The sequence below is a fragment of the Erinaceus europaeus genome, chromosome 17, assembly GCF_950295315.1.
Source record: "Erinaceus europaeus chromosome 17, mEriEur2.1, whole genome shotgun sequence".
Lineage (NCBI taxonomy): Eukaryota > Metazoa > Chordata > Mammalia > Eulipotyphla > Erinaceidae > Erinaceus > Erinaceus europaeus.
The window spans coordinates 48,245,513-48,389,691 of NC_080178.1; the positions used below are offsets into that span (position 1 = coordinate 48,245,513).

Genomic DNA, 144,179 nt, shown 5'->3' on the forward strand with positions numbered 1-144,179 from the left:
CACACTTGGATTACACATGACCATGCACAAGGACCCAGGTTCAAGATCTCAGCCCCCAACTGCAGGGGGTGGAGGAGGGGGGAAGCTTTAAGGGTAGTAAGGTAGTGATGCAGGTGTCTTTCTTTTCCCCTCAGAATTTCTCTCGGTCCTATAAAATATAAGAAAACTAAAATAAAGGCAAAAGAAAAAAAAAAGAAAGCAGACACTGTATTACTGAGTCTCCTTGCATAAAAGTTCCTAAAATACTGGTATCTTCCCTTATGTATAAATGGTTCAACAGATGCTGACAGTATACCAGAGGCTATGAATACACATGCGCACACATAACATATACCCATAATTTCATATCAATACTTTAAAAGAAGCATTATTCTTGGAGGATGTTAAACGGAAATGAACTCAAATTCTGTACTTTTTCTGAAAACCTAAATTATTTATTTATTAGTAAGGCAGAGGTTATGGAGGAGGAGAGGTAGACAGAGTGAGAACCAGAGCATCACTCTGGCATGATATGCCAAGGCTTGAACTCAAAACTTCTTGCATGAGAGTACAACAACATCACCTCTCAGGTGTACAATGACCTTTTTTTAAAAAAACTGACATACAGGGCATGGGTAGATAGCATAATGGTTATGCAAGGAGACTCATGCTTGAGGCTCTGAAGTCCCAGGTGATCTAAAATAAGTATTTAAGATATCACCGAGTGAATGAAATCTTTAAATAAAAAACAGATTTTTAAGTATCCAAGGAGTCTCTAAAACAGCTGACTCAGATAGTACAGAGTTTTGTCATGCTCACGATCCAGGTTCGAGGCCCGGCCCAATGCACTGTAGGAAGGCGCACTACTATGGTCCTTAACACCATTCAACAAAAAGGCTGCATCACTGAACAGCAGCAAGAAAGCAGAGCTCTGGGACATTTCCAGGCGTCTTCCAAGGTGGCGAGCCAGGCTGCCTCCAGAGTATTCCTGACCATTTCAGGGGGTGACCTCGCCCCTGTCACACAATCTAGCCCAGTGGGCATCCTCTCTGGGGACCTTACAAGGAGGCCTGCTACCGACCAACACGGGGCGACTGGGGAGAACCTCAGGTCCGGCTTGCCCTGGAGTCCTCCAGGCTACACCCGGCCCGGTAGGTCTACACTGTCCGAGCACCGGGGTCATTAAAAAAACAGGGTCCTCAGACCAGATGAGAACTCCCGACTGCCCGCCGGGTGACAGGAGCTCCAGCAGACGTCTACACTGCCAGCCACGCAGCTTGACCTGGGTGGGAACTGCAGCTCCTGGAGAGGGTGATGAGCAAAGAAAGGCCCAGCCAGGATGCACCTGCAGAGGCCAGGCTTGGGGCCAGACATCCCTGCTCCCCGCCCAGCCTGGCGCTCACCACCACCCCCACCCCGCCCTTCCTCACCAGTCTCCCAGCCACTAAGCAGTGAACAAGGTGGAGACCCTGTGCCAACTGTCGGGCAACTGAAACCTTTGATGAGTCGCAGATAAGCCAGGCCAGGAGGGGAGGAATTCTGTCCAGCAGATGCAGGAGGCTCTAGGGCCCACACTACAGGGCCACCCACTGCATGACCTCTGACCTCCCTCACAACTAGCTACCTGCCCTGGGGACCAGTACTTCAGGGGCATGTGCCAAGCTCTTCCACAATCACCTATCGTGATTTTCTTTGGGCGGTGGGAGAGTGCATTGAATTTTGTAAACCACTACTAATCACAATTTTCAAAAAGGAAAAATAAAAGTGCAAGATGGTGTATTATCATGATCCTTGTTATATAAATAAGGGCCATAAGCCTAAAAAAAAAAAACCTGTCAAAAAATCAGTCTTTGTATTTTGTGATCACCTGACTTTTCTTTCCAGATGTTAAGAGAGAGAATCAGACATCTCTTTCTCTCTCAGGTACATGGTAGCTAAACTGAACTCAATAGTTTGTGAAGACAGCTCTACTATTTGTATTCTGAACATAATCTGCTGACACACTGAAAGTGTCACTCAGAAACAATAGGATGCTCTGGATCTCCCACCCCACCACTACCTTGTATTAAGAAATAAATTAAATATTTTATAAATCCTTTTCAACTTTTTATTTATTTATTATTGAATGCAGTCACAGAAATTGAAAGGGGCAGTGGGGATAAAGAGGGAAAGAAGGGGGTCGGGCAGTAGTGCAGTGGGTTAAGTGTACATGGCACAAAGCATATAAATATCATGGTTCACAGCCCCCAATCCCCACCTCTAGGGGAGTAGCTTTATAAGTGGTGAAGCAGGTATGCAGGTGTATATATTTCTCTCCCTCTTTCTGTATTCCCCACCTTGCTGTGCTAGCTTCACTGGAGAAAGAGACGAGGAACTCGTGGCAGTGTGATAATACAATTCTTATTGATGCGGACACCCCAGAATCAGGAGCCAGCACAGTCGGTTTAGCCACAAAGAGCTAGCAAAATAGCCATGCTCATGGATTGGAAGAATAAATATCATCAAAATGAATATTCTCCCCAGAGCCATATACAAATTTAATGCAATACCCATCAAAGTTCCACCAAGCTTCTTTAAGAGAATAGAACAAACACTACAATCATTTATCTGGAACGTGAAAACACCTAGAATTGCCAAAACCATCTTGAGGAAAAGAAACAGAAATGGAGGCATCACACTCCCAGACCTTAAACTATATTATAAAGCCATCATCATCAAAACAGCATGGTACTGGAACAAAAAGAGGCACACAGACCAGTGGAACAGAATTGAAAGCCCAGAAATAAATCCCAACACCTATGGATATCTAATCTTTGATAAGGGGGCCCAAAGGATTAAATGGAAAAAGGAGGCTCTCTTCAATAAATAGTGCTGGGAAAACTGGGTTGTAACATGCAGAAGAATGAAATTGAACCACTTTATCTCACCAGAAACAAAAATCAACTCCCAATGGATCAAACACCTAGATGTCAGACCAGAAACAATCAAATACTTCGAGGAAAACATTGGTAAAACACTTTCCCACCTACACCTCAAGGACATCTTTGATGAATCAAACCCAATTGCAAGGAAGACTAAAGCAGAAACAAACCAATGGGACTACATCAAATTGAAAAGCTTCTGCACATCCAAAGAAACTATTAAACAAACAGAGAGACCCCTCACAGAATGGGAGAAGATCTTCACAGGCCATACATCAGACAAGAAACTAATCACCAAAATATATAAAGAGCTCAGCAAACTTAGCACCAAAAAAGCAAATGACCCCATCCAAAAATGGGCAGAGGATATGAACAAAACATTCACTACAGAGGAGATCCAAAAGGCTAACAAACTTATGAAAAACTGCTATAGGACACTGATTGTCAGAGAAAGGCCACAAATATTCTAAATGGCCAATTAACAAATTGTAATCCTGGGTAACCCATGGATAACTCCTCCTTCCTCTTCTCCTACCCTTCTTTCTCTCTCTACTCCTCCTTCAGTCTGGCTTATGATGGTACAGAGGATTGAACCTGGGACTTCAGAGTCTCAGACATGCAAGTCTTTTGCAGAACCACCATGCTATCTTTCCCACTGGGATACAATCTCTTCTAAAGGAGATGTTCTGATTTTGGTGGAAGGCATTTCCTCCCCCTCTCTCATGTAGGGCCCATCATTTGTGGCAGTGAGTGATAGGAGAAGAACAGCCTGGGGGAATGGGAGCAGGTACTGGGGCGGGGTGGTCACTGTCCTTGTCTCCTTTTCACAGTTTTGAGGAAGGCCTCTCACCATTGCCTGTGTCTCCTTCCCAGTTGTCCTGCTAGCAGGGACTGGAGTGTTGAGGGTGGACTGGGGGGCTTGAGAGAGGAGGTGCCCAACTGAATTGGAGGCACCCACTAAACAACCCCAAATCCCACCCCCATCCCTACTAGTTGACCTGCCTCTACCCCATTTAGCACCCCAAACCACCCTATCCCATTCAATGTCCCCCACCCCAACCACCATCCTTCCACCTTCCCAGTCCACCCTCAGGGCAGCTTGGGACAAGGCACCAAGCCTAAGACTGATGTGGTGTGCTCGCCTAAACCCCTACATTCACCACTCCACCCCACACCATCCCATCAAACCCCCTCCAATTAGTCCAGGATCTCTCCCCCAATCCCCACAACCTGTCCACCCTCAACCTCACAGACCTGGTACCAGCACAGCTAGGGAGGAAGCACCCAGCCTAATTCCGGATTCCCTATTTTTCCTCCTTCTGCCCCCATGTACCACAGAGAGGAAAAACGAAAGAAGAATCTAGAGAATGAGACGATTCTACAGAGATACCACTCTAATCCTAATTTCTTTGCTTTTTCTTTTTGCTCTCTGCCTTTTTAGGTCCATTATGACCTGCATTCACGAGCTATGCAGAGTATCTGTCAACCAGCTTCTCCTACACTCTTACATTCCTCTGCAGGTTGGGCCCCGACAGACCTATTCCTACCTTTAACCCCCACCACATGTCGCCCCCATTTAGCAGGAAGCAGCCAGAATGACTTCGGCACCCTATATAACCAAAAAGGTAAGAATGATACAACGGGGACGGCCTGACCATTGAAGGTGCTTGTGGCTAAAAACACTCAATCATAAGAATGTGGAACCCAGCAATACCAGCTCCTCCCTGGAACGCCTGCTGGAGCCTAGCAGTTTCCTAAACCACAGACCCACCACACTTAATGTCATGGAAAATGCCCACTGAACTCTCACCTAAGTTCCTTGTTCTCCTCACCTATAAGAATCTCCGTCCCTGACCCTGGCTGTGACTCCATGCCCACTCCACCCTACCCTGCATGCCTGGACTGGAGAACCTTGCCCCAGGAGCACACAAATAAAACCCTTGTTGATAATATTCACGGCCTGAATTTTTCTATCAGGTTCCTTTCGCCACCCACCAGACCATACAATCAGTAGACAGCAGACAGGCACTGATCTCCCCAAACAAGTAAATGATGGGGTGGCTTCACTGAACACACACAGGGCTGTGAGAACAAGGATTCTGAGTTGATGTAGACACTGCACATCAAGCTGAATTGGGGCCACTCCTGCAACCCGAGGAGCTCAGCCTACCAAAATCATCGAGCCTGGCATACCCTCCTACCTATGATGGTTGTGGGCTTCACCTGCTGCACCACCTCCTCCAAGGAGCCCTTCTCAGCATGATCCTGGGCAAAAGTCTCTTTCTCAGGGCTCAGATGACTCCTCCCCTGCAGGAGAGGAAGAAGGCATGTGGCTGTGGGGAACCTGGGCAAAATTGCTGCATTTGAGCCACAGAGTGTACTCTTCATACTTCTTTGCGAGACACACACACACACACACACACACACACACAAACACACACTCACACACACAGAAGGAGAGCCACCACAGCACCAGAGCTTCTCCCAGTACAGTGACACCCTCCCATGTGGTGCTAGGGTTTGAATGTGATTCAAGTGCATGGCAAGGTATCTACCCTGCCCACTGAAATATATGGCTCTCAGATGCAGGTGTCCATGGTTCTTAAACTTTAATTTTATTATTATCATTATTGCCAGCAGTGTCATTGTCCAGGATCAGTGGTTACATAACTCCACTGCTCATGGTGGCCACTTTGTTTCCTTCCTTCCTCCCTCCTCCTTTTCTTCTCTTTTCTTTTTCAAAATATTTATTTATTTTCATTTTTGTTGCCCTTGTATTTTTTATTGTTGTAGTAGTTATTATTATTGTTGTTGATGTTGTCATTGTTGGATAGGACACAGAGAAATGGAGAGAGGAAGTGTAGACAGAATGGGGGAGAGAAAGACAAACACCTGCAGACATGCTTCACCACCTGTGAAGCAACTCCTCTGCCGGTGGTGAGCCAGGGGCTCGAAGCATTCTCTTTTCTTTTTTCTCCCTTCTTTTATAGAGACAGAGACTGATAGAAAGGGAATAAGGAGGGACATCTTCAGCCTGTTCTACTATTCGGGAAACTTTTCCTTTGCAGGTCAGGACCAGGCACTTGAACCCAGGTTCTCACAAATGGGAACGTGTGTGTTCTACCAGGTGTGCCACCTCCTAGCCCAGGTTTTTACATTTTCAGCTCTGACCTTTGAACTGTCTCTCCTGTCCCTCTCCCCAGTTTTCTATGCTAGTGGAATCTGGGATCTGAATTCAGGCTCTGAGTGACATCTGAGGGGAATCACTCTGTGCTGCAGATGTCTCCCCTTCTCTCTACTTCCTTCTCATTTTTTCCCTATGTATTCCTCTCTATCTCTCCCTTTCTCTGCAATAAAAATGGCATTCAGGAATAGTGAAACAGTATAGTAACCCTGGTGGCAAAATCAATCAATCCATGAATGCAAATAAAGAGCAGGCCCTGCCCTCCTTGACCTCCTCTCTCTCCTGCCTGCCAGGCTTGCCTCCTCACAGGTGAGCACCCCATCTCCAACTGCTGTAAGACACCCCATGTCTTGCCCCCAGACCAACACATCTTGACAATGAGTCCCCTGGAGTCCACCATCCAGATCTTCTTGGTGGCCTCAGCTGCAGGGACGCCTTCCTTCTCCAGGGCCATGACCAGGAGGTGAGTGATGCCCAGGGCAGCCTGGGGGTGCCACACAGGACAGGCTCAGACCCAGGGAGGCAGCAGCCAGCCCTCCTCCCTCCACACCTGGGGCACGAAGGGATCCTCAAGTGAGAGAGGGTGCAAAAAGCCCATAGGTCTGGAGGTTCCTCCAATGCAGTGGCCGTGCACATGGCAAAGGAGTGCAGTGTCCAGATGAGGCATCGTGCCAGGCTGCCTCTAGGCTTCTCCACTTCCTGGCAGTACCTACCTCCCATGCTCTTTGGAAGATGAACACATGGCTAGAGAGCTGGCTTCTGGTGACCCACAGAGTCACAAGGATCCCAGCCACAGCCATGGGATCCTTCTTCGACCTGTATTCTTCCCAAACATCCACCCCAGAGTCTTTTACTTTGAGGCAATATGCCAATTCCATTTCAGGTTCTATTTCTGTTTTTTTTTCTGATCTTGTTTTTCAACTTCTGCCTGAGAGTGAGATCATCCCATATTCACCCTGATATTTCTGACTTATTTCAATCAACATGATTTTTTCAAGGTCCATCCAAGATCAGCTGAAAATGGTGAAGTCACCATTTTTTTAGAGCTGAGTAGTATTCCACTGTGTATATAGACCACAACTTGCTCAGTCACTCATCAGTTGTTGGATATCTGGGTTGCTTCCAGGTTTTGGCTATTACGAATTGTGCTGCTAAGAACATATGTATACACAGATGTTTTTGGATGGATGTGTTGGGTTCCTTAGGATATATCCCAGGAGAGGAATTGCAAGATCATAGTGTAGGTCCATTTCTAGCCTTCTGAGAGTTCTCCAGACTATTCTCCACAGAGGATGGACCAATTGACATTCCCACCAGCAGTGTAATAGGGTTCCTTTGACCCACAATCTCTCCAACATTTGCTGCTCTTACCTTTTCTAATGTATGACATTCTCACAGGAGTGAAGTGTTATCTCTTGTCTTTACTTGCATTTCTCTGACAATCAGAGACTTGGAGCATTTTTTCATGTGTTTCTCAGCCTTTTGGATCTCTTCTGTGGTGAATATTCTGTCCAAGTCCTCCCCCCATTTTTGGATGGGGTTATTTGTTGTCTTGTTTTTGAGTCTGACAAGCTCTTTATATATGTTGGTTATTAAACTCTTATCTGATGTATGTCATGTAAAGATCTTCTCCCATTCTGTGAGGGGTCTCTTGGTTTGGGTAGTGGTTTCTTTTGCTGTGAAGAAGCTTTTTAATTTGATGTAGTCCCATAGGTTTATACTTGCCTTAGTCTTCTTTGCAATTGGATTTTTTTTTATTGGTGATGTCTTTAAATTTTATGCGGAAAAGAATTCTGCCAATATTTTCTTCTCAGTATCTGATAGTTTGTGGTCTAACATCCAAGTCCTTGATCCACTTGGAATTTACTTTTATATTTGGTGAAATACAGTGTTTCAGTTTCATTCTTCTGCCTGTTTCAACCCATTGTTTCTAACACCATTTGTTGAAGAGACTCTGCTTTTCCCATTTAATAGTCTGAGCCCCTTTGTTGAAGATTAGATGTCCATAGGTGTGGGGTCTCATTTCCGGGCTCTCAATTCTAATCCATTGGTCACTGTGTCTATTCATGTTCCAGTATCAAACAGTTTTGATGACAATGGCCCTGTAATACAATTTGAGATCTGGGAGTGTGATGCCTCCAGTTCTGTTTTTTATTCTCAAGTTTGTTTTGACAAATCTAGGTCTTTTCTGGTTCCAGATAAACACTTGTAGCATTTATTCTATTCTCCTAAATATGTGCTTGGGATCTTGATGATGATAGCATTAAATTTGTTTATGGCTCTGGGTAGTATATTCATTTTGATGATGGTAATTCTACCAACCCATGAACATGGAATATCTTTCCTCTTCTTTGTGTCTTTTTCAATTTCTTTGAGTAGTGACTCATAATTTTCAGTATACAAGTCTTTCACTTCTTTGGTTAGGTTTACTCCTAGATATTTTGTTATTTTAGTTGCTATAGTAAAAAGAATTTCTTTCTGGGTTTCAATTTCTTCTAGCTTAGTGTTTGAATAGAGGAATGCCACTGACTTTTGAATATTAATTTTATAGCCTGACACCTTACTGTATTGCCTGATGATTTCCAAAAGCTTTTTGTTGGATTCCTGAGGTTTTCTGTGTATACTATCATGTCATCTGTAAATAGGGAGAGTTTGACCTCTTCTCTTTCAATCTGTATCCCTCTAATTCCTTGCTCCTTCCTGATTGCTATGGCAAGAACTTCCAACACTATGTTGAATAGTAATGGTGATAGTGGGCAGCCCTGTCTAGTACCTGATCTGAGTGGAAATGCTTCCAGGTTTTCACCATTGAGTATGATGCTAGCTGTAGGTTTGCTATATGTAGACTCCACTATCTTCAGGAATTTTCCATCTATTCCCATTTTTTGTAGTGTTTTGATAATAAAGCCATGTATTTTGTCAAAGGCTTTCTCTGCATCTATTGATATGACCATGTGGTTTTCAGTCTTGCTTTTGTTGATGTGCTGGATCACATAGATTGATTTATGTATATTAAGCCAACCTTGCATGCCTGGGATAAACCCCACTAGTTCATGATGAACAATCTTTTTAATATACTGCTGTATCTGGCTGGCTAGAATCTTGTTCTGTATTTTTAGCATCTATATTCATCAGAGATATTGATCTGAGGTTTTATTTTTTGTTTATGTCCCTGCCTGCTTTTGGTATCAGAGTGATGTTGACTTCATAGAAGCTGGCAGGGAGTATTCCAGTGTCTTCAATCTTCTGGAAGACATTTAAAAGTAGAGGTATTAGTTTTTCTTTGAAGGTTTTGTAGAATTCTTTTTTAAAACCATCTGGTCCAGGACTTTTATTTCTGATAACTATTTCAATTTCATTAGCTGTGATGGGCCTGTTCATGTTATCCACTTTCTCTTTACTTAGTTTTCGAAGTTCGTAGATATGTAGGAAATCGTCAATTTCTTCTAGATTCTCTAGCTTGGTGGCATATAGAAGCCTCACATGATATCTTGAATTTCTGCGGTGTCTGTTGTGATAGCTCCTCTTTCATTTATGATATGATTTATTTGGGTTTTCTCTCTTTTTTGTTTTGTGAGTCTGGCTAAAGGTTTGTTGGTTTTGTTCATTCTTTTTAAGAACCAACATTTACATTCATTGATCTTTTGTATGGTTTTCTTGTTATTTCAATGTTATTTATTTCTGACCTAACTTTAGTGATTTCTGTCCTTTTGGTTGCTTTAGGGTTCCTTTGTTGTTGTTCTTCCTGGTCTTTAAGATATGCAGTCAGGCTGTTCATTTCTGCTTTTTCTTGTTTCCTAATGTGTACTTGTACAGCTATGAACTTCCCTCTCAGTACTGCCATATCTGTGTCCCAAATATTTTGATAGTTTGTGTCTTCATTTTCTTTGAAGTCTCGAAACATTTTGATTTCTTCCGTGATTTCCTCTTTGACTCAGAGGTTGTTAAGAAGTGTGCTGTTGAGCTTCCAAATTTTGGGACTATTAGTAATCTTCTGTTGATTGTTAAGTGTTAGTTTATTTCCACTGTGGACTGAGAAGATGTTTGGGATGATTTTAATGCTCTTGAATTTGCTGATGCTGTCTTTGTGGCCTAACATATAGTCTATCCTTGAGAGTGATCCATGTGGACTTGTGTAAAATGTGTATTCCAGTTTCTTGGGATGAATGACTCTGACAATGTCCAATAGTTCTAGTTTATCTATCTCTTCATTTAGCTCCCTTATGTTTTTATTGATTTTATACCTGGATGATCTGTCAAGTTGAGAGACTGGGGTGTTGAAGTCCCTTACTATGACTGTGTTGCTATGCATAAATTACTTTAGCTCTTTCAGTAGATGTTTGATGTATTTAGGTGGCTTCTCATTGGGTGCATAGATGTTAATAATTGTGAAGTCCTCTTGACTGACTGATCCTCTGAGCATTAAGTAGTGTCCATTCCTATCTTTTTTAATCATATCTATTTTGAAGTGTATCGTTTCAGATATGAGAATAGCTATTCCTGCCCATTTTTGTGGACCATGGGTTTGTATGATAGTTTTCCATCCTTTCACTCTAAGTCTGTGTTTGTCTTGTTGATTTAGGTGGGTTTCTTATAGACAGCATATTGTTGGGTTGTATTTTCTGATCCATCTTCCTACTCTGTGTCTTTTAATAGGTGAATTCAGGCCATTGACATTTATTGATATCAAAGAATGAAGATATCTTAACACCATTCTTGTAGAGTTTTAGAGTGTTCTGATATATGACCTATTTATGATGGTCTGACAGTTTATAGAAGAGCTTTCAGAACTTCTTTCAGGGCAGGCTTGTTGATAGTTGATTCCTTCAACTGTTGCTTGTCTGAGAAGCTTTTGATGCCTCCATCTAGTCTGAATGGCAGTCTAGCAGGATACAGTATTCTTGGTCGAAAGACTTTCTCATTTAGCCCTCAATGGATACCTTGTCATTCTCTTCTGACCTGTAGTGTTGCTGTGGAGAAGTCTGCTGCTAATCTTATGGGATGTCTTCTATAGGTGACTCTTTGTTTTTCTCTTGCAGCCTTCAGGATCCTTTATTTATCATATTCCTTTCCATTCTAAAGATGATGTGTCTTGGTGTCTTTATGTCTGGGTTAATTCTGTTTGGGACCCTCTGGGCTTCTTGAACCTTTATGCCTTTTTGTTGTTGTTGTTAATATTTATTTTATTTTCTTTATTTATTCCCTTTTGTTGCCCTTGTTTTTTTTTTATTGTTGTAGTTATTATTGTTGTTGTCGTTGATGGATAGGACAGAGAGAAATGGAGAGAGGAGGGGAAGACAGAGAGGAGGAGAGAGAAAGACACCTGCAGACCTGCTTCACTACCTGTGAAGCGACTCCCCTGCAGGTGGGGAGCTGGGGCTCAAACTGGGATCCTTATGCCAGTCCCTGTGCTTTGCACCACCTGCGCTTAACCTGCTGCACTACAGCCCGTCTCCCATCTTTATGTCTTTGATGTTGTCTAGACTAGAGAATTTTTCAGCTATTATGGCCTGAAGAATGATTTCTTCCTTTCCCTCTCTTTCTTCCTCTGGTAAGCCAATGATGTGTATATTGTTTCCTTTTAAGTCAACCCATAGGTCTCTGTTGTTATTTTCAGCACCTCTTAATCTCTTTGTGAGATGTCTTACTTCTTTTTTAGTTGTCTCTAATTCGTCCTCAATCTTGCTAATCCTGCCTTCAGCCTCATTGATTCTATTCTCTCTGCCCTCTACTGTTTTCTGCAGTTCATTTATTTTGTTACTCTGTTTTGACACTGTTTTAGCTTGTTCAACCAGTTGAGTTCTTAGCTCAGCTATTTCAGCTTTCAGCTCTCTAATAACCTTGAGATAGTTAGTTACTGTTTTCTTCCAGAGTCTCATTTGTTGTTCCCGTGTTTCTGATTACAATTTTTTCAAACTCTTTACTCACTCCTGTGATTATTTCCTTAGCTAATGTTTGGATGCTGAAGTTGCTATTTTGTGCTTCTCCCTTTGGGGGGCTTTTAGCTGGACTCTTGTCCTGGTTTCTTTCTCCAATAGTTCTTCTTGTTGGTTTACCTATTTTATATATTATGTTATGATTTCCCTCTCTTAGTACTTTTCAAATTACTGACCACTATTTCCTGGATTGACTTGTGTCTATGTAAGGTAATTAAAGGGTTCTCAGTGGTGGAAGTTAACAGATGTGAAATAGTATTTTAATCCTTGAGTTGGAGCTCAGTGATTTAAAACTCTCTTTTTTATTTTTTTTTCTCTCTCTTTAGGCTATGGGAGCCTGAGGGTTTTTAAACTATAAGTAGGCTTCTTAGCTTAATCACTGACTCCTGACCAAGAGATAAGGCAGTGTGTGGCAGAGATAGTCCAGTGGTTATGCAAAGATACTTTCACAGTCCAACAGCTATGCCACAGAGGTATAGGTCTTCTCCTCTGTTTCCTGGTTAGATCTCTGTCCCCTGTTGTCCCTCCCTACTACTGCTCCAGATTCTGAGGGCAGTAGCAATGGAGACTTAGAATTGCACTTGGTAAGACTCCAGGGAGTCCTCTCCTCCCTTCAGCTGTCCCCTTGTTGGTGGAACAGACTGGAGGTGTTGTCTCAACTGATAAACTGTAGGACTGTTAACAGCCACTTAGACTCTCCCTAGGCTCCTCTCTATCACAATCCATGTGTATCTGCACTCACTGGTGATTTGGTGGATTCCTGTAGTCATTCTAGTACTGTCTTGTTTAGGTCCCAGTTGGTCTCCTTTGGTATCCCTAGAGATTGGAATGTGCTGTTTAGGTAAAGCTTGAGGAGGAATGTGTGCTTTGCCTTGCTCAAGGCAAAGATTAGAATGTAATGTGCACCTGTTTTCCCTTGGGGCATCCTGCTTGTGCAACCCCCATCCCTCGAGAGTGTAAATAGGGGGTCTTAGAGTTGCCTGAGGGATCTGTCCCAGCTAGACCCTCAGTGCTGAGTTCCCCTGTGTGTGTGTCTTGTGTGTCTGTGTGAATAAATACTTTAACTTTGTCAATTGCCTGTGTCAGCCTCAGTTTGTGATAGGGCTCTGTCAGTAGCAACTTAACACTGTTCTCAGCTCCCACAGTGAATCCTTAAGCACCCAAGTCCTAAGTTCCTTTTTAAGTCTCAAGTTACAACACAGATCCAAGCCCCTTTTAAAGTTAAATTTCAACAAATGGCGCCTCAACGTGTTGAATATATATTTTTAAATTTATCCCACCTCTATTTTAGTTGACTTTCATTTCGTCCCACCCACTTTTTTCACATTACAAATCCATTGTTCCTGGCGGCCAATTAAAACAAAAAAATCTGAGGAGTCAGGTGGTAGCGCAGAGGGTTAAGCGCAGGTGGCGCAAAGCACAAGGACCAGTGGAAGGATACTGGTTAGAGCCACTGGCTCCCCACCTGCAGGGGTGTCACTTCACAGGTAGTAAAGCAGGTCTACAGTTGTCTCTCTTTCTCTCCCCCTCTCTGTCTTCCTCTCCTCTCTCCATTTCTCTCTGTCCTAGCCAACAACAATGACATCAATAATAACTACAACATTAAGGGCAACAAAAGGAATATATAAATATAAAAAATAAAATAAAAAAATGTTTTTTTTCATTTCAGAAGGACAAAGAGAAACTGAGAGGGGATGGAATGATAGAGGGGAAAAAAAGATAAGACACCTGTAGACTTGTTTCGTGATGGTTGGGAGCGGGGCTCGATGCCAGGTTCTTGCCTTTGGTGGTATGTGTGCTTAACTGGTGCACCACAGCCCGGCACCCTTCTGGTTCTTTTTCTTGTTAATGAATAATTATTTCTTTAAAGGAAAGAGTGATAATGCCTGCTGTAAGGATTTAATGAAGCGATACTTAGAAAGGCGCACTGTAATTTTTTTTTTTTGTAATTGTATTTATCTTCCCTTTTGTTGCCCTTGTTGTCTCTTTTTTTATTGTTGTTGTAGATATTGTTGTTGTAGTTGATGTCGTCGTTGTTGGATATGACAGAGAGAAATGGAGAGAGGAGGGGAAGAGAGAGAGGAGGAGAGAAAGACAGACACCTGCAGATCTGCTTCACCACCTGTGAAGCGACTCTCCTGCAGGTGGGGAACCTGGGCTTGAACAGTGGTTCTCATGCAGGTCCTTGCACTTAGCGCCACCTGCGCTTAACCCGCTGCGCTACAGCCGGGCTCCCGCACTGTAATTTCTTAAACACTACACAGAGGCAATAACTCAACTGTCAATCAATTCTGATTCCAGAATTTGGGAGCCCAAATTTTCTCAACGGGGGTGTGTTTTCAGGGACCATAACCTACAGTAAGTAGGCGCGGAGCCTTCTGGGACTTGTAGTTTTCATTTATTGTCACTCACTTATAGTGACAGGGCTTGGCGCAACCCGGAAATACTTGTTCCAGGGGCAGATAGCTAGCTGTGAGGGGGCTCAGAGGTCCGCCTGACCTGGCATCCCCGTGACTCGTGGACGGTTTCGGCCGCCTATAGGCTGGCGCAGGGTCGCCGCCATGTTCGCTGCTTAGTGGCTGGGAGACTGGTGAGGATGGCGGGGGCATGAGCCCAACTGGGCGGGGAGCAGGCTATGCCGGCCTGGAGCCTGGCCACTGCAGGCACATCTTGGGCTATTGTTCTCTGCCCTCTCTCGGAGCTCCAGTTCCCACCAGGGAGAGCTGCATGACTGGCAGTGTCGACGTCTGCCTGAGCTCCTGTCACCCGGCGGGCAGTCAGTTCTCATCTGGTCTGAGGACCCTGTTTTTTTTTTTAAAGACCCTGGTGCCCCTGCAGTGTAGGCCTACAGGGCCTGGTGTAGCCTGGAAGACTCCTGGGCAATTGGGCCTGAGGTTCTCCCCACTCGCCCAGTGTTGGTAGGTAGCAAGCCTCCTTGTAAGGTCCCCAGAGAGGATGCCCCCTGGGCTAGATTGTGTGACAGGGGCGAGGTCACCCCCTGAAATGGTCAGGAATACTCTGGAGGCAGCCTGGCTAGCCACCTTGGAAGCCGCCTGGAAATGTCCCACAGCTCTGCTTTCTTGCTGCTGTTCGGTGTTGCAGCCTTTTTGTTGAATAGTGTTAAGGACCATAGCAGCGCAGCTTCCTCCAGTGCGCTGGACCGGGCCTCGAACCTGCCTCTTGAGCATGGCAAATATCCGAGTCAGCTGTTTCAGAGCCTCCTTGGATACTTATGAATCTGTTTTTTATTTAAAGATGTCCTTCACTCAGTGATCTCTTAAATACTTATTTTAGATCACTAAGCTTTATGCTTTCCTGGTTTGTTAATGACATGGAATATTAGATTCACTATTATTAGATTATTAGTGGTATAATGATTGTAATTGATTATACTTGGAAGTAGAACTTACAGCTGTACTATAAAGGTAATAGAAACCTACCAGACTTTTAAACTAAGAGAAGTTAAGAACAATGATAAAAAATAATAATAAGTGAACTGGGACTGGTTGGTGGCGCACCTGGTTAAGTGCACATAGCACCAAGCTTAAGGCCCAGGGAATACTCTCGAGTGGTGAAGCAGGTCTATAGGTGTCAGGTTTTTCTCTTTTCTACCTCTCCCTTCCCTCTCAATTTTCTCTGTCCTATCCAACAAAATAGAAAAAAAGGAAAAACTGGCCGCTGGAAGTGTTGTATTCACAGTGCTGGCACCAAACCCCAGTAGTAACCTTGGTGGGAAATAAACTAAGGGAGAATTTCGTATGTTCCAGGTGCAAAGTGCTGCACAGCAAGTAGAAGATAAATTTGTTTTTGATTTGCCTGATTATGAAAACATCAACCACGTGGGGAAAACCACGGTCTTCCTCTCCTCCATAACCTCTGTCTTACTAATAAATAAATAATTTAGCTTTTGAGAAAAAGTACAGAAATTGAGTTGATTTCCATTTAACATTCTCCAAGAATGATGCTTCTTTTAAAGTATTGATATTATGAAATTGTGAGTATATGTTAGAAGTGGGTATATGTATTTATAGCCTCTGGTATACCATCAAGATCTGTTGGACTATTTATACATTTTTTTTCTTTTTTTTTTTTAGGGAAGATACCAGTATTTTAGGAATTTTTATGCAAGGAGACTCCGTAATACAGTGTCTGCTTTCATTTTCTTGATTGTAGTTTTCTCATATTTGATAGGACAGGGAGAAATTGTGATGGGGTGGGAAAAAGACATCTGCATCACTGCCTTACTACTCCTGAGCCGCCCCCCTCCCCAAGTGGGGACTGAGAGCTTGAACCTGGGTCCTTGTGCATGGAAATGTGTAATCTAAGTGTGCCACCACCCAGCCCCTGATGTGTACATTTCTTAACTCTGCTCAGAACGTGTTAGTTGTCATGTTTCAAAAAGCTTTGTTGATAGAATTGCACTTGGTAGCGAGTCCTGAATTAATCTACTGTGAATTCAGTTTGAGATTATTTTTTAATTTTTTAAAAATGTATTTATTCCCTTTTGTTGCCCTTCTTGTTTTATTGTTGTCGTTATTATTGTTGTTGTCGTCATTGTTGGATAGGACAGAGAGAAATGGAGAGAGGAGGGGAAGACAGAGAGGAGGATAGAAAGATAGACACCTGCAGACCTGCTTCACCGACTGTGAAGTGACACTCCCCTGCAGGTGGGGAGCTGGGGCTCGAACTGGGATCCTTATGCCGGTCCTTGTGCTTTGCGCCACCTGCGCTTAACCCACAGCGCTACAGCCCAACTCCCTGAGATTATTTTTAATACTTGGATTTTGAAAAGGAGTTTTGTGATGAAATTTTTTTCAGTTAACAGTATTTAAGCTCATAAAACTCATTGGCTATGATACTCCCACAGCTCAACGTTTGATGAAATTAAATTTTTATTTTTACATCTACATTATAACTCTTTTTAGTATTTTATTTATTTATTTGTTGGATAGAGACAGAAATTGAGAGAGAAGGGAGAGATAGAGGGGGGGGGACATTGGTAGCATTGCTTCATCACTTGTGAATTCCCTCCCTGTAGCTGAGGACTGGAGGCTTGAACCCAAGTCCTTGTGTACTGTCATATGTACTCTACTGTTGTGCTACCACCCAGCTCCTGAATTACATTTTCAGACTGATGCTTGAATAGTCTGGGAATGATGATTAAAAACTAGGATGGGGCTGGGGAATCCTGGCGTTCTCTTAGCAGGTTGAGTGCATATGGTGCAAAGTGCAAGGACTGGCTTAAGGATCTCAGTTTGAGCCTGGCTCCACATCTGCAGGTGGGTGGCTTCACAAGTAGTGAAGCAGGTAGGCAGATGTTTATCTTTCTCTCCCCCTCTCTGTCTTCCCTCCCTCTCTGGATTTCTTTCTGTCTTAAAAATAACTTGGTTGGGGAGCCAGGTGGTAGTATACTGGGTTAAGGGCATGTAGTGTGAAGTACAAGGACTCATGCTGTGATCCCAGAGTCTCCTGCAGGTGGAGTCGCTTTGCAAGCTGGGAAGTAGATCTGCAGGTGTCTTTCTCTCCTCCTCTCTACCTTTCCTCAAATTTTTTCTGTTCTATTCAACAGCAGTAGTAACAACAATAACAGCAGCAGCAGTGGACAAAAGATGGCCACCAGGAGCATTCAGTTTTTAGGTAGTGTTAGTACGATCCCCAGAGATAACCCTGGAAGCAAAAAGAAAGAAACAAACAAAAAACTGGGATAGGTGGGTCTTGGAAGGTGCCTGCTTTGCCATAGGATTCACTCAGAATCCAGATCTGTCACACAGCACTGAGGGAAGCTTCAGTGAGTGCTGCTGTGGTGTGTGGCTCACTTGCTCTCTTTCTCTTTCTCACACCCTCCCCACCCTCCCACCCCCCACCCCCACTTTGCCTTTCCCTTTCTGTCTGGGAAAAAGATAAACAGAAAGTTATCACAGACCTGTGAAAATCCCAGAAAAAAACAAAACAAAAAACTAGCATGGGACTAATCTTGAGAATGTAAAATGAAAGGTTCACTATTTCAAAACAGGAAGGAACTTTATTCCCTTCCTTTCTACCTCCAACAAAAGTCTGTCTTATTTTATTATTTTTTTTGCATATATTTCTCTCGTAGGTATGATGTGGTAGCTACAGAATTTGGGATCTTTAAATGAATCTTTTCCTATTTTGTCTTTAGGTTGCGTCTTCTTCCTAACGTGCATGAGACATTTAACTGAAAACTCAGTACAAATAATGAACTACTGGAAGTTTATAAAGAGTTTTATAGAGATTCTTTGCTTTTGTAAGTACATATGAATGCATATAAGCACATATCAGGAAGTGTTAACAAGGTTAAACATTTTTTTTTGTTTTATTTTTGAAACTGCCAGGTAGTGCTATTAGTTACTATTAGTGTGGTATAAGTACTGTATGTCTGTTTGCTATAACTTGATTTTTAAACTGTCTATACTGTGAAAGCTTAGGGAAATACTTGGAATTTATATTTAAGTTACAGAAGAAAAAATGATCTGAATTTGTGGTTAAGACTGTGTTGTTTATCTTTTTTAAAAATATTTATTTAATTTATTTATTCCCTTTTGTTATCCTTGTTGTTTTATTGTTGTGGTTATTATTGTTGTTGTAGTTGTCGGATAGGACAGAGAGAAATGGAGAGAGGTGGGGAAAACAGAGAGGGGGAGAGAAAGATAGATACCTGCCGACCTGCTTCACAGCCTGTGAAGCGACTCCCCTGCAGGTGGGGAGCCGGGGGCTCAAACTGGGATCCTTGCGCCGGACTGTGTTGTTTATCTTATTCCTCAAGAATATCTACTCTTTATTTGCATGTATGCTTCAAAGTGATGACTGTTTTTGGGATATTCATATCACAGATAAGCAGGTTTCAAAGAAAACAAACGGTGCACTGGTTGAAACAGATCTATGAATGGTATCGTTTCTAAAGTGTTCAGTGGGCTTGGATGGGATAAAAGTGGGAGAATGCCAACTGCGTTTGGTAGTAGTTAGAATCATCAACTAGTAACATCTGCACCTTCAAGTGGAGAGGGAGCTTTTAGGATGGCATGATAGGGTTATTTTTGGAAAGTCTTGAAGATCAAGTAGATTTGATGGCGTACAGGATTGCACACTCCAACATGAGGTCCTGAGTTTAATCCCTGGCATCACGTGTGGTAGAGTGATGCTCTGGTTCTTTCTCATTGATAAATATTTAAGTAAATAAATGTTGAGTTGAGTTGTGTTATAGCCACACTGGGGGAGGGGTTTCTATTTTTTTTCCCTTCTGGTGGGCACATATTTGAGCAAGACTATATTCATATTGGTGTTTAAGGAAAACTTGTCTGGGATGACTTGAAGAATCTTGCTTAGGTTAGAGTCAAAGGGTAATAGATGCTGACTGTGCAATGTGCCACTGCAAAATTTTCCTGTGTATTAGCTATGTTATATTTTAAAATCAACCTTTTGATGTGGTGCTATTGATATCTCCTGTTTCAAGAGACTGAGTTACAAGAAGTTTAGTATGTTGTTTAGACAACCCACTGATTTGTGGGCAGTAAACAGTCATACTTTGAAGAGCAGCACCATGCCTCATTCAACAAGTTCCAACTGCTGGAAATTTGGGGGTGGCCTCCTATTTCCTTAGCGTTTCACCAGCAATGCTGCAACAAGTGTTCTTGCATGTGTCTTTGCACATATTTTGTAGCACTGTTTTTCTGTAGAAGGAACTAGAAGTGAAACTGAATCCCTGGATTAAAATGCCCTTTAAACAAATGGTATGGGAGGCCTGGAGAAAGGGTACTGAGTGGCTGTGGATAATGGATCACTCTTGTTATGCAGTGTGAGAGGGGGAGAGAAAAAAAGACACCTGCAGACCTCCTTCACTACCTATGAAAGGACTCCCCTGCAGGTGGGGAGCTGGGGGCTGAAACCTGGATCCTTAGGTTGGTCCTTAAGCTTTGGGCCATGTGCGCTTAAACCAGATGCGCTGCTGCCCGACTCCTCATGCAGAAGCTTTTTAATATGATGTAGTCCCATAGGTTTATTCTTGCCTTAGTCTTCTTTATAATTGGATTTATTTCATTGAGGATGTCTTTAAACATTATGTGGAAAGATGTTCTGCCAATATTTTCCTCTAAGTATCTGAAAGTTTCTGGTCGAACATCCAAGTCCTTGATCCACTTGGAATTTACTTTTGTGTTTGGTGAAATATAGTGGTTCAGTTTCATTCTTCTGCATGTTTCAACCCGGTTTTTCCAACACCATTTGTTGAAAATACTGTGCTTTCCCCATTTAATAGTCTGGGCCCCTTTGTCAACGATTAGATGTCCACAGGTATGGAGGCTCACTTTTGGGCTCTCAATTCTAATCCACTGGTCAGTGTGTCTGTTCATGTTCCAGTATCAAGCAGTTTAGATGACAATGGCCCTATAATACAGTTTGAAATCTGTGAGTGTGATGCCTCCGGTTCTGTTCTTTTTTCTCAAGATTGTTTTGGCAATTCTAGGTCTTCTCTGGTTCCAGATAAACATTTGTCGCCTTTGTTCTATTCTCCTAAAAAATGTGTTTGGGATCTTGATGGAGATATCATTAAATTTGTAGATGACTCTGGGTAGTATATTCATTTTGATGATGTTAATTATTCCAACCCATGAACATGGAATATATTTCCACTTCTTTGTGTCTTTTTCAATTTCCTTGAGTAGTGACTCATAATTTTCAGTGTACAAGTCTTTCACTTCTTTGGTTAGGTTTACTCCTAGATATTTTATTGTTTTTGTTGCTATAGTAAAAGGAATTGATTTCTGGATTTCAATTTCTTCTAGTTTAGTGTTAGCATACAGGAATGCCACTGCCTTTTGAATGTTAATTTTATAGCCTGATACCTTACTGTATGTCCTGATGATTTCCAAAAGCTTCTTGCTGGATTCCTTAGGTTTGAGTTCTTTTTTTTTGAAGGTTTTGTAGAATTCATTTGTTAAACCATCTTGGCCTGGTCTTTTATTCTTGGGAAGGTTATAATAACTGTTTCAATTTTGTTAGCTGTGATCGGCCTGTTCATATTATTTAGTTCCTCTTTATTTAATTTTGTATGTTTGTAGGTATCTAAGAAGTTGTCCATTTAGTCCATGTTCTCTAACTTGGTGGCATATAGTTGTTCATAGAAACCTCACATAATATGTTGAATTTCTGCTGTCTTTTTTGGTATCTCTTCTTCAATTTACAATCTGATTTATTTTGGTCTTCTCCCTTTTTTTTTTTTTCTTCAATTTTGTTAGTCTGGCTAAAGGTTTGTGGATTTTGTTTACTCTTTTGAAGAACCTACATTTACTTTCATTGATCTTTTTTTATAGTTTTCTTATTTTCAGTGTTATTTATTTCTGCCCTAACTTTAGTGATTTCTGTCCTTCTGATTGTTTTAGGTTTCCTTTATTCATCTTTTTCTAGGTCTTTTTAAGGTGTGAAGTCAGGCTGTTTCTTTGTGCTTTTTCTTGTTTCCTAATGTGTGCTTGTATGGCTGTCAGCTTCCTTTTCAGTACTTCCTTAGCTGTATCCCAAATGTTTTGATAGCTTGTGTCTTCATTTTCATATAGTCTCGAAATATTTTTATTTCTTCCTTTATTTCCTCTTTGTCCCTGTAGTTGTTAAGTAGTGTACTGTTGAGCTTCCACATTTTGGGACCATTAGTCATTTTTTTCTTGATTGTTAAGTGTTTCATACCACTGTGGTTTGAGAAGATGCTTGGAATGATTTCAGTGCTCTTGAATTTGCTGATGCTGTCTTTGTGGCCTAAAATGTGGACTGTCCTTGAGAATGACCCATGTGGACTTGAGTAGAATGTGTATTTGTTTCTTGTGGTGAAAGACTCTGAATATGTCCAATAGTTCTAGATGATTTATCTCTTCATTTAGCACCTTCATTTCTTTTATTTATTTATTTATTTATCTATTTATTTAGTTGTTTTTTATTGATGCAGTTATTATTGTTATTGATGTCATCATTGTTAGATAGCATAGAGATAAAATGAGATATTGGGGAAGACAGAGAGAGACAGAAAGACACCAGCAGACCTGCTTCACCACCTGTGAAGTGACTCCACTTCGGGTGGGGAGTCGGTAGCTTAAACTGGGACCCTTATGTTGGTCTTTGCACTTTGCACTACTTGCACTTAATCTGCTGCACAACCGCCCATCTCCCTATCTCCTTCACTTCCTTAGTGATTTTCTACCTGTATGATCTGTCATGTTGAGAGAGTGGGGTGTTGGATACCCCAATATTACTGTGTTGTTGTCTGTATATTATTGTACCTCTTTTAGTACATGTTTGATGTATTTAGATGACTTCTCAATAAGTGCATAAATGTTAATAATGTTAAATCCTCTTGATTGATTGAGTTAGGTAGTGTCCATCCATATCTTTTTAAATTTTATTCATTTTAAAATCTATCGTGTCAGATATGATAATAGCTGTTCCTGCTCTTTTTTGTGTGCCCTTGGCTTGTATGATAGTTTTCCATCCTTTCTCTTTGTATGTGTTTGTCTTGTCGAATTAGGTGGGTTTCGTATAGACAACATATAGTTGGGTTCTGTTTTCTGATCCATCTTCATACTCAATGCCTTTTAATATGTGAATTTAGGCCATTGACATTTATTGATATCATATGCTGAAATTATTTTAACATCATTATTGTAGATTGTTAGAGTGTTCTGATAGATGGCATGTTTATGGTGGTCTGACTGTTTATAGGAGGACTTTCAGAACTTATTTCAGGGCAGGTTTGGTGATAGTTGATTCTTTCAACTATTGCTTGTCTGAGAAAGTTTTTATGCTTCCATCTAATCTGAATGGCAGTCTAGCAGGATACAGTAGTCTTGGTTGAAAGCCTTTGTCATTAAGCAGTTGACAGATATCTTGTTATTCTCTTTTGGCCTGCAGTGTTTGTGTGGAGAAGTCTGCTGCTAATCTTATGGGTTTTCCTCTGTAGGTGACTCTATGTTTTTCTCTTTCAGCCTTCAGGATCCTTTCTTTATCCTTTTTCCTTTCCATTCTAAATATCATGTGTCTTGTTGTCTTTAAGTGTGTGTTGATTCTGTTTGGGACCCTGGGCTTCTTGAACTTTTATGTGTGTAGAGTAGGGAAGTTCTCAGCTACTTTTTACTGAAGAATGCTTTCTTCCCTTCCTCCTCTTCCTCTGGTAAGCCAATAATACATATATTATTATTATTCTAATTTTTTAATTATTTATTTATAAAAAGGAAACATTGACAAAACCATAGGATAAGAGCAACCAACTTCACACAATTCCCACCACCAGAACTCTGTATGACATCCCCTCCCCTCCCCTGATAGCTTTCCTATTCTTTAACCCTCTGGGATTATGGACGCAAGGTCAATATGGACTACAGAAGGTTGAAGGTCTGGCTTCTGTAATTGCTTTTCCACTGAACATGGGCATTGACAGGTCCATCCATACTCCCAGCCTGTCTCTTTCCTTAATGAGGAAGGACTCTGGGGAAGAGGAAATGCTAAAATCTGCCAGGGGCCAGCCCCAGCACGTCTCAGGGATCCCAAAGGAGGGGTGTTGGCCAAGAATGAGAGATGAGTGAGTTGATGCTGAATCAAGCTCAGGCCGACATCTCTGTCATGCTCAAGCAGAACTTTATTTTTATAGTCTCATAAGGCATAGATCATTAATACAGAAATCACCAAGGTATAGATTATTAAAACAAAAATCACCGAGTAAGCACAGCACAGGTAGGGAACACCTGCTTTGTGGAATATTCACATTCCAGGGGCACTTTTCTCCCTACAGATCACATCACAGTTTCTAGGTCTTTTGTTATTTCCTAAACCTGTGTGCTAGTCAGATGTCCTTTTGATTAAGATTAATATTCTCCCTATATGTATGTTTATGCCATCCTCTTGCCCCTAGGCATCGAAAGCTGTGGTTCATAGAAAATTCAAGCTTGTTATGTTTCTAGGGTCCTTAAACTAATTGAACAGCCCATTTTTCATATAATCTGTTCCATTGTTTGATCAAGGAGTTTTGTTTTGTTCCTTACTGAGAAGGCAGCAAGGTGATACTTAATTTTACCCCATAAAATTAAGCTCGCTTTTTTGTATGCTTATTATGTGACCTAGATTCTCATGTACTATTCCTGTATAAGGAAGTGGGAGCATGGTGAGTGGTAGCTTAAAAGGCCCATTGTATGTATCTAGGCAGGTACCTTAACTTTCCATTTATTAGTTAGGCTATGTAAGGTGCCCCCTCCACTGTGGGAACCACCAATCTTTCTCTATGTTTTAGGGGGACTACTAAAGGAAGTGGTGTAGATAAATGGGGAAACAATTCTTCCTCTTGGAGTCTCCTGAAAAATTCTGCATTACTGATATTCCTTGTTCCATTATGATCAATCTTACAGGGTACAATGCAGGTTTTGTCATTACTTTTGTTATTGATCAGGCTCTGAGCCTGGCCATAGGTAAATATTATTAAGACCACACAGAGCTTAATCCCAAGACCTATACATGGCAAAAGGCAAGATGGTTTCAGTTTGGCCTGGAGAGTCCAGCCTAGCTGAACTTCCTGCAAAGCTGGTAGTGTGTCAAGCGGGTCGCATGATAGTGCCTGTGCCATCTCCCCCTCTTTTATTTTGTAAATGAAACTTTCATGTTTCATTGAAATGGCTTTGAGGCTGTGCCTTAACACTCACTGAGCTCTTATGGTTGTTTTTGCTTTAATTTTAACTATGATTAATTATCCCTAAGCAAGCTTCCTGGAGTAGCTATTGTTTCTAAAAGGTGAGTTTTTATGAAGCAAATTAACAGTCTACCCCTATTCTATAAGCTTCTCAAGGCTGTGGGAAGAACCCACTGCTCTCTATATTTCCCTCTAACCTTTTCTGCTAGGGGTGTAGGTACTGGGATGATAAAGGGGCGGGGGGAGCTAGGAATTGCCTTACAGACAGCTTATCTGATAATTGGTCCATTGCTGTTTTGGACCTCTTTAGTCTGGGGGTCTTTAAGGGGTTGTTTTTTGTTAAACAGCATTCTCCTTAGGAACTTGCTATTTTCTCAGTTGTCATTTGGAAATTAACCAATAAATCTTATAAAATAGCCAATAATACCCAATATTAATATCATGATTAGTGGAACAAAAAGGCAGAGTGGTTTCGGTTCATTCCAGGGCCACTCACCTTGCAGAGGCCCCCCACCATGCTTGGATCTTGTCAGATAGCTGGTGTGACTTCGCCTTCCCTAAAAACTGGTCCTTAAAGTCTTTAAAACCATTCTTCCCTCAGAGTTAACATTGAAAATCTTTTATCTGATACTTGCTCTCATTCATTGATTTCTCTCTTTTTATTCTGTCAACTTCCAGCTATACTAATTTAATACAATTTAGAAAAAGCTACTTTTTATGGTGGGGGAAATGTTATGTGATGATTTGTATTTTTATTTAGCAATATGGTAAAAACTCGTTCTTTACAGTTAAAAAAGCAAACTTTCAAATAATAACACACACACATATATATGTATGTATATATATATACATACATATATATACATATATATATATATATTTTAGCTAGAACACTGCTCAGCTATGGTTATGGTGGTGTAGAGGATTAATTCTGGGCAAATAAAAATTATTCTGGGCAAATAAAAATTATAAAAATACATTTATTGGGAGTCAGGCGGTAGCGCAGTGCGTTAAGCACACGTGGCGCAAAACGCAAGGACCGGCTTAAGGATCCCAGTTCGAGCCCCAGCTCCCCACGTGCAGGGGAGTCACTTTACAGGTGGTGAAGCAGGTCTATAGGTGTCTATCTTTCTCTCCCCTTCTCTGTCTGAACTACTCTGCAAGGACTACTGAGCATCATTCTGGTACATGTGAAACTAGGGATCAAGATTTCGGACCTTATGCTTTCAAGCCCAGTATTTCATTCCCGACCCCACCTAGCAAGCCACTTAATTTATTAATTAACATGAAACTGAGAGAACAGAGCATTGCTCCGGCAATCCATGCATTGAACTCAAGTCCTCATGCTTAAGACTCCAACACTCTTAGCCATCTCCCAGTCTGCTTCAGAACTGATTTTTAAAGGGTTGAGTTTATTCCATAGGTGGTAGACCATTATATTCACATGACAGAAGCCACAGTGCCACTCCAGTAGGTGTGTGTGGCACTGGGAATTGAATCAGGAGCCTCCTGCATGTAAGTCCTGCACTCTACCAATGGAGCTATTTCTCTGACTGCTTATATCAGTACTTTACTGCATTTACACTGGAAGTTCTTACTTATTTATGAATTAATTTATATGGACCCCAGTTAGGCTTGAAATATGTGTATATGTTCTTTTTTTTTTTTTTTCCAGGAGAAGGGAGCCAGCATCCTTTTGGAGCCATGAATATGGTGTGGACTCCATCTGTTGCTCAGATTGCAATTTCAGTGGAATAACTGGATAGCGTGGCTCAGCAAACTCCTGTAGGCAATGCTGCTGTGTCCTCAGTTGACTCCTTCACTCGGGTAATGTCATCTTATTTCCTTACTCCTTTAAAAAACAATATATACTTTAAAAATAAGCCTGGTGGGGAGTCGGGTAGTGAGTTAAGCACACGTGGCACAAAGTGCAAAGGCTTGCATAAGGATACCGGTTCGAGCCCCCAGCTTCCCACCTGCAGGGGAGTCACTTCACAGGCAGTGAACCAGGTCTGCATGTGTCTATCTTTCTCTCCCCTTCTCTGTCTTCCCATCCTCTCTCCATTTCTCTCTGTCCTATGTAACAATAATAATAACTACATCAACAATGAAAAATAACGACAACAAAAGGGAAAATAAATAAATATAAAAAATTTATATAGTAAAAAATAGCCTGGTACTGGAAAGTTAAAAAAATGAAGGTGGATATATGACATTAATTACTGACTTTATGAATGCTTTTAGTTTATTTGTATATGCTTAAGTATCTTAGTATCTGTAAATGTTTTGATGAGTTTTTTTTAACATTTATTTGTATGTGTGCTAGAACAAGAGAATTCTGTTTATAGTGATTTCTATGACATTTAGGCTTAACTATTATACTTTACATATATGTTCTAAATTTTAAAAATTATTTTATTTATTTTATTTTTGACAGAGTTGCAGAGAGAGAAAGACACAGAGAAACACCAGAGCAAGACACAGCTCTGGCTTATTGTGATGCGGGGGACTGAACCTGGGACTTTGGAGCCTCTTTGCATAACCATTATCCTACTTACTTTTTTTTTTCTCTACATTTTACTTACTGATGAGAGCATATGGATGAGAGAGAGCGAGAAAACAAGAAAATCTTTGGTGTATATAGTGCCAGTGCTCAATCTCAGACCCTCTGTGCACACAGGTCTGATGCTATCAGGTTCATCCTCACTACTTCCATTTTTTTTAAGATAAAATATTGGGCTATAAGTAGTTTAGCAATCTACACAGCAGACTTTCATGTAAAAGGCCCCAGAGGTCCAGAGCTGAGCAGTTCTCTGTTTTTTTTTTTTTTTTTTTAAACCAGAGCACTACTCAGTTCTGGCTTATGGTGGTGTGGGGGATTGAACCTGGGACTTTGGAGCCTCAGGCATGAGAGTCTCTTTGCATAACCATTATGCTATTTACCCTCTTCCCTGCTTTCTTTTTTAAATATAATTTATTTAATTGTTTTCCCTTTTGTTGCCCTTGCTTTTTATTGTTGTAGTACTTATTATTGTTGTTATTGATGTCATCATTGTTAGACAGGCAGAGAGAAATGGACAGAGGAGGGGGAGACAGAGAGGGGGAGAGAAAGACAGACACCTGCTTCATTCACTGCCTGTGAAATGACTCCCCTGCAGGGTGGGGAGCCGGGGGCTCGAACTGGGATCCTTATGCTGGGTCTTGTACTTTGCGCCATGTGTGTTTAACCACTGCGCTACCAACCGACTCCAAGCAGTTCTCTTCTTAAAAAGAGAAAAGCAAAATTACACATATGGTCCACTGCCCTTCCGTTTCCCTCCTTATATCTGTTCTGTGTCTTTTTTTTATGATAAGACATTTATTTATTTATTTATTTATTTATTTATTTATTTAATCTGCCTTCAGGGTTATCACTGGGACATGGTTCCTGCACTACAAATCCACTGCTCTTGGAGGTCATTTTTCCCATTTATGTTGCCTTTGTTATTATTATTGTTGGATAAGATAGAGACATCGAGAAGGGAGGGGAAGACAGAGAGGGAGAGAAAGGTAGATACCTGCAGACCTACTTCACCACTTGTGAAGCGACACCCAAAACGCCACCACCACCACCACCACCACCCTCCCCCCTTGCAGGTGGGTACCCTGGAACTCGAACCGGGATCCTTATGTAGTCCTTGTGCTTTGCCCCATGTGCGATTAACCTGCTGTGCTACCACCCTACTCCCTTGATAAGACCTTTTTATCTGTGTTCCAGTGGATAGTGGCATTACTTCTAGATCTGGAATCTGTACCATAAATCAGTACATTTATCTATGTGTGTGAGTTTCTTTGTATTTGAAATGCCTGGAAGCATTTGTCCTGTGATCCTAGTGCCTTCTGGTATGTCGATTACATGGAGCAGTCTGCAGCCTAGAGGAGGGCTCACACCAAGCTGGCACCTTGATCTTGAACTTGCAGTCTCCAGAATTGTGAGAAATCTTGTGTTACCATCTACCCAGTCTGAGGTCATTTGTGATAGCAGTTGAATGGGAAAAGATACACTGACACTTATTTTTTTATTAATAAATGTCATATATATATATATATATATATATATATATATATATATATATATATATATTAACCCAGGAAAGCTAAATTCTGGTAATATGCCAAGTTATCTTCTGTTAAGTTCAGTTATTAATAGAGAGCTCAGCTAGCGTTTAGGCAGTTTAGATTTGGAGAATACTGAAGAAACTAAATTTCTCCTGTTATCTCTTCTGAAAGGTGAAGGAAACCCAAAGAGCTCATGCAGAAAGGCATCTTAGCAGTTTTATTGTGACTGGATTTGGGAAAGGCAAATTCAATGAGCTGTCATAGAAGACAAGGTATGAATGAATACGAGTAAACAGTATGTGTAAGGCAAGAAATAGTCTCCATTTTCTGGATCCAATACATTAGAAAACATAATACAGTTTGCAGCTGGTGTCCCAGTACCCCCCAGAGTACTTTTTTCCAAATCTGTCTTTAAAAATATAAATTTATCTTTATTTTACTTGTTAAAAGAGAGAACCAGAGCCTCACTCCAGCATGTACACTACCATGTACTGACTGAACTTGGAGCCTCATGCTTGAGTCCAACAATTTCGCCACTGTGTCAGCTCCTGGATCACCTTTTATTTTTATTTATTTTTTTCACCAGAGCTTTATTTAGCACTGGTTTAAAGTGGTTCCAGAGATTCATTGGGACCCCAGAGCCTCAGACATAAGAGTCTTTTGCAATGAGGATCCTGGTTAGGGACCCTGGATTCCCACCTGCAGGGGAGTCGCTTCACAGGCGGTGAAGCAGGTCTGCAGGTGTCTGTCTTTCTCTCCCCCTCTCTGTCTTCCCCTCCTCTCTCCATTTCTCTCTGTCCTATCCAACAACAACAACATCAATAATAACTACAACAATAAAACAAAGAGGGCAACAAAAGGGAATAAATAAATATTAAAAATGAAAAAAAAAGTCTTTTGCATAACCACTATGCAATCTCCTAACCCAAATTTCCCTTTCCAGTGTTTTTTATGCAACCAAAAACACACAGTACAGTCTTTTGTGAGTCCCTTCCTTCATTTAGCATGTTTTCCCGATTTACTCATTTTCAGCATGTATAATACATATTTTTTGCTAAAAAATATTTTTTCCATTTCATGATTAAGCCACATTTCCCTCAGTGGAACTGGGGCCTCATTTATATGTAATTTCATTGTTCTTAGATTGATTTTTCATTCAGCTAGAAAGGGGGAGAGACAGACGATTCCAGAGCTGCCCCTGTTTCCATGTCACCTTGTACTTGGTGCCAGTGCTTGAGTCCCACCCACACAATTAGACAAGGCATGTCCCCTAGATCATGAGCTGTCTCTCTAGATGGATAGACCGCATTTTAGCCATACTTTTGGGTTGATTGCATCTTTGGCTGTTATGAGTAATGTTGCTGTGTATATTCATATACAAGGTTTATTTTATTTTTTTGTTTTTGTTTTGTCCTCTCTGGGGCTTCACTTTTCTGTAAAGAAAGGGACAGATACCACAGCAACAAAACGTTCCTCAGTGTGATAGTGCCCCCATGTGGTGTAGCAGTAGCTCAAACCTGGGTGGTGCACCTGGCAAAGCAGACACCCTCCCAGGTAAAGTATCTCACTGTCCCCTGTATACATGTTTTTTTAATGGGCATGTGCTGTCATTTCTCTGGCATATATTTTCAAGAATAGAATTATAGGTTCTCTATGCCTAACTTTAAAAATATTTTTGTTAGTGATTTAATATTGATTTACAAAATTATAAGATAACAGGAGTATAATTCCATGCTTTTCCCATTGCCAGTGTTTTCTGTCCCCATGCCCTCCATAGGATACTGCATTTGTTCTCCCAAGATCACAAATATAGGTTGACTATTATTTGTACAACTGTCAGTCTCTCTCTCTATATATATTTCCCCATTTTCCCTATGATCTTGCTTCCTCTTCCTTTCTAAGTCACACTTAATACTTGTGAGTCCCCCCCCTTTTTTTCTTTTTCTCTTTCTTTTCCTTCTCTCTCTGGTTCCTGATGAAATTGGAGTTCAGAGCCCTGTAGTCACCTTTCCCTGACATTTACCCCTCTGGGAGTATGGACCAAAATTCTTTATGGGGTACAGAAAATGGAAGTTCTGGCTTCTGTAATTGCTTCTCCACTGGACATGGACATTGGTATCTTGTGTTGGGTTTTTGGTTTATTTATTAAAAAGAGAGAAAGAACAGCATTACTCTCCCATACTTGACGCCAGGTCACAAAACCATTGCACCACAAATGCAAAGTCCTATACTCTACCTGCACAGCTACCTTTCATCACAGATTTTGTTGTAAGAGTTATAGGAATAAATTCTATATGGAGGCCAGGTAGTGACATGCCAGGTAGGGCACAAAGACCTGAGTTCAAGCTCCCAGCCTTGACTAGCTCAGAGGAGTGCTGCAGGTATCTCTCTTTTTCCTTCCCACTCTATTCCCCCATCTCTCCCCCCCCCTCTCTCACACACACACACACACACACACACACACACACACACACACACACACACACAGGTTTTCATAGCTCTTGGCCCAGTAAAATAGAATAGTTTACATACATATGGCCCACAAGGAAATGGACTGGGAACACTGGTGCAGAGAGCATCTTGATCTCTCTTGACACTAGTGCCACTTTATCACTTGTGTCCCTCACCTCCCAGAGCAGAGGTTTTCCCTAGAAATTGCTTCACTCCAGCCCCTCCATCAGGACTATTGCTAGGGGTGAAGACACAGTTTTTACATAGTTTTCTTCCATCAGCCAACAAGATATTTCATTAATGTGCATGTACAGAGTGAGTGGGCTTAGGACACTAAGGAGAGTGAGATGACCTTTTTCATGCAAAACCAAAGAGGAAGAGAGAGACTTGGGAGTCAAGAGTTCTCCTCAGGGAGGCACACAGGAAGCTGGGTTTCACCAGGAGCACAGGCACTCAAGGCAGGGGTAAGAACTCTGGGGAAACTCAGTGGAGAGCCATGCTGGCAACAGAAACTCTTCTTCCTTCTAGTGAAGTCAACACTCTTCCTGGGATCTGGTGCCTCCCAAAGAATGACCCACACCCTCTAGCTGACTGATACAAATATGGGATATAAAGTATGTGATGACTGTGTTAAGAAGATAATAAAGGACAGATGGGGTGGGTGGTAGGATAGGTAACATATGGTTATGCAAAAAGATTCTGATGCCTGAGACTCCAAAGTCTTAGGTTCAGTCCCTTGCACCACCATAAACTAGAGCTGATCAGTGCTCTGGTAAGAAAGAAAAAAAATGACAGTGTGATAATAAAATAAAAATTTAAGTCTTCCATCTCTACTTCTCATCAGCAAGGCAGTCACTTTGCAACTAAGTGGGTTACTGTCAGTGAGAGACACATAATAGGGATAAAGTATTGTTTCCCAGGACTGCTAATACAGTTTATACAAAAGTGCTTGTAACTATACAGCATAGCACAAATTATGTGTTATGACAATTATAACGAGTACCTATGATGTCATTTCAGTTGTCCTGATGATAAAAATGATCTTTTATGCTTCTTTTTACTGGGTGGTTAGATGTATAGATGAATTGATAGAAAGATTAGACATACAGAAAGTTATATTCATAGTTAGGGAGACAACATAGTGGCTTTGCAAAAGATTTTCATGCTTGATGATCTGAAGTCCCAGGTTTAGTCCTGAGCACCACCATAAGCCAGAGCTGAGCAGCACTCTAATCTTTCTGTATCTCTATTTTTCTCTCCCATTAAAATAAAATAAAATATTAAAAAAGAGGTCCTATTTATGAACATTCCCTGTTACATAACAAATTACAAAAACTTTTCTTCATCATCTTTGTTCAGGTGAAAGCAAAACTATCAGCCATGCAAGTTAGACTGTGACTGTGGTATGCAGTATATCAGCAATTTCAGAATATGGTACAAAACTTTTTTTAAATTTTTTATGAGAGGGATAGGGGAGAGAGAAAGAACCAGACATCACTGGTACATGTGCTACCGGGGATCGAACTCAAGACCTAACGCTTGAGAGTCCAACACTTTACCTAGTAGGCTAAATCCCATACCACTGGTACAGAACATTTTAACAAGTATCAAGTTATGACTAATTACAAGATAAATTATTAGTTAGAACTATAATTTACAGAGGATGGGCTGTGTTGCATCTGGTTGTGCACATGTTACAATGTGTAAGGACCTGGATTCAAGTCCATGGTCCCCACCTGCAGGGGGAAAGGTTTACAAGTGCTGAAGCTGTGTTGCAGGTTTTTCTCTCTCCCTCTCTATTTCCTTCTTCCATGTCCACTTCTCTTAGTCTCTATTCAATAATAAAAAATATTTTACAAAATGAATTAGAGGGTGGGAGTAAATAGCAAAATGGTTATGCAAAGAGACTCTCATGCCTGATGCTCCAGAGTCCCAGGTTCAGTCCCGCACACCACCATAATCCAGAACTGAGTACTGCTCTGGTAAAAAAAAAAAAAAAAAAAAAAAAAGAATTGTAATTTACAGATATAGAAATTGAGAGATGGAGAGATAGCATAATAGTTATGCAGAGACTCTCTTCCATGAGGTTTTAAAATTCCAGTTTCAGTTCCCCATACACAAGCCAGAACTGTATTAAATAAAATTAAAAAAAAAAAAAACTTGAAAGGCAGACATGACAAATGAGCAGCAGAGAAAGGAAGAAAAAGTTTACTCTTCTTAGATTTTAAGTTGATTTAGAATCTGTGACTCCTCCAGACGCAACCTATGTAATAGGATAACATCTGTGCAAATCATATATCTAAATGCAGGTTTATATTCAAAATGATAACTTAAAGGAACTCATGGAACTCAAAGAGTCTGACACCAAATAACTCAAGTTTGTAAATAGGCAAAACCACTGACCAGATATTCCTCCAAAGAAGATCTACAACAGGATTGTGGGAAAAGTTGAGTACTCACCAGAGAAATGCAAGCCAAAACCTCAGTACCTGCTAGAGTAGATATTATTCAAACAGAAATGAGTGCTGAGAGGAGAAGAAATCAGAGGCCCTGGGTGTACTGTTGATGGGTAGGTAAAGTGGAGCAGTCCCTGTGGAAAACAGACTAGATGTTGCTCACAAAAGGAAAAGTAGAACTACTTCCAAATAAACTCATGTCTAGGCCCTTGAAGATGTCCTTGTACACCCTTGTTCACTGCATAGTTAGCATGAACTTGTCTTGAAAATGATAAAATGTAAGTAACCCCATGCTAACAGAGCTGCCAAGTCCCAGACCCCTAGACTGGAACCCAGAGGCCAGATCACAAAACCCTTCACTGGTGTGTCTAGTGCAGACTGTCTTTGGACTGGTGCTCCACTGCTCCAGTTAATGCAAGCCGGTGGTTTCTACCTAGTGCACATTCTCTAATAGAAATGCAAATGACGACAGCCCTGTAGATGCAAATTCATTTTTTCTTCTTTATTGGGGGGAATCAATGCTCTACAGTCAAAAGCAAACACAACAGTTTGTACATGCATAACACCTCCCACTCCTCCACACAACACTACATCCCCCAGTAGGCCCTCTATCATCCTGTCCCAAGACCTGAACTCCCTCTCCCACTCATTAACTCCAGAGTCTTACTTTGCTGCATTATACCACCTGCAGTTGGGGTTCAACTTAGTGCTTTCTCTTCTGATCTTGTTTTTCAACTTCTGCCTGTGAATGAGGTCATCTCATATACATCCTTCTGTTTCTGACTTATTTCACTTAACATGATTTCTTTAAGCTCCATCCAAGATGGGCTGAAAATGATTACATCACCATTTTTACTCTCCTTATTTACCTTTCTCACTTCTTTATTTATTTTCTGCCTGGATAATCTTTCAAGTGAATAGAGTGGTATGTTTAAGTTCCCTATTATGACTGTGTTACTTGCTGTTAATATATTGCTGTAGCTCTTGCAGTAGATATTTGATATATTTAAATAGCCTCTCCTTGGTTGCATAAATGTTGATCATCATTAAGTCCTCTTGATTGATCCTCTGAGCACTAAGTAATGTCCATCCCTATCTTTTTAAATTTTATTTATTTTAAGGTCTATTGTGTCAGATATACACATAGCTGTTCCTGTCCTTTTTTGTGTGGTCCATTGGCTTATACGATAGTTTTCCATCCTTTCACTTTGAGTCTGTGTTTGTCTTGCTGAGATAGGTGGGATTCCTACAGACAACATAGGACTTTTTTTTCTTTCTGATCCATGTTTCTACTTTGCCCCTATTAATACGTGAATTCATGCCATTGACATTTATTTATTTATTTACTATTGGATAGAGACAGAAATGGAGAGGGAAGGGGGAGATAGAGAGGGAGAGAGACACCTGAAGCCCTGCTTTACCACTTGTGAATCTTCCCCCTGCAGGTGGGGACCAGGCACTTGAACCCAGGTTCTTGTGCACTGTAACGTGAGTGCTTAAATAGGTGTGGCACTGCCTGGTTCCCTCATTGATGTTTATTGTTATCATAGATTGAAGATATTTTATCATCATTATTGTAGATATTTAGAGTGTTCTGTTATATGGCATATTTAAGGTGATCTGACTGTTTATACAACTTTCAGAATTTCTTTCAGAGCAGGGTTGGTGATAGTTGATTCTTTCAACTGCTGCTTGTCTTAGAAGGTTGTTATGCCTCCATCTATTCTGAATGAGAGTCTAACAGTAATCTTGGATGAAAGCCTTTCTGATTGAGCACTAGATAGATATCTTTCCATTCTCTTCTGGCCTTTAGTGTTTGTGTGGAGAAATTTGCTGCCGATCTTATGGGTTTTCCTCTGTAAGTGACTCTTTGTTTTTCTCCTGCAGCCTTTGGGATCCTTTCTTGTTGAGTTATGTTGGTTTCCTGTAGATATCATATTGTTGGGTTGTGTTTTTGGAACCATCTTCCTTCTCTGTGCCTTTTAATAGGTGAATTCTGACCATTGACATCTATTGATATCATAGATTGAATATATTTTAACATCATTATAGATTTTTAGTGTGTTCTGATATATGACATAATTATGGTGTTCTGACTGTTTATAGGAGACCTTTCAGAACTTCTTTCAGGGAAGGCTTGGTGATAGTTGATTCTTTCAACTGTTGCTTGTCTGAGAAGGTTTTGATGCCTCCATCTAGTCTGAATGACAGTCTAGCAGGATACAGTAGTCTTGGCTGAAAGCCTTTCTCATTGAGCACTAGATAGATATCTTGCTATTCTCTTCTGGCCTGTAGTGTTTGTGTGGAGATGTCTGCTGCTAATCTTATGGGTTTTCCTCTGTAGGTGACTCTTTGTTTTTCTCTTGCTGCCTTCAGGATCCTTTCTTTATCCTTATCCCTTTCCATTCTAAATATGAAGTGTCTAGGTGTCTTTAAGTCTGGGTTAATTCTGTTTGGGAACCTCTGGGCTTCTTGAACCTTTATGTCTTTGATGTTATTTAGACTAGAGAAGTTCTCTCTCTCTTTTTTTTTTCCTCCAGGGTTATTGCTGGGACTTGGTCCTTGCACTACAAATCCATTGCTCCTGGATGTTTTTATTCCCCCTTTTTTCCCCTTGTGTAAGGATCCCGGTTTGAGCTGCCGGCTCCCCACCTGCAGGGTATTCACTTCACAGACAGTGAAGCAGGTCTGCAGGTGTCTATCTCTCCCCCTCTGTCTTTCCCTCTTCTCTCCATTTCTCTCTGTCTTTTCTAACAACAATGACATCAATAACAACAATAACAACTACAGCAATTTTAAAAAAGGCAACAAAGGGAATATATATTTAAAAAATTTTTAAAAAGCTTTAAATCAAAACCATAAACATACGGGGCATCATTTGTTTTTTTAAGTTGTTTTTTAATATGTATTCCCTTTTGTTGCCCTTGTTTTTTTATTGTTATGGTTATTAATATCATCTTTGTTTGGATAGAACAGAATGAAATGGAGAGATGAGGGGAAGACAGAGGGAGAGAGAAACATAGACACCTGTAGACCTGCTTCACGGCTTGTGAAGTGACTCCCCTGAAGGTGGGGAGCTGGGGGCTTGAACCGGGCTCCTTACATAAGTCCTTGTGCTTTGTGCTGCATGTGCTTAATCTACTGCGCTACCTCCATACTCCCACAGGGCATCTTTCGAACAAAATCCCCTGCAATCCTTCCATATAGGTGCCAACATTTACAAGCTTTTTCTTTCTTTTTTTTATTTTCCCTTTTGTTGCACTTGTTTTATTGTTGTTGTAGTTATTATTGTTGTTGTTATTAATGTCGTCATTAGGACAGAGAGAAATAGAGAGAGGAGCAGAAGACAGAGAGGGAGAGAGAAAGATATAGACACCTACAGACCTGCTTCATTGCTTGTGAAGCGACTCCCCTGCAGATGGGGAGCCAGGGTCTCGAACCGGGATCCTTACTCCTACCCTTGCACTTTGCACCACTTGCACTTAATTACTGTGGCGCTATCACCCAAATACCGGTTTTTTCTTTTTTTAATGGTCATTACTCTTCACAGTAGACAATAAGAAGAAGAGATTAAGAAAAAGCCATTAAGAAAAAAGCCATTAAGAAAAATAATAAAGAAAAAAAGGGAAAAGAATAGAGAGATGTGTTGCTCTATAGATGTCAAGGATGGGGACCAGGCAGTGTGGTGCATTTGGCAGAGTACAATAGTTAAAATACACAAGGACCCATTTCAAGCCCTTGGTCCACACACACACATATCTGTCTGCAGGGGGAAAGCTTCAGAAAAGGTGAAGCATTGTTGCAAGTGGCTCTTTCTCTCTTCATCTCTGTCTTCTCTCTCAATTTCTTTCTGCCCCTACTCAATAAATAAATAATAAAAAAATTAAAAGATGTCAAGAACATGTTCTATAAACAAAGACAAGTAGCCAGAGTTGCGAATTGTGGGTTCTGTCACAGTCACCTACATTGGTAACATTCACATCAAGATGTATTGGTGGAGACTCAACCCTATGGGGCATGTGGATGATTTATAAAAGGAAAAGATAATAACAGTAAAAAGAATCTCCAGACTGCTTCCCACAGGAGTTGTACCAATTTTCATTCCCCCCAGCTGTATAGAAGGCTTTCCCTCTCCCCATCCCCTTGCCAGCAGTTGGTGTTTCTGTCCTTTCTGATGTCTAACATTCTCACAGCTGGCATCTCTTTGTTGTTCTTGCTTGCATTTCTCTGATAATCAGTGACTGGACATTTATTCATGTGTCTATTGGCCCTGGAGATCTCCACCTATCACAAGGATATAAGAAATGGTACTCAGATGTCAATAACTGTCCTATAAACCATTATTTCTCCCAGGAAAATTGCTTGGGGCAGGGGATGGTCTGCAGAGCTGGCTCAGAGGCAGAGCACATGCATGAGCCCCTGAGTTTGATTCCTCCGCATCTTATTTCTGAAAAATACATCAGAAACTTCTGCCTTCAAACAGTGAAATGTCTCATCTCAATGCTGGAGGCATGCAGCCTGGGATGAAGGTATTGGCAGGGTCATGTGCTTTCTAAAAAATATGCCAGGGATTGGGGGGGGTGGAGTCCTGTCTTGCCTCTGTAGCTTCTGAACTTCACAAGCAAGCCTATTCCCTCCTTAGTTTGTGGATTCTGCTGCATTCACCCAGTCTCCCACCACCACCACATGCCAGTCTCTCCCTGTGTGTCCCTCTCTTCCCCTCTTCTCTGGAGACAAACAACAGACTAGATGACAGGTCCTCTTACCTTGAATGTGTCAGGAAAAAAAACCCAGTTTCCAAGTAATTTCACTGGGATTAGGGTTTCCAAATGCCTATTAGCTGGATCCAGTCCCCCAGGGAGTTAGCAGGAAGTACCTGGCTATGGTATCACTCTCTAGCAAAAGTAACCCTCCTCCACCCTCATTTATGGACTGCTAGGTCATGCCCCTGGTCCCATGTCATCCTCATTTTGAGGTGACTCTGATCATATGTCCAGAGGCTCTATTCACTGAAAAAACGAAAAACAAAAAAGTAAGATGTAGACCTGTACACTTGTGTGTATGTGAGTGTCCTGGATCCAACAAGCTCACAAGTGCCCTGTGGAGGGTGATGGTAGGGTAGGCTCTGGGGTGGCACCGGTGAGAAGACAGGTATTTTCTGGTCCCACAGAATAGACAGTCTAGTGGGAGGAGGTTTGCACTCAAGATGTGGCTTCCTAAATAACAACCTCTAGCCAGACCTGAGGACAGAGCCTGGTTAAGTGCATGCCTGGGCTCTGGAGTCCTCTGGTGACTGTGGCTGTGTCTCTCCTAGTGGGCTATTCATCACCATTCATGACAAAGGCCACATTGCCACCATACTCAACTCATGGCCTGAGGATGACATTAAGGTAGGGATCTTCTCTTCTGTGCTGTTGCTCTGTGCTGGACTGGGTCCTCTCAGCCTGGACCAGAAAGAAAGCCACCAGAGCACCAAAGGGAAGAGTCAGCACACCTGTCAGGCCTGACTCACCCACCTGTCAGCTACGCACAGGAAGGCCTGACAGAGGGAGAGTGAGTCAGAACAAGGCCTCCAGGTATCGCGGCGGCTAAGGATTTGAACCCAGATCCTGGTGCAGGGTAGCCTTGGTTTCTCTGAAGGATGATGGCAGATGGGTTTCCTCCACTGAGCCTGCAGCAACCACCAACCCTTAAAGGGGAGTCGAGGGGACAAGGGCCCACATTGGCTCAGGCAGGTTGGCATCCAGAGGAGGACCACTGCAGGAGCACTCCCCCTGTCTTGCTTGCTGTGGTGGTGACAGATGGGGAACACATCCTTGGCCTGGGGGACCTGGGCTGCTACGGCATGGGCATCCGAGTGGGCAAGCTGGTGCTTTAAACGGCATGCAGGGTCATCATCCCATGCCAGTGCCTGCCTATGATGCTGAATGTAGACCACCTGCTGCCAGCGTGCCACTAGGCCTCCAGTGCCTCATGGCTGAGGCTTCGCTGTGACCTGGGAGAGAGTGCTGGGGCTTTGCTAAGCCACTGCACCCTGGTCTAGACCTTGGAGACTATGGCCGCATCCAGGGAGATGAGTACTACATGACTGCATGTATCTGTGACTGTACAAGGACGCAGGGTCGAGCCACTGGACACCACATGGGAGCACCTACAAGAGGGAAGCTTCCTGAGCTATGGAGCAGTGCCATGGTGTGTCTCCTCTTTCTATCTCTCTCACTCTTAATCTCTCTCTGTTTCTTAACATCTATTGTGTATATATATATATATATATATATATATATATATATATATATATATAAATGTAAGCATTGAGCCCTATCAAGAACACTGGTGGCAAAAAAAAATGGAATGAAACATGTAAAGGGCATTCTAAATAATGCAGCCAGCTAGTACAAGAGCACCTTTGTGAGCCACAGTTTCAGCCTCTGTCCACAGAAAAAGCTAACAAAGACCTGGGGCAGATACAGTAAATGTTTAAAGCACTAATATATGGGGTCATATGGTGGCATGGCCAGTAGATCATACAGGTGATCATGCTCAAGGACCCATGTTCAAGCCCACAGTCCTCCTGCAACAGGAAGCAGGAAGCTGCATGAGCAGTGAAGCCATATGACAGATTCCTCTCCTCTCTGTCTCGAAAGACCAGATATCCTTGGTATCTACACTTGCAGGGAATGATGAAGTGTGAGCAATGGGTTCCCTTTCTGGTGGCCATGAAGACCTACAGGATGTGGGAGGAGCTTCTAGCAGACACTGACAAGGATGTCCTGGGGTGGAAGTACCCAGGAGGGTCCAGAGTAGAGCCCTCAACTATGGGGACTGGATAGCTGTCCCCAGGGCCAACATGGGCCTGTGACTGCAGGCAGGGGACACTACAGGGACAGGAGTCTCTGGGGAGCAGCTCTGCTCACTACCAACCCAGTGGCTGGGCATGCTGCACCTGCTGCCCCCTGCCTTTCCCTCTTGCCCTGTCAGGGCTGCCACCATGCTGAGACAGAGCAGGCCAAGTAAAGCAGTCCTGGTGTTGGGGTTGGGAGGTGGAGGTGGAGGCCTGGGTCCTTCATCCTTGGGCTGACTCTCTACAGAACTTTAGAGGAAATGCATGGCTGATTCAGGGGATTACTGCTGTTCTCTTTGGGACCTGGAATGTCCCAGTGACCACCAAAAAGGGGGTTGTAACAGGAGAGTCCTTGCTGGAGGCCAGCAACTCCCCACCAGGCTGGGTAGAGGGAAGCCCATCAGGTCCTCCCTGGTTTTGCCCTGGTGGTACCTGCCAGGGAATCCATGGGGGGAGGGTGGGGGGTGCACACCAGGTCCCATCACCTTTATGCCTCCCACTGTCCACCTGTGGCTTCCATTAAGTGGCCCAAACTCTGCCTCACTGTGACACAGGGTTGACAGTGAACCCAGAGTGACAGCTGGCCAGTCATGATGGCAGGCCTCCAACAAGCCCACCTTTCTATAATAAATAATTCAACTGGAGGCTGGCCCACTAATCAGCCCTCCTGACCCATTTGGTCTGAAGGTTTTGTCAGGTGACCAAGAATCTGGGGGTTAGCAACTTGAGACATTGCAGTGGTTCTACAAAAAGGCTTTTACTCCTGAGGCTCTGAGGTACGGGTACAGTCCCCAGCACAACCAAAACTCAGAACTGAACAGTGCTTTGTTTAAAAAAATAGATGGGTAAATAATGAAATCCCTCTAGAATATACATATATGAAATACACACACACACACACACATATATATATATATATGTATGGGTGGTGATGCACCTGGTTAAGTGTGTGTATTATCATGCACAAGGACCCAAGTTCAAGCCCCCGGTCTGTGCTATATGCAAGAGGAAAGCTTCATAAGTGATGAAGCAGTGCTGTAGGTTCTATCTCCCCCTGTCTCTCAGTTCCTCTCTGCTCTATCAGATAAGATAAAGTAAATAAATAAATGTTAGAAATAAATGTAAACTACATGGCCCGGGAGTTCACGCAGTGTTAAAGCTTTGGACTCTCAAGCATGAGGTCCCGAGTTTGATCCCCATCAGCACATGTGCCAGAGTGATGTTTGGTCCTTTCTCTCTCCTTCTTTCTCATAAATAAATACAATCTTTTAAAAAATATAAACTGCATATATGAAATACATATACATATTCAAAAGAAACAGGGTTAGGGTGGGGGCTTTGAGGGAGACAGGCAAAATAGCTCATTCAGATAGTGCTCTCCTTTCTCCTGTGCACAACCCAGGTTTGAGCACAGCCCCCCACCACACTGGAGGAGCTATGGTCTCTTTAACTCCCATTCTCTCTCTCTCTCTCTTTCTTTCTCTGTCAGAAGTACACAGAGTACTGTCTGTGACTCAGCTGCAGCAACACTGCCTAGGTTTCCCACAGCCACATGCCTTCCTTCTCTCTTGCAGGGGAGGAGCCATCTGAGCCCTGAGAAAGAGACTTTTGCCCAGGATAATGCTGAGATGGGCTCCTTGGAGGAGGTGGTGTGGTGGGAGAAGCCCACAACCATCATAGGTAGGAGGGTCGCCAGGCTTGATGGGTTTGATAGGCTGAGCCCCTCGGGTTGCAGGAGTGGCCCCAATTCAGCTTGATGTGCAGTGTCTACATCAACTCAGAATCCTTGTTCTCACAGCCCTGTGTGTGTTCAGTGGAAGCCACCCCATCATTTGCTTGTCTGTGGAGACCAGTGCCTGCCTGCTATCTCATGATTGTGTGGTCTGGTGGGTGGTGGCGAAATGGACCTGACAGAAAAAGTCGGGCCATGAATATTATCAACAAGGGCTTTATTTGTGTGCTCCTGAGGCAAGGTTCTCAGGTCCAAGTGGGCCGGGGGTGGGGGTGGGCATGAAGTCGCAGCCAGGGTCAAGGAGGGAGATTCTTATAGGTGAGGAGAAAAAGAAACTTAGGTGAGAGTTCAGTGGGTATTTTCCATGATGTTAAGTGTGGTGAGTCTGTGATTTAGGAAACTGCTAGCCTCCAGCAGGCATTCCAGGGATGGGCTAGTATTGCTGGGTAACACATTCTTATGACTGAGTGTTTTTAGCCACAAGCGCCTTCAATGGTCAGGCACTCCCAGATTTATCATTCTGACCTTTTTGGTCATATAGGGTGCCAAGGTCATTCTGGCTGCTTCCTGCTAAACAGGGGCAATATGGGGGTGGGGTTAAAGGTAATAATAGGTCTTCCGGGGCCCAACATGCAGAAGAATGTAAGAGTGTAGGAGAAGCTGGTTGACAGATACTCAGCATAGCTCTTGAATGCAGGTCATAATGGACCTAATAAGACAGGGAGCAAAAAGAAAAAGCAAAGAAATTAGGATTAGAGTGGTATCTCCACAGAATCTTTTCATCCTCTAGATCCTTCTTTTGTTTTTCCTCTCTGTGGTGTGGGGGGTGGCGGGGGAGGACAGATAGGGAATCCAAAGTTAGACTGAGTGCTTCCTCCCCAGCTGTCCTGGTATCAGGGCTGTGAGGTTGAGGGTGGACTGGGGATGGGGACTGCGGGGAGAGAGGGTGGCCTAATTGGAGGGGGTTTGATGGGGTGGTGTGGGGTGGACTGGTGGATGTAGGGGTTTAGGCGAGCACACCACAACCAGTCTTAGGCTGGATGTCTTGTCCCCAGCTGCCCTGAGTGTGGACTGGGAAAGTGGAAGGATGGTGATTGGGGTGGGGGGTGTTGAATGGGATAGAGTGCTTTGGGGTACTAAATGGGGTAGAGGCAGTTCAATTAATCCCCAGTAGGGGGTGGTATTTGGGGTTGTTTAGTGGGGTGCCTCCTCTTCAGTTGGGTGCCTCCTCCATCAAGCCCCCCAGTCCACTCTCAACCCTCTAGCCCCTAATACCAGGACAATTGGGGAGGAGGCACAGGCAATAGTGAGAGGCCTTCCTCAAAACTATGAAAAGGAGACAAGGACAGTGACACCCCCCCCCCCCAGTACCTGTTCCCCTTGCCCCCAGCCTGCCCTTTTCCTCTCACTCACTGTCACAAATGATGGGCCCTACATGGGAGAGGGGGAGAAAATGCCTTCCACTAAAATCAAAACATCTTCTCTAGAAGAGATTATATCCTAGTGGGAAATATAGCATGACAGTTCTGCAAAAGACTTGCATGTCTGAGGCTCTGAGATCCCAAGTTCAATCCTCTGTATCATCATCAGCCAGAGTGAAGGAGGAGTAGAGAGAGGAAGAAGAGTAGAAGAGCAAGGAGGAACATGAGGAGTTATCCATGGGTTACCCACAATAACAATTTATTAACTATTCATTTAGAATACTTGGGGGCTGGGGATATAGCATAGAGGTTTTGCAAATGATTTTTGTTTCCTTATATGTTCCAGTTTGATCCCCAACTCCACTATAAGCCTGAGGTGAGCACTGGGCAGAAAAATTAAGTTTGGCATATTGAGGCTTTGATAGCATCTGAAGGGATAGGCTCCATCTGTTTTGTCAAGTTTTTCACATTCTCAGTCAGGCACATGTTAACTTTCCCCATTGACAAATGAACATAAGACAAAAGATCATCAGCCTTTCCCAGGCTAGCTGTCAGCCTTCATGGCCTGGGGCTAGAGGCTCTGCTCCTGGGTGGTGAGTAGAGAGAGAGGGCTGAGGAGAGGGGACAGGCACCCTCTGGGTGGATGGTCTGGGCCTGTTCCTTGCTGGGTGTCTCACTTTGTATACCACCCATTACCCATGACTCCATTCCTAACTGACTGCCCATTTACCCATGATTCTTCAGCTCCCCTCTTAACTGAACACTCAGTAAGCCTGGGATGGAAAGTCACTCTCTCTGCTTCAAACTTATTATTTCCAAAGAGAAATGCCCACACTCTATCCCTCACCCTCCACAATAGGAAAACAAAGCTTCCTAGAGTAGAGGCAGACCAAAACACAGTTGGTAGACATTTAGCAGGCAGCACAGCTATCCCACACTAAACCCAGATTTCTGTCCTCTATAGAGTTCCCTTGGCAATCCCCACTCGTTTGCATGAAGCTCTATAGATCCCCAGATCAGAGTGGAGGAAATGGGGAGAGGAGGCAACTTGCAACCCCAGAAGGCAATTACTTGTCAAAGGCCTTGGCATCTTCATCTCGCTGATGCTTCAGCACAACATCTTTATCCCATTCTTTTGTCAGGCGTTGATTGATGGTGTTCCTTCGATCTTCTTCTGCACATCTTTCTGCTAAATGCCTGGAGGGAAGGCAAGAGTCTGACTCCATCCACTGCCACCATCTCCCCCCAAGTCCTCTCTCCTTTGGATTCAGTGGGAAATCTAGTTTTGCTCTCACTATTTTGAATAAGAGGTAAAGTTGGAGGCCAGGTGGTGGTGCACCTAGTTGAAGGCACACATTACAGTGTGCAAGGACCCAGGTTCAAGCCTCCGGTCCTCAGTTTCAGGAGGGAAGTGAAGCAGGTTTCTCTCTGCCTCTCTCCCTATCTCTATCAAAAATAAATAAAAATTTTCACCAAAACAAAAAAAACGTAAAGAAAAAGTCAATGCCTTGAGCCCACACAGTGAACCCTACTTCTCAGATAATTGAAGGTACTAGGACTGCTTACTTTCAGCCAAAACCCTCTTCTGGTCAATGAATTCCCACACAAAGCTGCTCATTTCCATTAACTGATCTAAAACCTCATCTCATGAGGGGGTGAGTGACAAGGGACAGCCTAAGAGGGTGACTGGGGAGAGTGAGATGAGAAGCAGGGTGGGGTGAGCTAGGGCCAGTCATGAACTCTCCATGTGTCCACCCATGTTTCTAGTAAGGTGTCAAGTGGGAGCGGGCAGGAAAGGGAGGTGAAGGAGGAGAGGTTTATGGTGGGGAAGGAGGGCCCAGGCCCCTTACTGTTCTTGGTTTTTCTGTAGCATGTGTTGGTCTTATTGCTGACTTCTAATGTGGCTCCGGCTAATTTTTCTTTTGTCTCCTGCACTGCCTTCCATTTGTTCTTTCATACAGTCTATGCTTCACTGCTGCTTTCTTGTTCTTCCCAAAGATGGTGAAGTGCCCATGGGCTCATAGATGGACTGTCTGTAAAGTCTGTGTTTCAGCTGGAACAGAGAGAGCCAGAGTGAAGGCTACAGCTTTGGGGTACACTGACAGAGGTCGTCTTTCTTTTTTTTTCTTCCCTATGGTGTGTGTGTGTATGTGTGTGTGTGTATGTGTGCGTGTGTGTGTGTGCAGTCAAACCCCAGGGTCACAGGTGTACAATCCCAGAATCTCCCACTAAGCTCTACCCCTGGCCAAAACCCTACATGGTGAACAAAGGCAATACAGTGGGCTAACTATATGTCCAGAGAGTTGTCGGGTTAACTAGATAATTGTTTGAAAAGAGGACTATTTAGGCAGAGAAAAAAAAGAAGCCATAGTGACTAAAAACATGAAAGTGTTGGTCAAGCATGTTCACTACCACCTGAAATGAGGCTTCTTGAACTTTCTGAACCTATAGCTCACCTGAGGTTCTTCCTCATGTGGAGACCTCAGTTCTGGGTCTATGGGGAGCAGCCACCCAGAGAGGAAATGTCACTCTTGCAAAGCCCACTGGCATCCCTTCAATCTGCCCTCCAGAGAATAGGTTCAAATAGTCCCAAATAGGGTTATATGAAACAGAGAGGCAGAAACAACTCTTACATAAAAGTGGCATTCTGGTTCTTGTGTGCTTTCATAAATTCTGCAACGCTGAATTTACAGACTGCATTCTTTTTTTATAAAAATATGTTATTTATTTATTTATTTTTGTCAATGACAAAGAGAGAAAGGAACAGAAATCACTCTGGTACATGTGCTGCAAGGGATTAAACTCAGGACCTTATGGTTGAGAATCTGTGCTTTATCCACTATGCCACCTCCTGGACCACTAGTCTGCTCTCTTCATGAACCTCTCTTTTTCAGCATTTTGTCTCAACTTTGCAAGGAAAAAGACAATAAATAAAAAACATGCTGGAAATGTATTTCTGTTTGTGTGGGCTACTAATATTCTTATCTTTCTTTCTACAAAGACTATGTTTTATAGGAGTCCAAACTTGCCCCGACCAGCAGGGCGGTGAACAGGGGCTAGGAACCCAATGAAACCTGAAATGAAGGAACATGAGACACGAAAGAACGACAGCAAGTCAAGTTTCTGATCAAGCTGTAAATTTTTATTGAGAATACAGGCATTATAAGGCTTTGGGGAAGGAGAGGGAATGCTGGAGGAGGGGAAGGGGGAGCAAACTTCAAAGCGGAATGTTCCTTGCAACAAATGGAAGGAACCAAACTGTGTGTTGACTCACTTGTGTTGACTCACTTGATTACTGATAAATGGTTTACCTAAGGGGAAATGGCCTGCCCAGGGAGGAATTAACATTTGTCTTGAGGGGTTCCGTTGTCTCAAAGCTTATCATCTATAAAGCAGAGAAATGGCTCCTGACATATCCTCACTTTGTTATAATTTAAAATTGAGGCAGGCAATGGGGGTGAGGAGCAGAGACCCTAACAGCAGGTTTGGTGGGCGTAACCAGAGGAGGGAAGTATTGACCTGATTCCTCCCGCGGGGTGGGTGCAAAACCATCCTTCCAGCATCTTATAAGGCTCTTGGTGTCTTTTTGGGGAGGGGAGGCAGAGCCACAGTTTCTAGGGAAACAATTTTTGTTGCTGACACCAACCTCCATGCAAATCAGGTTTGATTCACGGGGGACTCAGAGGTGGACTATAGGGTCCTCCCCCTGCAGTGCTTTGCCTTGCACCCCTTACTGGTGTCCTTGCCCTGCCATGGTTGGATGTCTCAATGCATAATTCTGAGTTTTATGCCATCCGAAAAGGGGGTCTGTCATCCTCAGGTTCAGCCAGGCCTCTGTCAGCCAAATCAAGTCTGTGATAATGTATTTGCAAAGGTTTTGATGCCAAGGAGTCAATCTGCCGTTTTATAAAATCAGTAATCTTATTAAAAATAAAGGGTCTTAAGGTAATCATTAACAAAAGACTAATAAGGTTCTCATAAGGGGCTCTGTAGTGACTCAAGACTATTTATGGTGGAGTCTATAACCTGTTGTAATTTGTCAGAAAATTCATGGGAGGAATATATAGAGTGTCCTAGCGTGCCACCAGCAAGTCTAAGGGAAGCAGTCAGTGGATGTGATGTCCAGGGGAAGAAAGAGCACGTCTGGTCTTCTGGTCAGCGCCAACTGATGAAATTTTCTTCTTCTGGTTAGCTGTGGAACAAGCAAAACTAGGAGGCAAGGACCAGGTAGAGAAGAATTGACATGAAAATATAGGATGGTGTTTACCAAAACACAGAGGAGGTGCATACACATTAGAAGTCAAGGTGAGGTTCCTTGAACATCGAGGAATATTTTGAGAAAAGTAAGCAGTCAATAAACATGCAAAGATGAAGTCAGCAGTGGTAGGTCAGCAAAAAGAGAAGACTTGGATAAGCTGGTGAGGTTAGCTGGAGTATATACTGCCATGGTGTCCTTTGTGGTAAGGACTTGCCAACAGGGACTCTGTGGATTTTGCAAGAGCAATGTCATCCACCATAATAAAAGGAAAACAAACATGGACATCCAGTGTTGAAAAAAGAGAAAAAGAATATGTCTCTATGACTGGAAAAGTGTGTGGCTTTGTCAATGAGATATAATAAATGGACAATTCAAATTTTTGTAAATATTAAAAAGGTTTAGTATGTTACTTCATTGACACTTTAGCCAACTGAATACTGGGGGGTGCATTTCCCTTCTTTTTTATTAATTAAGCTTAAGGGTTTTAGTTTTTCTTGTTTGAGCTGTAGCCCATACAAATTTAGAAAAAAATATCAACTGAGAAAAAAAAAGTTTTTTTTGTTTACTAAACATGGGCAGGTGAATTACATCAATCTGTCAGAGAGCATTGGCTTTTATCAATGGAGATTAATCTTAAAAGTCTGAATAGCAAGATCTTAATTAAACAATGTAGGAGCCAGTAAAGTGTTCTCACTATGGCAGGTCAAGCGTTAAAATTTTTTTAAGAGGCTTGTAAAAAAATGAGAAAAATTTTAGGATATGAGTGACTTTAGGAGTCATCACACACCCATAAATAAAAAATTAAAAATGTTTAGTTTTAAATCTTACCATATGAGCAGTCAGTTCTTCATGTGCAGATGTACCTATAATTATTTACTTAGGGAGAGAACTTGTACCAAGTTAATTGATGATCTAATGGTTAGAATTGACTTGAGTTTTTTCTATGATTTTAGAAGGCTCTTTATTAGAATATACCAATATGTTATAGAAAGTCAATACCTAATGTGTTGACATGATAAAATGTTTACCATTTTTTTGGCATTATTTTAAACTGATTAGACAGTTTAAGCACACTATTATACCTTTAGTTTACAAAGATCTTTACTCATCACAAGGCTATCATGAGTAAGCATAGATATAAAACTCTTAATAGATTTTGTTTATTAGAACTCTAATATGGCGACTTAAAAGGCTAAAATAAAACCTCATAGTTTAAATGTTCAAAATATTAATTTTGTTAAATCAGGATTTGTCAAAACAAATCTTTTATCAGACCAAAAACACAATGTATTACCTTAATTTATCAAGAATAAACCTCTGGCAGTGTCTTAAAACAAACCAGATAATTTTTAAAAGCAGAAAGATATAAAGAGGAAAACCAGCACAAGAGCCTCTGGCATGTAAATAAATAACATAACTATTGTGTTATCTTTTACTAACCCAAGCCAGTCTTAAAAACAATTTTAAGTAAAATGTTAAACTTTGTTTGCTAGGACCTTTGTTTATCACAAAGCTATCACACCCTTAGGACAGCTATGAACAAGGGTGGGTACACAACTTAATTAATCTTTCACTTTGATTTGGATAGGTAACTTTCAAAGCTAAGATAAACCTTATAGCTGAAATGTTAAAATAAATTTTTACTGTTAACATTTCTTTTATATGACCATTTTACACTAAATAATTTTGTTGAATCACATCTGTTGAATAAAATTTTTTTTTATCAGGCCAGGAATAGCACGTTTAACCCTTTTTTTTCCTGGCAAGGCCACTGCTCTACACTGACTGGGTTATTAGAAAGTCAGTTTAAGCATGGAATTAAATTAAAAAACAGTGGCAGTTGATATTGAGGTGCTGGTAATATCTACAATTTTCACAAGAGTGAGAGAGACTGTAGAGGCATTTTACCATGCATAGATATCTCAGAAAATCTTTTCAACTAATGAATTGATGCTGATATTAGCTATCAGAAGGATGAAACTGTCCTATATTTTACTCTGGTAAAGGTGTGCCAACTCTATGAGTCTGGATCTTTAAAACCACATTTAGCTTAACTAAATCTTATTTAAAACTTAAAACAAACTTAAGTTACTTAGGGGTTAACACACATTAATGAAAACAAGGTTAGCACAGACTTAAAACATACATTCTTGGTGAAAGGAAAATTTTCCCTTTGAAAAACCGCTTTGGATTTTGGATTCTTAATTCACAGACTCTCTACCCCCCCCCCCCCAAGGAGGGGGCTTTGTGGCTTAGGGAAATGATTGACTGACTGAATTTGCCAATCTGTGGAGCAGTAGCTCTGTGCCATGATTGGCTGCGAGGGCGGAACAGGCGGGCTTAGTTTACCGCTGCCACGCAGAGAAAAATCTTTGGAATTCTTTTTCTGGGCTAAGGTACATTTTACAGTTTTAAAGAAAGTGGTCAAATCAGTATTATTGGCCAAGTCAAGGACCGGAGCACAAAATGGAGGGGCAGTGGTGTAGGGAGGCAGTCTGGACAAGGAAGAGTGAAGGTGTTAGTGTTAGCCAGTTTGAGCCTGGCTCCAAGTAACAGGGAAAGCCAAAACCGGTTTTGATTTGGATGGTTTAGTCTTAGTTTTAGTTTTAGGGATTGGGTTTTTTGGTAAGGCTAAAAATGTAAGCTCTTCTGTGACTGCAGCTATTTCTTTCATTAATTGAAGCTGCTCTCTGCGGTCAGCAAGGACCTTGCGGAAAGTGGAAATCCCTGGAAGGGCTCCTGAGCATGCCCACCTGACAGAAGGATTGTCAAGGAGAGGGTCAGGCTGCAGAGCAGGGGCATGGATATAGGGAGGGAAATTAAAGGGAGGAGGACACCAATCGGGATTGTAGTATCTGGCAGCCTCTTTTTCTAGCAAAGCCTCATTCTCTGCGGGAAGTGCTTCAGGAGAGGGAGGGTTTTGTAAAACTGGATAGAGGTGGGGGAAAGAATGCTGGTTTTCATTCTCATGTGAATTAGCAATATGAGGGTCAATAAAGGGAACTTTAGTGAGTGAGGTGGAACCTGTAGGGAGGGGAACAGGGCTTTTACTTTCAATGGGTGCTGGGAGGCTTTTATTTTGACTGGGTACTGGGGGATCAAGATCAATAATCACAGAAGGGCATGGGTATGGGGACTTTGTCCTGGACAGCGGACTAGAAAGTTGCCGGAGGACCTTTTCACCCTCTGTAATAAGGTTTTTAATATCAGGGTGATTATAGATTTTTAAGATATCATTAATTAAATTCCAGTAACAAAAGGCAGAAAGAGGTACACGTTCAGGACCAAAAGACTGATAGTGATCGTTAAGACAATCAACAATTCTCCTCCAACGCTTCTCATCTATAGTGCCTTCCTGGGGGAACCAGGGGCAAATATTTTTAATATAATCTAAAAACTTCTTTAATTCTTTCTTTTTAACCCTAGTTCCTCGTGTCTTGAGTGACTCCTTGAGTCCTTTAATAAATAAATCTTGTTTGCTAAATTCATGTCCCATGGTATTGCTTACCTCAGCCGCTATGACACAATCCTCCAGATGCGACTCACGGTCAGGTATCTCCGTGGCGATCTATGCGAGTCTTTGCGTTACCCCCCTCGGGCCGCGGTGACTCAGTGAATTCGGGTAGGCCTACCCTCTCGATCAGCAGAGTTTCTAGGTCCAGAAGGCTTCTTCGCCCCACGTTCCGGGCGCCAGAATGCCCCGACCAGCAGGGCGGTGAACAGGGGCTAGGAACCCAATGAAACCTGAAATGAAGAAACATGAGACATGAGAGAACGACAGCAAGACAAGTTTCTGATCAAGCTGTAAATTTTTATTGAGAATACAGGCATTATAAGGCTTTGGGGAAGGAGAGGGAATGCTGGAGGAGGAGAAGGGGGAGCAAACTTCAAAGCGGAATGTTCCTTGCAACAAATGGCAGGAACCAAACTGTGTGTTGACTCACTTGTGTTGACTCACTTGATTACTGATAAATGGTTTACCTAAGGGGAAATAGCCTGCCCAGAAGGGAATTAACATTTGTCTTGAGGGGTTCCATTGTCTCAAAGCTTATCATCTATAAAGCAGAGAAATGGCTCCTGGCACAAACTGATTGGGCTTTTCTGTGTTTTGAATTTTTTCTGCTAGCTGAGGAGAAGTTTTTCAGTCAAGGTCTTTCTTCTTCAAATTCAAGGCCTTGCCCAAGCAAGCCAAGCAGAATGGCACATGAAAATCTGGGCTGTCTATGTTCTTCCCTGAACTCATACAACATAGTAGAGTAAACCCTCCTTTCATCCTCCAAACCCCTCCCCAACGCATTTATATAAGCTGTGAGGAGATCAGAAAGTAGCATCAGCTCCTAAACGTAATGCACCAAACATGCCTTTAGTCTGATCCTAGAAACCTGTCCATGACCCAGTCTTCATTCTCACATGAAATTTGGCACCAGTCAGGCAGAAATTCGAGGGATATCTACAGTGGCCTTGTCTGCTGCGCCCACTGCACCGCCTCTCAATCAAAGCATTGCACTACCTGGTTCTGGTTCTTGAACACTAATTCTTTCTCCTTAAGCTTTTGATAGCTCCATAGAATCTTGTCCTCTAATACTTTTTTTTTCCCACACTGTAGTATACCGCACTGCTGGCCTTGGCACACTGCATGCACATATAACATTGCTCCTAGAATGACACCATGGGTCTGTTCCTACCTTTTGCTTTCTTACCTTCATACTTCTTCCTGTGGCCCCCAAGACTGGATTTCTCAAGAATGTGTTTGACCAAAGGATGTATGAACAGCCATCAGCAGGATGGGTTTGATAGGCTGAGCCCATTGGTTTGCGGAAGTGGCTACAATTCTTCTTGTTGTGCAGTGTCCACATCAGCTCAGAAACCTGTTCTCACAGCTGTCCCCTGGGAAAGGTGTCAGAGAGATAGCAGGATCGAGGGGCTTTTCTCAGCTTAGTGAGTGCCCAGAGTTTCTGTTTGACTAGGCCAGATTCATTGCACAGTAACAGTACTCTCCATGTAATAAAACACAGGTTCCCCCTCTCTCTGCCTTCAGAAGGTCTAGTGCTTCCAGTTTTAAGTGCCACCTGGGCATGTGAGCTTCTCTGGTGCTGGAGGGAAGCCAGTCAAGCTGTGGTGGAGTTGATGGCTAGCTAGAGCTTGTCTTTTAAGTCTTGGGTTGTTACAAGATTGTTATCTAAGGCTCCTCTGGCTACTATATGTAAGGCCAGAGATATGGATGGTTGTCGTGAGGTACACGTCATAGACCACCCGCGGCCAGTTCAGTGACATTTGAGAGCCTTTTTGTTTTTGTAATATTTATTTAATTAATTAATGTATTCCCTTTTGTTTCCTTTGTTGTTTTTTATTGTTGTAGCTAGTATTATTGCTATTATTGATGTCGTCATTGCTGGGTAGGACAGAGAGAAATAGAGAGAGGAGGGGGAGAAGGGTAAGAAAGACACCTGCGGACCTGCTTCACTGCCTGTGAGGTGACTTCCCTGCATGTGGGGACCTGGGTGTTAGAACCGGGACTCTTCCACCGGTCCATGAGCTTTGTGCTATGTGCACTTAACCTGTGGTGCTACCACCCAACTCCCAGAAACTTGGGAGTCTTTATTAAGCCACCGGTGACTACACTCAACAGCTAAAAGTACTGCTCATAGTGCTGTCTGGAGCTCAGTGTAGCACAGCCATTTATAGGGGCAGGTGCAAAAGCAAGCTAGGTTACAGAAGCCCAACATGTGGTGGTTAGGGTGGTCTGTTGCTGCAGTCAGGACAACCCATTACAGAAACAATTAACAATGGACAATTAATAATTTCAGAACACTAGTATCTACTTTTTTCTTGGCAAGTAAAGTGGTTGAATAGGTTGAGGTTAAGTTAAGATGGAGTCAGTTATGTTAAGGAAGTGGGAAGTGTGACCCTGTCACATTTCCCACTGGTTTTAGGAGATGATACCTAAAATCTTTGGCCTACCTTGAAGATTGTCTTTGCCTATTTGACTTTTGGTGTGATATTTTCAGTAATTCTATACAATCTGGTTTTTAACTTGAATTCAGTTCTAGAAGTGGGTCAAAATGTTTGTCTGCTCACTGGACCTGAATAGGGCACAAGAATTCTCAGTTCAGAGCAACACCCCAGCCATCCTGATAATTCTGAAGTAAGCCTGCTTGTCTTCTGGGAGTGAGTGTCTGGACTTGGTTTTGCAGAAGTCACGGACAACTGTCCAGTGTTTCATTGATGCTTTTTAACTTGAATTCAATTCTAGGAATGGGCCAAAATATTGTTCACTGGATCTGAATAGGACATTAGGAGAATTCTCATTTCTGAGCAGCACCCCAGCCAGCCTGATAATTCTGAAATAAGCCTGTCTCCCAGGATTGAGTGTCTGGATTTGGTTATGCAAAAGTCACAGACTTACTCTCCTTCTCGTTTTAGGCTAAATCTGACTGCTACTGGTCTCTTCTAAACTGAGGTCTGAAAAGGTACTCTTCTGCAGGGTGGGTGGGGATGACTTTGGGTTTTGGTTTCAGTTTGAATATCCTTTTTCTAGTTCTGTCACCAGATCCAGTACAGTGGTGTCAAAGTGTACTTGGCAGAGAACTTTGGAGGCCAGTGTTGTTAGACACTGATGGAACCTCTGGGGTATTGCACTCATCTAGGGAAGGAAGGAACACTGTTTGGATGACTCTTTGAAGCTTCTGTGTTTGCTATACCTGAACCCACAGTTTGAGGTTTTTGGAGACTAAGGAGAGAGGAGAGTTACACCTGGTCTATAGACCAGGACCAGGATAACTCATAGGCTCCCTGGAAGCAATGCTAGTGGAAGACTTCCTTGGTGGGTGCTCAGTGACTAAAGCCTTGAACTTACCATCCAATAAAAATTTTTCTCCCTACTCTTTTCCTTGATCTAGCTTTCTAGTCTTTCTTTTCCAACGATGACACAAAATCCCCAGAGAGCCTGCATATTAGATGTCAGGCTCAGAAAAAAATTCCTTCTATCTCCTTCCAAGATGGGTCAGAGAAGGTGGACTCATTATGTTACATAAATGATCCCCATAGCACAAGACTTGATCCAGTATTTGGTTCATTAGAGGACTTTATGACACCGGTGTTTAAGAGACTCCATGTCACTCTGGGAAGTTCTCTCTGCACCTTTGAAAAGCACACAGTTTTATTGAGGTCCCCCTCAGCAGGAGGGTGGAGAGAGCAGGTTTTTTTCATTATTAAAAAGTAGGCAGAAATAGACAAAGGCAATCTTTCTGGTTATTGCTATACATCTTCCTTATCTGTGGTGTGCGTAAAGAAAGGGGAGAACTAGTGCCTGGCATGCATCAGTCTAGAGACAGCTCAATTTACTCCCTAGTCATCAGTTAACCTTTAGCACTGCTGTCTGGGGCCCATTAGCTTAGCAATGTGGAGGGAAGGGAGGGGTAGCAACTATAGCCAGTGTTTTAATTGCCAGGAGAGCAAGCACAAAGGAAATACAGTGTGAGGCTATGTCTCCATATCAAAGAGGTAAGGCACTTCTTCACCAGGCACATAAATTAAAATATCCACATGGGGTAAATCAGGAGAGTATGCACTCTGTGTTCTTCTATCTCCCATAATTATGGGAATAATAATTTTAGCTTAATAGCTATGTTTTATTCCTTTATATATATATATATATATGTACATATATATGTATGTATATATCAAATTGTGCTGCTGAACATAGGTGTACACGCATATACCCTTGAGGTTTAAGTGGGAAAGTGTTTCACCAATGATTTCCTCTAAGTATTTGATAGTTTCCAGTCTGACATCCAGGTCTTTGATCCATTTGGAGTGGATTTTTGTTTCTGGTGAGATAAGGTGGTTCAATTTCTTCTTCTGCATGTTACAACCCAGTTTTCCCAGCACCATTTATTGAAGAGAGTCTCCTTCTTCCATTCAATACTTTGGGCCTCCTTATCAAAGATTAGATGTCCATAGGTGTGGGGAGTTATGTATATTTTTAATATTCAAGTTATTTTATTCAGTGTTATGTCCAGGCTTTGGAAATCTGTTGTTGGGCACCTGGGTTCCTTCCATGTTTTAGCTATTATGAATTGTTCTGCTATGAACTTAGATGTACACCCATCTTTTTGGTTGGGCATTATGGAATCCTTGGGGTATATCTCCAGGAGAGGAATTACTGGGCCATATGGAAGGTCTTTGTCTATCCTTGTGAGAGTTCTCCAGACTGCTCTCCAGAGAGGCTGGACCAATTTACATTCCCACCAGCAGTGTAGAAGGGTTCCTCTGTCCCCACAGCCACCCCAACATTTGTTGCTGCTGTCCTTTTTGATGTATGCCATTCTCACAGGAGTGAGGTGGTGTCTTCATGTTGTTTTTAATTGCATTTCTCTGACAATCAGTGACCTGGAACATTTTTTCATATGTTTGTTAGCCTTCTGCATCTCCTCTGAGGTGAATGTTTTATTCATATGCTCTGCCCATTTTTGAATGGGGTCATTTGCTTTTTTGGTACTAAGTTTGCTGAGTTCTTTGTCTATTTTGGTGATTAGTCTCTTGTCTGATGTTTGGCACGTGAAGATCTTCTCCCATTCTGTGAGGGATCTCTTTGTTTGTGTGATAGTTTCTTTGGCTGTGCAGATGATTTTCAATTTGATGTAGTCCCATTGGTTTGTTTCTGCTTTAGTCTTCCTTGCAATTGGATTTGTTTCATCAAAGATGTCCTTGAGGTTTAGGTGGGAAAGTGTTTCACCAATGTTTTCCTCTAAGTATTTGATAGTTTCCTGTCTGACATCCAGGTCTTTGATCCATTTTTAGTTGAATTTTGTTTCTTGTGAAATAAGGTGTTTCAATTTCATTCTTCTGCATGTTATAACCCAGTTTTCCCAGCACCACTTATTGAAGGGAGCCTCCTTCTTCCATTTAATACTTTAGGCCCCCTCATCAAAGATTAGATAACCATAGGTGTGGGGGTTCAGATCTGGGTTTTCAATTCTGTTCCACTGCTCTGTGTGCCTATTTTTCTTCCAGTACCAGGCTCCTTTGATGATGATGGCCTTATAATATATTTTGATCTGGGAGTGTTATGCCTCCATTTCTATTTCCTTTCCTCAAGATGGTTTTGGCAATTCTAGGTGTTTTCAGGTTCCAGATAAATGAATGTATTTTTGTTCTATTTTCTTAAAGAAGCTTGGTGGAACTTTAATGGGTTTCGCATTAAGTTTGTGTATGGCTCTGGGGATAATATTCATTTTGATTATATTAATTCTTCCAATCCATGAGCATGGGATGTCTTTCCATTTCTTGGTATCAGTTTCTATTTCCTTAAAGAGTGACTCATAATTTTCAGTATACAAGTCTTTCACTTCTTTGGTCAGCTTTACTCCTAGGTATTTTATTAATTTTGTTTCAACAGTGAATGGGAGTGATTTCTGGATGTCTTCTCCTTCAGGTTTAGTGTTTGCATAGAGAAATACCACATTTTTTTGTACACTGATTTTATAACCTGACACCTTGCTATATTGCCTAATAACTTCCAGTAGTTTTCTGCTGGATTCTTTAGGTTTTTCTATGCATACTATCATATCGTCTGCAAATAGTGAGAGCTTGACTTCTTCCCTTCCTATCTGTGTTCCTTTAATTTCTTTCTCTTGCCTGATTGCTATGGCAAGAACTTCCAATACTATGTTAAAGAGTAATGGTGACAGTGCACAGGCGTGTCTAGTCCCTGATATGAGGGGAAATACTTTCACCTTCTTTCCATTGAGTATGATGTTGGCTGTAGGTTTGCTATATATGGATTCCACTATCTTGAGGAATTTCCCATCTATTCCCATTATTTGTAGAGTTTTGAGCATGAATGGGTGTTGGATTTTGTCAAAGGCTTTCTCTGCATCTATTGAGATAATCAGGTGGTTTCTGGCTTTGCTTTTATTGATGTGGTGAATGAGATTGATAGACTTACTGATGTTGAACCAGCCTTGCATTCCTGGGATGAATCCCACTTGTTCATGATGAACAATTTTTTTGATGTGCTGCTGTATCCGGTTGGCCAAGATCTTGTTTAATATTTTGGCATCTATGTTCATCAGAGATATTGGTCTGTAGTTTGCTTTTTTTGTTGTTTCCCTATCTGCTTTTAGTATCTGGGTGATGTTGGCTTCTTAGAAGGTGGAAGGGAGTATTCCTGTTTCTTCAATCTTATGGAAATATTAAAAACTATGGGTACTAACTGTTTCCTGAAAGTTTTGTAGAATTCGTTTGTGAAGCCATCTGGTCCAGGACTTTTGTGGTTGGGGAGATTCTTAATAATGGTTTCAATTTCTTTGTCTGTGATTAATGCATTTAGGTTTTGTAGCTCTTCTTGATTCACTTATGGGAGGGCATATGTTTCTAGGAATGCTTCCATTTCTTCCAGATTCTCTAGCTTGGTGGCGTATAGTTCTTCATAGATGTTTCACATGATTTTCTGGATTTCTGTGGTGGCAGTCGTGATATCTCCTTTATAGTTTACAATTCTATTAATTTGCGTCTTCTCTGTTTTTTTTTTTTGTTTTTTTTTTTTGAGGAGTCTGGCTAGGGGGTTGTCAATTTTGTTTAATCTTTCAAAGAACCGACATTTGAATTCATTGATCTTTTGTATGGTTCTCTTATTTTCGATGTTTATTTCTGCTCTAATTTTAGTGATTTCTGTACTTCTGGTTGCTTTACGGTTCCTTTGTTACTCTTCCTCTAAGTCCTTGAGGTGTGCAGTAAGGTCATTCATTTGAGCTGTTTACTGTTGTTTAATATGTGATTTTTATGGCTGTAAGTTTCCCTCTCAATACTGCTTTATCTGTGTCCCAAATATTTTGATAGGTTGTGTCTTCATTTTCATTTGTTTCCAGGAACATTTGAATTTCCTGCTTGACTGACTCTCTGACCCAGTGGTTCTTAAGGAGTATGTTGTTTAGTTTCCAAGTTCTTTGACTTTTAATAGTTTTCTGTTTGTTGTTATATGTTAGTTTTACTCCACTGTGGTGTGAGAAGATACTTTGGATGATTTCAATGCTCTTGAATTTATTGATGCTATCTTTGCGGCCTAACATGTGGTCTATCCTTGAGTATGTGCTATATGGATTTGAAAAGAATGTGTATTCCAGTTTTTTGGGGTGAAGGACTCTGAAAATGTCCAAGAGGTCTAGTATGTCAATCTCTTCATTTAATTATCTTCTATCTTCGTTGATTCTCTGCTTTGTTGATCTACGTTTGAGAGTCGGATATCAAAGTCTCCCACTATTATTGTATTACTATTGATGTATTTTTGAACTTCTTTCAGTAGGTGCTTGATGTATTTAGATGGTCCCTCATTGGGTACATAGATGTTAACAATTGTTAAGTCTTCTTGGCTCATTTGATCCTCTAATAATTATGCAATGTCCTTGTCTATCTTTTATTACTTTATTTAATTTAAAATCTATTGTGTCTGAGATGATAATTATTGTTCCTGCCTTTTTTTGTGGTCACTTACCCTGTATGATAGTTTTCCATGCTTTCACTTTAAGTCTGTGTTTATCTTGTAGTGTCAGATGGGATTCTTGCAAGCAGCATATGATTGGGTTATGTTTTCTGATCCATCTCCCCACTCTGTGCCTTTTGATGGGTGAGTTTAAGCCATTGACATTTATTGATATTATGTATTTAATGTATTGTAGTGCCATTGTTCAACAATTTTTGTTTGCTCTGATATATTGCAAGTATTATAGTGATGTTCTTGTTTATAAGAGGTCTTTTAGAACCTCTTTCAGGGCCGGTTTGGTAATGGTTGCCTCCTTTAGCTGTTGTTCGTCTGAGAAGGTTTTGATGACTCCATCTAGTTTGAATGAAAGTCTAGCAGGATGCATTATCCTTGGTTAAAACCCTTTTTCATTCAGGGCTCCATAGATATCTTGCCATTCTCTTCTGGCTTTTAGAGTCTGAGTGGAGAAGACTGCTGATAGTCTTATGGGTTTTCCCCTGTATGTGACTTTTTGTTTCCCTCTTGCAGCCTTTAGGATTTATTCTTTATCCTTACTTCTTCTCATTGTGACTATGATTTGTCTTGATGTCTTCCGGTCTGGGTTGATTCTTTTTGGAACTCTCTGGGCCTCTTGAATCTTGATGTTCTTTCTGTGGTTCAGGCCTGAGAAGTTTTCTTCTATAATTTTCTCTAGAATTTTTCCTTCCCCTTCCTGTCTTTCTTCCTCTGTCAGGCCAGTTATACAAATGTTATTTCTTTTATGATCATCCCATATGTCTCTGTTGTTGTTTTCAGTGTCTCTCAATCTCTTTTTGAGCTCTTTCACATCTTTATTAGTTCTCTCTAACTCATGCTGTGTGTGAGTAATTCTGTTTTCTGTTTCTGTTAGTCTGCTTTCCCTTCCATCAACTTCTTTCTTCAGTTCAGCTATTTCAGCTTTCAGTTCTCTACTATTACTACTAGCGTTTGCCCTTCTTCCGTAGCCAGTCAACAGCATCAGGTTGAGCCTGATGTAAAGTTTCGAGACCTCCTTTGAATCTGGAGAGGTGGCAGTCATTGACTATGTGGGTCATAGTCTGTCTGTAGCCGCAGGGGCAGTTCGGGTCGTCTCTGGCTCCCCAGCGATGGAACATAGCGGCGCACTGGCCATGGCCTGTTCGATAGTGATTGAGGAGAGCCCAGTCATAATGTGCTAAGTCAAAGCCGGGTTGACGCTTGCAGGGGTCTGTGATGAGGTGTTTGTTCTTTACCTCAGCTAGCTGCCAGCTCTGTTTCCAAGAGACTGGAACAGAGAAGTTCAGTGTAGGCATATGGGACCAGATTGGGTGACGAGACGTCAAGCGTTGGACAGGGTGGGCGAAGATATCCGCGTATATTGGCAGGTCCGGTCGAGCGTAGACGTGGGAAATGAACTTAGATGATGCCGCATCCCGACGAATATCTGGCGGGGCGATGTTGCTAAGAACTGGCAGCCATGGAAATGGGGTGGAATGGATGGTTCCAGAAATTATCCTCATGGAGGAATATAATTTGGAATCGACCAAGTGGACATGGGGGCTACGGAACCATACTGGGGCACAGTATTCTGCAGTGGAATAGCATAATGCCAGAGATGATGATCGTAGTGTGGAAGCGCTCACGCCCCATGAGGAGCTGGCCAGACTTGCAATGATGTTATTCCTCGCGCCCACCTTTGCTGCAGTTTTTATGAGATGTTTGTGAAATGACAGAGTGTGATCGAGAGTAACGCCAAGATAGACTGGCTGGGCTTCATGGCGGATTCTCGTATCGCCAAGCTGCACATTAAGCTCACGCGAGGCTGAGGCATGGTGTAGATGGAAAACAGATGATACCGTTTTTGCAGTGCTAGGGATTAGTCGCCATTTTTTACAGTAATCAGATATCAGAGACATGTCTTTCGTGAGTGTTTCCTCGAGGATGTCGAACCTGGATGCCTGAGTTGCAAAGCAGATGTCATCAGCGTAGATGAACTTCCTTGAAGAAGTTTCTGGGAGGTCATTGATGTAGATATTAAATAGCGTAGGAGCCAGAACAGAGCCCTGGGGGAGGCCACTTAAGACAAGTCTCCAGTTCTCTAATTGCCTCTAGATAATCAGTTTCATTGGGAGTCTCAACTGTTGTTTCCCTAATACTGCCATTCCTTTCCTCTAATGTTGTTTTCATTTCTGTGATTAATAAGTTTGTTATTGCTTACATACTTTTCTTATCTATGGTTACTTCTTGGTGATTTGTAGTTTCTTCTGGGCTCTTGTCTTCATTCTTTGGAGTATCAGTTTTATTTGTTTTTGATATACTCATTTTTTTGATTTATGTGTTTCTTATTTTTATGTTCTGTTGTTCCTCAATTGTTTTGTTTTGAGTACAAGCAACACTGTACTAAATACATGACAAATGCAATCACCAACCTCAGGAATTATAATAGCAACTGAAGCAAGGATTGAAATAATTTGTTCACTACCAGTTAGCCAAACAATGTTTCCAGTCTGTGAAAAAATGGCAAACAAGTCCAAGTGTAGAAGACAGAGAAAGGAAAGAAGGAATAGCAATAATAGATAATTATGCAAATCCACTATTCACTGTATATTCTAGGGGTAGCAAGAGGAGAAAGGGAAGTAGAGCAGAGATACACACATACAGAGTCCACTCTGAGTCAGATTTCTTCCCCAAAATAATTCACAAATGAATATCAGTGAATTCAGAAAGACAAAGAAGAAGGAAGAAGAAATGGAAGACAAGGTAAAAAAAGAGAAACAAGAGAGAGAAATGAAAAACAGCTGTAATAAAAGAGCATTGAAAGGAACATTTTTAATTGGCTAATTAATTTTTAATTTAATTTAATTTTTTAATTAGCTAGGAGGAGGGAGAAGAGGAGAGTCTGTAGAGTAGGTAGGAGTAGTGAAACAAGTTTGTCTCGTAGTGGATAATATGCCCAGTCCCCTAGTAATGAAAGATACCCTAAGAGTTAATTCTGGTCAGCCTAAAGGAAGCAGGGAAAGAGATACACCTTTATATAATATTAATAATAAAATAGAGTATGGTAAAAATCCTGTCCCATATTGCCTCAAGCCTCCTGAGCAGAGGCAGCTGATTATTCAGAAAGTAAAAAACAAAAAAATCCTCAGGACTAGACAAGCATAGCAGGAATAGACAGTTATGCAAATCTATTATACACTGTATACTCTAGCGTAGCTAGAGGAGAAAGGGAAGTAGAGCAGAGATACATGCAGAGAGAGTCCACCCTGTTTCAGATTTCTTCCCCAAAATAATTCCCAAACGTGTAACAGTGAATTCACTAAGTTGAAGGAGGAAGGAAGAAAGGATGACAAGAATGAGAAAAAGAAGAAAAGAGAGAGAGAGAGAAAAAAAAGATAAGAAAAAGAACAGTAATATAAGAACAGTTAAAGGAGAGTCATGTATTTATTCATTTATTATTATTTAATTAGTTATATGGCGGGGGAGGGAGAAAATGGGTAGGGGTGGTAAGAAGAGTCAAACAAGTTATTTTAGCAGTGAATAAGTCACCTAGTCCCCTAGCAATGGAAAATACACTAAGAGTTAATTCTGGTCAACCTGAAGGAGAGGGGAAAAGGGATATGTGTTTATCTTGTATTGATCATAAAATAGAACAGATTAAAAAACCCTCTCCTGTCTTCAGCTTGTATGGCTCCAGATTGCCTCAGGCCCCCTGAGCAGAGGCAGCTGATTGGCTACTTAGAAAGAAAGAAGGCCGAAGGTTTCAGAAGGAATAAAATTAGAATGAATTACATCCCCTTGTGGTACAGGAATCTTGGTAAAGAAAGAAGCTCAGCAGGGGAGCCTGCTAGGACCAGATCTGTGGCCCCCAGGAACTGGTTATGGGGGGAGGGGGGGACGGGGTGCTCTTCGGGAATAATAATTAAAAAAAAAAATTTCCCTTTCTTTTTACTCTATTTTCTAACCCAAATTGAGTTATAGTCACCTCCTTGGTGTCAAAGCTAGGGCCTCTTATTGACTGCCCTACTAAAGGCAAAAAATCCTACTGTTTCCAGTAGATGAAGTCAGAGCTCAAGCCACTAGCAGCTTCTGGAATCTCCCACTGTTTCAGTTTCATTAGCTGTGTTGGGCCTGTTCATATTATCTAGTTCCTCTTTATTTAACTATGGAAGTTCCTACATATCTAGGAAATTATCCATTTCTTCAATGTTCTCTAGCTTGGTGGCATATAGTTGTTCATAGAAGCCTCATTTCCATTAACAGCAGGAATAATCTTAAACAATATTATTATTATATTATTATTATAGGTATATATTATTTGAAAAGTTACCTCTGTTTGGGGCATCCCAGTCTTGCCTTATAAGTTTCCTGGGTCTGGGGTAGTCTAAATCTACCCTTGAAACTTCCCTTGGTCTGGAGTAGTCTAAATTTTCCCTTAAATGACCATCTGTGTTCTGACTGTCTCTCTGTTCTGACCTTCTGTGTGAATAAATATTTTTCCCTGGAGCTAAGTCTAATAGCCTTTCTTCTTAACCCATTCTTGGATGGGTCTAACTAGATTATACACCAAGTTTTTTTTAATGAAATCTTCTGGGAGTTGGTCGGTAGCACAGTGGGTTAAGCTCACATGGCACAGAGCACAAGGACCGGCCTATGGATCCCAGTTTGAGCCCCAGCTCCCCACTTGCAGGGGAGTAACTTCAAAAGCACTGAAGCAGGTCTTCAGGTGTCTATCTTTCTCTCCGCTTCTCTGTCTTCCCCTCCTCTCTTCATTTCTCTGTGTCGTATCCAACAACGATGACAAGACAAATAACTACAACAATAAAACAAGAGCAACAAAAGGGAATAAATAAATAAATAAATAAATATGAAAAAAGAAGTCTTCTGCTATAAAGTAAACATACACCATGCTGACTCTCTTATGGTTAACCTTTGCATATATGAATGTTCACTGAATTTTAGGTAATGAAAGTTTACTTACTTCTACCCATATACCCTAACATTAGCTATTTAACTGCACAACTTCTACATTCATCATGTATGCCTATAAGTGGAAGCAAGGGTATGTGAGTGAGGGTACGCAATAGGGCCTCTTTATATTTAGATGGAGATTACAGTCTGTCACTCATGCTACATGCCACACATGATTCTGGTTTTTGGTCTAAGTACAGCTGATAGAGAAGCTGTAATGGTGACAAATAGCTCTTTTTCTGAAAGCCTCCCAGTAGGTACAGCAGCTTTTGCTCTTAGGCCATTTTTAGTCTTGTTACACTCACTGCTATAATTGTTGTCACAATGTACTTCCCCCAGAGATCTCCTTTTATTGTTCCCAGGTATTATTTGTGCATATCCAATATAACCAATAGGTCTTTAAATTATCAATGTAAGAAAAAATAGCTTCAGTTTAGTCTTAGGACTCCACGCTTTGTGGTTAACTCTAGTCTGCTGGGGCTGTGTCATACAGCAGGCCTGACTTTGCCTCCATCATTGTCCTCAGGTAATACTTGTGTATTTTCAATATTGCCAATAAGTGTTTAAATTATCAATGTAAGCAAAAAAGTTTCAATTTAGTCTTAGGACTCCCTGCTTTGTGGTTAGCCCTAGCCTGCTGGCGCTGTGCCATACAGCAGGCCTGACATTGCATCTGTCACTCTGCTCTTTTGATTTCTCTCTGACCTATCCAAAACAACAACAGCAATGGCAACAATAACAACAAGAAAAAGGGCAACAAAATGGGAAAAGAATGGCTTCTAGGAGCAGTGCATTCCTAGTGCAGGTACAGAGCCCCAGAGATAACCCTGGAGGCAAAAAAAAAAAATAATTAGAGACAGAGAACTTGAGAGGGGATTAGGACAATAGATAGGGAAAGAGTCAGAGAGACACCTGCAGCACTGTTTAACCACTTGTGAAGTGTTTCCCATGCAGGTTAGGCCAGTGGCTTATACCCTGGTCCATGTGCATTGTAGCTTGTGCACTCCACAAGGCTTTTCATGACCTAGACTCATCTTCAACCCTATCTCTACCTTTATATCTCTAAAAGAGAGGCAGAGTGAAAGAGACCACAGCACCAGATCTTCATTTAGTGCTATGGGGACTGGGCTACAAGCTGGGTTCTGCACATGGCAAAGCAACACACTTTCCAAGTGAGATATTTCATTTCATTGGTGCCCCCCTATATAGTATATGAAAAAGCTACTCCATTAGCATTAAAATAATATGAAAGACAATGCCATCTTTATAGATTTGCTTTTTGCTTTTAATGAGCAGAATCAGAAATGTATAAATTTTCATTTTTGTTCAGTAGCAACAATTAACAACAGATGGAAGCATTTCAGTTGTTGGTTAGATCAGAAATTGAATACAAAGAGCAACGAGCATTCCAGACTGATAATGAAGATGATCATATAAGCAAAACACTTGTGAAAACTCAGATAATCTTTCTTTTTTTATCTATAAACTTACCAGAATGTTTTCATTAGTGATTTAATATTGGTTTACAAAATTAGAAGGTAACTGGGGTACACCTTTCCCATCAGCATAACTCTGTATCCCTACTCCCTCTACTAGAAACTGCGATATTTCTCCAAAAACACAGATAGAGGTTGACTGTTCTTTCTATAATTCTCTATATTTATATATATTTGTGCCCCCACCCCCTTTATACTCCTGCCTTCTCTTCCTTTCCAAGGCACACCTACTACTTCTGAATGGTTTTATTTTCCCTTGCCCAGTGGGTCCTGATGGAATTGGAATTCAGAGTCCTCTGTTCATCTTTCCCTCTGGGAGGCAGACAATCTCTTAAATAATTTTCTGTCAAACTGTAAAATTGAATAGTACATATCTGAAGGGTAAAGAGAAGAATATTTTATGATAAAACCTTGGATCTGTGATCAGGGATGTTTGTTGGTATTCCTCTATCTCTCATGGCCATGTCCCAAAGTTGAGGGGACTCAGTGTGTAAATGGAAATTTGGAACATGTTCTCAAGGAGCATTGGAAGGATATGTATAGAGGTATATTGCTCATTCTAAGCTATGCTTTTAACTCTAAAGCTGATGGTGTTAGAGGCCAGGTGGTTGTGTATCTGTTAGAGCATATGTGTGACCATGCAAGAGAACCCAGGTACAAGAACCGAATTCTCTACTTCAAGGGGGAAGCTTCACTAGTGGTGGAGCAGTGCTACAGGTGTCTTAGTCTTTCTCTCTATCTCTGTCTCTCACCCCCTATCAAATAAATAGAAGGGAGAAGTGGCCACTGGCAATAGTGCATTCATCCTGCAGGCATGGAGTTCTAGTGATAACACTGATGGCAAAAAAATAATTCTGACAATTTTGTAAATTTTGGATCACTGATGGAACTGCAGGTGTTTTTCTCCCTTCTTCTCCCCCTTTCTCCTTTGATTCTTTTTTAATTTTTAATTATAAAAAGGAAACATTGACAGAAACCATGGGATAAGAGGAGTACAGATGCACACAGTTCCCACCAACAGAACTCTGTGTCCCATCCCTTCCCCTGATAGCTTTCCTATTCTTTATCCCATAATGACCCAGCGTCATTATTTGGTGCAGAAGGTTGAAGGTCTGGCTTCTTTAATTGCTTCCCCACTGAACATGGGCATTGACAGGTCAATCCATACCCCCAACTGGTCTTTCTCTTTCCCTAGTGGGGTGGAGTTCTGGGGAAAGGAGGGCTCCAGTGTGTATTGGTGGGGTCGTCTGTCCAGGGAAGTCCGGTTGGCATGGTGGTATCATCTGGAACCTGGTGGCTGAAAGAAGAGCTAACATATAAAGCCAAATAAATTGTTAACTAATCATGAACCTAAAGGCTGGAATAGTACAGATGAAGATTTGAGGGTCTTAGTTTTGTAGATAGTAGCCCTATTTTAGTTATATTTCAAAGGGTCTATGACTATACTCCTGTTTTTTTATTTTTATTTATTTATTTATTTGTTTTTTGTTTTTCTGAGCCTGACATCTGACATGCAGGTGGGTCCATGTTATTTTCTGGGGAGATGTTGTCATGGCTATAAAAAGGACCAGAAAGCTGGATGAGGGATGAAAGTACTCCCAAATATGAGAAACTTTATAAATATTATTGACTGTAAACCCCATCGATTTGATCTGATGTGGGTCCCATATTTGGATTAGGATCCTATGTGATGTCAGCATCCCTGTAGATCTAAGCTCACATTCTGTGTCATGAGTAGGAACGTTCGAAGCTACCCCAGTTTCAGGAACCATCTTCCTCATGTGGAGCATGGAGTATGATGTCTAGTCTCCCTTCAGAGGATGGAACATTCTCTGCTGTTGCTGATCCACACTGAAAAAATGGTTGTCTAGAATGATCTCATGAATGATCTCATGTGCAGACACTGAGCACCTTGGTGACATTGAAGTAAAAAATAAAAAGTACGACACAGTCTGAAGTGAAGCATGTTGGGGTGGCAATCGTTGCGTTGATTAGATTGTGATCGGCAGATGCAATATTATTTGATATGGATTGGGAGAGGCATATGGGAAAGTGGGCCCTATCGAAGGGTTCCAGGACTGGGGGAAGTAGATGCTCATAGTGGAGATGTGAGGTTCCTGCTGTCTTAGGGTTCAAAAAGACAATGGATAGTTAATGTTATCATCACATTATTTGGTAATTGGGTTAACTTTGAAAAGTCCTTTTGTAAGGGTTTGCTGTACAGTACCCAGTATCTTGTATACAGCTGTGCTATTGGTTGCTTCTGATCTACTTGGTCTAGGCTTTTGAGAGAGTCTGCATATCAAATACACAGCCTATATATTAAAAAGATTCAGTCTGTGTTTTAAAAAACTTCAAGACATACAATTAATTTCCCCCTCTCCTATTAACTAGTGATTTATATGACTACATTTTACTAGGAGTGTACCTAAACACCATTCCCACCACCAAAAAGACTGTGCCCCATCCCTCCCACCCACTGCCACTCCCCACTGTCCCAGGAAGCTGCATGTCTACCCCTCAGCACAGGGTTTTTACTTTGGTGCCCTACTTACAATTTGGTCAGGTCCTGCTTTTAGTTTTCCTTTCACATCTTCTTACTCAACTTCTGTTGATGAATGGGATCATCCCATACTCATCTTTATCTTTCTGACTTAGCTCACTTAACATAATTCCTTCTCACTCTGTCCAAGATGGGTCAGAGAAGGTGGGTTCATTGTTCTTGATAGTATTCCATTGTGTATATATATAACACAGCTTTCTCAGCCACTCATCTGTTGTTGGGCACCTGGGTTGCTTCCAGGTTTTAGCTATTACGAATTGTGCTGCTATGAACATAGGAATACACACCTTTTCTTGGTTGGGTGTTATGGAGTCTTTGGGGTATAACCCCAGGAGAGGAATTACTGGATCAAATGATAGGTCCATGTCTAGGCTTTTGAGTGTTTTCCAGACTACTCTCCACAGAGGTTGGACCAATTTACATTACCACCAGCAATGTAAAAGGGTTCCTCTGTCCCCACAACCTCTCCAGCATTTGTTGCTGCTGTCCTTTTTGATGTATGCCATTCTTACAGGCATGAGGTGGTATCTCAGTGTTGTCTTAATTTGCATTTCTCTGACAATCAGTGACCTAGAGCAGTTTTTCATATGTTTGTTAACCTTTTGGATCTCCTCTGAGGTGAATGTTTTGTTCATATGCTCTGCCCATTTTTGGATGGGGTCATTTGCTTTTTTGGTGCTAAGTTTGCTGAGCTCTTTATATATTTTGGTGATTAGTTTCTTGTCTGATATATGGCATGTGAAGATCTTCTCCCATTCTGTGAAGAGCTGAAAGGGAAACTAAAAGCAGGATCTGACTAAATTGAAAGTAGGGCACCAAAGTAAAAACCCTGTGGTGAGGGGTAGACATGCAGCTTCCTGGGCTGGTGGGGGGTGGGGTTGGGTGGGTGGGATGGGTCACACAGTCTTTTGGTGGTGGGAATGGTGTCTATGTACACTCCTAGTAAAGTGTAGTCACATAAATCACTAGTTAATTAATGAGAGGGGAAAATAATTGTATGTCTCAAAGTTTTAAAAACACAGACTGAGTCTTTTTAAGACAGGCTGTGTATTTGATATGCGGACTCTCTCAAAAGCCTCAACCAAGTGGTTCAGAGGCAACCAGTTGCACAGCTATTTACAAGATACTGGATACTATACAGCAAACCCTAACAAAAGGACTTTTCAAAGTTAACCCAATTACAAAATAATGTGATGATAACCTTAATTATCCATTGTCTTTTGAACCCTAAGACAACAGAAACCTCACATCTCCACTATACAGCCTATATTTCTCCCAGTCCTGGAACCTTAGGATAGGGCCCACTTTCCCGCATGCCTCTCCCAATCCATATCAAATAATATTGCATCAGCCAATCGCAACCTAATCAAGGAAACAATTGCCACCTCAACATGCTTCAGCTCAGACTGTGTCAGAGACTTCACGTGTGGAATGACAACCCTTCATCTTCATTACTCAGGTGAGAACTTTCCTTTCATAGCTTTCTCTAATTCCATCCCAGGTGGATCTCTTTCTGACAAAGTCCCCAAACCTAGATATACACAAGGTTCTGTGAGAGAGAGCATATGTTGACACGTATCCATAAACAAGTGGAAATATATACCTGAAAGCAGAAGTACACTGGAGTTTGCAGTGACTACCCCCCCCCCAACACTTCCTCTCCACTATTCCCACCTTTGGGTCCATGATTGCTCAACAATTTGTTTGACTTTGTATGTTAACTCTCTTCAGCCACCAGGTTCCAGATGCCATCAGGATGCCGGCCAGGCTTCCCTGGACTGAAGACCCCACCAATGTGTCCTGGAGCTCAGCTTCCCCAGAGACCCACCCTACTCGGGAAAGAGAGAGGCAGATTGGGAGTATGCACCGACCAGTGAATGTCCATGCTCAGCGGGGAAGCAATTACAGAAGCCAGACCTTCCACCTTCTGCAACCCACAATGACCCTGGGTCCATGCTCCCAGAGGGATAGAGAATGGGAAAGCTATTAGGGGAGGGGATGGGCTATGGAGATTGGGTGGTGGGAATTGTGTGGAGTTGTACCCCTCCTACCCTATGGTTTTGTTAATTTAACCTTTCTTACATAAAAAATAAATTTTAAAAAAGGATTGTTTCCCAGGACTGCTAATATGATTTATACATAAGTGCTTATAACTATACAGCATAGCACATGTTGTGTAATATTATAATTATAACAAGTACCTATGATGTCATTGCAGTTTTCCTAATAATAAAAATTATGATATGCTACTTTTACTGGGTGGTTAGATGTATAGATGAATTACTAGGAAGATTAGACATGGAAAATCATATTCACAGCTGGGGGGACAGCATAGTGGATCTGCAAAAGACTTTATTATTTATTTTTATTTTTTAACTTATATTTATACAAAGAAAACACAGACAAAAAACATACTAAGAGGGATACAACTTTGCACAGTTCTCACCACCAGAACTCCATATCCCATCCCCTCCCTTGAAAGCTTTCCTATTCTTTATCCCTCCGGGAGTATGGACCCAAGGTCATTATGTGGTACAGAAGATTGAAGGTCTGGCTTCTGTAATTGCTTCCCTACCGAACATGGGCATTGATAGGTCAATCCATACTCCCAATTGGTCTTTCTCTTTCCCTAGTGGGATGGGGTTCTGGGGAAGCAGGGCTCCAGTGTGTATTGGTGGGGTCGTCTGTCCAGGAAGTCCGGTTGGCATAGTGGTAGCATCTGGAACCTGGTGGCTGAAAGAAGAGCTAACATATAAAGCCAAACAAATTGTTGACTAGTCATGAACCCAAAGGCTGAAATAGTGCAGATGAAGAGTTGGGGTGTTTCCATTTTGTATATAGTTAGTAGGTCTATTTTAGTTATATTCGAAAGTGTCCATGAGTGTACTCATGCGTTTGTTTGTTTTTTTTTTCCTGAGCCTGACATCTGATATGCAGGTACGCCCAAGTTATTGTCTTGGGAGATGTTGTCATGGCTGGAAAAAAGAACCAGAAAGATGAACTGGGAACATTCTCTACCATTGTTGTTCCATGTTGAAGGCAAGGTCTTATGGGGGCCTGAAAAGGGGTCTATTGTGTTGTTCCTGATAAAGATAACCGGTAACAATGGAGAGAGGGATTTATTTGAGGTCTAGGCCCATCATGTCTGTTTGGGAATATGAGGACTCCCAGACTAGGACCCAACTGATTGGGTGGCCTGATGACTAAAGAGTCATTGTTAATGTATGCCAGTCTCTTGCCCTTATTCGGTGCAAAAGACATTCATTTTTGTTTTCTCTGTTGTCTTTTTTTTTTTTTTTTTTTTTTGCATCCAGGTTTATTGCTGGGGCTCAATTCCTGCACTATGAATCCACTGCTCCTGGAGGCCATTTTTTCCCTTTTGTTGCCCTTGTTGTTTATCATTCTTTGTTGTTACTATTATTGTTGTTGTCATTGTTGGGTAGGACAGAGAGTACTGGAGAGAGGAGGGGAAGACAGAGAGGGTCAGAGAAAGGTAGACACCTGCAGACCTGCTTCGCCACCTTTGAAGCAACTCCCCTGCAGTTGGAGAGCCTGGAGCTCGAACAGGGTTCCTTACCCGGGTCCTTGCACTTTGTGCCACATGCACTTAACCCGCTGCACTACTGCCCGGCCCCCAGACTTTCATTTTTGAGGGTCTGAAGTCCCAGGTTTGGTCATGAGCACGACCATAAGCCAGAGCTGAGCAGTACTCTAATCTTTCTGTGTCTGTATTTTTCTCTCTTTTTTAAGAAATTATTTATTTGTTCCCTGTTGCCCTTGTTTTTTGTTGTTGTTGTTGTTGTAGTTATTCTTCTTTTCGTTGTTGTTGGATAGGACAGAGAGAAATGGAGAGAGGAGGGGAATACAGAGAGGGGAAAAGAAAGATAGACACCTGCAGACCTGCTTCAGTGTCTGTGAAGTGACTCCCCTGCAGGTGGGGAGCCTGGAGCTCAAACTGGGATGCTTATGCTGGTCCTTGCACATTGTGCCACATGCGCTTAACCCCCTGCGCTCCTGTATTTTTCTCTCTTATTAAAATAAAATATTTTTAAAAGAAGTGATATTATGAACATTCCCCATTACCTAACATTACAAAAAATTTTCTTCATCATCTTAGTTCAGGAGAAAGCTAAACTCTCAGCCATGCAAGTACAGCTGTGACTATGGTATGCAATATATCGGCAACTTAAGTATATGGTACAAAACTTTTTTTTTTTTTTTTTTTGCGAGAGGGATAGGAGGGAGAGAGAGAGAACCAGCTATCACTTTGGTACATGTGCTGTCAGGGACCAAACTCAAGGCCTAATGCTTGAGAGTCCACCACTTTATCCATTATGCCACGTCCCAGAACTGGCACAGAACATTTTGACTAATAACAAGTTATGACTACTCACAAGGTAAATAATTAGTTAGAATTATAATTACAGGGGCTTGGCTGTGGTGCACCTGGTTGAGTCCACATGTTACAGTGTGCAAGGACATATATTCAAGCCCCTGCTTTCCACCTGAAGGGATAAAGTTCACAAGTGGTGAAGCTGTTCTGCAGGTGTCTCCTCTTCTCTCCCTCTTCCCTCTCCACTTCTCTTAGTCTCTATTCAATAATGATAAATAAAGTATAAATAAAGTTTTTTTACAAGTATTTTAAACTATTGAGAATATAGTAAGGGCCAGTATGCTGTAGCCTTGGGTGATGGACACTTGATTTGTTCCATAGTTATTGATCCTTGTGAAAGTTGTGAAGAGATCAGAGCACTGCCTAGTTCTGGCATATGGTGGTCTTGGCATATGAAGCTGAACCTCAGGGGTTTCAGTCACACAAGCTTGGTGTGCCTCTTGCAGGGCTACCTCCCTGGCCCTGGCTACTGTTTGGGTAAATAAATTTCATAGGTACACAAGCAGTGTCTGGCTGTCACTGCAGAGCTGAGTAGTGAAGCAAAGAGCCAAATAATAAATATTGAGTGGAAGGCATTGCTTTTGTTTGATCACATGCTATACTTTTTTTTTTCTTTTTGCCTCCAAGGTCATTGCTGGGACTTAATTCCTGCATTACAAATCCAAATCCATTGCTCTTGGTGGCCATCTTTGTTCCATTGTTGTTGCTGTTGTTATTGTTGTTGTTTTGGATAGGACAGAAAAATTGAGAGGGGGAGAGGAAGACACCTGCAGACCTGCTTTGCTGCTTGTGAAGCAACCCTCCCTGCAGGTGGGAGCCTGGGGCTTGAATCGGGATTCTTGAGCCGGTGCACTTTGCACTATGTACACTTAACCCTGTGTGCCATCACCTCTCCTCACCCCCGTGTAGTTTTTTGATGAAAAGGCTTGTTAAATCTAATGGTATAAAGAGAAATGAGAACTTCTGTGTCAGAAACTTTTATCAGTTCTTGAGAACCCCCATGTGTTGAATTGTAACCCTTTTATTTTTTGAAAACAGTGACTTCTTAACTGACACTTATTAGGTTGATGAAAATGTTTACACTTGTGGGTGGACATCTGATTGCAATACCAGCCATCTTCTGCTGGCTGTGGCTGGATCTAGAGGCATAGTTAGCATTATTAATCCCATAACAATGCAGTGCATAAAGGTAGGTTTCTGGTTCAGTTGTAGTGCAGTAGTACTCCCTCCCTCTCTCCTTCCCTGCTTGTCCCACTTACCCTCTCAGTGCACCCCTGAGTACTACCTCAGAAGTATTTCTCCTCACTCGGGATAGTTTCCTTCAGTACTATGAGGGTCAGGCTCAAACTGGGGCCAAGTGCATGGCCACGTGAGCATACTATGAAAGTAAGTTATGTTTGCCTGTCCTAAAATATTTTTAAGACCTGCAGGTATATTTTTTCTGCTCATGGAAGTTTGAGCTCATACCTTTAAATTTACATGAGATATAAATATTTAAAGTTACAGTATAATCTCATTTTTGTTCTTTACACAGCTGATGTCCAAGTTGTTTAAAATATACATATTTATTTATTTTTCCCTGTTATTTCCATTGTTGTTTATTGTTGTTATTATGGCTGTGGGCGCAAGGAATAACATCATTGCAAGACTGGCCAGCTCCTCATGGGGCGCGAGTGCTTCCACACTACGATCATCATCTCTGGCATTATGCTATTCCACTGCAGAATACTGTGCCCCAGTATGCTTCCGTAGCCCCCATGTCCACTTGGTCGATTCCAAATTATATTCCTCCATGAGGATAATTTCTGAAACCATCAGTTCCACCCCGGTTCCATGGCTGCCAGTCCTTAGCAACATCGCCCCGCCTGATATTCGTCAGGATGCGGCATCATCTAAGTTCATTTCCCACGTCTACGCTCGACCGGACCTACCAATATGCGCGGATATCTTCACCCACCCTGTCCAACGCTTGACGTCACGTCACCCAATCTGGTCCCCTACGCCTACACTGAACTTCTCTGTTCCAGTCTCTTGGAAACAGAGTTGGCAGTCAGCTGAGGTAAAGAACAAACACCTCATCACAGACCCCTGCAAGTGTCAACCCGGCTTTGACCTAGCACGTTATGATTGGGCCCTCCTCTGTTCGCTATCGAACAGGCCATGGCCAGTGCGCCGCTATGTTCCATCGCTGGGGGGCCAGAGATGACCCGAACTGCCCCAGCCGCTACAGACAGACTATGAACCACATAGTCAACAACTGCCACCTCTCCAGATTCAAAGGAGGTCTCGAAACTTTACATCAGGCTCAACCTGACGCTCTTGACTGGCTACAGAAGAAGGGCAAACGCTAGAAGAAGAAGATTATTGCTGTTGTCATTGTTGTTGGATAGGATAGAGAGAAATCAAGAGAGGAGGAGAAGACAGAAAGGGGGAGAGAAAGATAAACACCTACAGACCTGCCTCACGGCTTGTGAAGCAACTCCACTTCAGGTGGGGAGCCATGTGCTCCATAGGAGATCCTTATGCTGTCCTTGTACTCTGCTAGACATGTACTTAATCCGCTGCACTACCGCGTGACACCCAAAGTCCATACTTTTCAAGTTACTATACAAAAGTCAGTATCTAAATGTAAGTGATTTTGACCTTTTTTTTTTTTTTTTTTGTCTGTGCTAGACAGACACTCTGGTGGCAATATTTGGTGGTGTGGAAGGGCGCAGAGATGAAGTTCTCAGTGCTGTAAGTTGAGAGCTGCAGGGCAATGACCTTCAGGTGTATGTAGCTGGGCATGACCCTTGTGGGCCTCTTCCCTTAGAAGGAAGAATGTGATTTGTCTCATGAAATCTGCCAGCTTCACTGACTTATGACATAGAGGTTTTTAATCTTACAGTTGAAGACCTGAAGGAAGTTCCTTGGTGTTTGAGCCATATTCATTTTTTTTTTTTTTTTTTTTTACTAGAGAACTGCTCAGCTCTGCCTTATGGTGGTACCAGGATTGAACCTGGGTTTTTAGAGCCTCAGGCATGAGAGTATCTTTGCATAACCATTATGCTGTTTACCCCAACCCTTGATCCATATTCTTTCATATTCTTTTTTAAATTTCTTTATTAGGAGATTAATGTTTTACATATCACAGAAAATACAATAGTTTGTACCTGCATAACATTTCCCAGTTTTCCACATATCAATACAACCCCCACTAGGTCCTCTGTCATCCTTTTCCAGGACCTGCACTCTCCCTCCTCCCCCAATCCAGAATCTTTTAATTTGCTGTAATACACCAACTCCAGGTTCTACTTGTGTCTTCTCGTCTGATCTTGTTTTTCAACTTCTGCCTGAAATTCCATATTCATCCTTCTGTTTCTGACTTATTTCCCTTAACATGATTTCTTCAAGCTCCATCCCAGATAGGCTGAAAATGGTGAAATCACTGTTTTTAATAGCTCAGTAGTATTCCATTGTGTATATAGACCACAACTTGCTCATTCACTCATCTGTTGTTGGACACCTGAGTTGCTTCCAGGTTTTGGCTACTACAAATTGTGCTGCTATGTAGATAGGTATACACAAATCTTTTTGGAAGGGTGTGTTGGGTTCCTTAGGATATATCCCCAGGAGAGGAATTGCAGGATCATAGGGCAGGCCCATTTCTAGCCTTCTGAGAGTTCTCCAGAATGCTCTCCCCAGAGGTTGGACCAATTTATGTTCCCAACAGCAGTGCAGGAAGGTTCCTTTGACCCCACAACCTCTGCAGGATTGGTTGCTGCTACCTTTTCTGATGTATGACATTCTCACAGGAGTGAAGTGGTATCTGATGTTTGTCTTTATTTCCATTTCTCTGACAATCAAAGACTTGGAGGATTTTTTTCATGTTTCGTGGCCTTTTGTGTCTCTTCTGTGGAGAATTTTCCGCCCATGTCTTCTCCCCGTTTTTGGATGGGGTCATTTGTTTTCTTGTTGTTGAGTTTAGCAAGCTCTTTATATATTTTGATTATTAAACTATTGTTATAGTGATTCAATTTCATTCTTCTGCATGTTTTACCCCATTTTTTCCAACACCATTTGTTGAAGAGACTCTGCTTTCTCCATTTAATAGTCTGGGCACCTTTGTCACAGATTAGATGTCCATATGTGGGGGCTTACTTCTGAGATCTCACTTCTATTCCACTGGTCAGTGTGTCTATTCATGTTCCAGTACCAAGCAGTTTTGATGACCTGACCCCATTATACAATTTTTAGATCTGAGAGTGTGATGCCTCCAGTTCTGTTCTTTCTGCTCAAGATTGTTTTGGCAATTCTGGGTGTTTTCTGGTTTCAGATAAACATTTGTAGCATTGGTTCTATTTTCCTAAAAAATGTGGTTGGGATCTTGATGGAGATATCATTAAATTTGTAGATGGCTCTGGGTAGGTTATTCATGTCAATGATATTAATTCTTCCTTGATAGTCTTTTTAAATGATATTTATTGGGTTTTCAGAAAAGTTATGATACATGTTTCATAGAAAAATACTCCATTATTTTTCCTACAACCAAAGACATAATATAGGTTTGTGTGTTTAGGTACTGCACCTGGTGTGTGAATGATTCCACCCTTCTGAACTGCTTTTTAAAAGTTATTATTAATCGTTAGTTACAAGATTATGAGATATACACTTTATAGTTCGATACCATCTCCACCCTTCCTCCTCCCAAAGATAATCACTGTAGTTTTCATAATTCTTAACAGTTTCCTTGCTTCTGTTTTGTTTGGATTCCCCCACCACCACTTTGGCAAATTCATGTAAATCAGATCTCTAAATTCCACAGCACAGATCTGTAGACACTGCAGCACCAGAGCTACTTTTTCCATAGTACCCACCATATATTGCTGGGATTCAGACTGGGGCATTGCGCTACGTGATGAACTCTCTCTTGATCCCACATAACATAATTTTAAATACTGAGTGTGTCCTACCTATCTACTGTAGCACTGCTCAAGTATGGCTTATGGTAGTGCCTGGGGCCTTAGAGACTCAGGCATTAAATTTTATGCAGAACCATTTTACAGTCTCCCCTTCCCCTGGGTTAATTCCTCTTCACTGAAATAGGTACACTTCTTTATACTTGGGTGTTGTGAGTCATTTGATGTCACAGTACCTCCCAGAATGGGTGGCTTCAAGTTTGTTGGCAAGTGGCCTGACAGAGGTAGTCATGAGCAGAACTTCCCCCCCTTCAACTTAACTTCTTTCTTCTGCCGTTTCTCCTGGTATGGGGTTTTTCTCTCTCTCTCTTTCCTCCTTGGAGCTTCATGTAGCCCAAGCATAATTCCAAGATGGATATAATGTACCCACTCCACATTTACAATCGCTCAGTGAAGTGAGCACTTGCTTTTATTACTACCAAATAATTGTTGTTTATAGCCTCTTGTAGTTTGTGTATTCCTTATGTAAATAAACAAACAAATGTGGCTGTTTCATTCTTCCTTATTTAGTTTTATTTTTTAATTTTTATTTATAAAAAGGAAACACTGACAAAAAACCATACAATAAGAGGGGTGCAACTTTGCACAGTTCCCACCACTTGAACTCTGTATGCCATCCCCTCCCTTGATAGCTTCCTATTATTAATCCCTCTGGGAGTATGGGCCCAGCATCATGGGGTGCAGAAGGTGAATGGTCTGGCTTCTATAATTGCTTCCTTGCTGAAGATGGGCATTGGAAGGTGGATCCATACTCCCATGCTGTCTCTCTCCTTCCCTAGTGCGGCGGGGTTCTGGGGAAGTGGGGCTTCAGGACACATTGATGGGGTCATCTGTCCAGGAGGTCTCATTGACTAATCATGAACCTAAAGGTTATAATAGTGTAGATGAAATGTTGGGGGGGGGTCTCCATTTTGTAGATAGCTAGTAGGCCTATTTTAGTTATATTCCAAAGGGCCCATGACTATACTAGTTTTTTATTTTTATTTTTTTGATCCTGACATCTGATATGAAGGTGGATCTAAATTAATGTCTGGGGAGATGATGTCATGGCTTGAAAAAGACCAGAAAGCTGAAAGTCAGGGAAGAGAATAGCTACCAAATATGGGAAAGGTTATAAATAATGTTGACAGTAAACCTCATCAATTTGATGTGATCCTGGTCCCATATTCAGCTTAGGAGCCTATGTGACCTCTGCATCTCTTTAGATCTGACCTCACATTCTGTGGTCATGAGTAGAAACGTTCCAAGCTACCCCAGTTTCAGGACCCATCTTCCTCAGGCAACATAGAGTATGTTGTCCAGCCTCCCTTCAGAACATTCTCTACCATTGTTGATCCACATTGAGGACAAGGTCCTATGGGGGCCCAAAGAGGGGTCTATTGTGTTGTTCCTCATAGAGATGACCATTAACAATGGAGAGAGGGTTATATTTGAGATCTAGGCCCATCATGTCTGTTTGGGAATCTCAAGACTCCCTGACTAGGGCATCGGCTGACGGGATGGCCTGATAGTGAGTAAAGAGTCATTATTAGAGTATAATAGTCTCTAGCCTTTTTTAAATATTTATTTATTTATTTTCCCTATTGTTGCCCTAGTTTTTCATTGTTGTTGTAGTTATTATTGTCGTCATCATTGCTGGATAGGACCTAGAGAAATGGAAAGAGGAGTGGAAGACAGAGAGGGGGAGAGAAAGATAGATACCTGCAGACCTGCTTCAGTGCCTGTGAAGCGACTCCCCTGGAGCCAGGGGCTCTCTAACCGGGATCCTTATGGCAGTCCTTGCGCTGTGTCTTGCCTTTATTCAGTTTTTGGAGTCCTTACTTTGATAAGGTTAGCTTTGGAGTGACTGAGAGAAGTATCATAGGAAGTAGGTGAGGAGGGTATCTAACTCTAAGTAGACACTATTTCATTAGGAACTTTATGGTGTCTCTTTAGGTCTTTATACTTGCTTGCTGCATATACTGACTCACTACAGACTATTGTGCCCTTTTGCTTTCAGGCATATAGTCTGCCCTAATTTATGGATATATGTGAATATAGGCCCTGTCTCATGAGACCAGAGCACTGCTCAGCTCTGGCTTATGGTGATGTTGAGAACTGAACCTGGGACCTTTGGTGCCTCAGGCCAGAAAGACTTTTTGCACAACTATTATGCCATCTCCCCAACCCAATACCTCTGTCTTTTACTGTAGTAACCTCTACAGCCTTTCCATACTTAGAAAAAAGCTGTTCTTAATAGGTGAGTCATGGGTGACTAGGTAAAGGGGTGAGTTGGTTGCGTACACTGTACTTGAGTTCAGTCCTCTACTCTCTGTTCTTCAGAAGTTCATGAGTGTTCATCTCAATTGAATCTCAGTTCGGGAGTTGGACAGTAACACAGTGGGTTAAGCACACATGGCACAAAGTGCAAGGACTGGTGTAAAGATCCCAGTTTGAGCCCCCCCCCCCGCTCCCCACCTGCAGGCGGTGGTGCTTCACAAGTGATGAAGTGGGTCTGCAGGTGTCTATCTTTCTCTTCCTCTCTCTGTGTTCCCCTCCTCTCTCTCTTTCTCTCTGTCCTATCTAACAACAGCAACATCAATAACAACAATAAGAAGAACTACAACACTAAAAGAAGGGCAACAAAAGGGAATAAATAAATAAATAAATAAATATTTTAAAAAAGAATATCAGTTTGTTTGCCTCACTTCAGGCAACTTCCATGGCATGAACTTAGTAGTGGAAATCAGGTGCCAGAGCACAGAAGATATCTACAACAGCAGGACTTCTTCGTGGAGCCCTATTAGTTTCTTCAGCTGGAGGAACAGAGCTGCAGGTGTCTCTCCACCTCTCTATTTCCTCCTCCCCTCTCAATGTCTGTCTATCCAATAATACTAACTAATTGCCGGATTAGCTTTGCGGGCGGGAGACAGAGACGACCAGGGACTCATGGCTCAGCTGAGAACGCAGTTCAGTCTTTATTCAAGAGTGGGGATGCAGTTCAAAAAACTAATCTCTTCTAATCACAACACGATTCTGTCCTGCATCTCTCTTCTCTGGCGGAAGAGTCAGGAACAAAGGAAGTACATAGGATAGGGGACGTGGAGAAGGGAAGAGGGGGAACCAGGGAGGACTAAACTTAATGTTCCAGAGGCAGGGGAAGTGAGGGCCAAACCAATATCCAGGAGGCAGGGGGGTGCCCAGCTAACAGTGGAGACACAAACAGAACTCATCACAAGCAACACAAAGCGAAACCAATGTGATGATAAAAACAGAAGGCTTCACAAGCAGAATCTAGAAGCATACCAACAAATAATAATATTTAAATTTTTTTAAATGAGAGATAGACACCTACAGACCTACTTCACCACTTGTGAAGTATTCTCCTGTGGGGGTTGGGGTGGGCACTCAGACCTTAGGAGGGAGTCCTTATACTTTTTACTAGTATGCTTAACTGGGTGTGCCAATGTCTGTCTTTCTCCCTCTCTATCTCTTCCTCCCTTCAATTTCTATCTGCTATGTCAAATAAGTTAAAAGAAAAACAGGGAGGGAAGAAGGAAGGAATGTGAAAAAATAGCCTCCAGGAGTGGTGGCTTTGCCATGTAGACACCTAGCCCCAGTGATAACCCTGGTGGCAGTAAACATAAAATAAGAAGTGCAAATTTCTGCCTCCCTTAAGTTTTATCAAAACATTCAAGGACATAACTAGGTAACTGGAGCATACAGATGGACTGTGTAAAATAAACAGATTAATTGAAAAGGGTTTATCATATTCCATGGTGGCAAGGCAGTTTATCCAAAGCATTCATTAACTGTGCACGTAAAGCACTCACAGAGGGATTTTTTTTTTGCTTTTAAATCTAATACATCTATAGAACAGTATATTAGATAATTTAGTGTGAATTTTAGAAAAAATGTAAAAATGAAAGCAAACTAGTGTTTTTTTTTATTTAAGAAAGGATTAATCAACAAAACCATATGGTAAGAGGGGTACAACTCCACACAATTCCCACCAGCCAATCTCTATATCCCATCCCCTTCCCTGACAGCTTTCCCATTCTCTATCCCTCTGGGACCATGGACCCAGGGTCATTGTGGGTTGCAGAAGGTAGAAGGTCTGGGTTCTCTAATTGCTTCCCCGCTGTACATGGGTGTTGACTGGTCAGTCTACACTCCCAGTCTGCCTCTATCTTTCCCTAGTAGGGTGGGTCTCTGGGGAACCGGAGCTCCAGGACACATTGGTGGGGTCTTCAATCCAGGGAAGCCTGGCCAGCATCCTGATAGCATCTGGAACCTGGTGACTGAAAAGAGAGTTAACATATGAAGCCAAACAAATTGTTAAGCAATCATGGACCCAAAGGTTGGAATAGTGGAGAGGAAGTGTTAGGGTGTTACTCACTGCAAACTCTAGTGTGCTTCTGCTTTCAGCTAAAACTAGTGTGTTTTAACAAGAGTTATTTTAAAAATATTTATTGTAGAGAGAAGAGAGAAGTATGGTCACTCTGGCACATGCTGTTGCTGGAGGTCAACCTTGGGGACACTGTGCTTCTGAGCCCAGATTTTTATCTATTGTGCCACCTCCCAGGTTACAACAAATTACACTGGAAAAATATTTGATTTTGGGGCCATGCAGTGGTGCACTTTGGTTAAGTGCTCACATTACAGTGCTCAAGGCACCAGGTTCAGAGCCCCTCGTCCCAACCTGCAGGAGGAAAGTTTCACGAGTTATGACACAGGCTGCAGGTGTCTCTGTTTCATTCCCTCTTTTTTTTTTCTTTTTTGTCCCCAAGATTATTGCTGGGGCTCAGTGCCCATACTATAAATCCACTAGTCCTGGAGGCTATTTTTCCCCTTTGTTGCCCTTGTTGTTTATCATTGTCATTTTTATTATTATTGTTGCTGTCATTGTTTTTGGATTGGACAGAGAGAAATCAAGAAAGGAGGGGAAGACAGAGAAGGGGAGAAAAAGATGGACACCTGCAGATCTGCTTCACCGATTGTGAAGCAACTCCCCTGCAGATGGGTGTCGGGGGCTGCAAACCAGGATTATTATGTGCTTTGCACCATGTGCACTTAACTCACTGCACTACTACGAACACCCCTCTTTCCCTCTTTATCCCCACCTTCCCTTTCAATTTCTCTGTCTGAATACAATAATATATAAATAAAAGGTTGAAAAGGATTTATAAAATTAATTGATTTCTTAATACAAGGTAATGGTGTGGTGGGGAGATCCAGAGCATCCTATTGTTTCTGAGTGACATTTCAGTGTCTCAGCAGATTATGTTCAGAATACAAATAGTAGAGCTGTCTTCACAAACTCTTGAGTTCAGTTTAGCTACCACATTGCCATCATCATCATCATCATCATCATCATCATCATCATCATCATCATCATCATCATTTCCATGACCAAGAGCTTTCACTGACTTTACCCTGTTCTGGAAGTTCACCATATACTGTTAGGGTTGCAGCTTCCTCTCCACTGTGCATATGGCATCAGCTTTGTTTCCCCAGTGGTCTGGAGCACCAACCAGTGTAACATGTGAGGTGTTTCTCCAGATCCTCTGATATGACATCTCTTTATACCATCAAAATGCATTGCTTCTAATCATACACTTCTTAACAAGTAATTTCCTACGCACACTCTTGACTGTCCTCTGCAATCATCAGTTCTCTCTCTTAGTTCTTTGCCTCTTTGTTTTTATTCTTGTGCATGGGATTGGCAGACACCTCACAGTCTGCCTACATCCTTCCTGATTATGGCAGTGAAACGGCCACTGCTTTCAGAGATGACTACAAGTCTCTTCATCTTTTTTTCTTTTCTGAGACTTTAAATAAAATTTAAGTATTCATAATAATCTTAAGATGACTAACCAGTTGCCCAGATGAAGTGAATTTCCTGGAGTTACAAATACAATGAGCTTTTGGGTGGGAAAAGATGAAAGTAGTGAAGTAGCAGGGCCCATATTGAAGAACCATGCATTCTCAGACAGAATTTCTAATTTTCTTTTCCTATAAACCACTTGAAGTCTCTGAACACCAAAGGGCCTAGAACTGAAGGTGATTTTGTCTGGCAGAGACAAAATTATGATTTCCAAAGTAAATACCCCATACAATGTATTGCTTTTTTGTTATCAAATTCTGTTGCTAATCAGACTTCTTATCCTCAAGTGTGGATACTGAATCAGCTTAAATGAATATATGTCATTGTCTCTTGGTAGATGGGTTACCCTGTTTCATGAACTGTCAGTTCTAAAATGACAAAGGGAAAACCAACTTTTTTTTCTTGTTTATAAAATGACAACGGGAAAATCAATTTTTTTCTTGTAGTTATTTTTATTGTTATTGATGTTGTCATTGTTACATAGGACAGAGAGAAATGGATAGAGGTGGGGAAGACAGGGAGAGAAAGACAGACATCTGCAGACCTGCTTCACTGACTGTGAAGCCACTCCCCTGCAGGTGGGGAACCTGGGGCTTGAATCTGGATCCTAACAGGGTCCATGTGCTTAGTGCCACGTGTGTTTAACCCTCTGCGCTACTGCCCGACTCCTGCTACTTTGTTTTTATATTTAATAATGAGTTTTGCAAACATTTCTTTATTTTTATTGTTGTTATTGATGCCGTTGTTGTTGGATAGGACAGAGAGAAATGGAGAGAGGAGGAGAAGACAGAGAGGGGAAGAGAAAGATAAACACCTGCAGATCTGCTTCACCGCTTGTGAAACGACTGCCCTGCTGGTCGGGAGCCAGGGCCTCGAACCGGGATCCTAACACTGGTCCTTGAGCTTTGCGCCAGTGCGCTTAAGCCACTGCACTACCACCCGACCCCCGTAACATTTCTTTTTTCTCCTTTTTATTTATTTATTCCCTTTTGTTGCCCTTGTTTTTTTGTTGTAGTTAGTATTGTTGTTGTCGTCGTTGTTGGATAGGACAGAGAGAAATGGAGAGAGGAGGGGAAGACAGAGAGGAGGAGAGAAAGATAGACACCTGCAGACCTGCTTCACAGCCTGTGAAGCGACTCCCCTGCAGGTGGGGAGCCGGGGTTCGAACCGGGATCCTTATGCCGGTCCTTGTGCTTTGCGCCACCTGCGCTTAACCCGCTGCGCTACCGCCCGACTCCCTCTCCTTTGTTTTTTTAAGTCTTGTGAAATGCCATTGTGGCCTGGTAACCTGACAAGATGGAAGATGATATAGATAACATTAAACCCAATGAATCTAAATAAATTAAATAATAATTAAATACAGTGTGACTATCCTTGAGTGATTTGTTTACAGTCGGTATGACATTTGGTACATGAGGTTTTATGGATTTCTGAAAAAAGGTAGCAAAATTTACATATGAAATTACAAAATTATGATTATTGTTTTCTCTTCTGCACATCTTTTGTTGTTTCATGTAAGAACTTACTCATTGCTTTGCATGTTTCTCTTTTTTTTTTCCACCTTAGATGCTATTCTACCTTTGTGACTTCACTCACCATCTGTACTGCTATTATGAATGAATTGATAGCTGCCAGTGGTGGCAGTTTGGTGTATATTTTCCATAACATCTGTACTAAGATTTAATATTGGAGGCTAGGGTATTAATCCATCTGTGTACCATTACCAGAAAAACTTGAAAGAATCAGTATATAAGGCAAAGACAAAAATAGCAGCCATCTGAAATTCTTAAAACATTTGATATTAGGATGAAAGTATTGAAAGAGTTTTCTATAGCTTTGGCTATACTGTTAAAGCAGAAGAAACAATTAGCTGGTGCAAGTTGTAAAGTCATTGCCAAATGATTTGCATAATACCTTAATTTTCAAAGTTCAAGTAGCATCTGTGTATATCCTGCTTTTTCCTAAGATGCATACACACTGATGGTGAAGTTTGTTTTATAAATTAAGCACAATAAGAGATTAATAGCAATAACAAAGGGATAGTTGCAATATTATTGTAATAAAAGCTGTGTTTCTCTGCCACCAAATAGCATGTAATTTCTTATCAAAATTGGCCATGGGGTAACAATTACTGGAATGGAAAAGTTCAGATGAGATTTCAAGTCCATTTACAATGGTTCTCGCACCCATTTACAAATCAGAAGTAAAAAACACAATTGAATGATAATATACTCATTTTCAAGAGGTGACTTTTCTAAAGTTAGAAAGGTGTCTTTGGACAACTTGACTACTCAGTGGCCTTATTTTGATAATTTGATGTTATAAAAAATAGGTTTATACAGATGCTTGCATTGGGCAATTGGGTTGGCAGACTCTATGTTTGGGATTTAGAAGCTGAAGATCCTCACAAAGCTAAGTAAGTATTTAGAAATTCATAATTTATACCCTTTTCTCTAAAATGTTTTATCACTTTAGAGATTCTTATATCATTCCAGAGTCATTTTGATGCACCTATTTAGTTTTTACCAAAGCACTGCTCAGCTCTGGCTTATGGTGGTGCTATGGTTTGAACACTGGGGCCTGGAGCCTCAGGCATGAAAATCTTTCAGATAACCACTATGCTGTCTCCCCAGCCCTACTTTTTTGTTTTTTTTAATTGCTTTTCAGGAGTATAGTGAAGGAAACTTAGTTCTCTATGTAAGTTACACAGTACATCTTAAATTTAAAATATGCTCATTTTGCACAGAAGTCTTTGTGTGAAGTCTGTTTTGTTTTGAATGCCTTCTACATGAGGTGGAACATTGTTCACTGTCTCATTCACAGTTTTAAGTGAGTTAGATGTAAATGAATGAAACATGACAGCATTCTGCATGAATAGTATAACCTGTTGTCATGTTTTCTCCCTAGATGTACAACATTGTCTCATCATAAATGTGGTGCTGCTATCTGTCAAACCAGCTTTAGTAGAGACAGCAACATTCTCATAGCCATTTTTTGTGTCAATGGCAGTATTTGCCGATGGGACCAACTTCGACAAAATACCTTTTCCTAATCAAAATTAGGGTGTGTTTTCTGAGTACAGGAGAACTAATGTATCTTCCTACTAAGGGCACTTAGAGCCATTAAAGTTGTCTGTCAGCATTCAATCAAGGTGAGCTGAATGTAGTGATGTTTACACAGTTCACATTCTTTGTACTGTCTCCTGCTCAGACTCTACTGCTTTTAATAAATTTTTATTTTTGTAAAATTGTGTTGCTTCATTGTGATGAAAAGAACGGTTGAAAGCAATAAATGTATGCCTTACCTTTTTGTAATGATCTTTATTTTTGTAGTTCTTTTTCCTGGAAAAGAAATGCAATGTAGTAAAGTATAAGCTCCGTATAGGACATAAATTGTGCTTCTGCCAGGCCAAATAAAGGTTGGATTATTTACTTCTAAACAAAACAAAACAAAAATGAGATTCTGCTGCCGCCATGTGTTGACCTTGGATAAGTATCTTAGAATTTGTTCCAGTTTCCTTATATGTAACAGGGATAATCAGCTTCATAGGGTTATTGTATCAATCCAGTCAGTTAACACATGTAAAGTACCTGGAATGCAGCCTACACTAAACCGTAAATACATTTTTAAGTTTATTAAAAATTTTAGTTTTAAAATATTGTCAGCATGGCTGCACTACTCTGACCTGGCTTTCAAATAGACTCGTCACCAAAGTTTCCTCCAATGCAGAGGGAGCTGGGCTTGAACCTAGGTTGCAGGCATGTCAGAGCATCCCAGTATTAATCTATTTTATTTATTTACTTATTTATTTTAACCAGAGAACTGATCAGCTCTGACTTTTGGTAGTATGGGTGATTGAACCTGGGACTTTGGAGCCTGAGGCATCACCATTATGATCTTTGCATAACCATTATGCTATCTCCCCCCACCCACACCACACTATTAAAGTGAGATATTTTAATGGCCTGCAAATTATATATATATATGTATATATAATTTTTATAAGTGTTCCCTGAGGAGTAAACTCTGGCTGTGAGCATACTGAGCAAACTCCCAAGCCTATTTTTTCTTTCCATTTATCTAGAGAGACACCAAGCACCATGCCACCATTCATGGAGCTCTTCCCCCACTCCTCCCGTTCTCTTATGCTCTCTGGTTCTCCTGTTTCATACCTGGTTTGAACCAAGGTATGAAACCCAGGTATTGAAGCCAGGTTTGAAAGGTCAGGTGATTACAAAATACAAAGACTGATTTTTTGACAAGTTTGTTTTAGGTTTATGGCCCTTATTTATATAACAACGACCATGATAATACATCCTCTTGCACATTTATTTTTTCCTTCTTGAAAATTGTGATTAGTAGTGGTTTACAAAATTGAATGCACCCTCCCACCTCCCAAAGAAAATCACTATAGGTGACTGTCACTCACCTATAGTGGCAGAGCTTGGCACATGCCCTTGAAGTACTGGTCCTCAGGGCAGGTCGCTAGTTGTGAGGGAGATCAGAGGTCATACGCTGGGTGGCATAATCTTTTTTTAAAAGGCCGTTGTGCACCTGAGAGGTGATGTTGGACTCTCATGCAAGAAGTTTTGAGTTCAAACCTTGGCATCTCATGCCAGAGTGATGCTCTGGTTCTCTCTCTGTCTGTCTCCTCCTCCATAACCTCTGTCTTACTAATAAATAAATAATTTTGGTTTTCAGAAAAAGTACAGAAATGGAGTTCATTTCCATTTAACATCCTCCAAGAATAATGCTTCTTTTAAAGTAATGATATGAAATCATGAGTATATGTTATGTGTGAGCATGTGTATTCATAACCTCTGGTATACTGTCAGGATCTGTTGAACAATTTATACATTTTTTTCATTTATTTTTTAAGGGAAGATACCAGTATTTTAGGAACTTTTATGCAAGGAGACTCAGTAATACAGTGTCTGCTTTTTTTTTTCTTTCTTTGCTTTATTTTAGTTTTCTTATATTTTATAGGACAGAGAGAAATTCTGAGGTGGGAAGAAAGACACCTGCCAATATTACTGCCTTACTACTCCTGAAGCTTCTCCCCTCCTCCACCCCCTGCAGTTGGGGGCTGAGATCTTGAACCTGGGTCCTTGTGCATGGTCATGTGTAATCCAAGTGTGCCACCACCCTGCTCTTGATGTGTACATTTTTTAAAAGATTTTTAAAAACATTTATTCATTTTCCCTTTTTGTTGCCCTTGTTGTTTTTATTGTTGTAGTTATTATTGTTGTTGTTATTGGTGTCATCGTTTGGATAGAACAGAGAGAAATGGAGAGGGGAGTGGGAGACAGAGAGAGGGAGAGAAGTTAGACACCTGCAGACCTGCTTCACCGCTTGTGAAGCGACTCCCCTGCAGGTGGGGAGCCGGGGGCTTGAACCTGGATCCTTATACCAGTCCTTGTGCTGTGCGCCATGTACACTTAACCCGATGCACTACCCCTGACTCCCAATGTATACATTTCTTAACCTGCACTGAAAGTGTTAGTTGTCATGGGCCAAGAAGCTCTGTTGATAGATATGCAGTTGGTAGCAGGTTCTGAATCTATTGTGACTTTCAGTTTGACTGAGAAGATTATTTGTAACACTTGGATTCTGAAAAGGAATTTTATGATGATTTTCTTTTCCAGTTAACAGTAGTTAAACTCTGGTAAAGCTCATTGTCTATGATACTCCCACAGCTCAAAGTTTGATGAAATTGCATTTTTATTTTTACATCTGCACTCACTTCTTTACTATTTCATATCTTTATTTGTTGGATAGAGACAGACATTGAGAGGGAATGGGGGAGTTAGAGAAGAGAGGAAAGGAACATCTGCAGCACTAACATCTGCAGCAGTAGCATCAGGAGCACTGCTTCATCACTCATGATGCTTCCCTCCCTGCAGCAGCTAGGGATCAGAGGCTTAAACCCAGCTCCTTCTGCACTGTTATATGCACTCTACTGGTGTGTCGCCACCTAGTTCCTGAATTACATTTTCAGACTGAAAATAGACTGGAATAGTCAGACTGGAATAGTCTGGGAATGATGATTCAAAACTAGGATGAGGGCCAGGCGCTAGCACACCGGGTTAAGCGCACATAGTGTGAAGCACAAGGACCTGCACAATGATCCCAGTTCAGTTCCCTGCAAGGGGGGGGGGTCATTTTGCAAGCCGTGAACCAGGTCTTCAGATGTCTGTTTTTCTCTCCTCCTCTCTAACTTCCCCTCCTCTCAATTTTTCTCTGTCCTGTCTAACAGCAGTCATAACAAGAATAACAGCAGCAACAATGGACAAAAGATGGCCACCAGGAGCAGTCAATTTGTAGTGTCAGCACTGAGCCCCAGCTATAACCCTGGAGGCAAAAATAAAAACAAGCAAACAAAAACTGGGAAGGTGTCTGCTTTGCTATATGATCCTCTCAGATTCAAGATCTGAGAGAAAGGAGGAAAACAGCTAGAATTCTATGCACTACTACACAGGGGCCTAACAGCCCCCAGATTCTAGCAGAGCTAAGGGAGCAGAAAGTTGTTCTTTGTTCCCACAGAGCATGGTGGTATTGATTCCAAAAGTTTTTGTTGAAAAAGGATAGGGGAGTAGTACCACTGTTATCCTATGGTTTTATCAGTGTTTGCTTTTATAAATAAAAAAATTCAAAAAAAAAAACCACAAAGCTGTCTGTCTTTCTGCTAACTGCAGAAAGATACAGGTTTTCTTAAAAAGGTTTTAAATGAAAAAACATATTAGTTTGGAAGAGAAAAGGATAATCTATTCAACTTATTCTTCTCAAGGTATCCCCCCAAAAAATAAGTTGATAGCCATTGTATAAAGGAGAGAGGAGACCTTAAAGACAGGGTGACTGCACACAGGGGCAGGGAAAATGGGGGAAAAAAAGACTGCAACTTGCTCCTAGGGACAGGAGAAAATTAAAAAAGGCTGGAATTCATCAGTGTTTCATTAGTCATATCCTTCATCTTCCTCTCTTTCCTCCCCCTCATTATCAACTTCTCCTTCATCCTCATCTCCTTCTTCATATCTTCTTTTTTTAAAAAAAATATTATCTATTTATTGATTGGATAGAGACAGTCAGAAATCAAGAGGGAAGGGAGGGATAGAGAGGGTGAGAGACAGAGAGACAGCTGCAGTACTACTTCACCACTTGAGAAGCTTTCCCCCCTGCAGGTGGGGACTGGGGGCTTGAACCCACGTCCTTGCACATTGTAACATGTGAGTTCAACCATGTGCATCACCACCAGGCCCCCACTTCTTCATATCTTCTAATCCTTCTTCCTCTTCATCATCATCATCTTCCCCCTCACCTTATTCATCATCCATATCAGGAACCAAGTAGTACTGTAGTGTATTGGGCCAGATACCATCTTTAATGACCTCTCCTAACTCACCTGCGACTGCACCAAAATGGTCAGTAAACCAGGTGAAGAAGCTCTCTGGTTCCTCATGCTGTCTCTTTCTGTTGGTTTGATTTTGGGTTTGACTTGAACATTTGATCAAATCCTTTCCAGATTTCCATTTGATTTCAGTGGATCCTTCAAAAGAAGGATCACCACTCTCATTCAGATAAAATTCTTTGGAGAGAACTTTATTTTCAAAGTAAGGGTTTTCAACAAAATAAAAGTCTATTCTGTTACCTGATTTACTATCTTCAAATTCTGTCACTTCAACTCTTGTCAAGTAATGCAGTGCCTCTTCATCCTCTTCTCCAAGCAGTGTAGACACTTGTGGGTGGTTGACAAATGTTAATCCTAAATTTGGGATATTGACCATCAATTCCGATCTCTTCTGAAAAAATGGCTAGCAGAGTTTGTTATATTTCTGTTCTACCTTCAAAATCGTCACTCCCCAGAAAGCAGCTTGATAAAAAAGCAACAGGAAGCAATGGAATATATCCATGAAGTACAGAATGAAATAGACTTAATGAACAAGCCAGCTAGGAGGTTTCTAGAATTTTCTATCTCACCTTAACTCTAATCCCTGAGATTCTCAACTAAGACTCTTTTCTGACTCTCTACTACTTAAAAGAGTCAAAGTTCAGGTGTCTGCTGGGTAAGGAGGATGGCCTAGGTAGGTAAAAGTAATGCATCAAGTGAGCTGAATGTACCATGTTCCATTATATATATATCCTGAGTTGTAGTTTTAAACTGAGCTATGCGGCTTAATAGAAAATAGTAGGGTCCTCATGTCTGTGGCTCATGTGACTTTGTTTAAAGTATATGGAGAAATCCAATTTTGTTTTTTTTTTAAGTGCTAGAGATACCTAGAAGTTGTCAGACAACCTTTTGAGGACTGGTCCTTCGATTTAGAGATTTTCTTTGTTATCTTAAGTTGCTATTTATGCAATCTTCTTTCATTCTCTCCTATCCCCCCTATTTCTCTCTCTCTCTCCCTCTCTCACTATCTTTCCCCCTCTATGCCAAAGACTAAACCTGACACCTCAAAGCATCAGACACAAAAAAGAATTTTGCCTAACCACTTATGCTATTTCTCTGGTCCATTTTGCATTATATTAAGCACTTAGCACTGTTGGTGTAGAGTAAGAATGTGTTATACGTTCCTATCTTATTTTTCTTTCTTCAGTATATCTATATGGCCTCTAAAGCCTCAAAGGAAACGATTGAAAGTAAACCAACTCTCTCTCTTAATTCTGCAGTCAACTTTCTACCTAGACCTCCAGGTTAAAAACCCATCCCAGCCTCTGGAAATATTGCACCCGTAGCATTACTTATCACACTGGAGCTTAATAAGTCTGTCTTTACAAAAACAAGAACCAAAAGGTAACATGCTGGTCTTTGGGGGTGGCGCACACTTTACTAAATGTACTTTGAGTTGTATCTTGATTCAGGAATATTAGATATTTCCATTCATGCCTTCACATTGTGTCCCAGCGTTTGTGCTCCATAGTGAGGACAGCAGAGATATCCAGGGCTCACAGTCTCTCAGCAGGAAGCTAGGGCTGCATGGTCATCAGCAGTTCCAAATACACTAGAAATTTCACTTACATTGTTTAGCAACTTTGCTTTAAATGTTAATTACACAGGCAGTGTGTGTGTGTGTGTGTGTGTGTGTGTGTGTGTGTGTGTGTACTGACTGCATTTTCTATGCCTGAGACAGTGCTGTCCATAATGCTCAAAAGTCAAGTTGTAAGCAAGCATGCTGGGATTGAGGTCCAGTCTTATCAGACACATAGATCCCTAACCTCTGCAATGCAGATCCCAGAAAAGAACCACTGAGACAACTTCCATTGGCTGTATTTGCCTCTAAGATGATCATTACTCTAGATGTGTAATTGTGTAGTTGTTATTTTCTTATAGCATACTACATCCACATAGTTCATCAAAGAACACCAAAACAGAACTTCAGACCTCTGAGACTACAACTTGTAGGGATCATGAGAAAGCAGGACAGGTACTGGTCTCCCCAGACAAGCAAATGATGGGGTGTCTGCCACTCAACACAAATAGGGCTGGGAGAACAAGGGTTCTGAGTTGATGTAGACCCTGCACTTCAATCAGAATTGTGACCACTCCTGCAACCAGAAGTCTCAGCCTATCAAACACACTGTGCTGATCGTTGTTCATACATCTTTTTATCAAACACAGTCCTGGAGTAATCCAGACTTGGGAGAGCACAGGAAGAATTCTGAAGGTAAGAAAGACCCTTGGTGTCATTGTAGGAGCTGTGCTATGGGTGCATGCATCGTGCCAAGGCCAACAGCCTGCTGTACTGCTGAAACATAAAAAAAAGGATCCAGAGACCAAGAGATTCTATGGAGATACCAGATAATGAAGACAAGGACGCTGTGTTCAAGAACCAGGTAGTGTTATGCTTTGATTGAGAGGTGGTGCAGTGGGGGCAGCAGACAAGACAAGGTCACTGCAGATATCCTGTGCATGTCTGCCTGGCAATGTGCCAAATCATGCATTTCGTGTAAGAATGAAGTTTGAGTCATGACCTTGTTTCCAGGAACATACTAAAGGCATGTTTGGTGCACTACATTTTGGAGCTGATGCTACTTTCTGATCTCCTCACAGTTTATATAAATGCACTGGGGAGGGGTTTGGAGCATGAAGGAGGGTTTACTCTACTCTGTTGCATGAGTGCAGGGAAGAACATAGACAGTCACACATTTTCAGGTGCCGTTCTGCTTGGCTTGCTTGAGCCAGACCTTAGGTTTGAAAAAGAAAGGCCTTGACTGAAAAAACTCTTCTCAGCTAGGAAAAAAACAACAACAGAAAAGCCCATAATTTGGACTCCTATGAAACATAGCCTTTGTAGAGAGAAATATTAGTAGTCCACAAAAAGAACTACATTTCCAGCATGTGTTTTATTTACTTATTAATTTTTTATTTATATTATTTTTCCCTGTAATGCTGGCCTACAATCAGAAAAAAAAAAAAAAAAAAACAGTTCATGAAGAATGCAGCTAATAACCTTGGAGTCACAGATGCTATGAAGGCACATAGGAACCAGAAATGCCACTTTTTCTGTAAGAGTTGTTTCTGCCTCACTCTTGCATATAACCCTGTCTGGGAATGTTTGAACCCACCCTCTGGAGGGCAGATTGAAGGGATGTCAGTGGGCTTTACAAGAGTGATACTTCCTCTCTGGGTGGGAGCTCATTCCATAGAATCTTGGGCCCCTTCCCACACCCCCAGAATTGAGGTCTCCACCTGACTAAGACCCTCAGGTGAGCTATAGGTGCAGAAGGTTCAAGAAACCTCTTTTCAGATGGTAGTGAACATATCTGACCATCATTTTCATGTTTTTCGTCACTATGGCTTCTTTTTTTATTTGCCTAAATCATCCTATTTTCAAACCATTATCTAGTTAAACTGACAATTCTGGACATAATAGTCCAGAGTATTGCCTTTGTTAAACATGCAGGACTTTGGGCCAGGGGTAGAGCTTAGTGGAAGACTCTGTGGTTGCATGCCTGTGGCCCTGGGGTTTGATTACACACACCACACACACACACACACACACACACACACACACACACACACACACACACACACACACCATAGGGATGAAAAAAAAGAACTGTTGCTTCTGGTAAGTTTTGCTCAGAGTCTCATTTGAGCACGTGAGTTCAACATGTGGCTGCTTCATTCGCACATTTAAACATTATTATTTTTTCTTTTAGATAGATAGAGAATGCAACCAGAGCACTGAGGCTTCCTTCAGTGTGGAGGGGCCGGGCCTGAAACCCAATTCTCCAATGACAAAGCAGCCACTGTATAAGCCAGCTATTTTACTAGCCCATCAGTTGTTTTCTTGCTCAGCTCAAAGAAATGAACTGCCCCTCTTTCATCTTGGAATTCATACATCTTTGAAGACCAATCACCAATGCTGCTGTCATCTCTGCAAAAACAAGAGGACTATTCTGAGTTTGCTAAAACAAAGAGATGCCAATTGTGAACTAGCCAAGAAAAAGCAACAAAACCAGGAAGTCTTGGAGCAACTAGAACTGCTGCAACTCAAACAAGAGTGAGTTTTGGTGGATTTGCAGGGAGACTCCAGTGGGGAAGGTTCGGGCAGCACAGCTAGTGCTTCAGCACATCTCAGCCAGCCAACTGGGGTCTCCACGCAGCCCTTCATCGCCACCATGCTTAGCGTCAGGACAGCCTTGGTGGCCAGGAACAGTTGTCAATCAGCATCATGTCCTTTGGCTTTGTGATCAGTGGTGTTAGTAGAGGAAGAAGGGGCCAGTCTGAAGCAGGAACCCCTCCCAGTGTAGTTTTATCAACAGTCTGTTGGGGGCCCAGGACCCAGGGTCAGGAGTGTGGGGTCCCAAACTGGAAGCAGGGGCCAGGCCATCACGGAAAGCCTTCCCTATACTCATACCTCCCATTCTTCTGCAGCTCACCCTGGGATGAATATATCTCTCATTTTCATTTCCTGAGGAAAGAGAGTATTTAGTTGCTCTTGGCCTGAGGCTGAGCATTTGGGTCAGGGAGCAGGTTAGGAGAACAGTGAAAGAAACTGCTGTGGGGTAGACTCCCCCAAATGGAGGTAGTTCATTCCTCCATAAAGCTAGTCTCTCTCTCTCTGTCTTCCTCCCTTGCTCCCTCTTTCCTTCCCTCCCTTCATTCCTTCCATATTTACTACTATATTATGTGGGGCTTGGTGTCCTGATGCTCCACTATTTCAGGCAGTCCTTTCTTTGATAGAATGTATGAACTAAAGGGAAACAGAGAGCAGGAGAGGCACCTGCAAAACTGTTCTACTACTTGTCAAATATCTCCATTGTGCGTGAGGACCTTGAACACAGGTCTTTGCAAATGGCAGATAGTGTACTCTTCTAGATGAGACACCACCAGGTCCCAAGTCCTGTCATCATCAAGTGCAATGGATGCCCACTATCACCAGTGCTATTCAACATAGTGTTGGAAGTTCTTGTCATGGCAATCAGGAAGGAACAAAGAATTAAAGGCATACATATTTGTTGTATGCTTCTCATTGGTTTTGGTTTCCCCTACCCTGCCTCTGGAAGATTGTGGTTTAGCCCCTGCTAGTTTCTGGCCTCCCCTTCTCCCTGCCCCCAACCCTACATATTTCCTGAGTTCCTGCCTCAGCCTCCAGAGGAGAAGAATGCAGGACAGATCTGTGTGGTGATTAGGTTAAGAGTCTCTCTCTGCCACTGGAGGAGAAAGACAAGGGAGCACATGTTTGCCCACTCGTGAAAAAAGATTAAACTGCGTTCTCAGCTCAGCCGTGTGTCTCTGGTCGTCTCTGTTACCCACCTGTGAAGCTAGCCCGGTTAAAACAACACATATTGGAAGAGAAGCAGTCAAACTCTCCCTATTTGCATAGGACATGAGAGTCTACATAGAAAAATCTAACCAGAGAGATGGGCACTAGTGAAGCGGGTTAAGCTCACATGGCGCAAAGCACAAGGACTGGCATACAGATCCTGATTCAAGCCTGTGGCTCTACACCTGCAGGGGAGACTCTTCACAGGTGGTGAAGCAGGTCTGAAGGCGTCTATCTTTCTCCCCCCCTTTTGTCTTCCTCTCCTCTCTCCATTTCTCTCTGTCCTATCCAACAACAATATCATCAATAACAACAACAATAATAACTACAACAATAAAACAACAAGGGCTACAAAGGGGAATAAATAAATATTAACAAAAATATTTTTTAAAAAAGTAAAACCTAGGGAATCCAAAAAGAAGCTTTCAGAAGTCATCAGGCAATACAGTAAGGTGTCAGGCTACCAAATTAACATTCAAATGTCAGTGGCATTCCTCTTCGCAAACACTAAGTTAGAAGAAGTTGAAATCCAGAAGTCAACTCCTTTTACTATAGCAATAAAAACAAAAAATATCTAGGAATACACTTAACCAAAGAAGTAAAAGACTTGTATACTGAAAATTATGAGTCACTACTCAAGGATAATGAAAAAGACACAAAGATGTGGAAAGATATCTCATGTTCATGGGTTGGAAGAATTAGCATCATCAAAATGAATATACTACCCAGAGCCATACACAAATTTAATGCTCTCCCCATCAAGATCTCAACCACACTTTTGGGATTGATGTTACCCTGCATGCAGGGCAGGTCTGGAGGTAAAAGAAGATAGGATGGGTGGGGATATTTTAGGCAAAACAATCATTATGTAAATAGGCCATACTGTCAGCAATGCAGGATGGAGCAGGAGGGCTGGCTTAATGCCTGACAACTGGCTGCTTTAAAAATATTTAATTCAAAAGACTTAAGAGAAAAGAAATTCATCTAGGAAAAAAAAACTACAGAATATTGTTGAATGGATAGATAGTATTTTGTATTTCTAAACTTACTGGATAGATACGGAAATTGAGAGAAGGGGGAGACAGAGTGAGACACACATTGACTCACACATGCACCCCTGGCTCACTGCTAGGGAAGCTTCCACCTCACAGGTAGAGATGGGGCTTGAACCTGGGTCTTGTGTGCTCATTTGCATACACTACTGCACTGAGATTTTAAAGGGGGTAAAAATATTCTTTAAAAAAGGTTAGACATACCACGTAATGCTTGATGAGATATTTCTTCCATATCTGTTTGCAAAATAAGAAAAGACAAGGATGTCCATTTAGTCTTCCTTAGTGATTATGGAATGAAGTGACTTGTAACTACATGTAGAAGGCCTCAGGGAGCCAGGCACACTTGTTTGAGTACACACATTACAGTGTGCAAGGAGCCAGGTTCAAGTCCCTGGTCCCTGCCTACAGTGGGAAGCTTCATGAGTGGTGGAGCAGAGCTGCAGGTGTCTCTCTATTGCCCTCTCAATTTGTACCTGTTCATTAGTAAATAAATAAATAGTAATATATGTAAAATTTAGAGAGACAGAGAGAGAGAGAGAAGGATGGTACATATGATAGCAATACCAGCCTTCCTCTGCTGGCTGTGGCTGGATCTAGAGACATAATTAGGATTATTATACCATAATGCCAGGATTTTGTGGGGAGGCCTCTCTCAGGCACAGATTTCCTGGCATGTCCACCCTGTTGCGCACCAGGAGTGGGTGCTTAGGAAAATGTGAATCGAGGCAGCCGGGGTAGGGCCTTACGGGATTCTCTGTGTCCGTTGCTAGTGACATGACATAAAATGACCCAGAGACTGTGTTTAGGAATGATCCGTTTATTGAACAGCAAAGCAGGGGTTTAAGGGATCATAGGAGGAAGTAACATGTATATTCCATATATGGTAGGAAGTCAAGCGGCCTGGAGGGGGTCAGGACTTCTCTAGTGAATGATCTAAGGAACGAGGGAATTGTTAGAGGTTGAGAAAAGGTCAGGGTTTGATTAGTGACTATTGAGCAAGGGTTTATTTGGTTGGAGGAATGAGGAAATGGGGTTATCAATAACCAGAATACAGAGACGGGTCCTGAGGGCAGAGAGAAGATGGATCAGGTATGATCAAAGGAACGGAGTGGGTTGGGAGAGGGCCTGAAGTTACTGTTTGACAGAGAGCAGAACAATGATGTATGGGTCATATACGATCAAAGAGATGAACTTCCAGTAACCCCAGAGCTAACTAACTGGTTTGGAAACGAGGAAGTGGGCTGTGTGTCAGGGGCTACAGGGTCTTTGTGAAGCAGGGATACTGATGGGGGGGGGGGCAGATCCTGTTGGTTGTTTCCCTCCTTGCTTGGTCTCTAGTGGAGAGAGAGAGGCTAACAGGATGGTCATGCCATCCAGGCACCCATCTTTCAATGGGAGGTCCCACACCAAGCTCAACCACAATCTCACAATTTCCCTACACCATAACAATGCAGTGCATAAAGTAGGTTTCTGGTTCTGTTGTAGTGCACTTTCATTCCCTCCCTCTCTTCTCTCCCCCTTCCTCCCCCTCACCCCTGTAATGCAACTCTGTGAAAGAAAGCTTCTTGTGCTGAATTTAAAGCTAGTGGAATAATGTCTGTAAAATTTCTCATTTGACTTTGTTTAAACAGCTTATTTCTACCTTCAGAAAGGTCCTTAGTAAAAATTTTCACTTTTGAGTAATAAAAATTAAAGTGGAAATGCAAAGATTTTTATTTGTGAAGCACTTTCCCTCCTATCTTGCCTTATTTTTTTAAAGATTTTATTTATTTATTTATTTATTTATTTATTTATTTATTTATTTATGAGAAAGATACAAGAGAGAGAGAAATAACCAGACGTCACTCTGGTACATGTGCTGCCAGGGATTGAAATCAGGACCTCATGCTTGAGAGTCAAGTGCCTTAGCCACTGTGCCACCTCCTGGACCACTCTTGCCTTATTCTGAAAACGTAAATCACTAGTAACAGGAGAGTGATTCCATATTACAAGATACTCACATGAACTACACTGCCTTGAAGCTTTGCTAAGAATTTTTTTTAATTTTTTTAATTTTTATTTTTTTAAGAAAGGATAAATTAACAAAGCCATAGGGTAGGAGGGGTACAACTCCACACAATTCCCACCACCCAATATCCATATCCCACCCCTTCCCCTGATAGCTTCCCCATTCTCTATCCCTCTGGGAGCATGGACCCAGTGTCATTGTGGGTTGCAGAAGTTGGAAGGTCTGGCTTCTGTAATTGCTTCCCAGCTGAACATGGGCGTTCACTGGTTGGTCCATACTCCCAGTCTGCCTCTCTCTTTCCCTATTAGGGTGGGTTTCTGGGGAACCGGAGCTCCAGGACACATTGGTGGGGTCTTCAATCCAGGGAAGCCTGGCTGGCATCCTGTTGGGATCTGGAACCTGGTGTCTGAAAAGAGTGTTAACGTACAAAGCCAAACAAATTGTTGAGTTATCATGGACACAAAGGTTGGAATAGTGGAGAGGAAGTGTTAGGGGGGTACTCACTGTAAACTCTAGTGTACTTCTGCTTTCAGGTATATATTTTACACTAGTTTATGGATACATTTGAACATATGTTCTCTCTCACAGATACTGGTGTCTATCTAGGTTTTGGGACTTGCTAAGAACTTTTGCCAATCTAAAGGTTTCATCCTGGGGCACATTGGAGTCTCTTTTCAATCTTTGTTTGTGCCTTGGCTAATCTAACCCGAACTGGAGTGGCTATAGGTGAGTCTTGTGAGTTTTTTTCCATCTAAGAATAGGGGTAACTTCAAGTCATAATCAAGACTAAGAAGTATTGTTCAAAGTGAAACTATTTTCCCAATTTCTTTCTTTTATTTTTTTATTTTTACACCAGAGCACTGCTCAGCTCTGGCTTATGGTAGTGTGAGGGTTTGAACCTGGGACTTCAGAGCCTCAGGCATGAGAGTCTCTTCATGTAACCATTATGCTATCTACCTCACCCTTATTTCCCCATTCTCTTAAGACTAAGGGAAAACTTATTGATGTCTAAATGTGAAACTGGAAATGTTTAATTTATTCTAGTACTATGTTGGTCATGGAAATGCTATTAATGAGCTGAAATTCCACCCAAGGGATCCAAATCTTCTCCTGTCAGTAAGTAAAGGTAAGAAAAGTAAAAGTACGTGTAGTCCTATTTATTTGGGTATGGTTTATTTATTTATTTATTTATTTATGAGAGCAAGAAGACTAGAGGACTGTAACTTCTGTCCACAATTATAAAATTTCTGTTGACTATAGAGGTGGTGTAGTGGGTAATGTGTTGGAGTCTTAAGTCTGAGGTTCTTCCTTCAATCCTAGTATTACCTGTGCCAGAGTGATGCTCTCTGGTTCTTCCTCTCTCTCTCTTTTATTTTAAATATTTTAATATTTATTTATTCCCTTTTGTTGTCCTTGTTTTATGTTGTAGTTATTGTTGTTATTGCTGCTGCTGTGGTTGGATAGGACAGAGATTAATGGAGAGAGATGGGGAAGACAGAGAGGGGTAGAGAAATATAGACATAGACACCTGCAGACTTGCTTCACCTCTTGTGAAGCAACTCCCCTGCAGGTGGAGAGATGGGAGGTCAAACAGGGATCCTTTTGTCAGTCCTTGGGCTTTGCACCACTTGCTTAACCTGCTGCACTACTGACCAATTCCCTCTCTCTCTCTTTCTTTTCCCTCCTATCATAAATAAATAAGTACCTTTTTAAAATAAAGAAGAAACAAAGATTTAAAATATTTTTTATTGTGTAGAGGCAGGGAGACACCTGAAGCCCTGCTTCATTACTTGTAAAGCAAACAGACAAACACCTCATCACAGACCCCTGAAAGCGTCAACCCGGCTTTTTTTTTTTTTATGATTGGGCCCTCCTCAATCGCTATCGAACAGGCCATGGCCGGTGCGCCGCTATGTTCCATCGCTGGGGAGCCAGAGACGACCCGAACTACCCCTGTGGCTACAGACAGACTATGAACCACATAGTCAACGACTGCCACCTCTCCAGATTCAAAGGAGGTCTCGAAACTTTACATCAGGCTCAACCTGACGCTGTTGACTGGCTACGGAAGAAGGGCAAGCGCTAGAAGAACTTGTAAAGCTCTCCCTTTGCAGGTAGGGACCAGGGCCTTGAACCTGAGTCCTTTCTCACTATAGTGTGTGTGCCTAAGCAGCTGTGTCACTACCTGGGCCTGAATTTTTTTTTTCTGTTCTATTTTTCCTTGTTTATATGCAGGGCCTCACATATGGTCGGCATGTGTTTTTCCATTGACTCTTTGACCCTGTGATTTCCTCTTTTTTTTTCTTTCTTTCTTTTTTGTCATCAAGATTGCTGCTGGTGGTTATCAGTGACAATGTACCCCACCTTTTTCTTTTCTTTCTTTTTTTAAGATGTAGTTATTTACACATGGGTAGTTGAGAAGAGAGAGCTAGAGCATCATTCTTGCACATAACCTGATGCTCTTGAACCCGACACTTTTGGCACTGTGCCACCTTCTGGGCCATGGCTTTTCCTTAAAATCTATTTAATTAAATTAATTTTTTATTTTTTGTGGGGCTGGGAGACACCTTACCTTGTAGACAGCAGTGTACATTACCATGCTTGAGGATCAGAATTTAAGCCCCTGACCAGCACATGGGAACATCTGTTTGGGGGAGACTTCACAAGGGTCAAGAAATGCTGTGGTGTCTCTTCCCCTCTCCTCCCTAACCCATCCTCTTCTCTCTCTCTCTCTATCTCTATCTCTCTGTCCATCTCTCTTTACCAGAAAACTGCTAAGCTCTTGTTTATGGTGGTGTGGGGGAATGAACCTGGGACTTGGAAGCATCAGGCATAAGGGATTCATTGCATAACCATAATGCTGTTTGCCCCTCACTCCCCATCTCCCAGTCTCTAAAGAATAATATAATAATTCTCTGGGAGCTTTGTTATCTGAACATTGTGGAGAGACAGGACCATAAAAGTGATGGTAAGGAATTAAAATACTTCCTGTATTTTCTCATGAGAAAGAATACATAAGAGCAGAGCAGAGATTTGTCATGTATGATGCCAGGAATTGAGTCTAGGGTGTCAGGCAGGCACCTGGTATTTTGGGTTTAATATAGGAATCTTATACATCTACATGATCCCCTTCCTTTCAACCTTCTCCCCAAGATTTTACTGTTCTTTCAAGTGTACACATTATTATGAGCAGATCCAGGTTCACACCCATAGCTTCCACCCACACTAGGGAAGTTCCCCCTGCACCTCCCCCCTGAGCAGTATTCAGCTCAGGCTTGTGGTGCTAGGAATTAAACCTGAGATTCTGGTACCTCAGGAATGAACGTCTTTTTGCATAACCATTATGCCTTCTCCTCTCTTGATTTCCTTGTGCTGTCAAATTAAAATTTTCAACAATATTTAAAAGTTTCACTTATCTATTTAAATTGTTATGATATACCAGAGCATTGTCCAGCTGTGACCTAAAGAAATCCCAGGAATTGAACCATCAGCCTCTGGGATTTCAGATGTATGGACTAGTGATCTAATGAACTGAGCTACTCCCTTTACTTTGTTATCATGCCTGTGGTTAGTATCTGGTGGCAAATATCAGTATAAACTTAAATCCATGAGTACCACCTCAGATTTCTCCTCATTAGGGAAAGCCATTATAGCACTGAAGCTTCCTTCAGTACTATGGGGGCCAGGCTCAAACTGGGGACAAGTGCATAGCCAAGTAAGCATACTATGAAAGTAAGTTATTTCTGCCTGTCCTAAAATGTTTTTAGGACCTAGAGGTATATTTTTTTCTGTTCTTGAAAGTTTGAGCTCATACCTGTAAATTTACATGAGTTATAAATATTTAAAGTTGCAGTACAATCCTATTTTTGTTCTTTATACAGCTGATGTCCAAGTTTTTTAGAACATATTTATTTTCCCTTTTGTTTCCCTTATTGTTTATTGTTATTATTATTGTTGTCATTGTTGTTGGATAGAACAGAGATCAATCAAGAGAGGAGGTGTCAGGCCTTAAAGCCAGTCCTCCTTGCTCTGCTCCCTGCTCCCTTGTTGACACTATGGTCTATTTACATAATCATTGTGTTGCCTGAAAGATCCCCACCAATTTATACCCGCAGGGTATTGCTAATTCAGTTAAAACCATTGCAGCAGTTGCTAAGGATGCTTCCATCTTCCCAGCATACTTTTTACTCTCCCCACCTCCTTTCCTAGCAATTTCCATTTCAGGCTTGCCACTTCTGTTTTGTACCCTATAAAGCTTGCTGCTCTTCTGGTTTCACGCTCTTTCTCTTCCAAGTTCTGGCCAGGAGATGGGCTGGAGTGCATAGCGGGAGGTGGCTATTTTGCTAGCTCCATGTGGCCTAAACTCACTGTGCTCACTCCTGATTCTGGGATAACCGGATCAATAAGGAATTGTATGACCACACTGCCACGAGTTCCTCGTCTCTTTCTTTGGTGAAGCTAGCCCAGCAAGGAGGGGAAGGCAGAAAAGTGGAGAGAAAGATATACACCTGCATACCTGCTTCACCACTTATGAAGCGACTCCCCTGCAGGTGGTGTTTGGGGGCTGTGTACCATCATCTTTATGTGCTTTGCACCATGTGCACTTAACCCACTGCACTACTGCACGACCCCCTCTTTCCCTTTTTAGCCCCACCTCCCCTTTCAATTTCTCTGCATTCAATAATAAATAAATATAAGGTTGAAAAAGATTTATAAAATTATTTAATTGATTTCTTAATACAAGGTAGTGGTGGGGTGGAGAAATCCAGAGCATCCTATTGTTTCTGAGTGACATTTCAGTGTCTCAGCACTGATTAAGGTCAGAATACAAATAGTAGAGCTGTCTTCACGAACTCTTGAGTTCAGTTTAGCTACCACGTTGTCTTCATCATCATCATTTCCACGACCATGGAGCTTTCACTGCCTTTACCCTGTTCTGGAAGTTCACCATATACTCTTAGGCTTGCGCCTCATCTCCACTATGCACATGACATCAGCTTTGTTACCCCAGTGGTCTCAAACACCAGCCAGTGTGACATGTGAGGTATTTCTCCAGATCCTCTGATGTGACATTTCTTTACACCATCAAAACGCATTGCTTCTAATCATACATTTCCTATGCACACTGCTGACTGTCCTCTGCAAACATCAGTTCTCACTCTTACTTCTTTGCCTCTTTGCTTTTATTCTTGTGCATGGTACTGGCAGTTAACTCACTCTCTGCCTACATCCTTACTGATTATGGCAGTGAAACAGCCACTACTTTCAGAGATGACTACAAGTCTCTTCATATTTTTTCTTTGCTGAGGCTTTAAATAAAGTTGTAAGTATTCATAATAATCTTAAGATGACTAAACAGTTGCCCAGTGAAGTGAATTTCCTGGAGTTACAAATGCAATGAGCTTTTGGGTGGGGAAAGATGAAATAGTGAAGTAGCAGGGCGCATATTGAAGAACCATGCATTCTCAGACACAATTTGTAATTTTCTTTCTCCTATAAACCAATTGAAGTCTTTGGACACCAAGGGGCCTAGAACTGAAGGTGATTTTGTCTGATAGAGGAAAAATTGTGATTTCCAAAATAAATACCCAATACAATGTAATGCTTTTGTGTTATCAAATTCTGTTGCTAATCAGACTACTTATCCTCAAGTGTGGATACTGAAAAATTTCTTTATTGAGGACATACAATCAGCATAAATGAATGTATGTCCCCAATAAAGAAATTTTTTAAAAAGTAAATAACCATGAAGGCAAAAAAAAAATAAAGAAAAGTTACTTACTGACTGTGCATAATTGATCATTCTTTTCATGCAGTGTTTAGTGATTTGTAAAGATGGTACAGTGTGCTTGACACTACACAAAACACAAACCGAGCATATGCTCACCAAGTAGAGTAATGGAGTAAGTCATGGAGCATTACAATGGAAGGCCTTAAAATGATTCACTCCCATTTGTAATCGTGTTTATGAAACCTAAAACACCTTTTTTTTCTTTTTCTTTTCTTTTACTTCTCCTCCTCCTCCTCCTCCTCCTCCTCCTCCTCCTCCTCTTTCTTCTCTTCTTCTTTCCTTCTTCCCATTAAGCTTATTGCTGGTGCTTGCTGCCTCCACAGAAAATCTATCACTCCTACCCACCATATTTTCCTTTTTTGATAAAAGATGAGACAAATAGAGAAGGAGGAGAGACACCTGCAACACTAATCCACCACTTGTGAATCTCCCCCCTACAGTTGGGGGCTAACGGCTTGAACCCCAATCTTCAAGCATGTAGTCTTTCTGTTCTAAATTTTTTTTACTTTCTTTATTGGGGAATTAATGTTTTACATTTGACAGTAAATACAATAGTTTGTACATGCATAACATTTCCCAGTTTTCCATATAACAGTAGAACCCCACGAGGTCCTCTGTCATACTTTTTGAGCCTGTACTCTACAACCGCCCACCCCACCCCCCTCCCCCCCGAGTCTTTAACTTTGGTGCAATACACCAACTCCAGTCTACAACTTGCTCATTCACTCATCTGTTCTTGGACAACTGGGTTGCTTCCATGTTTTGGTTATTAAAAATTGTGCTGCCGGGAGTCGGGCTGTAGCGCAGCGGGTTAAGCACAGGTGGCGCAAAGCACAAGGACCGGCATAAGGATCCCGGTTTGAACCCCGGCTCCCCACCTGCAGGGGAGTCGCTTCACAGGCAGTGAAGCAGGTCTGCAGGTGTCTGTCTTTCTCTCCCCCTCTCTGTCTTCCCCTCCTCTCTCCGTTTCTCTCTGTCCTATCCAACAACGACGACAACAACAATAATAACTACAACAATAAAACAACAAGGGCAACAAAAGGGAATAAATAAAATAAAATATTAAAAAAAAATTGTGCTGCCAATAATATATGTGTACACAGATCTTTTTGGGTGGGTGTGTTGGGTTCCTTAGGATACATCCCCAGGAGTGGAATTTCAGGATCATAGGATAGGTTCATTTCTAGCCTTCTGAGAGTTCTGCATACTGTTCTCCACAGAGGTTGGACCATTCACATTCCCACCAGAAGTGCGGGAGGGTTCCTTTGACCCCACAACCTCTGTAGCATTTGTTGCTGCTACCTTTTCTGATGTATGACATTCTTATAGGAGAGAAGTGGTATCTCTTTGTTGTATTCATTTGCATTTCTCTGACAATCAAAGACTTGGAGCACTTTTTAATGTGTTTCTTGGCCTTTCGGACCTCTTCTGTGGTGAATATTCTGTCCCTGTTCACTCCCCATTTTTGAATGGGGTTATATGTTTTCTTGTGATTGAGTTTGGCAAGCTCTTTATATATTTTGGTTATTAAACTCTTCTCTGATGTTTGTCATGTAAAGAGGGCTGTCTTTCTTTGGCTATTGGTTCCTTCTTCTTCTAGCATTTGCCCTACTTCCATAGCCAGTTAAATGGCTTTGAAAGTGACTGGGATCCATGTGGATTCAGTCGGCTAGGAAGGATTGTCAGTTTCCCCAATGAATGGGTACTCACGGGGTGCACCATGGGAAGGTCGATCCAATGCACCCCATTGATTCCTTTTGCTGTGCAGAAGCTTTTAAATCTGATGAAGTCTGATAGGTTTTTACTTGCCTTAGTCTTCTTTTTAATTGGATTAGTTTCATTGAAGATGTCTTTAAAATTTATGCAGAAAAGAGTTCTGCCAATAGTTTCCTCTAAGTTGTGCTAGTTACTTGTCTAACATCCAAGTCCAAGTCCTTGATCCACATGGAATTTACTTTTGTATTTGGTGAAATATAGCATTTCAGTTTCATTCTTCTGCATGTTTCAACCCATTTTTTCCAACTCCATTTATTGAAAAGACTCATTTTTTCCCCACTTAGTAGTCTGGGCACCTTTGTCAAAGGTTAGATGTCCAGGATGTGGGGTCTTACTTCTTAGTATACTTAGTATACTATTCCACTGGTCTGTGTGTCTATTCATGCTCCATTACCAAGCAGTTTTTATGACAATGGCTCTATAATACAATTTAGATCTAGGAGTGTGATGCCTCCAGTTCTGTTCTTTCTTTTTTGTTTCTATTTCTTTATTGGGGAATTAATGTTTTACATTCAACAGTAAATACAATAGTTTGCACGTGCATAACATTCGCCAGTTTCCCATATAACAATACAATCCCCACTAGGCCCTCTATCATCCTTCATGGACTTGTATTCTCACGACTGTTTTGACAATTCTAGATATTTCCTGCTTCCAAATAAGAATTTGTAGCATTTGTTCTATTCTCTTAAAAAATGTGGTTGAGATCTTGATGGGGATAGAATTATTTTTTCTATGGCTCTGGGGGTAGTATATTCATTTTGATGATGCTAATTCTTCCAACCAATGAACATGGAATGTCTTTACACTTCTTTGTGTTTTTTCTATTTCCTTGAGTAATGACCCATAATTTCCATTATACAAGTCTTTCACTTCTTTGGTTTGGTTTTTTCCTAGATGTTTTCTTGTTCTTTTTTGTTGTTGTTGTTGCTATAATAAAATGAATTGACTTATGGATTTCCTCTTCTTCTAATTTAGCGTTTGCATAGAGGAATGCCACTGACTTTTGTATGTTAATGTTGTACCCTGAAGCCTTAGTGCATTGCCTGATTATTTCCTAAAGCTTATTGCTAGATTCCTTAGGTTTTTTTTTTTATATTGTCATGCCATCTGCAAATAGGGAGACTTAGACTTCTTCTCTTCCAACCTGTCTCCCTTGAATTCCTTGATCTTGCCTGATTGCTATGTCAAGAACTTCCAACCCTATGTTGAATAATAATGGTGATAGTGGGCAGCCTTGTCTAGTACCTGATCTGAGGGGAAATGCTTCCAGTTTTTCACCATTGAGTATTATGTTGGCTGTAGGTTTGCTATATATAGACTATAGTATCTTGAGGAACTTCCCATCTATTCCCATTTTTGTACTGTTTTGATCATAAAGGGATATTGTATTTTTGTCAAAGGCTTTCTCTGCATCTATTGATAGGACCATGTGGTTTTTGATATTGCTTTTGTTGATGTGTTGGCTCACATTGATTGACTTATGTATATTAAACCAACCTTGCATGCCTGGGATAAACCCCACTTGGTCATGATGAACAATCTTTTTAATATACTGCTGTATCAGGTTGGCTAGAATTTTGTTCAATATTTTAGCATCTATGTTCATAAGAGATATTGGTCTGTGGTGACTTTTTTGGATGTGTCCCTGTCTGCTTTTCGTATCAGAGTTATGTTGCCTTCATAGAAGCTGGCATGGAGTATTCTAGTGTCTTCAATCTTCTGGAAGACGTTTAAAAGTAGAGGTATTAGTTCTTCATTGAAGGTTTTGTAGAATTCATTTGCAAAACCATCTGGCCCAGGACTTTAATTTTTGGGAAGACTTTTGATAACTGTTTCAATTTCATTAGCTGTGATAGACCTGTTCATGTTATCCACTTCCTTTTTACTTAGTTTTGGAAGTTGGTAGGTATCTAGGAAATCATCCATTTCTTCTAGGTTCTCTAGCTTGGTAGCATATAGTTGTTCATAGAAGCCTTTCCTGATATGTTGAATTTCTGCTGTGTCTCTTTTTTAGTGTCCAATTTATTTTGTCTTCTCCTTTTTTTGTTCTGTAAGTCTGGCTAAAGGACTGTCAATTTTGTTCACTCTTTCGAAGAACTGACATTTACTTTCATTGATTTTCATTGATCTTTTGTATGGTTTTCTTATTCTCAGTGTTATTTATTTCTGCCTAACTTTAGTGACTTCTGTCCTTCTGGTTGCTTTAGGGTTCCTTTGTTCTTCTTCTTCTAGGTCTTTAAGATGTTCAGTCAGGCTGTTTATTTGTGCTTTGTCTTGTTTCCTAATGTGTGCTTGTATAGCTATGAACTTCCCTCTAAGTACTGCCTTAGCTGTGTCCCAAATAATTGGATAGCTTTTGTCTTCATTTTCATTGAAGACTCGAAGCAGTTTGATTTCTTCCTTTATTTCCTCTTTGACACAGAAGTTGTTAAGAAGTGTACTTTTGACCTTCCAAATTTTGGGACTGTTACTAATCTTTTGTTGATTGTTAAGTGTTAATTTAATTCCACTGGGGTCTGAGAAGATTCTGGGGATGGTTTCAATGCTTTTGAATTGGCTTATGCTTTCTTTGTGGCATAACATATGGTCTATCCTTGAGAATGACCCATGTAGATTTGAGTAAAATGTGTATTCCAGTTTCTTGGGATCAATGACTCTGAAAATGTCCAATAGTTCTAGTTTATCTATCTCTTCATTTAGCTTCCTTATGTCTTTATTGATTTTATACCTGGATAATCTGTAGTTGAGACAGTGTGGTATTGACGTCCCCTACTATGACTGTGTTGCTGTTCATATATTGCTATAGCTCTTTCAGTAGATGTTTGATGTATTTAGATAGCTTCTTATTGGGTGCATAGATGTTAATAATTGTTTAGTCCTCTTGATTGACTGATTGACTGATCCTCTGAGCATTAAGTAGTGTCCATTCCTATCTTTTTTAATCTTATCTATTTTGAAGTATATCGTGTCAGATATGAGAATAGCTGTTCCTGCCCTTTTTTGTGGGTCAATGGCTTGTATGTTAGTTTTCCATCGTTTCACGTTGAGTCTGTGTCTTGTTGAGTTAGGAGGGTTTCCTGTCAACAGCATATTGTTGGGTTGTGTTTTCTGATCCATCTTCATACCCTGTGTCTTTTAATAGCTGAATTCAGTCCATTGAACTTTATTGGCATTTCTCAAAGATTGATGATATTCTAATGCCATTCTTGTAGAGTTTTAGAGTGTTCTGATAAATGACCTATTTATGGTGGTCTGAATGTTTCTAGAACTTCTTTCAGGGCAGGCTTGTTGATAGTTGATTCCTTCAACTGTTGCTTGTCTGAGAAGGTTTTGATGCCTCCATCTAGTCTGAATGACAGTCTAGCAGGATATAGTATTCTTGGTTGAAAGCCTTTCTCATTGAGCACTCAATAGATATCTTGCCATTCTCTTCTGGCTTGTAGTGTTTCTGTGGAGAACTCTGCTGCTAATCTTATGGGTTTTCCTCTGTAGGTGATTCTTTGTTTTTCTCTTGCAGCCTTCGGGATCCTTTCTTTATCCTTCTTCCTTTCCATTCTAAATAAGATGTCTCTTGGTGTCTTTAAGTCTGGGTTAATTCTGTTTGGGATCCTCTGGGCTTCTTGAATCTTTATGTCTTTGATGTTGTCTAGACTAGAGAAGTTTTCTGCTATTATGGCCTGAGAAATGCTTTCTTCCTCTCCCTCTCTTTCTTCTTCTGGTTAGCCAATAATGTGTACTTTGTTTCTTTTGAAGTCATCCCATAGGACTCTGTTGTTGCTTTCAGCATCTCTTAATCTCTTTTTGAGAGCTCTTTTTTTTTTTTTTTTGGAGTTGTCTCTAATTCATCCTCGATCTTGCTAATTCTGTCTTCAGCCACATTTGTTCTATTCACTCTGCCCTCTACTTTTTTCTGGAGTTCATCTATTTTGTTACCCTTTTCTGATACTGTTTTAGCTTGTTCAGCTAGTTGTGTTCTTAGCTCAGCTACTTCAGCTTTTGGCTCTCTGATAACCTTGAGATAGTTAGTGTTTTCTTCCAGAGTCTCATTTGTTGTTCCTGTATTTCAGATTAAAATTGTTTCAAACTCTTTACTCACTGCTGTGATTATTTCCTTGGCTAATGTTTGGATGTTGAACTCATTATTTTGTACTTCACACTTTGGGGAGCTTTTAACTGGACTCCTGTCCTGGTTTGTTTCTCCATTATTTCTTCTTGTTGGTTTAACGATTTTATATATTATGTTATGAGTTCCCTCTCTCAATACTTTTCAAATTACTGATCACTATTTCCTGGATTGACTTGTGTCTACGTAAGGTAATTAAAGGATTCACAGTGGTGAAAGTTAACTGTTGTTTCAATAGTTTTTAATCCCTGAGTTGGAGCTCAGTGGTTTAAAAGACTATTTATTTTTCTTCCCTGTTGCCTATGGGAGCCTGAGGGCTTTTAAACTACAAATAGGCTTCTTAGCTTATTCACTGACTCCTGACCAAGAGATAAAGCAGGGTGTGGCAGAGATACTCCAGTGATTATGCAAAGAGACTTTCACAGCCTGAGAGCTTTGCCATGGAGGTATAGGTTTCCCGGTTAGATATCTGGTGTCCCTCCCTGCCCCTGCTCCAGATTCTGAGTGCAGTAGCAATGAAGACTCAGAGATGCACTTGGTGAGTCTCCGGGAAGTCCTCTCCTACCTTCAGCTCTCCCTTTGTTGGTGGAAAAGACTGGAGGTGGTGTTTCAACTGATCAACTGAGGGACTGTTACCAGCCACTTAGTCTTTCCCTAGGCACCTCTCTGCCACCAGCCACACGTGTTTGTACTCCCCAGTCATTTTGTGGGTTCCTATAGTCATTCTTGTCCTGTCTGGTTTCTGTCCCATGTGGTCCCCTTTGATATTCCTAGTTGATCTGGGAGAGGAGAGGAGAGGAGAGGAGAGGAGAGGAGAGAAATAGATCTGCTGCTGCTCCCCTATTATTTATCCCTCTGGGAATCTGGACCCTGCATCATTATGTGGTGCAAAAGTTTGAAGGTCTGGCTTCTGTAATTGCTTCCCCCCAAACATGGGAATTGACAGGTCAGTCCATACTCCTCGCCCGTCTTTCTCTTTCCATAGTGGGATGGGGTTTTGGGGAAGCAGGACTCCAGTGTGTATTGGTGGGTCATCTGTCCAGGGAAGTGCGGTTGGCATTGTGGTAGCATTTGGAACCTGGTGACTGAAAGAAGAGCTAACATATAAAGCCAAATAAATTGTTGACTAATCATGAACCTAATGGCTGGAATAGTGCAGATGAAGATTCGAGGGTCTTAGTTTTGTAGATAGTAGCCCTATTTTAGTTATATTCCAAAGGGTCTATGACTATACTCCTGTTTTTTTATTTTCATTTATTTATTTATTTATTTATTTATTTATTTATTGTTTTTCTGAGCCTGAAGTCTGACATGCAGGTGGGCCCAAGATATTGTCTGGGGAGATGTTGTCATGGCTATAAAAAGGAGCAGAAAGCTGGATGTGGGAGTAAAGTACTCCCAAATATGGGAAACTGAATAAATATTGTTGACTGTAAACCCCATCGATTTGATCTGATATGGGGCCTATATTTGAATTAGGATCCTGTGTGACCTCTTCATCCCTGTAGATCTGAGCTCACATTCTGTGGTCATGAGTAGGAACGTTCCAAGTTACCCCAGTTTCAGGACCCGTCTTCCTCATGTGGAGCATAGAGTATGTTGTCTAGTCTCCCTTCAGAGGATGGAAGATTCTCTGCCACTGTTGATCCGCATTGAAAAAATTGGTTGTCTAGAAAGCTCTCATGGATTTGTGCAGGCACTGAGCACCAGTGATACCTTAGTGACAATGAAGTAAGAATAAAAAGTACATGAAATACCAGCCAAAACTTTTTTTCTTCACAATTTTAAATGCCCTTTATTTTTCTTTTCTTATATAATGTTTTATTTATTTTTATTCTTTATTTTCACTTTCATTGCCCTTGTTTTTACATTGTTGTAGTGATTTTGTTGTGGATGTCATCATTGTTCAGTAGGACAGAGAGAAATGGAAAGGAGGGAAAGCAGAGAGGGGGAGAAAAAGGTAGGCACCTGCAGATCTGCTTCACTGCCTGTGAAGAGACTACTGCCCTGCAGGTGGGGAGCAGGGAGCTCTAACCAGGATCCTTACTTGGTTCTTCTGTTCGCTTAACCTGCTGCACTACCATCATACTCCCCATGATGACCTTTTTCATGCAGATCCACAGAGGAAGAGAGAGGTTTGGGAGTCAAGAAGTCTCCTCAGGTAGGCACACAGGAAGCCGGGTTTCACCAGGAGCACAGGCACTCAAGGCAGGGGTGAGAACTCTGGGGAAACATAATGGAGAGCCATGCTGGCAACAGAAACTCTTCTTCCATCTAGTGAAGTTAACACTCTTTCTGGGGTCTGGTGCCTTCCAAAGAATGACACATAATCTCTAGCTGACAGATATAAATATGGGTTATAAACTATGTGACAAATGTGTTAAAGAGATAATAAAGGGGGAGAGGTAGGATAGATAATATAATGGTTATGCAGAGAGACTCTGATGCCTGAGCCTCCAAAGTCCCAGGTACCAGAAAAAAGGAAAAGAAAAGAGAGATGTGTTGATCTACAAATGTGAAGAATGGGGACCAGGCAGTGGCACAGTTGGTAGGGCAGACATGACAATACACAAACACTCAGTTCAAGCCTAGGTCCTTGCCTTCTGCCCCCACCTGCAGGGGGAATGCATCACAAAAGGTGAAGCAGTGCTGCAGATGTCTCTTTCTCTCTGCATCTCTATCTTCTATCTCAATTTCTTTCTACCCCAACTCAATATATTTTTTTTCTTTAATGTCAAGAATGTGTTCTATAAAAGCAAGTATCCAGAGTTGTGCGCTGTGGGCTCTGTCACAGTCACCTTCATTGGTAACATTTTGTAGGATCTTCACTTCAAAATGTATTTGGAGACTCAACTCTATGGACATGAATGAAAATGAGTAAATTAATTGTACTGCGTCAAGCTAAAAAGCTTCTACACATTGAAAAAGCTATCCAAAGATAACCAGGTGACACAGTAACTAGGAGAAGATATTTGCACTTCCTACTTGTAGCAGTGACTGATCCTAAATATCTATAGGGAACTGGTACAAATTACAAGGGGAAAAAAAGCAATAAAAATATGACCCAAGCCTTGGATACTACCTAAAATAGACTTTCCTAGTTTCTTTCCATATGAGGACCCCTGGTTTTATCTGTTCTATCATTTTTAAAAGGATTTTATTTATTTATGAATAAGATAGGAGGAGAGAGAAAGAACCAGACATCATTCTGGCACATGTGCTGCTAGGGATAGAACTTGGGATCCCATGCTTGTGAGTGCAAAGCTTTATCTCTGCCTCACCTCCCGGACTGCTATCTGTTCTCTTCTTACTTTCATGTTCCTGTTCATTAAACAATTTGTCATGCTTTATATCTTAATGCCTTTCACCCACCACGTTGAAGATTATACAATGATGCCATTCTGATTTCCATGGGCAGACAGAATCACTAATGTGTCCTGGAACCTCACCTCTGCAGAACCTTGCCCCATTAGGTAAAGATAGGAACAGCCTGGGGTTATAGATTGGCTGTAAAGAATTTTGGTCCATACTCCCAGAGGGATAAAGAATAGGGAATCTTCCAACATAGGGAATGGGATGTGGCACTCTGGTGGTGGCAAGTGTGGTGTTGTCCTTCTATTATTCTGTAGTCTTGTTAATCATGATGAAATCACTAAAAAGACTTTAAAAAAAATTGTGGCCAAGGGGGGTGAGCAATGGCACAGTGGGTTAAGCGCACATGGCACGGATCACAGATCGCAGTTTGAGCCCACAGCTCCCCATCTGCAGGGGAGTCGCTTCACAGGAGGTAATTCAGGTCTGCAGGTGTCTATCTTTCCCTCCCCTTCTCTGTCTTCCCCTCCTTTACCCATTTCTCCTTGTTCTATCCAACAACAACAACATCAATAACAACAACAATAACCCCAACAATGATAAAACAACAAGGGCAACAAAAGGGGAAAAAATAACCTATAGGAGCAGTGGATTCATGGTGCAGGCACTGAGCCACAGCAATAACTCTGGAGGAAAAAAAACAAACACAAAAATGTGGCCAAATAACTGAACAGTTGTTGAAAGAAGAGGTTCACATGGCCCACAGACACCTGAAGAAATACATAACATTAGAGAATTGCATATTGAAACTACACTGTGATTCCACTTACCTTACCACTGAGATTCCATTACCTGATGATTCAACAATTAGTAAAGAGATAAAAGACAATTACCAGATAGTTAGAATCCTGTGGAATCTAGAGAACTGATACTCATGAATAAGAGAAAAAAAAAAAGGAAAAAAAAACCCCATACTGTGTGAGTACAGTTGTGATTGGGTCACAGAACTTTGGTGGTGGGTGTGGTGTAGAACTATGTCCTCTAATTTCCTGTGACCCAGTATTGATCACACACAAACTAAAGTCACACACTGAGATTCCACATTAAACCTGGAGAATGACCTACATAAACAAAACAAGAGATGACAAATGTTGGGTAAAGTAGTGGAGACAAAGGGACTTTATTATACTGCTTATGGGAATGTAAACTCTTCCTTTGGAAGACTGGAGGATCCTTTAATAAAAGTGAAATTACCTGATGATCCAGTGTAGGATTAAATGTATATATCTTAGTGTAGGGAAATTGTGAGGATACGGCTGAGCATGGTGTGGGACCTCCTATTGAAAAATGGGGGTCTAGATGGCATGACCTTCCTATTAGTCTCTCTCTACCTGAGATTGAGCATGGAGGAAAATGACCACCAGGAAATGTCCCTTCTGTCACTCTCCCTGCCTCACAAAAACTCTGAACGCAGCCCATTTCCTTGTTCCCAAACCAGATGGTTTACTTACTCAGAGGTAAATGGGAGTTCATCTTTCTTGATCACATATGACCCATATATTATTGTTTGGCTCCGTCAAACAATAACTAGGAGCATTTTCCTTACACCTCCACCCCCTCCGGTCCCTTTAATTTTACATGATCTATCTTCTCTCTGCCCTTAAGACCCTTTCTGTCTGCCAGTTATTGATAGCCTTACTTTCCTCATTCCATTGATCAACTAAACCCCTTGCTCAACATTTGCTAGGAATGCTCTGATCTGTTCCCAACCCATTACCTCTCTTTGCCCCTGTTCTCCCAAACCATATCTGGAATGGATAATTTACTTCCTCCTATGACCCCTTATAATTCTGGATGTGCTGTTCAATCAATGGATTGTTATCAGACACAAGTCCCCGGGTCATCTCTCGTAACGGCACTAGCACCGGATGCTGAGTTAGTCCTGTAGGCTCACTCCTTTCTTCTTTTAGCATTTACCCTTCTTCCGTAGCCAGTCAACAGCGTCAGGTTGAGCCTGATGTAAAGTTTCGAGACCTCCTTTGAATCTGGAGAGGTGGCAATCATTGACTATGTGGTTCATAGTCTGTCTGTAGCCGCAGGGGCAGTTCGGGTCATCTCTGGCCCCCAAGCGATGGAACATAGCAGCGCACTGGCCATGGCCTGTTCGATAGCGAACAGAGGGCCCAATCATAACGTGCTAGGTCAAAGCCGGGTTGACGCTTGCAGGGGTCTGTGATGAGGTGTTTGTTCTTTACCTCAGCTGACTGCCAGCTCTGTTTCCAAGAGACTGGAACAGACAAGTTCAGTGTAGGCGTAGGGGACCAGATTGGGTGAGAAGACGTCAAGCGTTGGACAGGGTGGGCGAAGATATCCGCGTAGATTGGCAGGTCCGGTCGAGCGTAGACATGGGAAATGAACTTCGATGATGCCGCATGCCGACGAATATCTGGCGGGGCGATGTTGCTAAGGACTGGCAGCCATGGAACCGGGGTGGAACTGATGGTTCCAGAAATTATCCTCATGGAGGAATATAATTTGGAATCGACCAAGTGGACATGGGGGCTACGGAAGCATACTGGGGCACAGTATTCTGCAGTGGAATAGCATAATGCCAGAGACGATGATCGTAGTGTGGAAGCACTCGCGCCCCATGAGGAGCTGGCCAGTCTTGCAATGATGTTATTCCTCGCGCACATAGCAATAATAACAACAATAAACAACAATGGAAATAACAGGGAAAAATAAATAAATATATATATTTTAAAAAACTTGGACATCAGCTGTGTAAAGAACAAAAATGAGATTATACTGTAACTTTAAATATTTATATCTCATGTAAATTTAAAGGTATGAGCTCAAACTTTCATGAGCAGAAAAAATATACCTGTAGGTCTTAAAAATATTTTAGGACAGGCAAACATAACTTACTTTCATAGTATGCTCACGTGGCCATGCACTTGGCCCCAGTTTGAGCCTGACCCTCATAGTACTGAAGGAAGCTTCAGTGCTATGATAGCTATCCCGAATGAGGAGAAATACTTCTGAGGTAGTACTCAGGGGTGCACTGAGAGGGTAAGGAGGACAAGCAGGGAAGGAGAGAGGGAGGGAGTACTACTGCACTACAACTGAACCAGAAACCTACCTTTATGCACTGCAATGTTATGGGATTAATAATCCTAACTATGCCTCTAGATCCAGCCACAGCCAGCAGAAGATGGCTGGTATTGCAATCATATGTCCACCCACAAGTGTAAACATTTTCATCAACCTAATAAGTGTCAGTTAAGAAGTCACTGTTTTCAAAAAATAAAAGGGTTACAATTCAACACACGGGGATTCTCAAGAACTGATAAAAGTTTCTGACACAGAAGTTCTCATTTCTCTTTATACCATTAGATTTAACAAGCCTTTTCATCAAAAAACTACACGGGGGTGAGGAGAGGTGATGGCACACAGGGTTAAGTGTACATAGTGCAAAGTGCACCGGCTCAAGAATCCCGATTCAAGCCCCAGGCTCCCACCTGCAGGGAGGGTTGCTTCACAAGCAGCAAAGCAGGTCTGCAGGTGTCTTCCTCTCCCCCTCTCAATTTTTCTGTCCTATCCAAAACAACAACAATAACAACAGCAACAACAATGGAACAAAGATGGCCACCAAGAGCAATGGATTTGGATTTGTAATGCAGGAATTAAGTCCCAGCAATGACCTTGGAGACAAAAAGAAAAAAAAAAGTATAGCATGTGATCAAACAAAAGCAATGCCTTCCACTCAATATTTATTATTTGGCTCTTTGCTTCACTACTCAGCTCTGCAGTGACAGCCAGACACTGCTTGTGTACCTATGAAATTTACTTACCCAAACAGTAGCCAGGGCCAGGGAGGTAGCCCTGCAAGAGGCACACCAAGCTTGTGTGACTGAAACCCCTGAGGTTCAGCTTCATATGCCAAGACCACCATATGCCAGAACTAGGCAGTGCTCTGATCTCTTCACAACTTTCACAAGGATCAATAACTATTGAACAAATCAAGTGTCCATCACCCAAGGCTACAGCATACTGGCCCTTACTATATTCTCAATAGTTTAAAATACTTGTAAAAAAACTTTATTTATACTTTATTTATCATTATTGAATAGAGACTAAGAGAAGTGGAGAGGGAAGAGGGAGAGAAGAGGAGACACCTGCAGAACAGCTTCACCACTTGTGAACTTTATCCCTTCAGGTGGAAAGCAGGGGCTTGAATATATGTCCTTGCACACTGTAACATGTGGACTCAACCAGGTGCACCACAGCCAAGCCCCTGTAATTATAATTCTAACTAATTATTTACCTTGTGAGTAGTCATAACTTGTTATTAGTCAAAATGTTCTGTGCCAGTTCTGGGACGTGGCATAATGGATAAAGTGGTGGACTCTCAAGCATTAGGCCTTGAGTTTGGTCCCTGACAGCACATGTACCAAAGTGATAGCTGGTTCTCTCTCTCTCCCTCCTATCCCTCTCGCAAAAAAAAAAAAAAAAAAGTTTTGTACCATATACTTAAGTTGCCGATATATTGCATACCATAGTCACAGCTGTACTTGCATGGCTGAGAGTTTAGCTTTCTCCTGAACTAAGATGATGAAGAAAAGGTTTTGTAATGTTAGGTAATGGGGAATGTTCATAATATCACTTCTTTTAAAAATATTTTATTTTAATAAGAGAGAAAAATACAGGAGCGCAGGGGGTTAAGCGCATGTGGCACAATGTGCAAGGACCAGCATAAGCATCCCAGTTTGAGCTCCAGGCTCCCCACCTGCAGGGGAGTCACTTCACAGACACTGAAGCAGGTCTGCAGGTGTCTATCTTTCTTTTCCCCTCTCTGTATTCCCCTCCTCTCTCCATTTCTCTCTGTCCTATCCAACAACAACGAAAAGAAGAATAACTACAACAACAACAACAACAAAAAACAAGGGCAACAGGGAACAAATAAATAATTTCTTAAAAAAGAGAGAAAAATACAGACACAGAAAGATTAGAGTACTGCTCAGCTCTGGCTTATGGTCGTGCTCATGACCAAACCTGGGACTTCAGACCCTCAAAAATGAAAGTCTGGGGGCCGGGCAGTAGTGCAGCGGGTTAAGTGCATGTGGCACAAAGTGCAAGGACCCGGGTAAGGAACCCTGTTCGAGCCCCAGGCTCTCCACCTGCAGGGGAGTTGCTTCAAAGGTGGCGAAGCAGGTCTGCAGGTGTCTACCTTTCTCTGACCCTCTCTGTCTTCCCCTCCTCTCTCCAGTACTCTCTGTCCTACCCAACAATGACAACAACAATAATAGTAACAACAAAGAATGATAAACAACAAGGGCAACAAAAGGGAAAAAATGGCCTCCAGGAGCAGTGGATTCATAGTGCAGGAATTGAGCCCCAGCAATAAACCTGGATGCAAAAAAAAAAAAAAGACAACAGAGAAAACAAAAATGAATGTCTTTTGCACCGAATAAGGGCAAGAGACTGGCATACATTAACAATGACTCTTTAGTCATCAGGCCACCCAATCAGTTGGGTCCTAGTCTGGGAGTCCTCATATTCCCAAACAGACATGATGGGCCTAGACCTCAAATAAATCCCTCTCTCCATTGTTACCGGTTATCTTTATCAGGAACAACACAATAGACCCCTTTTCAGGCCCCCATAAGACCTTGCCTTCAACATGGAACAACAATGGTAGAGAATGTTCCCAGTTCATCTTTCTGGTTCTTTTTTCCAGCCATGACAACATCTCCCAAGACAATAACTTGGGCGTACCTGCATATCAGATGTCAGGCTCAGGAAAAAAAAAAAAAAAAAAAACGCATGAGTACACTCATGGACACTTTCGAATATAACTAAAATAGACCTACTAACTATATACAAAATGGAAACACCCCAACTCTTCATCTGCACTATTTCAGCCTTTGGGTTCATGACTAGTCAACAATTTGTTTGGCTTTATATGTTAGCTCTTCTTTCAGCCACCAGGTTCCAGATGCTACCACTATGCCAACCGGACTTCCTGGACAGACGACCCCACCAATACACACTGGAGCCCTGCTTCCCCAGAACCCCATCCCACTAGGGAAAGAGAAAGACCAATTGGGAGTATGGATTGACCTATCAATGCCCATGTTCGGTAGGGAAGCAATTACAGAAGCCAGACCTTCAATCTTCTGTACCACATAATGACCTTGGGTCCATACTCCCGGAGGGATAAAGAATAGGAAAGCTTTCAAGGGAGGGGATGGGATATGGAGTTCTGGTGGTGAGAACTGTGCAAAGTTGTATCCCTCTTAGTATGTTTTTTGTCTGTGTTTTCTTTGTATAAATATAAGTTAAAAAATAAAAATAAATAATAAAGTCTTTTGCAGATCCACTATGCTGTCCCCCCAGCTGTGAATATGATTTTCCATGTCTAATCTTCCTAGTAATTCATCTATACATCTAACCACCCAGTAAAAGTAGCATATCATAATTTTTATTATTAGGAAAACTGCAATGACATCATAGGTACTTGTTATAATTATAATATTACACAACATGTGCTATGCTGTATAGTTATAAGCACTTATGTATAAATCATATTAGCAGTCCTGGGAAACAATCCTTTTTTAAAATTTATTTTTTATGTAAGAAAGGTTAAATTAACAAAACCATAGGGTAGGAGGGGTACAACTCCACACAATTCCCACCACCCAATCTCCATAGCCCATCCCCTCCCCTAATAGCTTTCCCATTCTCTATCCCTCTGGGAGCATGGACGCAGGGTCATTGTGGGTTGCAGAAGGTGGAAGGTCTGGCTTCTGTAATTGCTTCCCCGCTGAGCATGGACATTCACTGGTCGGTGCATACTCCCAATCTGCCTCTCTCTTTCCCGAGTAGGGTGGGTCTCTGGGGAAGCTGAGCTCCAGGACACATTGGTGGGGTCTTCAGTCCAGGGAAGCCTGGCCGGCATCCTGATGGCATCTGGAACCTGGTGGCTGAAGAGAGTTAACATACAAAGTCAAACAAATTGTTGAGCAATCATGGACCCAAAGGTGGGAATAGTGGAGAGGAAGTGTTGGGGGGGGGGGGTAGTCACTGCAAACTCCAGTGTACTTCTGCTTTCAGGTATATATTTCCACTTGTTTATGGATACGTGTCAACATATGCTCTCTCTCACAGAACCTTGTGTATATCTAGGTTTGGGGACTTTGTCAGAAAGAGATCCACCTGGGATGGAATTAGAGAAAGCTATGAAAGGAAAGTTCTCACCTGAGTAATGAAGATGAAGGGTTGTCATTCCACACGTGAAGTCTCTGACACAGTCTGAGCTGAAGCATGTTGAGGTGGCAATTGTTGCCTTGATTAGGTTGCGATTGGCTGATGCAATATTATTTGATATGGATTGGGAGAGGCATGCGGGAAAGTGGGCCCTATCCTAAGGTTCCAGGACTGGGAGAAATATAGGCTGTATAGTGGAGATGTGAGGTTTCTGTTGTCTTAGGGTTCAAAAGACAATGGATAATTAAGGTTATCATCACATTATTTTGTAATTGGGTTAACTTTGAAAAGTCCTTTTGTTAGGGTTTGCTGTATAGTATCCAGTATCTTGTAAATAGCTGTGCAACTGGTTGCCTCTGAACCACTTGGTTGAGGCTTTTGAGAGAGTCCGCATATCAAATACACAGCCTGTCTTAAAAAGACTCAGTCTGTGTTTTTAAAACTTTGAGACATACAATTATTTTCCCCTCTCATTAATTAACTAGTGATTTATGTGACTACACTTTACTAGGAGTGTACATAGACACCATTCCCACCACCAAAAGACTGTGTGACCCATCCCACCCACCCAACCCCACCCCCCACCAGCCCAGGAAGCTGCATGTCTACCCCTCACCACAGGGTTTTTACTTTGGTGCCCTACTTTCAATTTAGTCAGATCCTGCTTTTAGTTTCCCTTTCAGCTCTTCACAGAATGGGAGAAGATCTTCACATGCCATATATCAGACAAGAAACTAATCACCAAAATATATAAAGAGCTCAGCAAACTTAGCACCAAAAAAGCAAATGACCCCATCCAAAAATGGGCAGAGCATATGAACAAAACATTCACCTCAGAGGAGATCCAAAAGGTTAACAAACATATGAAAAACTGCTCTAGGTCACCGATTGTCAGAGAAATGCAAATTAAGACAACACTGAGATACCACCTCATGCCTGTAAGAATGGCATACATCAAAAAGGACAGCAGCAACAAATGCTGGAGAGGTTGTGGGGACAGAGGAACCCTTTTACATTGCTGGTGGTAATGTAAATTGGTCCAACCTCTGTGGAGAGTAGTCTGGAAAACACTCAAAAGCCTAGACATGGACCTATCATTTGATCCAGTAATTCCTCTCCTGGGGTTATACCCCAAAGACTCCATAACACCCAACCAAGAAAAGGTGTGTATTCCTATGTTCATAGCAGCACAATTCGTAATAGCTAAAACCTGGAAGCAACCCAGGTGCCCAACAACAGATGAGTGGCTGAGAAAGCTGTGTTATATATATACACAATGGAATACTATCAAGAACAATGAACCCACCTTCTCTGACCCATCTTGGACAGAGTGAGAAGGAATTATGTTAAGTGAGCTAAGTCAGAAAGATAAAGATGAGTATGGGATGATCCCATTCATCAACAGAAGTTGAGTAAGAAGATGTGAAAGGAAAACTAAAAGCAGGACCTGACCAAATTGTAAGTAGGGCACCAAAGTAAAAACCCTGTGCTGAGGGGTAGACATGCAGCTTCCTGGGACAGTGGGGAGTGGCAGTGGGTGGGAGGGATGGGGCACAGTCTTTTTGGTGGTGGGAATGGTGTTTAGGTACACTCCTAGTAAAATGTAGTCATATAAATCACTAGTTAATAGGAGAGGGGGAAATTAATTGTATGTCTTGAAGTTTTTTAAAACACAGACTGAATCTTTTTAATATATAGGCTGTGTATTTGATATGCAGACTCTCTCAAAAGCCTAGACCAAGTAGATCAGAAGCAACCAATAGCACAGCTGTATACAAGATACTGGGTACTGTACAGCAAACCCTTACAAAAGGACTTTTCAAAGTTAACCCAATTACCAAATAATGTGATGATAACATTAACTATCCATTGTCTTTTTGAACCCTAAGACAGCAGGAACCTCACATCTCCACTATGAGCATCTACTTCCCCCAGTCCTGGAACCCTTCGATAGGGCCCACTTTCCCATATGCCTCTCCCAATCCATATCAAATAATATTGCATCTGCCGATCACAATCTAATCAACGCAACGATTGCCACCCCAACATGCTTCACTTCAGACTGTGTCGTACTTTTTATTTTTTACTTCAATGTCACCAAGGTGCTCAGTGTCTGCACAAATCCATGAGATCATACTAGACAACCATTTTTTCAGTGTGGATCAGCAACAGCAGAGAATGTTCCATCCTCTGAAGGGAGACTAGACATCATACTCCATGCTCCACATGAGGAAGATGGTTCCTGAAACTGGGGTAGCTTGGAACGTTCCTACTCATGACACAGAATGTGAGCTTAGATCTACAGGGATGCTGACATCACATAGGATCCTAATCCAAATATGGGACCCACATCAGATCACATCGATGGGGTTTACAGTCAATCATATTTATAAAGTTTCTCATATTTGGGAGTACTTTCATCCCTCATCCAGCTTTCTGGTCCTTTTTATAGCCATGACAACATCTCCCCAGAAAATAACATGGACCCACCTGCATGTCAGATGTCAGGCTCAGAAAAACAAAAAACAAATAAATAAATAAATAAAAATAAAAAAACAGGAGTATAGTCATAGACCCTTTGAAATATAACTAAAATAGGGCTACTATCTACAAAACTAAGACCCTCAAATCTTCATCTGTACTATTCCAGCCTTTAGGTTCATGATTAGTTAACAATTTATTTGGCTTTATATGTTAGCTCTTCTTTCAGCCACCAGGTTCCAGATGATACCACCATGCCAACCGGACTTCCCTGGACAGACGACCCCACCAATACACACTGGAGCCCTCCTTTCCCCAGAACTCCACCCCACTAGGGAAAGAGAAAGACCAGTTGGGGGTATGGATTGACCTGTCAATGCCCATGTTCAGTGGGGAAGCAATTAAAGAAGCCAGACCTTCAACCTTCTGCACCAAATAATGACGCTGGGTCATTATGGGATAAAGAATAGGAAAGCTATCAGGGGAAGGGATGGGACACAGAGTTCTGTTGGTGGGAACTGTGTGCATCTGTACTCCTCTTATCCCATGGTTTCTGTCAATGTTTCCTTTTTATAATTAAAAATTAAAAAAGAATCAAAGGAGAAAGGGGGAGAAGAAGGGAGAAAAACACCTGCAGTTCCATCAGTGATCCAAAATTTACAAAATTGTCAGAATTATTTTTTTGCCATCAGTGTTATCACTAGAACTCCATGCCTGCAGGATGAATGCACTATTGCCAGTGGCCACTTCTCCCTTCTATTTATTTGATAGGGGGTGAGAGACAGAGATAGAGAGAAAGACTAAGACACCTGTAGCACTGCTCCACCACTAGTGAAGCTTCCCCCTTGAAGTAGAGAATTCGGTTCTTGAACCTGGGTTCTCTTGCATGGTCACACATATGCTCTAACAGATACACAACCACCTGGCCTCTAACACCATCAGCTTTAGACTTAAAAGCATAGCTTAGAATGAGCAATATACCTCTATACATATCCTTCCAATGCTCTTTGAGAACATATTTTCCATATTTCCATTTACACACTGAGTCCCCTCAACTTTGGGACATGGCCATGAGAGATAGAGGAATACCAACAAACATCCCTGATCACAGATCCAAGGTTTTATCATAAAATATTCTTCTCTTTACCCTTCAGATATGTACTATTCAATTTTACAGTTTGACAGAAAATTATTTAAGAGATTGTCTGCCTCCCAGAGGGAAAGATGAACAGAGGACTCTGAATTCCAATTCCACCAGGACCCACTGGGCAAGGGAAAATAAAACCATTCAGAAGTAGTAGGTGTGCCTTGGAAAGGAAGAGAAGGCAGGAGCATAAAGGGGGGGGGGCACAAATATATATAAATATAGAGAATTATAGAAAGAACAGTCAACCTCTATCTGTGTTTTTGGAGAAATATCGCAGTTTCTAGTAGAGGGAATAGGGATACAGAGTTATGCTGATGGGAAAGGTGTACCCCAGTTACCTTCTAATTTTGTAAACCAATATTAAATCACTAATGAAAACTTTCTGGTAAGTTTATAGTTAAAAAAAAGAAAGATCATCTGAGTTTTCACAAGTGTTTTGCTTATATGATCATCTTCATTATCAGTCTGGAATGCTCGTTGCTCTTTGTATTCAATTTCTGATCTAACGAACAACTGAAATGCTTCCATCTGTTGTTAATTGTTGCTACTGAACAAAAATGAAAATTTATACATTTCTGATTCTGCTCATTAAAAGCGAAAAGCAAATCTATAAAGATGGCATTGTCTTTCATATTATTTTAATGCTAATGGAGTAGCTTTTTCATATACTATATAGGGGGGCACCAATGAAATGAAATATCTCACTTGGAAAGTGTGTTGCTTTGCCATGTGCAGAACCCAGCTTGGAGCCCAGTCCCCATAGCACTAAATGAAGATCTGATGCTGTGGTCTCTTTCACTCTGCCTCTCTTTTAGAGATATAAAGGTAGAGATAGGGTTGAAGATAAGTCTAGGCCATGAAAAGCCTTGTGGAGTGCACAAGCTACAATGCACATGGACCAGGGTATAAGCCACTGGGCTAACCTGCATGGGAAACACTTCACAAGTGGTTAAACAGTGCTGCAGGTGTCTCTCTGACTCTTTCCCTATCTATTGTCCTAATCCCCTCTCAAGTTCTCTGTCTCTAATCATTTTTTTTTTTGCCTCCAGGGTTATCTCTGGGGCTCTGTACCTGCACTAGGAATGCACTGCTCCTAGAAGCCATTCTTTTCCCATTTTGTTGCCCTTTTTCTTGTTGTTATTGTTGCCATTGCTGTTGTTGTTTTGGATAGGTCAGAGAGAAATCAAAAGAGCAGAGTGACAGATGCAATGTCAGGCCTGCTGTATGGCACAGCGCCAGCAGGCTAGGGCTAACCACAAAGCAGGGAGTCCTAAGACTAAATTGAAACTTTTTTGCTTACATTGATAATTTAAACACTTATTGGCAATATTGAAAATACACAAGTATTACCTGAGGACAATGATGGAGGCAAAGTCAGGCCTGCTGTATGACACAGCCCCAGCAGACTAGAGTTAACCACAAAGCGTGGAGTCCTAAGACTAAACTGAAGCTATTTTTTCTTACATTGATAATTTAAAGACCTATTGGTTATATTGGATATGCACAAATAATACCTGGGAACAATAAAAGGAGATCTCTGGGGGAAGTACATTGTGACAACAATTATAGCAGTGAGTGTAACAAGACTAAAAATGGCCTAAGAGCAAAAGCTGCTGTACCTACTGGGAGGCTTTCAGAAAAAGAGCTATTTGTCACCATTACAGCTTCTCTATCAGCTGTACTTAGACCAAAAACCAGAATCATGTGTGGCATGTAGCATGAGTGACAGACTGTAATCTCCATCTAAATATAAAGAGGCCCTATTGCGTACCCTCACTCACATACCCTTGCTTCCACTTATAGGCATACATGATGAATGTAGAAGTTGTGCAGTTAAATAGCTAATGTTAGGGTATATGGGTAGAAGTAAGTAAACTTTCATTACCTAAAATTCAGTGAACATTCATATATGCAAAGGTTAACCATAAGAGAGTCAGCATGGTGTATGTTTACTTTATAGCAGAAGACTTCTTTTTTCATATTTATTTATTTATTTATTTATTCCCTTTTGTTGCTCTTGTTTTATTGTTGTAGTTATTTGTCTTGTCATCGTTGTTGGAAACGACACAGAGAAATGAAGAGAGGAGGGGAAGACAGAGAAGCGGAGAGAAAGATAGACACCTGAAGACCTGCTTCAGTGCTTTTGAAGTTACTCCCCTGCAAGTGGGGAGCTGGGGCTCAAACTGGGATCCATAGGCCGGTCCTTGTGCTCTGTGCCATGTGAGCTTAACCCACTGTGCTACCGACCAACTCCCAGAAGATTTCATTAAAAAAAACTTGGTGTATAATCTAGTTCGACCCATCCAAGAATGGGTTAAGAAGAAAGGCTATTAGACTTAGCTCCAGGGAAAAATATTTATTCACACAGAAGGTCAGAACAGAGAGACAGTCAGAACACAGATGGTCATTTAAGGGAAAATTTAGACTACTCCAGACCAAGGGAAGTTTCAAGGGTAGATTTAGACTACCCCAGACCCAGGAAACTTATAAGGCAAGACTGGGATGCCCCAAACAGAGGTAACTTTTCAAATAATATATACCTATAATAATAATATAATAATAATAATATTGTTTAAGATTATTCCTGCTGTTAATGGAAATGAGGCTTCTATGAACAACTATATGCCACCAAGCTAGAGAACATTGAAGAAATGGATAATTTCCTAGATATGTAGGAACTTCCATAGTTAAATAAAGAGGAACTAGATAATATGAACAGGCCCAACACAGCTAATGAAACTGAAACAGTGGGAGATTCCAGAAGCTGTGCTAGTGGCTTGAGCTCTGACTTCATCTACTGGAAACAGTAGGATTTTTTGCCTTTAGTAGGGCAGTCAATAAGAGGCCCTAGCTTTGACACCAAGGAGGTGACTATAACTCAATTTGGGTTAGAAAATAGAGTAAAAAGAAAGGGAAATTTTTTTTTTAATTATTATTCCCGAAGAGCACCCCGTCCCCCCCTCCCCCCATAACCAGTTCCTGGGGGCCACAGATCTGGTCCTAGCAGGCTCCCCTGCTGAGCTTCTTTCTTTACCAAGATTCCTGTACCACAAGGGGATGTAATTCATTCTAATTTTATTCCTTCTGAAACCTTCGGCCTTCTTTCTTTCTAAGTAGCCAATCAGCTGCCTCTGCTCAGGGGGCCTGAGGCAATCTGGAGCCATACAAGCTGAAGACAGGAGAGGGTTTTTTAATCTGTTCTATTTTATGATCAATACAAGATAAACACATATCCCTTTTCCCCTCTCCTTCAGGTTGACCAGAATTAACTCTTAGTGTATTTTCCATTGCTAGGGGACTAGGTGACTTATTCACTGCTAAAATAACTTGTTTGACTCTTCTTACCACCCCTACCCATTTTCTCCCTCCCCCGCCATATAACTAATTAAATAATAATAAATGAATAAATACATGACTCTCCTTTAACTGTTCTTATATTACTGTTCTTTTTCTTATCTTTTTTTTCTCTCTCTCTCTCTTTTCTTCTTTTTCTCATTCTTGTCATCCTTTCTTCCTTCCTCCTTCAACTTAGTGAATTCACTGTTACACGTTTGGGAATTATTTTGGGGAAGAAATCTGAAACAGGGTGGACTCTCTCTGCATGTATCTCTGCTCTACTTCCCTTTCTCCTCTAGCTACGCTAGAGTATACAGTGTATAATAGATTTGCATAACTGTCTATTCCTGCTATGCTTGTCTAGTCCTGAGGATTTTTTTGTTTTTTACTTTCTGAATAATCAGCTGCCTCTGCTCAGGAGGCTTGAGGCAATATGGGACAGGATTTTTACCATACTCTATTTTATTATTAATATTATATAAAGGTGTATCTCTTTCCCTGCTTCCTTTAGGCTGACCAGAATTAACTCTTAGGGTATCTTTCATTACTAGGGGACTGGGCATATTATCCACTACGAGACAAACTTGTTTCACTACTCCTACCTACTCTACAGACTCTCCTCTTCTCCCTCCTCCTAGCTAATTAAAAAATTAAATTAAATTAAAAATTAATTAGCCAATTAAAAATGTTCCTTTCAATGCTCTTTTATTACAGCTGTTTTTCATTTCTCTCTCTTGTTTCTCTTTTTTTACCTTGTCTTCCATTTCTTCTTCCTTCTTCTTTGTCTTTCTGAATTCACTGATATTCATTTGTGAATTATTTTGGGGAAGAAACCTGACTCAGAGTGGACTCTGTATGTGTGTATCTCTGCTCTACTTCCCTTTCTCCTCTTGCTACCCCTAGAATATACAGTGAATAGTGGATTTGCATAATTATCTATTATTGCTATTCCTTCTTTCCTTTCTCTGTCTTCTACACTTGGACTTGTTTGCCATTTTTTCACAGACTGGAAACATTGTTTGGCTAACTGGTAGTGAACAAATTATTTCAATCCTTGCTTCAGTTGCTATTATAATTCCTGAGGTTGATGATTGCATTTGTCATGTATTTAGTACAGTGTTGCTTGTACTCAAAACAAAACAATTGAGGAACAACAGAACATAAAAATAAGAAACACATAAATCAAAAAAATGAGTATATCAAAAACAAATAAAACTGATACTCCAAAGAATGAAGACAAGAGCCCAGAAGAAACTACAAATCACCAAGAAGTAACCATAGATAAGAAAAGTATGTAAGCAACAACAAACTTATTAATCACAGAAATGAAAACAACATTAGAGGAAAGGAATGGCAGTATTAGGGAAACAACAGTTGAGACTCCCAATGAAACTGATTATCTAGAGGCAATTAGAGAACTGGAGACTTGTCTTAAGTGGCCTCCCCCAGGGCTCTGTTCTGGCTCCTACGCTATTTAATATCTACATCAATGACCTCCCAGAAACTTCTTCAAGGAAGTTCATCTACGCCGATGACATCTGCTTTGCAACTCAGGCATCCAGGTTCGACATCCTCGAGGAAACACTCACGAAAGACATGTCTCTGATATCTGATTACTGTAAAAAATGGCGACTAATCCCTAGCACTGCAAAAACGGTATCATCTGTTTTCCATCTACACCATGCCTCAGCCTCGCGTGAGCTTAATGTGCAGCTTGGCGATACGAGAATCCGCCATGAAGCCCAGCCAGTCTATCTTGGCGTTACTCTCGATCACACTCTGTCATTTCACAAACATCTCATAAAAACTGCAGCAAAGGTGGGCGCGAGGAATAACATCATTGCAAGTCTGGCCAGCTCCTCATGGGGCGTGAGCGCTTCCACACTACGATCATCATCTCTGGCATTATGCTATTCCACTGCAGAATACTGTGCCCCAGTATGGTTCCGTAGCCCCCATGTCCACTTGGTCGATTCCAAATTATATTCCTCCATGAGGATAATTTCTGGAACCATCCATTCCACCCCATTTCCATGGCTGCCAGTTCTTAGCAACATCGCCCCGCCAGATATTCGTCGGGATGCGGCATCATCTAAGTTCATTTCCCAAGTCTACGCTCGACCGGACCTGCCAATATACGCGGATATCTTCGCCCACCCTGTCCAACGCTTGACGTCTCGTCACCCAATCTGGTCCCATATGCCTACACTGAACTTCTCTGTTCCAGTCTCTTGGAAACAGAGCTGGCAGCTAGCTGAGGTAAAGAACAAACACCTCATCACAGACCCCTGCAAGCGTCAACCCGGCTTTGACTTAGCACATTATGACTGGGCTCTCCTCAATCACTATCGAACAGGCCATGGCCAGTGCGCCGCTATGTTCCATCGCTGGGGAGCCAGAGACGACCCGAACTGCCCCTGCGGCTACAGACAGACTATGACCCACATAGTCAATGACTGCCACCTCTCCAGATTCAAAGGAGGTCTCGAAACTTTACATCAGGCTCAACCTGATGCTGTTGACTGGCTACGGAAGAAGGGCAAACGCTAGTAGTAATAGTAGAGAACTGAAAGCTGAAATAGCTGAACTGAAGAAAGAAGTTGATGGAAGGGAAAGCAGACTAACAGAAACAGAAAACAGAATTACTCACACACAGCATGAGTTAGAGAGAACTAATAAAGATGTGAAAGAGCTCAAAAAGAGATTGAGAGACACTGAAAACAACAACAGAGACATATGGGATGATCATAAAAGAAATAACATTTGTATAACTGGCCTGACAGAGGAAGAAAGACAGGAAGGGGAAGGAAAATTTCTAGAGAAAATTATAGAAGAAAACTTCTCAGGCCTGAACCACAGAAAGAACATCAAGATTCAAGAGGCCCAGAGAGTTCCAAAAAGAATCAACCCAGACCGGAAGACATCAAGACAAATCATAGTCACAATGAGAAGAAGTAAGGATAAAGAATAAATCCTAAAGGCTGCAAGAGGGAAACAAAAAGTCATATACAGGGGAAAACCCATAAGACTATCAGCAGTCTTCTCCACTCAGACTCTAAAAGCCAGAAGAGAATGGCAAGATATCTATGGAGCCCTGAATGAAAAAGGGTTTTAACCAAGGATAATGTATCCTGCTAGACTTTCATTCAAACTAGATGGAGTCATCAAAACCTTCTCAGACGAACAACAGCTAAAGGAGGCAACCATTACCAAACCGGTCCTGAAAGAGGTTCTAAAAGACCTCTTATAAACAAGAACATCACTATAATACTTGCAATATATCAGAGCAAACAAAAATTGTTGAACAATGGCACTACAATACATTAAATACATAATATCAATAAATGTCAATGGCTTAAACTCACCCATCAAAAGGCACAGAGTGGGGAGATGGATCAGAAAACATAACCCAATCATATGCTGCTTGCAAGAATCCCATCTGACACTACAAGATAAACACAGACTTAAAGTGAAAGCATGGAAAACTATCATACAGGGTAAGTGACCACAAAAAAAGGCAGGAACAATAATTATCATCTCAGACACAATAGATTTTAAATTAAATAAAGTAATAAAAGATAGACAAGGACATTGCATAATTATTAGAGGATCAAATGAGCCAAGAAGACTTAACAATTGTTAACATCTATGTACCCAATGAGGGACCATCTAAATACATCAAGCACCTACTGAAAGAAGTTCAAAAATACATCAATAGTAATACAATAATAGTGGGAGACTTTGATATCCGACTCTCAAACGTAGATCAACAAAGCAGAGAATCAACGAAGATAGAAGATAATTAAATGAAGAGATTGACATACTAGACCTCTTGGACATTTTCAGAGTCCTTCACCCCAAAAAACTGGAATACACATTCTTTTCAAATCCATATAGCACATACTCAAGGATAGACCACATGTTAGGCCGCAAAGATAGCATCAATAAATTCAAGAGCATTGAAATCATCCAAAGTATCTTCTCACACCACAGTGGAGTAAAACTAACATATAACAACAAACAGAAAACTATTAAAAGTCAAAGAACTTGGAAACTAAACAACATACTCCTTAAGAACCACTGGGTCAGAGAGTCAGTCAAGCAGGAAATTCAAATGTTCCTGGAAACAAATGAAAATGAAGACACAACCTATCAAAATATTTGGGACACAGATAAAGCAGTATTGAGAGGGAAACTTACAGCCATAAAAATCACATATTAAACAACAGTAAACAGCTCAAATGAATGACCTTACTGCACACCTCAAGGACTTAGAGGAAGAGTAACAAAGGAACCGTAAAGCAACCAGAAGTACAGAAATCACTAAAATTAGAGCAGAAATAAACATCGAAAATAAGAGAACCATACAAAAGATCAATGAATTCAAATGTCGGTTCTTTGAAAGATTAAACAAAATTGACAACCCCCTAGCCAGACTCCTCAAAAAAAAAAAACAAAAAAAAAAAAAACAGAGAAGACGCAAATTAATAGAATTGTAAACTATAAAGGAGATATCACGACTGCCACCACAGAAATCCAGAAAATCATGTGAAACATCTATGAAGAACTATACGCCACCAAGCTAGAGAATCTGGAAGAAATGGAAGCATTCCTAGAAACATATGCCCTCCCATAAGTGAATCAAGAAGAACTACAAAACCTAAATGCATTAATCACAGACAAAGAAATTGAAACCATTATTAAGAATCTCCCCAACCACAAAAGTCCTGGACCAGATGGCTTCACAAACGAATTCTACAAAACTTTCAGGAAACAGTTAGTACCCATAGTTTTTAATATTTCCATAAGATTGAAGAAACAGGAATACTCCCTTCCACCTTCTAAGAAGCCAACATCACACAGATACTAAAAGCAGATAGGGAAACAACAAAAAAAGCAAACTACAGACCAATATCTCTGATGAACATAGATGCCAAAATATTAAACAAGATCTTGGCCAACCGGATACAGCAGCACATCAAAAAAATTGTTCATCATGAACAAGTGGGATTCATCCCAGGAATGCAAGGCTGGTTCAACATCAGTAAGTCTATCAATCTCATTCACCACATCAATAAAAGCAAAGCCAGAAACCACCTGATTATCTCAATAGATGCAGAGAAAGCCTTTGACAAAATCCAACACCCATTCATGCTCAAAACTCTACAAATAATGGGAATAGATGGGAAATTCCTCAAGATAGTGGAATCCATATATAGCAAACCTACAGCCAACATCATACTCAATGGAAAGAAGGTGAAAGTATTTCCCCTCATATCAGGGACTAGACACGCCTGTGCACTGTCACCATTACTCTTTAACATAGTATTGGAAGTTCTTGCCATAGCAATCAGGCAAGAGAAAGAAATTAAAGGAACACAGATAGGAAGTGAAGAAGTCAAGCTCTCACTATTTGCAGACGATATGATAGTATGCATAGAAAAACCTAAAGAATCCAGCAGAAAACTACTGGAAGTTATTAGGCAATATAGCAAGGTGTCAGGTTATAAAATCAGTGTACAAAAAAATGTGGTATTTCTCTATGCAAACACTAAACCTGAAGGAGAAGACATCCAGAAATCACTCCCATTCACTGTTGAAACAAAATTAATAAAATACCTAGGAGTAAAGCTGACCAAAGAAGTGAAAGACTTGTATACTGAAAACTATGAGTCACTCTTTAAGGAAATAGAAACTGATACCAAGAAATGGAAAGACATCCCATGCTCATGGATTGGAAGAATTAATATAATCAAAATGAATATTATCCCCAGAGCCATACACAAACTTAAAGCGAAACCCATTAAAGTTCCACCAAGCTTCTTTAAGAAAATAGAACAAAAATACATTCATTTATCTGGAACCTGAAAACACCTAGAATTGCCAAAACCATCTTGAGGAAAGGAAATAGAAATGGAGGCATAACACTCCCAGATCAAAATATATTATAAGGCCATCATCATCAAAGGAGCCTGGTACTGGAAGAAAAATAGGCACACAGAGCAGTGGAACAGAATTGAAAACCCAGATCTGAACCCCCACACCTATGGTTATCTAATCTTTGATAAGGGGGCCTAAAGTATTAAATGGAAGAAGGAGGCTCCCTTCAATAAGTGGTGCTGGGAAAACTGGGTTATAACATGCAGAAGAATGAAATTGAAACACCTTATTTCACAAGAAACAAAATTCAACTACAAATGGATCAAAGACCTGGATGTCAGACAGGAAACTATCAAATACTTAGAGGAAAACATTGGTGAAACACTTTCCCACCTAAACCTCAAGGACATCTTTGATGAAACAAATCCAATTGCAAGGAAGACTAAAGCAGAAACAAACCAATGGGACTACATCAAATTGAAAATCATCTGCACAGCCAAAGAAACTATCACACAAACAAAGAGATCCCTCACAGAATGGGAGAAGATCTTCACGTGCCAAACATCAGACAAGAGACTAATCACCAAAATAGACAAAGAACTCAGCAAACTTAGTACCAAAAAAGCAAATGACCCCATTCAAAAATGGGCAGAGCATATGAATAAAACATTCACCTCAGAGGAGATGCAGAAGGCTAACAAACATATGAAAAAATGTTCCAGGTCGCTGATTGTCAGAGAAATGCAATTAAAAACAACATGAAGACACCACCTCACTCCTGTGAGAATGGCATACATCAAAAAGGACAGCAGCAACAAATGTTGGGGTGGCTGTGGGGACAGAGGAACCCTTCTACACTGCTGGTGGGAATGTAAATTGGTCCAGCCTCTCTGGAGAGCAGTCTGGAGAACTCTCACAAGGATAGACAAAGACCTTCCATATGGCCCAGTAATTCCTCTCCTGGAGATATACCCCAAGGATTCCATAATGCCCAACCAAAAAGATGGGTGTACATCTAAGTTCATAGCAGAACAATTCATAATAGCTAAAACATGGAAGGAACCCAGGTGCCCAACAACAGATTTCCAAAGCCTGGACATAACACTGAATAAAATAACTTGAATATTAAAAATATACATAACTCCCCACACCTATGGACATCTAATCTTTGATAAGGGGGCCCAAAGTATTGAATGGAAGAAGGAGACTCTCTTCAATAAATGGTGCTGGGAAAACTGGGTTGTAACATGCAGAAGAAGAAATTGAACCACCTTATCTCACCAGAAACAAAAATCCACTCCAAATGGATCAAAGACCTGGATGTCAGACTGGAAACTATCAAATACTTAGAGGAAATCATTGGTGAAACACTTTCCCACTTAAACCTCAAGGGTATATGCGTGTACACCTATGTTCAGCAGCACAATTTGATATATACATACATATATATGTACATATATATATATACATATATAAAGGAATAAAACATAGCTATTAAGCTAAAATTATTATTCCCATAATTATGGGAGATAGAAGAACACAGAGTGCATACTCTCCTGATTTACCCCATGTGGATATTTTAATTTATGTGCCTGGTGAAGAAGTGCCTTACCTCTTTGATATGGAGACATAGCCTCACACTGTATTTCCTTTGTGCTTGCTCTCCTGGCAATTAAAACACTGGCTATAGTTGCTACCCCTCCCTTCCCTCCACATTGCTAAGCTAATGGGCCCCAGACAGCAGTGCTAAAGGTTAACTGATGACTAGGGAGTAAATTGAGCTGTCTCTAGACTGATGCATGCCAGGCACTAGTTCTCCCCTTTCTTTACGCACACCACAGATAAGGAAGATGTATAGCAATAACCAGAAAGATTGCCTTTGTCTATTTCTGCCTACTTTTTAATAATGAAAAAAACCTGCTCTCTCCACCCTCCTGCTGAGGGGGACCTCAATAAAACTGTGTGCTTTTCAAAGGTGCAGAGAGAACTTCCCAGAGTGACATGGAGTCTCTTAAACACCGGTGTCATAAAGTCCTCTAATGAACCAAATACTGGATCAAGTCTTGTGCTATGGGGATCATTTATGTAACATAATGAGTCCACCTTCTCTGACCCATCTTGGAAGGAGATAGAAGGAATTTTTTCCTGAGCCTGACATCTAATATGCAGGCTCTCTGGGGATTTTGTGTCATCGTTGGAAAAGAAAGACTAGAAAGCTAGATCAAGGAAAAGAGTAGGGAGAAAAATTTTTATTGGATGGTAAGTTCAAGGCTTTAGTCACTGAGCACCCACCAAGGAAGTCTTCCACTAGCATTGCTTCCAGGGAGCCTATGAGTTATCCAGGTCCTGGTCTATAGACCAGGTGTAACTCTCCTCTCTCCTTAGTCTCCAAAAACCTCAAACTGTGGGTTCAGGTATAGCAAACACAGAAGCTTCAAAGAGTCATCCAAACAGTGTTCCTTCCTTCCCTAGATGAGTGCAATACCCCAGAGGTTCCATCAGTGTCTAACAACACTGGCCTCCAAAGTTCTCTGCCAAGTACACTTTGACACCACTGTACTGGATCTGGTGACAGAACTAGAAAAAGGATATTCAAACTGAAACCAAAACCCAAAGTCATCCCCACCCACCCTGCAGAAGAGTACCTTTTCAGACCTCAGTTTAGAAGAGACCAGTAGCAGTCAGATTTAGCCTAAAACGAGAAGGAGAGTAAGTCTGTGACTTTTGCATAACCAAATCCAGACACTCAATCCTGGGAGACAGGCTTATTTCAGAATTATCAGGCTGGCTGGGGTGCTGCTCAGAAATGAGAATTCTCCTAATGTCCTATTCAGATCCAGTGAACAATATTTTGGCCCATTCCTAGAATTGAATTCAAGTTAAAAAGCATCAATGAAACACTGGACAGTTGTCCGTGACTTCTGCAAAACCAAGTCCAGACACTCACTCCCAGAAGACAAGCAGGCTTACTTCAGAATTATCAGGATGGCTGGGGTGTTGCTCTGAACTGAGAATTCTTGTGCCCTATTCAGGTCCAGTGAGCAGACAAACATTTTGACCCACTTCTAGAACTGAATTCAAGTTAAAAACCAGATTGTATAGAATTACTGAAAATATCACACCAAAAGTCAAATAGGCAAAGACAATCTTCAAGGTAGGCCAAAGATTTTAGGTATCATCTCCTAAAACCAGTGGGAAATGTGACAGGGTCACACTTCCCACTTCCTTAACATAACTGACTCCATCTTAACTTAACCTCAACCTATTCAACCACTTTACTTGCCAAGAAAAAAGTAGATACTAGTGTTCTGAAATTATTAATTGTCCATTGTTAATTGTTTCTGTAACGGGTTGTCCTGACTGCAGCAACAGACCACCCTAACCACCACATGTTGGGCTTCTGTAACCTAGCTTGCTTTTGCACCTGCCCCTATAAATGGCTGTGCTACACTGAGCTCCAGACAGCACTATGAGCAGTACTTTTAGCTGTTGAGTGTAGTCACCGGTGGCTTAATAAAGACTCCCAAGTTTCTGGGAGTTGGGTGGTAGCACCACAGGTTAAGTGCACATAGCACAAAGCTCATGGACCGGTGGAAGAGTCCCGGTTCTAACACCCAGGTCCCCACATGCAGGGAAGTCACCTCACAGGCAGTGAAGCAGGTCTGCAGGTGTCTTTCTTACCCTTCTCCCCCTCCTCTCTCTATTTCTCTCTGTCCTACCCAGCAATGACGACATCAATAATAGCAATAATACTAGCTACAACAATAAAAAACAACAAAGGAAACAAAAGGGAATACATTAATTAATTAAATAAATATTACAAAAACAAAAAGGCTCTCAAATGTCACTGAACTGGCCTCGGGTGGTCTATGACGTGTACCTCACGACAACCATCCATATCTCTGGCCTTACATATAGTAGCCAGAGGAGCCTTAGATAACAATCTTGTAACAACCCAAGACTTAAAAGACAAGCTCTAGCTAGCCATCAACTCCACCACAGCTTGACTGGCTTCCCTCCAGCACCAGAGAAGCTCACATGCCCAGGTGGCACTTAAAACTGGAAGCACTAGACCTTCTGAAGGCAGAGAGAGGGGGAACCTGTGTTTTATTACATGGAGAGTACTGTTACTGTGCAATGAATCTGGCCTAGTCAAACAGAAACTCTGGGCACTCACTAAGCTGAGAAAAGCCCCTCGATCCTGCTATCTCTCTGACACCTTTCCCAGGGGACAGCTGTGAGAACAGGTTTCTGAGCTGATGTGGACACTGCACAACAAGAAGAATTGTAGCCACTTCCGCAAACCAATGGGCTCAGCCTATCAAACCCATCCTGCTGATGGCTGTTAATACATCCTTTGGTCAAACACATTCTTGAGAAATCCAGTCTTGGGGGCCACAGGAAGAAGTATGAAGGTAAGAAAGCAAAAGGTAGGAACAGACCCATGGTGTCATTCTAGGAGCAATGTTATATGTGCATGCAGTGTGCCAAGGCCAGCAGTGCGGTATACTACAGTGTGGGAAAAAAAAAGTATTAGAGGACAAGATTCTATGGAGCTATCAAAAGCTTAAGGAGAAAGAATTAGTGTTCAAGAACCAGAACCAGGTAGTGCAATGCTTTGATTGAGAGGCGGTGCAGTGGGCGCAGCAGACAAGGCCACTGTAGATATCCCTCGAATTTCTGCCTGACTGGTGCCAAATTTCATGTGAGAATGAAGACTGGGTCATGGACAGGTTTCTAGGATCAGACTAAAGGCATATTTGGTGCATTACGTTTAGGAGCTGATGCTACTTTCTGATCTCCTCACAGCTTATATAAATGCATTGGGGAGGGGTTTGGAGGATGAAAGGAGGGTTTACTCTACTATGTTGTATGAGTGCAGGGAAGAACATAGACAGCCACAGATTTTCATGTGCCATTCTGCTTGGCTTGCTTGGGCAAGGCCTTGAATTTGAAGAAGAAAGACCATGACTGAAAAACTTCTCCTCAGCTAGCAGAAAAAATTCAAAACACAGAAAAGCCCAATCAGTTTGTGCCAGGAGCCATTTCTCTGCTTTATAGATGATAAGCTTTGAGACAATGCAACCCCTCAAGACAAATGTTAATTCCCTTCTGGGCAGGCTATTTCCCCTTAGGTAAACCATTTATCAGTAATCAAGTGAGTCAACACAAGTGAGTCAACACACAGTTTGGTTCCTGCCATTTGTTGCAAGGAACATTCCGCTTTGAAGTTTGCTCCCCCTTCTCCTCCTCCAGCATTCCCTCTCCTTCCCCAAAGCCTTATAATGCCTGTATTCTCAATAAAAATTTACAGCTTGATCAGAAACTTGTCTTGCTGTCGTTCTCTCATGTCTCATGTTTCTTCATTTCAGGTTTCATTGGGTTCCTAGCCCCTGTTCACCGCCCTGCTGGTCGGGGCATTCTGGCGCCCGGAACGTGGGGCGAAGAAGCCTTCTGGACCTAGAAACTCTGCTGATCGAGAGGGTAGGCCTACCCGAATTCACTGAGTCACCGCGGCCCGAGGGGGGTAACGCAAAGACTCGCATAGATCGCCACGGAGATACCTGACCGTGAGTCGCATCTGGAGGATTGTGTCACAGCGGCTGAGGTAAGCAATACCATGGGACATGAATTTAGCAAACAAGATTTATTTATTAAAGGACTCAAGGAGTCACTCAAGACACGAGGAACTAGGGTTAAAAAGAAAGAATTAAAGAAGTTTTTAGATTATATTAAAAATATTTGCCCCTGGTTCCCCCAGGAAGGCACTATAGATGAGAAGCGTTGGAGGAGAATTGTTGATTGTCTTAACGATCACTATCAGTCTTTTGGTCCTGAACGTGTACCTGTTTCTGCCTTTTGTTACTGGAATTTAATTAATGATATCTTAAAAATCTATAATCACCCTGATATTAAAAACCTTATTACAGAGGGTGAAAAGGTCCTCCGGCAACTTTCTAGTCCGCTGTCCAGGACAAAGTCCCCATACCCATGCCCTTCTGTGATTATTGATCTTGATCCCCCAGTACCCAGTCAAAATAAAAGCCTCCCAGCACCCATTGAAAGTAAAAGCCCTGTTCCCCTCCCTACAGGTTCCACCTCACTCACTAAAGTTCCCTTTATTGACCCTCATATTGCTAATTCACATGAGAATGAAAACCAGCATTCTTTCCCCCACCTCTATCCAGTTTTACAAAACCCTCCCTCTCCTGAAGCACTTCCCGCAGAGAATGAGGCTTTGCTAGAAAAAGAGGCTGCCAGATACTACAATCCCGATTGGTGTCCTCCTCCCTTTAATTTCCCTCCCTATATCCATGCCCCTGCTCTGCAGCCTGACCCTCTCCTTGACAATCCTTCTGTCAGGTGGGCATGCTCAGGAGCCCTTCCAGGAATTTCCACTTTCCGCAAGGTCCTTGCTGACCGCAGAGAGCAGCTTCAATTAATGAAAGAAATAGCTGCAGTCACAGAAGAGCTTACATTTTTAGCCTTACCAAAAAACCCAATCCCTAAAACTAAAACTAAGACTAAACCATCCAAATCAAAACCGGTTTTGGCTTTCCCTGTTACTTGGAGCCAGGCTCAAACTGGCTAACACTAACACCTTCACTCTTCCTTGTCCAGACTGCCTCCCTACACCACTGCCCCTCCATTTTGTGCTCCGGTCCTTGACTTGGCCAATAATACTGATTTGACCACTTTCTTTAAAACTGTAAAATGTACCTTAGCCCAGAAAAAGAATTCCAAAGATTTTTCTCTGCGTGGCAGCGGTAAACTAAGCCCGCCTGTTCCGCCCTCGCAGCCAATCATGGCACAGAGCTACTGCTCCACAGATTGGCAAATTCAGTCAGTCAATCATTTCCCTAAGCCACAAAGCCCCCTCCTTGGGGGGGGGGGGGGTAGAGAGTCTGTGAATTAAGAATCCAAAATCCAAAGCGGTTTTTCAAAGGGAAAATTTTCCTTTCACCAAGAATGTATGTTTTAAGTCTGTGCTAACCTTGTTTTCATTAATGTGTGTTAACCCCTAAGTAACTTAAGTTTGTTTTAAGTTTTAAATAAGATTTAGTTAAGCTAAATGTGGTTTTAAAGATCCAGACTCATAGAGTTGGCACACCTTTACCAGAGTAAAATATAGGACAGTTTCATCCTTCTGATAGCTAATATCAGCATCAATTCATTAGTTTAAAAGATTTTCTGAGATATCTATGCATGGTAAAATGCCTCTACAGTCTCTCTCACTCTTGTGAAAATTGTAGATATTACCAGCACCTCAATATCAACTGCCACTGTTTTTTAATTTAATTCCATGCTTAAACTGACTTTCTAATAACCCAGTCAGTGTAGAGCAGTGGCCTTGCCAGGAAAAAAAAGGGTTAAACGTGCTATTCCTGGCCTGATAAAAAAAAATTTTATTCAACAGATGTGATTCAACAAAATTATTTAGTGTAAAATGGTCATATAAAAGAAATGTTAACAGTAAAAATTTATTTTAACATTTCAGCTATAAGGTTTATCTTAGCTTTGAAAGTTACCTATCCAAATCAAAGTGAAAGATTAATTAAGTTGTGTACCCACCCTTGTTCATAGCTGCCCTAAGGGTGTGATAGCTTTGTGATAAACAAAGGTCCTAGCAAACAAAGTTTAACATTTTACTTAAAATTGTTTTTAAGACTGGCTTGGGTTAGTAAAAGATAACACAATAGTTATGTTATTTATTTACATGCCAGAGGCTCTTGTGCTGGTTTTCCTCTTTATATCTTTCTGCTTTTAAAAATTATCTGGTTTGTTTTAAGACACTGCCAGAGGTTTATTCTTGATAAATTAAGGTAATACATTGTGTTTTTGGTCTGATAAAAGATTTGTTTTGACAAATCCTGATTTAACAAAATTAATATTTTGAACATTTAAACTATGAGGTTTTATTTTAGCCTTTTAAGTCGCCATATTAGAGTTCTAATAAACAAAATCTATTAAGAGTTTTATATCTATGCTTACTCATGATAGCCTTGTGATGAGTAAAGATCTTTGTAAACTAAAGGTATAATAGTGTGCTTAAACTGTCTAATCAGTTTAAAATAATGCCAAAAAAATGGTAAACATTTTATCATGTCAACACATTAGGTATTGACTTTCTATAACATATTGGTATATTCTAATAAAGAGCCTTCTAAAATCATAGAAAAAACTCAAGTCAATTCTAACCATTACATCATCAATTAACTTGGTACAAGTTCTCTCCCTAAGTAAATAATTATAGGTACATCTGCACATGAAGAACTGACTGCTCATATGGTAAGATTTAAAACTAAACATTTTTAATTTTTTATTTATGGGTGTGTGATGACTCCTAAAGTCACTCATTTCCTAAAATTTTTCTCATTTTTTTACAAGCCTCTTAAAAAAATTTTAACGCTTGACCTGCCATAGTGAGAACACTTTACTGGCTCCTACATTGTTTAATTAAGATCTTGCTATTCAGACTTTTAAGATTAATCTCCATTGATAAAAGCCAATGCTCTCTGACAGATTGATGTAATTCACCTGCCCATGTTTAGTAAACAAAAAAAACTTTTTTTTTCTCAGTTGATATTTTTTTCTAAATTTGTATGGGCTACAGCTCAAACAAGAAAAACTAAAACCCTTAAGCTTAATTAATAAAAAAGAAGGGAAATGCACCCCCCAGTATTCAGTTGGCTAAAGTGTCAATGAAGTAACATACTAAACCTTTTTAATATTTACAAAAATTTGAATTGTCCATTTATTATATCTCATTGACAAAGCCACACACTTTTCCAGTCATAGAGACATATTCTTTTTCTCTTTTTTCAACACTGGATGTCCATGTTTGTTTTCCTTTTATTATGGTGGATGACATTGCTCTTGCAAAATCCACAGAGTCCCTGTTGGCAAGTCCTTACCACAAAGGACGCCATGGCAGTATATACTCCAGCTAACCTCACCAGCTTATCCAAGTCTTCTCTTTTTGCTGACCTACCACTGCTGACTTCATCTTTGCATGTTTATTGACTGCTTACTTTTCTCAAAATATTCCTCGATGTTCAAGGAACCTCACCTTGACTTCTAATGTGTATGCACCTCCTCTGTGTTTTGGTAAACACCATCCTATATTTTCATGTCAATTCTTCTCTATCTGGTCCTTGCCTCCTAGTTTTGCTTGTTCCACAGCTGACCAGAAGAAGAAAATTTCATCAGTTGGCGCTGACCAGAAGACCAGACGTGCTCTTTCTTCCCCTGGACATCACATCCACTGACTGCTTCCCTTAGACTTGCTGGTGGCACGCTAGGACACTCTATATATTCCTCCCATGAATTTTCTGACAAATTACAACAGGTTATAGACTCCACCATAAATAGTCTTGAGTCACTACAGAGCCCCTTATGAGAACCTTATTAGTCTTTTGTTAATGATTACCTTAAGACCCTTTATTTTTAATAAGATTACTAATTTTATAAAACGGCAGATTGACTCCTTGGCATCAAAACCTTTGCAAATACATTATCACAGACTTGATTTGGCTGACAGAGGCCTGGCTGAACCTG

General features: G+C 41.4%; 1 pseudogene; it reads right to left on the reverse strand.

Moving 5' to 3' along the window:
* Positions 1 to 90,013: 90,013 nt before the first annotated feature.
* LOC132533958 (protein SET-like) lies at positions 90,014 to 91,580 on the reverse strand (annotated as a pseudogene).
* Between the last annotated feature and the right edge of the window lie 52,599 nt (positions 91,581 to 144,179).